Genomic DNA, 144,179 nt, shown 5'->3' with positions numbered 1-144,179 from the left:
CCTGGACACATTCTCTCTCTGGGTGGAGTGACATGGAGTAGAGCCATGCGCTCCTTTTTATTTGGGAACATAAGGAAATGGGGTATAATTACATATACATGTCAAAATGATACATCAACCATACAACTTCAAACGTATCTTTGAGTTCTTCCTTTCCCATAGATATCAAGAAACAATCTTCTTGGAACTTCCTAAAAGCAGATGTTTATTCACACCTAATTTCTCTGAAGGCTTCTTCTTTATCTGGCTAATCTTCCTTAATTGCCCTGCTGTTTGTGTGCTCCAGGCAATGAAAATTTCCCCCCTTTGATCCTATAATGTCCTGTCCGGAGTGGTGAAAACTTTGTTTATTTGAGCTGTTTATCTGAGCCCCGTTTGTTTCCCTGTTGTAACTGCCAGGAATGCAGATTAGGCGAGTTTACTGCCCTTCCTTGTCCTGGGTTTTATAGAAATAGAGTATTTTTTATGCTAGAAATCCAGATTTAATACAATCCTATTCTAACATAATTTGCTATACTGCAACACCTGTGAATTTTTGGGAGGATTCTACCAGAGAGCCCGACAGAACAGGTGTTTTTACATTTTATGCACAAGGTTGTTTTTCTCGATCGTTCTTTTCAGTAGGATCGTAGCAGATAATTTTTATGAGCTACGCTTAGGTCCTCGACGTAGTTGTAAGCTTTCTAAGCCCAGGATTTCAAGTCTGATTGCGTCAGGTCTTCTGTTGCGAGTAGAGGAGTGGAGTAGCTTCGCGCATCCGAACATGATCCGTCTGTGGAAGAAAGGAGTTTCAATATCAGACGTGGTGGCTCCTCGCTTGGTGTGTGGGAGGCTTGTTCTGATAATGCATTTGTCAGTTAAAGTAGAATTTCCCTTGAGTCAAATTTCACTCTGGGTGGTTATAGGGACATGTCTGGGTAGTTTTCATAGCAACGGCAGGGATTCGTTTCCTGTCTCCCTTTCAAGGATTGTTGTAACCTCACAGTGGAGTCTATAATAGCCTCGGATCACCTGGCACTCTTCCATTCAACCAGGGTTGACCTGCTTAGCTCCCTTAATGCATCTCTGGTTTGATAAACGCCACGGCTTGCTCTTGGCATTTCTCAGTTACGTTTCCTTAATCCGAAAAAGAAACACACTGAAAAACAGGCAGAGGAGCAAAAGATTACGATCTTCTGGCCTATTTTGTACAAAGGGCAGATGGTACAGGTAGGAAGACCAGACAGGAAACATGATGAAAGTAGCTGTTTCTATTTTATTGGAAGCAATTCCTTGTCACACTTGGCCAATAAAGAATTCTGTTCTGTTCTGTTCCGTTCCGTTCTATTCTATTGTCTAATTCTATTCTATTCTGTTCTATTCTGTTCCGTTCCATTCCATTCTATTCTCTAATCTTAATTCTATTTTATTGTCTAATTCTATTCTATTGTCTAATTCCATTCTATTGTCTAATTTTATTGTCTAATTCTATTCTATTCTGTTCTATTCTGTTCCGTTCCATTCTATTCTCTAATCTTAATTTTATTTTATTGTCTAATTCTATTCTATTGTCTAATTCTATTCCATTCCATTCCATTCTATTCTATTCTATTGTCTAATTCTGTCCTATTCTGTTTTGTTCCATTCCGTTCTATTCTCTAATATTAATTCTATTTTATTGTCTAATTGTATTCTATTGTCTAATTCTATTCTATTCTATTGTCTAATTCTATTCTATTCTATTCTATTGTCTAATTCTATTCTATTCTATTCCAGTCCAGTCCAGTTCAGTCCAGTCCATTCTATTGACAGAATTAGCCCGGCCAACAGTTAGGATTTGCATTTCCTCTTTTGTCTATAGAGCCAGCTGTGACCCCTACATAACCCCTATATGACCCCCATGGGAATCCAGAAGGTATAAAACCCCACTCACTCTAAACTCCATTTTGTCAGCTGTCCCAGAACCACACACCCTGGTGGGTTGTGTTCATCCATAAATGGGCCTCCTTTCCAATCAGCCTCCAGCCTCCATTTTATTCCCAACTTCTTTCTCCCCGCTTGGAACTCAACATGGATATTTCTTCCAACAATGGCTTGTCTCCAGAATTCAATTCAATTCAATTTATTAGATTTGAATGCCTCCCTTCTCCGAAAACTCGGGGCGGCTCAGAGAATAAGTATAAAAACAAAGCATACAGAACAAATCTAATATATTTAAAAAGTACAGCTAAAAACCCAATATAACACTCAGTCAAACAGTCCAATCCCACCATACATCACATTTATTGGTCAAAGGGCCAAGGTCTAATTGCCCCAAGCCTGGCAACATGGGTGAGTCTTGAGACTCTTGCAGAAGGCGAGCAGGGTGGGGACAGTACGAATCTCTGCATGGAGCTGATTCCAGAGGGCCAGGGGCCCCCACAGAGAAGGCTCTTCCCCTAGGTCCCACCAAATGACATTGTCTAGTTGTATTATATACTATATTATATTTTATCAGATTTGTATGCCACCCCTCTCCAGAGACTCAGGATGGCTCACAACAACAATAATAACAGTATTACAATATAACAAATCTAATATTTAAAAAGCATCTAAAAACCCATCATTTAAAAACCATACAACACAAGCATACCATACATAAAATTATATAAGCCTGGGGGAGATGTCTCAATTCCCCCATGCCTGGTGACACAGGTGGGTCCTAAGCAATTTACGAAAGACAAGGAGGGTGGGGGCAGTTCTGATCTCTGAGGGGAGTTGATTCCAGAGGGCTGGGGTCTCCACAGAGAAGGCTCTTCCCCTGAGGCCCGCCAGATGACATTGTTTAGTCGATGGGATCTGGAGAAGGCTAACTCTGTAGGACCTTATTGGCCGCTGGGATTCGTGCAGCAGAAGACGGTTCCAGAGGTATTCTGGTCCAATGCCATGTAGGAGGATGGGGGCAGTTCTGATCTCTGGGGGGAGTTGATTCCAGAGGGCCGGGGCCGCTACAGAGAAGGCTCTTCCCCTGGGGCCTGCCAGACGACCTGGAGAAGACCAATTCTGTGGGACCTGATCAGCCTCAGGGATTTATGCGGCAGAAGGCAGGGGGTTGGAATAGAAGACCTCCAGGACCCCTTTGAAGCTTGTTATTCTGTGAAACATGTTTATTAAAAAAACCACGTTTGTCTAAGGATGCTCCCATTAGGATCCTGCTTTCCTCCACCTGCCCTACCCAAAATACAAGCCTACACACAGCACCTGATCATAAACCCACCCTGGAGTTTTCCCTCCAGACTAGCTCCCTTCCAGGTAAGACCGAGACTGTAACAGCCACAACAGCTCTCCGATTACCAGTTTGCGGTAATCGGGTAATTGCGTTGTCCTCCAAGGAGGATGGGGTGGTGTGAACTCCATTTGTTCAATGCAATAAGGTGGGGGGGAGAGGGGGGAGAATCTCCTCTCATTCTCAGCTTCCTCTTTGCAAAGAGAAGAATAATTCAGTTTTTCTCCCCCGTCGTCAGCCTGCCCGCCTCCCTTCTATATTCCTGCCTCCTTTTCCCCCCATTTGGCTGGTGATTGCATTATACTGCCGGGCTATTTTATTAGCGTTGGCAGAGATAGATGAGTGTGTGTGAGTGTGTGTGCCTGTGTATCAGTCTTCTGTGAAAAAGGGATGGAGAAAGAGGAACAAGAAAGCAAGTTCTTGTGCCAGCGCACAAATAGTGCCTCTCTTTTTCTCTCCTTCTGACAGCTGGGCTCTCTAAATTTAATCTCCGGGCCCTCGTTCCTAGCTTAATAATCTTAAACTCTGATTCCTTCAAGGGACAGGGACATTCTCTGACATCTGTGGGTCAAATTACTCCCTATACCGGTGCACCAGAAGAAAATATAGTAATTAAAAAAATATTGGACTGTGCGGAAATGGACAGGTTATCCAAAATATTAGAGGGAAAGGAAGCTTCAGATTATTATAAAATATGGGCAAAATTTTACGACTGGTTATAAAGGAAAGAACAGCGAAGAATTAAATAAAAATTCAAGCAAAGCAACACGTCAAATAAAAGAATGAAAGAACCAATATTATGTGAAAGAAGCAAAATTCTCTGATCGAACACTCAAAAAAAAGTGGGGAAACTTTCGTTTCCGAAATGTGTGTATGTCTTTTTTGTTGTTGTTATATTTGAAAAAAAAAATTACAAAAAAAAATATTATTTCCTATACCAGTGATCGCAAACCTTTTTTTTCCTTGGGTGCCAAAAGAGTGAGTGCCCACACCAGTGAAGGGCTACAAAATTTTTACTACCACACTGTGGGTGTGACTTATTTTATGGGTGTGGCTTGCTGGCCATGTGACCAGATGGGAGTGGCTTGACGATCATGTGACTGGGTGTGGCTTAAAAGTCATGTGACTGGCTTAAAGGTGGCCAAGTTGACATCACTCACGTCAAGGGTTGGGTTAGGGCAATGTTTCCCAACCTTGGCAACTTGAAGACATTTGGACTTCAACTCCCAGAATTCCCCAGCCAGGGGAATTCTGGGAGTTGAAGTCCAGATATCTTCAAGTTGCCAAGGTTGGGAAACACCGGGTTACGGTGTCTGGCCTTTCCTCGCTTCAAAGATACACAATTTCCCTCTCTATTTACTGTTACTGAATATCCAAAATATAATATTTAATTCTAGGTATATATGCCATATGTGTATCTACATATTACACCCAAGCACACAAAAATATACATTATCTACTATATAAACTGTATGTACACGCATGCACGCACAGCTCTTCTAAAATTACACACATTCAACCTCATTTACTGTGATAGGAAAAACATACCCAGAGCCCAGAAGGGAAAAAAAGAAAAAAATTCAAAATTTTGCTACCCATACTGCGTACCTGACCGTACCTGTAGGAGCCCATCACTGGCTCACACCCAGGACAGAAGGAAAAGGGGGGACATGATCGAAACCTTTAAATATATTAAAGGGTTTAAATAAGGTCCAGGAGGAAAGTGTTTTTAATAGGAAAGTATACACAAGAACAAGGGGACACAATCTGAAGTTAGTTGGGGGAAAGATCAAAAGCAACGTGAGAAAATATTATTTCACTGAAAGAGTGCCTGGGATAAACATATATCCATCCTAAGATAAAATACAGAAAATAGTATAAGGGCAGACTCGATGGGCCATGAGGTCTTTTTCTGCCGTCAGACTTCTATGTTTCTATGTTTCTAATTCAATGCCTGGGGAGGGCCAAAACAGCCTCTCGCATCTCCTGGAAGCCCTCTGGAGGCCGGAAACTGCCTCTTTCCCAACTTCTGGTGGGCCCAGCAGGCTCGTGTTTCACCCTCCCCAGGCTCCAATGGCTTCCCTGGAGCCGGGGAAGGGTAAAAACGCCCTCCGCATTCCCCTGGAGGCTCTCTGGAAGCCAAAAACGCTCTCCCCCCGAGCCTCTGTGCACCCAAAAATCAGCTAGCCAGCACACACATGCACGTTGGGGCTGAGCTAGGGCAACAGCTTGTGTGCCAGCAGATATTTATTTATTTTTATTTATTTATTGTGTCCAATACACAATAATATACAATGAAACGTATAGAGATATAGTAGAGAAGATATAGGAGATATAGGAGAGACTATAGGACAGGGGACAGAAGGCACTCTAGCGCACTTATGTATGCCCCTTACTGACCTCTTAGGAATCTGGAGAGGTCAACCGTGGATAGTCTAAGGGCACCGGACCAGGGTATCTACGAGACCGCCTTCTGCCGCACAAATCCCAGCAACCGGTTAGGTCCCACAGAGTGGGTCTTCTCCGGGTCCCGTCAACAAAACAATGTCACTTGGCGGGGCCCAGGGGAAGAGCCTTCTCTGTGGCGGCCCCGACCCTCTGGAATCAACTCCCCCCAGAGATTAGAATTGCCCCCACCCTCCTTGCCTTTCGTAAGCTCCTTAAAACCCACCTCTGTCGTCAGGCATGGGGGAATTGAGACATTCTTTCCCCCTAAGCCTTTATAATTTATGCATGGTATGTTTGTTATATGGATGTTTAGTTTTATAATAAGGGTATTTTAGTTGTTTTTAGTATTGGATTTGCATGATGTTTTTTATTACTGTTGTTAGTCGCCCCGAGTCTATGGAGAGGGGCGGCATACAAATCCAATAAATAATAATAATAATAATAATAATAATAATAATAATAATAAAGTGTTGGGGGTTAGGGGATGATACTACGGAGTTCGGTAATTCAATTTATTAGATTTGTATTCAAAAACTTGATTACTAAAGTCGTATTTTTTACAGTCAAGTTTGGAGCGGTTAATATTAAGCTTGAATCTGTCGTGTGCTCTTGTGTTGTTGCGGTTGAAGCTGAAGTAGTCTTTGATAGGCAGGACATTGCAGCATATGATCTTATGGTATGGTTTCACGTGCCACCTGTGGCACCCATGCCATAGGTTCTCCATCACTGGTCTAGGCTGTGGGTTAGGGGAATGGATGGAGCAAGTCTTTGGCTTAGGAGAAAGCCCAGTCTTCCTAATTTTCAGAAATTGGAAGAGGCTGCTTTGCTACTGTTAGCTAGTACTTTTGGCTAAAAAGATGCTAGCAAAATGTAATTGCCCTATAATGAGAAAGCAAGTGCTTTGAAAACGTTTTGCCAGATGCAAGCTTTCATTATGATGTATATGAAATGGACCTTCATGTTCGGTAGAATGTAAAGAACGATCGGAATTGCATGTTTATCTATGCAAGATGGAAAAAGTGACATCCGGTCCGAGAGAACAGCAATTCCAGTGAATCTTTTTGCAAGCCAAGTTACTAAAAATAGATCCCAAGAGAAAGCAATCGTAGTCTTTGCAAAAAAAAGAGAAGATGGCTGCTAAGCTCTGGGTTTTCTTTCAGTGTTTGAAGAACACCATCCCAGCCATCGCTTCCCTCTCCCTCCCCCAGTGCCCAGCCTCAGCAGATGCCCGCTCACCCTGTCAATGTCTCTCTTAATCACCACTGCTTTGCCCAGTTTGAGAGTAACTGCCTTCCACTTAAGCAGTGATCCTCGTGATTATGGATTATTAATGCTTAATTCAAAGCTGGAGGGAAACATTTTCATTATTAAGTGAGATTGTGGATTCAATAGGTCCCTCCCTATGAGAGGAGATGAGCATTTCGCTGAAAGATAGAGATAGAGAGATAGAGATAGCAATAGAGATGATAGATAGATAGATAGATCCATAGATAGATCCATAGATAGATAGATAGATAGATAGATAGATAGATAGATGATAGATAGATAGATAGATAGATAGATAGATAGATAGATGATAGATAGATAGATAGATAGATCCATAGATAGATCGATACATAGATAGATAGATAGATAGATAGATAGATAGATAGATCCATAGATAGATCCATAGATAGATCCATAGATAGATAGATAGATAGATAGATAGATAGATAGATAGATGATAGATAGATAGATAGATAGATAGATGATAGATAGATAGATAGATGACAGATAGATAGATAGATGATAGATAGATAGATAGATAGATAGATAGATGATAGATAGATAGATAGATAGATAGATGATAGATAGATAGATAGATGACAGATAGATAGATAGATGATAGATAGATAGATAGATCGATAGATCGATAGATAGATAAATAGATAGACAGACAGACAGACAGACAGACAGACAGACAGACAGACAGACAGACAGATAGATAGATAGATAGGACAGGGGACGGAAGGCACTCTAGCGCGCTTATGTACGCCCCTTACTGACCTCTTAGGAATCTGGAGAGGTCAACCGTGGATAGTCTAAGGGTAAAGTGTTGGGGGTTAGGGGATGACACTACGGAGTCTGGTAATTCAATTTATTAGATTTGTATTCAACCACTCGATTACTAAAGTCATATTTTTTACAGTCAAGTTTGGAGCCGTTAATATTAAGTGTGTGCTAACAATCTTCACATGACATTTCATTTGATGTCCATGCGCAGAAGCAAAATCACACGCGGGGGCAGGTGTGTGTGTGTGTCAGGGGCACACAGCTGCACACGCCTCCCGGACATCGCTACCGAAACCTTACCATCACTGGCCACGTGCTCACCACTTGTGATCTTCACCACCGGCTTCCGACGTGCAGATTTCCCTCCTTGGTGGGTTCTTTGGCTGATTATAGTCTTCCGCTTGATTCGTCTGGAGCCGATCCCTGCCTACGTGAATGTGGAGGCGTTGTAAATTTTTAAATTGTTGTCGGACGTTTCTTTCCAGGCATTTTTTTAATCGTCTCTTTTGAGCAGCCTGACAAATTGTCATTGTCATCTCTCGTGCGAATGCAAGGCCGTCTTTGCGATCCTGCTGTTCGAAGAGGCTCCTGCAAGAAGCAATTCTCCAAAGTTAAGGGGAAGATGGCGCACCTGCTTTCCATCTGATTATTTTCCTGGACCGCCTCTAATGAGCATATCGGTTACAAACGGTTGGGGTGAATGGAGTGTTTTCATTCGCTTGAGCAAGGGAATCTCTCCGTTGCCAGCGTGTTTCAGCCGATGCATTTCGGCTTCTGTATTGGGGGTGAAAAAGAGAAAGAGAAAAATATGAAATTCCTGAGGTTGAAGGGTGGAAGAGTTTGCCTCTGGAGGTTGCAAATGCTTTATCACTGGAGGCTTTTAAAAAGCCAGGGTGGTGCAGCAGGTAGAGTCCTGTACTCCAGGCCACTGAATCTGTCTGTAGATCTGAAGGTCAGCGGTTCAAATCTCATCACCGGCTCAAGGTTGACTCAGCCTTCCATCCTTCCGAGGTGGGTAAAATGAGGACCCGGATTGTGGGGGCAATAGTCTAGCTCTGTTAAAAAGTGCTATTGCTAACATGTTGTAAGCCGCCCTGAGTCTAAGGAGAAGGGCGCCATAAAAATTGAATAAGTAAATAAATAAAATTGAGTAAATAAAGAAGTGCCTGGACTACCGTTTTCCTGGAAGTGAAGGGCTGCAAATATGTCTACCACCACACTGTGGGCTTGGCTTATTTTGTGGGTGTGGCTTGCTGGCCATATGATCAGGTGGGAGTGGCTTGACAATCATGTGACCGAGGGGTGGCTTAAAGGTCATGTGACTGGTTTAAAGGTGGCCAACTTGACGTCACCCGTGTCCAGGATTTGGGTTAGGGTGCTTGGCCTCTCCTTGCCTCAAAGAGATACAATTTCCCTATCTATCTATCTATCTATCTATCTATCTATCTATCTATCTATCTATCTATCTATCTAGTCCAATACACAATACATATTGAAGAGAATAGACATGAAGTATTATATATAAAGAGAAGATATAAAAATAGAGGAGAAGATATATGAAGGAAGAAAAGATATATGATATATGAGATAAGGAGAGACTATTGGACAGGGGATGAAAGGCAGGCTAGTACACTTCTGTACGCCCCTTACTGACCTTTTAGGAACCTGGAGAGGTCAATCATGGATAGTCTAAGGGAGAAATGTTGGGGGTTAGGGGTTGACACTACTGAGTCCAGTAATTTACTATTACTGAACATCCAAAATATACTATTTAATTCTGTATATATATGCCATATGTGTACATACCTATTACGCACAAAAATGTACATTATCTACTGTATAAACTGTATGTGTATGTACACACAAGTATGCACAATTCTTCTAAAATTATATACATTCTACCTCATTTACTGTGATAGGAAAAACATACCTAGAGCCCAGAAGAGTGATGTCAAGTTGGCCACCTTTAAGCCAGTCACATGGACCTTTAAGCCACCCCGGATCACATGATCACCAAGCCACTCCCACCTGGTCACATGACCAGCAAGCCACACCCACAAAATAAGCCACGCCCACAGTGTGCTAGTAAAAATTTTTGCAGCCCTTCACTGGTCCTATGTATTATTCAAACAAGGCAGAAATCGGAGCTACGCATTAATACATCAATACAATAAAATTGTCACACATACACACCCAAAAGAACCCTACCGGAAATGTGAGGAGCAGATAAATTGCAAACAAACCAGGGAGATAAATCCAGTTGTCCTAATACTTGACGTTTCATCCTGACTTCGCCGGCCGACACACACCAGGAAAGAGAGAGAAAGGCCATTTTCTCAAATTAACAATGCCACCGTTGGCTCCTGGCTTCATTAAATAAGCTCAGGACCCAGATAGAGTCTTGGAGAAGGCAGGGTTCCGTTGGCAACCTCAGTTGCTCTTCTAATTGCTCTGGACTTGTGATGGCAGTAGGCCCATCAAGCAAATTAACATTGATTCATCACTCCACACCAATCGATTGCATTGACCCAGACTTCAGGGAGACAAATTCACGCCTGCACGTTCACAAGTGAACCACAGTTCCTGTGTTTCAGCGGTTGTGGGCATGCTGCTCGTCTCGTCTTTCTAGCTCAGAAAGAGGCAAAAAAGAGGAGGGGAACAGAGCAACAGCACTTAGACTTATATATCACTTTGTAGTGCTTTGCAGCCCCCTCTAAGCGGTTTGCAAAGTCAACCGTGGTATGTTAAAGAACTATATTTATGCGTGCAATGACTAAATTGAGCAGCATTAGATAAAAGCAAACGTATCTTCAATTTGGATTTTACACTTTGACGAAGTCAGCAGCGTCTGACGAAAGCTTAGTAGTTTTTTAGTAGTTTTAAATATATTTTTTAAACATTCCAGAGATTGTGATGTCTATCGCATCTTTATCTGTCTGTCTGTCTGTCTATCTATCTATCTATCTATCTATCTATCTATCTATCTATCTATCTATCTATCATCATCATAATAACAATAATAATAATAATAACAACAACAACAACAACAATAATAATAATAATAGTAATTTATTAGATTTGTATGCTGCCCATCTCCGAAGACTCGGGGTGGCTCACAACATAGCAATAATACAATACATTACAAATTTAATAATAAAATTTAAATTTTAACTCTATCTATCTATCTATCTATCTATCTATCTATCTATCTATCTATCTATCTATCTATCTATCTATCCATCCATCCATCCATCCATCCATCCATCCATCCATCCATCCATCCATCCATCCATCCATCCATCCATCCATCCATCTATCTATCTATCTATCTATCTATCTATCTATCTATCTATCTTGCTATCTACCTATCTACTTACCTACCTATCTACCTATCCCATTCTTCTAAATTTCTATCATTTGCCAGCCTGTCTGTCTATCTCTTTGACATTCCACTTTTTTTCTCAAAGCTCTAGGTGAGAGACAACTGAATCACCCCTCACTTTATTCATACAATAATGAAACCTTGGAGACAGGCTGATTTGAGAAATGAGTGACCTGGCCAAAGGTCATACAGTGAATTCCATAGTTGAATGGGGACTTAATAGCCGTCTCTCTAGAACCAGTCCTAAAACTTTACTATTATACCTCACTGACCTTTTATATCAAGGTTTGTGATATCAGCGATTGTTTTGAAGGTCAAGCCATTTGAAACAGCTCCTGGAATGTTTTAAAGCGATCGTCGGGAGCAAAGGATATCTGTCTACCCATCCTCTCAGAGGAAGCCTTCCCATTCATGGAAGTTTCATCTACAGTAGGCGCTGCAAAATATTGGGGCTTGGAATTTCTATCCTTGCAATTTCTGCTAATGCTTTCTCCGATTTCAAAATTCATAACAGTGAATGCTTCAAACGAAATGAGAAACTCTACAATGGTTGCCACCGTGGAGATATTTTCTTTTTACTGATAGGAGGAGAGAATGAAGGGAATGAGTTGGAAAAACGTAGAAAAGACAGAAAAGAGGAGAAGTGATGCAGACGGAAAGGATGAAGGAAATAATGGGTCCAGAGAATAACAGAGGAGGTTAACAAGACAAAAAAAAGGGGGCACTCTTCAAATACGAGCTAATAGAAACATAGAAGACTGACGGCAGAAAAAGACCTCATGGTCCATCTAGTCTGCCCTTATACTATTTTTTGTATTTTATCTTAGGATGGATCTACGTTAATCCCAGACATGTTTAAATTCAGTTACTGTGGATTTACCAACCACGTCTGCTGGAAGTTTGTTCCAAGGATCTACTACTCTTTCAGTAAAATAATATTTTCTCATGTTGCTTATGATCCTTCCCCCAACTAACTTCAGATTGTGTCCCTTTGTTCTTGTGTTCACTTTCCTATTAAAAACACTTCCCTCCTGGACCTTATTTAAGCCTTTGACATATTTAAATGTTTCGATCATGTCCCCCCCTTTTCCTTCTGTCCTCCAGACTATACAGATTGAGTTCATTAAGTCTTTCCAGGTACGTTTTATGCTTAAGACCTTCCACCATTCTTGTAGCCCGTCTTTGGACCCGTTCAATTTCGTCAATATCTTTTTGTAGGTGAGGTCTCCAGAACTGGACACAGTATTCCAAATGGGGTCTCACCAGTGCTCTATATAGCGGGATCACAATCTCCCTCTTCCTGCTTGTTATACCTCTAGCTATGCAGCTAATGGGACAAAGTAGCCACTCATTTATGTTAAATTCATTTGCCATTGCTGAAAATGGCTAGCATGTGAGAATCCATCGGCACAGTGTACATCTGTCAGCATGATGGCTGTCACAACTTTGTCAGAGGAGGAAGTCTGCAATCTGGTACGTCTCCCTCTTTTTTAAAAAAAAAAAATCTTGAAGGTTTTTTTTAACATAAATAAAAGGTAAACATAGAAACGTAGAAGACTGACGGCAGAAAAAGATCTCATGGTCCATCTAGTCTGCCCTTGTACCATTTCCTGTATTTTATCTTACAGTGGATATATGTTTATCCCAGGCATGTTTAAATTCAGTGACTGTGGATTTACCAACCACGTCTGCTGGACGTTTGTTCCAAGGATCTACTACTCTTTCAGTAAAATAATATTTTCTCATGTTGCTTTTGATCTTTCCCCCAACTAACTTCAGATTGTGTCCCCTTGTTCTTGTGTTCACTTTCCTATTAAAAGCACTTCCCTCATGAACCTTATTTAACCCTTTAACATATTTAAATGTTTCGATCATGTGCCCCCTTTTCCTTCTGTCCTCCAGACGATACAGATTGAGTTCATGAAGTCTTTCCTGATACATTTTATGCTTAAGACCTTCCACCATTCTTGTAGCCCGTCTTTGGACCTGTGAAAATATGAGCTGTGATTAAAGTGCAATACTACGGGATAGTTCAGCTAACTGCTAGCTGCAGTACAGCAGTTTGAATCTCACCAGGCTCAAGGTTGACTCAGCCTTCCATCCTTCCAAGGTGAGTAAAATGAGGACCCTGATTGTTGGGGGGGGGGGATAAGCTGACACTGTAAACCACTTAGAGAGGGCTGTAAAAGTGGTATATAAGTCTAGGTCCTATTGTTATTATAGAGAGTAAAATTGAGATGAAAGATAAAAGAACAAATAGAAAAGACTGTGCAAGTACAGTGGTACCTCTACTTACAAACTTAATTCGTTCCGTGACCAAGATCTTAAGTAGAAAAGTTTGCAAGAAGAAGCAATTTTTCTCATAGGAATCAATGTAAAAGCAAATAATGTTTGCAATTGGGGAAACCACAGGGAGGGTGGAGGCCCTGTTTCCTCCCAGGAAATTCCTAGAGAGGCCCAATGGAGGCCTCTCCCAACCTTTTCCAGCCTTGTTTCCTCCCAGGAGATTCCTAGAGAGGCCCCACGGAGGTTTCTCCCTGCCTTTTCCGGCCCTGTTTTCCCCCAGGAGATTCCTAGAGAGGCCTCACGGAGGCTTCTCTCTGCCTTTTCCGGTTACAGTTTCGGAGGCTCGGGTTTGTAAGCGGAAAATGGTACTTAAGAAGAGGCAAAAAAAATCTTGAACACCCGGTTCTTGCCTAGAAAAGTTCGTAAGTAGAGACATTCTTAGGTAGAGGTACCACTGTATCTGCAACTGGAGCACCAGGCATGGAATTCTACATTCCAGAACACGTTTCTGATAACTCAGGAGTAACTCCGACCACTCTTCCTTGAAAACCTCCATGGAAACCTACCATTGGACAAAATTCCTTCTCTCTGCTTAGTGGTGCTGTCAAAACTGCATGGAGAAAGGAGAAATTTAGAGCATGATTTCAGACCTTTAGATTCTGCACATGCCCCATGGCCATAGTTCCCTCTAAGCTGAGCAGTGAGCAATCGCTCACTTAAAAATCATCATCAACTCAGAGTTTTTCAAACCTGCCCAGAAGCCGAGAGGGAAAGAGTGAGAGGGAAGGAGAGAGAGAGGAAGAGAGAGAAACAGATAGAAAAAAGAGAGGAAGGAAAAGAGAAAGAAAAAGAATGGGAGTAAGGAAGAGAGAAAGAAAATCAAAATCTAGTTTGAAACTAGCTCAACTATTTAAGTGGCATTTTGATATTGATAGAGTTGCCCTATTATGAGCTCACTGTTATAGACACACAGTACAGTATTTTATTTTGAAATTCTCTGAGGCAAAACAGGGTGGGTTTTTTATTTGTTTGTTTGTTTGTTTGTTTGTTTGTTTGTTTGCTTGCTTGCTTGCTTGCTTACTTACTTACTTACTTATTTATTTAATATTTCTGTGCCGCCCAGTCCCAAAGGGACTGCCGCTCAGACACTATACTTTTCCGCCCACCCCCCATGGCAATTGAATTCCAATCTACGAAGAAGCTTTCACGTTGGAAAGCCGCATGAAAAAAACTAGCTAGAAGGAAAACCAAATGTAGAGAAAGGGCCTGCACATTCCTTGGATAGCCAAGGTGACAAACAAGGAAGTACCGGAGCATATATAATCAGACACATCACTGGAAGGCAGAACCACAACATCCCACCCTACTAATTTTGGTCTCGTCATACAAGCAGACTTTCTGGAAAAGGCAGCTACGCTCACAACGGTCAAGCGGTAAAACAAAACGAGGCCACCAAGAAAAGGAAGCTAGATACCACGAAAGCCAACTGGAGCATAAAAACGGAAAGAAGCAGAAAAAACAGAGCAACAGAGTTGGAAGGGACTTTGGAGGTCTTCTAATCCAACTCCCTGCTCATGTAGGAGACCCTATACCAGTGATGATGATGATGATAATAATAATAATAATAATAATAATAATAATAATAATAATAATTTATTAGATTTGTATGCCGCCCCTCTCCGAAGACTCGGGGCGGCTCACAACAACGATAAAAACAGTATTATACAGGCACAAATCTAATATTAAAAAAACTAAAAACCCTATCATAATTAAAACCAAACAGCACATACATACCAAAACATAAATTATAATAAGCCTGGGGGAAAGGTGTCTCAAATCCCCCATGCCGAGCGGTATAGGTGGGTCTTAAGTAGTTTACGGAAGACAAGGAGGGTGGGAGCAGTTCTAATCTCCGGGGGGAGTTGATTCCAGAGGGCCAGGGCCGCCACAGAGAAGGCTCTTCCCCTGGGGCCCGCCAGACGACATTGTTTAGTCGATGGGACCCGGAGAAGGCCAACTCTGTGGGACCTTATCGGCCGCTGGGATTCGTGCGGTAGCAGGCGGTTCCGGAGGTATTCTGGTCCAATGCCATGTAGGGCTTTAAAGGTCATAACCAACATTTTGAATTGTGACCGGAAACTGATCGGCAGCCAATGCAGGCCACGAAGTGTTGTAGATACGTGGGCGAATCTGGGAAGCCCCACGATGGCTCTCGCGGCTGCGTTCTGCACGATCCGGAGTTTCCGAACACTTTTCAAAGGTAGCCCCATGTAGAGAGCATTGCAGTAATCGAACCTCGAGGTGATGAGGGCATGAGTGACTGTGAGCAATGACTCCCTGTCCAAATAGGGCCGCAACTGGTGCACCAGGCGAACCTGGGCAAACGCCCTCCTCGCCACAGCCGAAAGATGATGTTCCAATGTCAGCTGTGGATCGAGGAGGACGCCCAAGTTGCGCACCCTCTCTTAGGGGGTCAATAGTTTCCCCCCCCCAGGGTAATGGACGGACAGATGGAATTGTCCTTGGGAGGCAATACCCACAGCCACTCCGTCTTGTCTGGATTGAGTTTGAGTTTGTTGACACCCATCCAGTCCCCAACAGCCTCCAGGCACCGGCACATCACTTCTACTGCTTCGTTGTCAGAGGTGGCTCCCAGAACCATATCGGAGGGCATGCAAGTCATTGGCCTATGTTACCTCTAGCATGCATGCGTGCACTTTTTGCATTGGCATCTTTGAGTCTCGAAAGACTGTGGTATCATGCTCTAGGTCCCTGGCACTAGCCAGCTGATTTTTGGCCTTGGGTAAGGCCATTTCGTCTTCCAGAGGCTTCAGGGAATCTTCCTGCGTGCAAAAAATAGCACAACAGGAAAATCAGAAGTCTAGTAATCTCCTGGGAGGAAACAGGGACAGAAAAGGCAAGGAGAAGCCTCCGTGGAACCTCTCTAGGAATCTCCTGGGAGGAAACAGGGTCTCCACCCTCCCTGTGGTTTCCCCAATCGCACACATTATTTGCTTTTACATTGATTCCTATGGGAAAAATTGCTTCTTCTTACAAACGTTTCTACTTAAGAACCTGGTCACGGAACAAATGAAGTTGAGAAGTCGAGGTACCACTGTATTTCAAACCTGAGGTCTAAAAGTTGGATTCCACACCCGGTCTCAGTCAGGCAAAACCAAACCAATTTACACTGAATGTTTGATTTTCCAGGCTTTGCATCGTTTATTCTGCTGTTTACGTAAGTAAAAACATTGAAATGAGAAAGAAATGCCAAAGTAGGGAAATGAATAAATTACACTCTCTGTTTTGGGAATGAGCTCCCACAGACCTCATGACTTTTTTGCACTTATTTAAAAAGTGCCCTGGTTTCCTGCTTCTTCTGATTGCCCAAGTTTTATTTTGGGGTAAGGAAGGACCACACCAAGGAGGAGGGGGGAAGACGACTTGGATACAGCGCAGAAGTCTTCAAACTTGGCAACTTTAAGACTTGTGGACCAGAATTTTGGGAATTGAGTCCACAAGTCTTAAAGTTGCCAAGTTTGGGGAACCCTGGTCCAGAGGATCATGGCAGAAATGATGGCATTTTAGGACCTGTAGAGGTTTAGATTTGAAGATTCCCATGAGCTGTCCATGGTCCTGTTTCTCTAGCAATGGAGCTGCAGAATAAGGACCTTGCACTTTACAAATACGAATATATTTGTAATTGTGTTTCATATTTGTAAAATACAAATATTTTACAAAATTTGCATTTTAAAAATGCAAATACTCAAATACTTTGGCCACCTAATGAGAAGGAAGGACTCACCGGAGAAGAGCCTAACGCTAGGAACGATTGAGGGCGAAAGAAGAAAGGGACAACAGAGAACAAGGTGACTGGATCGAACCACTGAAGTAGTTGGAGTGACATTAAATGGACTCCAGAGGATGGTAGAGGGCAGGAAGGCCTGGGGGAACGTTGTCCATGGGGCCGAGTTGGGTCGGACACAGCTTTGCGACTAACAACGACAACAATTTTACAAAGATTAGCAGGCTCAATTGCAATACAACCGTACTGGTTAATATGAAGGGGGCAGAAAAAAGGAAGAATTATATACACTGGAAGTAATGGTATCAACTGCTTTTAATTAATAATGTTCAATTAATGTTCAAATCCAATTAAGTCAAATTAGTTCATGTCCTAGTGCCAGATTCCTCCTAAGTGCAGTCGTTATCAGCTGATGAGGATGATGATAACGGAAACCATGCATGGTTCTTTTCTATGGAAATCAACTTTTCATCTCATTACGAAGCCTTCAGAGAATGAATTTCGGCCCCACAGCCCCAGCAGTCAAGTCAAGTCTATATGAATCAGCGTTACATAAAGAAAAACGATTAGCTGGGAATGTGTCAGAAGCCTAGTCTACAGCATCAAGTCAAGGGTCTGCTTCAAGCTCCTTCCTCTCCTTAGAATGATGTCAGGTGTACAGAATCAGCACCCACCCATTACTTGTTCTGTCTGGGTCACTCCGGAAGCCAAGACCAACCCAAAAAGAGAAGCCAGACACACCGGTAAAAGGCAAAGGCAGTTTATAAAATTCAAGAAAAACATAGGTAACAGAAAATGTCGTTACAAACAGGAAAACGCTGTATCTTCAAATATATCCATGAAGGCAAAAGTCCATGCAGCTATACAGGATTCTTGCTGCCAAGACAAGGCTGTAGATAGCAGACCTACACCTCCCACGGGTCTTCCAAACTGCTGGGCCACAAGCCAGGAACAGAGACGCCGAGAACAAAGCAGGACACCATAACTCCAACTGATAACACTCCACATGGCTTCAAGGGCTTGCCTGCCTTTTAAACCCTGCTAAGGAGGACCACACCCAAGCCCAGCTGTTCCTAATTCAGTGCTGATAATACTTCTTTAATTGCTCCTTTCTCTGATCTGAACGTCTCTGTCGCATGTCAATGACGGCTTGTGCTTCATCACCTAATGACTCCAAGCTACTGGCTGGGGAGAGCCCCCTACCCCCCCCCCCCCGGGGCTCTCATGCTGTTCTCCTTCGTCCCATTCCTGACTTTCCTCTCCCCCATCTGAGTGTTCAGCCCCCTCCTCTTCGCTGTCATCCTCCTCCAGGCATGGAGCCAGCAGAGACACAGCCGGTCCCTGAGCAGCCTCAGGCTGAACCACAACATTACTGTATTGGTTTTTGCAGTATAAGAGATACTTTCCCCTCCCTAAAAGACAGTGCCATTTTTCTCTCCCAAAGCCCTGCCCTTGCATCCCATTTTTGTGAAAAATGGGCCCATTTTTTGCAAAAATAGGCTGTACCATGCAGTATTGGGTTCCTACCAGAATGGGGCTTGGGTGGGAACAATGCAGCAGTAGCAGAAATGGAGCTGTGTATAGAGCTCTGGCAGTAATGGGCAGCCAATTTTTTTACTGCCACACTGTGGGTGTGGCTTTTTTTGTGGGTGTGGCTGGATGGTCATGTGACTGGGTAGGAGTGGCTTGCTGGCCATGTGACCAGGTGGGAGTGGCTTGAATGGTCATCATCGTTCAAGTGAACTATTAAGTCCTTGACTTGCAACCTCACCAGTGTCGCTCACTGGGGTGGCAATTTGCTTCGTGTTTCCCACGCTCTCCTTTCTGGGTTGCCCCCCCACCTCAGGCTGGGTAGCTAGGCGAATGGGTGCCGATCACCTGTTGATAAAAGAGGGGGGAGGAAATGGCCCCCCTGTAACTCCTGCCGGTGCTGGTCTCCCTGCCGCTTTCCGAGGAAGAGGAGGAGGATGGGAGGGGGAGGGATTTAAAAATATCGGAAAGTCGAGGGAGAGTTACAAGGTTACCATTGTCACACGATGCCTTTTCATCTCAGCTTCAGTGAGAGCTTTGCGAGGGGGAAAAGACTGCAGCCCAGACCACTTTGATTCGATTTGGCTCGGCTCAGCTCTCCTCTTTCCCCCCTGCTCCTGCTGTTGCACGCTCCTCACTTTTTTCCTCTTTCCTCCTTCTTGGCCTCGGGAGGTGGCCACGTGAGGCTGGAGGGGAGCCGGGGAGGAGAGAGGGAAGCTCGTCCAAGGCCAGGAAGGAGGAAAGAGGAAAAAAGCAAGGAGCACAGACACAGCATCAGCAGCAGCAGGGGAAAAAAGGAGAGCCCAGCCGAGACCAGTAATCCCGGAAGTGACAGCCGCTGATCAGCTGTAGCTAGGCACACAGCTTCATTTCTGCTGGTGGAACTGCGTTCTACCCTGTCCCCCCTGCTGCCCACCGCTGAGCTCTGGCTGACCGGTGGGTGGGCAGGCATGTTGGAGCAAGATCCTGTGAGGATGCGCCTGCAAGATTTCAGTGATTTTTGGCTTTTTTGTTTGCTTCTCGCATGCACGGAAGCAAAGAAATCACTGAAATCTCCCTCCCCTGCATGCCTTCTTGTGAGATTTGCCCCCTGCACATGCGCAGAAGCAAAATCCTGCTCCATCATGCACAAGCGCACTGGTCACCCAAAGCTGTGCGCATATCAGCACCAGTAAAGGTGGTACGTTGGAACCCCTGCCTGGTACTGTGGGTTTGGGAGGCCTGCCGAGTGCTTCTGGGGACTGAAGGAGGGCAAAACGCCCTCATTTTTGCAAAAAAGAAATGGGCAAAAAGGGGGCATATTTTGCAAAAATTAGCATTTTTGCCTTCCCCCAGCCCCCAGTAGCACTCTACAGACCTCCTAAGCCCTCTGTGTGCCCCACTTTTTGCAAAAATAGGCTCATTTTTATTAAAACAGTCCATGCAGAGCGTCCGCAGAGGGTTCCTGGGGGCTGGGGAAGGATAAAAACTACTTTTTAAAACTTACTTCTTTGAAACCTTGGTGCGTCTTTTACAACAGTGCATCTTATAGTCCAAAAAAACACAGTAACTACCAGCTGTTGTGATTCAGCCTGAGGCTGCTCAGGGACCAGCTGTGTCTGTGCTGGCTCCATGCCCGGAGGAGGAGGACAGCGAAGAGGAGGGGGCTGAACAGTCAGACGGGGGAGAGGAAAGTCAGGAATGGGACGAAGGAGAACAGCATGAGAGCCCTGGGGGTGGGGGCTCTCCCCAGCCAGTAGCTTGGAGTCATTAGGGAATGAAACACAAGCCGTCATTGACATGCAACAGAGACGTTCAGATCAAAGAAAGGAGCAATTAAAGAAGTATTATCAGCACTGAATTAGGAACAGCTTGGCTTTTGTGTGGTCCTCCTTAGCAGGGTTTAAAAGGCAGGCAAGCCCTTGAAGCCATGTGGAGTGTTATCAGTTGGAGTTACGGTGTCCTGCTTTGTTCTCGACGTCTCTGTTCCTGGCTTGTGGCCCAGCAGCTTTGGAAGACCCGTGGGAGGTGTAGGTCTGCTATCTACAGCCTCGTCTTGGCAGCAAGAATCCTGTATTGCTGCATGGACTTTTGTCTTCATATCTGAAGATACAGCGTTTTCCTGTTTGTAAGGACATTTTCTGTTACCTGTGTTTTTCTTGAATTTTATAAACTGCCTTTGCCTTTTACCGGTGTGTCTGGCTTCTCTTTTTGGGTTGGTCTTGGCTTCTGGAGTGACCCAGACAGAACACCAGCTAAGATGATTTATTGCTCAGGCTTGTACACCAGAATCTAACGTTTCAAACTAAATTGGCACTAGATGAGAGCAAGCAGAATTCAAGAGAAGGATGGACTTAGGCCACTTGCAAGTATGTAATGATTCTAAGCCGATAACTGTCTTGACTCTGCCCTTAGGCTTTTCCTGTCCTTCACTTACCCTCCTGGAGGCCATTCCACCTTCCTGATTCCATTCTACTGAAAGGCCCCTCAAGGAGATCATGACACACAAAAGGTGCAATTGTGCAGACAGGTGTGATTTCAAGGGAACGTTTGGGAAGATAAGACGGGAGGCTTGAATTACTCCAGCTGATTTTATACAGGAGGTTAATAGGAGATGACAGACAATTGCTGCTCTCTAATCCTGGAGTTGTTGTGAAAGTGAGTCTATTAGTGGCTCGATGACTAATGCAATATGTTGGAAGATAGAAACCTAGAAACCTAGAAGATTGATGGCAGAAAAAGACCTCATGGTCCATCTAGTCTGCCCTTATTCTATTTCCTGTATTTTATCTTAGGATGGATCTATGTTTATCCCAGGCATGTTTAAATTCAGTGACTGTGGATTTACCAACCACGTCTGCTGGAAGTTTGTTCCAAGCATCTACTACTCTTTCAGTAAAATAATATTTTCTCATGTTGCTTTTGATCTTTCCCCCAACTAACTTCAGATTGTGTCCCCTTGTTCTTGTGTCCACTTTCCTATTAAAAGCGCTTCTCTCCTGAACCTTATTTAACCCTTTAACATATTTAAATGTTTCGATCATGTCCCCCCTTTCCCTTCTGTCCTCCAGACTCTACAGATTGAGTTCATTAAGTCTTTCATGATAAATTTTGTGCTTCAGACCTTCCACCATTTTTGTAGCCCGTCTTTGGACCCATTCAATTTTATCAATATCTTTTTGTAACAACAATAATAACAACAACAACAATAGAAATCAAATGCATATCGTTTAGACTATAATTCGACATGATTATTGTTTTAATCTCTAATTACCCATTTCTCGCATTTCCTTTCCCCCTGTAATTTGACATGTCTATATTGTTAATTGTAATTAAATGTATTTACTGTATATTTGTAAATAAAAACTTTTATAAAATTTTAAAAAAAATAACAATAGAAATCCTATTGAGTTGTGGAAGCTCAAGATGTAGGGAGGGACTTTTCAAGCTTTCCCTTCAAATCTTGGGATTAAAAGCTGACTCAGAGCCTTCGGGATTTTTCATCCTCCTCCTCCTCTACTTTTCCGGCAAAGAGAAAAGCAGATTATAAACAATCTGAGACCGAGATCCTTGATTAATAGCTTGGTTAGCTTTAGATTAATTGTCACCAAGTGGAACCCTTTGTTTATCTTGATCCCATGGAGAGGGATTCCCAGTTCCCAGTTCTTTTAGAAAAAAATATGAATATAAATATGAATCTTTCTTTGGGATGGAGGCAATACAGTGATACTTCTGCCTACGAACACCTCTCCTTACCAACTTTTCTAGATAAGAACCGGGTGTTCAAGATTTTTTTGCCTCTTCTCAAGAACCATTTTCCACTTACAAACCCGAGCCTCCGAAACTGTAACCGGAAAAGGTGGGGAGAAGCCTCCGTGGGGCCTCTCTAGGAATCTCCTGGGAGGAAACAAGGCTGGAAAAGGTGGGGAGAGGCCTCTCTAGGAATTTCCTGCGAGGAAACAGGGCCGGAAAAGGCAGGGAGAAGCCTCCATGGGGCATTTCTAGGAATCTCCTGGGAGGAAATAGGGCCGGAAAAGGCAGGGAGAAGCCTCCGTGGGGCCTCTCTAGGAATCTCCTGGGAGGAAACAGGGCCGGAAAAGGCAGGGAGAAGCCTCCGTGTCGTTTCCCCAATTGCACACATTATTTGCTTTTACATTGATTCCTATGGGAAAAATTGCTTCTTCTTACAAACTTTTCTACTTAAGAACCTGGTCATGGAACAAATTAAGTTTGGTACATCGGAGTATAGGCTATGATAATGGTATTGGTTAGCTGAAGGGCATTCCAAGGCCGGGATATGAGATGCAACCAAGATCAAGATATTTCCTTTCAATATCTTTCCATCCTTCCGAAGTGGATTAAATGAGGATCCGGATTGTGGGGGCAATATGCTGGTTCTGTTAAAAAGGGCTATTGCTAACATGTTGTAAGCCGCCCTGACTTTAAGGCAGTGATTTTCAACCTTTTTTGAGCCGCTGCACATTTTTTACATTTACAAAACCATGGGACACATTGAGTGGGGATGGGGGGGGGGGCTAAAAAAAGTTTGGACAAAAAAATTCTCTTTCTTCCTCCTTTTTGCTCTATTTCTCTCTCCCTCCCTCTTTCTCTCTCTTTCTCTTTTTTCTCTCTCTCTCCTTCCCTCTTTCTTTCTCTCTTCCTTTCTCTCTTCCTTCCTTCCTCTTTTTTGCTCTCTTTCTCTCTCCCTACCTACCTCCCTCTATGTCTTTCTCTCTCCCACCTTCCCTCCCTCTCTCTCTCTCTTTCTTTCTCTCTCTTGTTCTCTTTCTTTTTCCCTCTCTTGCTTTCTCTCTTTCTTTCTTTCTCTCTCTCTGTTTTCTTTCTCTCTCTCTCTCTCTTGCTTGCTTTCTCTCTCTCTTGCTCTTTCTCTCTCTCTTTTTCTTTCTCCCTCTCTCTCTCTCTTTCTTTCTCTCTCTCTTGTTTTCTTTCTCTCTCTCTCTTTCTTTCTCTCTCTTTCTTTCTCTCTCTCTTGCTTTTTCTCTCTCTCTCTTTTTCTTTCTGCCTCTCTCTCTCTCTTTCTTTCTCTCTCTCTTGTTTTCTTTCTCTCTCTGAGCTTCACGGCACACCTGACCTTGTCTCACAGCACACTAGTGTGCCGCGGCACACTGGTGGAAAAACACTGCTCTAAGGAGTAGGTACCACTGTATCTGGGACTGAATTCTTAATTTCAGTTTGTTCTCTTCTATTTCCTCTGTCTGGTCCAATTTTTCTTTCTTGTCTGGAAGAAGTTCTCAACCTGCTACCCGAGACATCTAATGTTAGGGACTGACCTTGCAGTTGAAATATTTTGGCTGAATATGAAGCTCTGCAGGAAAGCGTGAGCAAAGACCACTCATCCTTGGTCTGTGTTACCATGACAAATTCAGGCTGGGTCTCCCAAAACACATCTTACTTTTAGCCATAATGTATTTTGCTTTTAGCTGTGCATGGTCTATGAAGTTTTGTGGCCTGTAATCCATTATGGGTATTTTATTTTTATTTAGTTTACCAGTCATTATTGTTTATAAATCATGTTTCATGGCTGATACAAACCCATCCAGTTCCTGTATCTTTGATAAAAGGCTGAAAAAGGCTTTTAGCTTAGCAAAATATGTGACCCCAGTGAGTGATGCTGTTTTAAGAATACTCGCCTGTCTGAAAGTGTGCAAATATTTGCATGGAAGAAATCCCACAAAATTACTTTCAAGTGATGATAATAGCATAGCATTTGTCTGTCTGTCTGTCTGTCTGTCTGTCTGTCTGTCTGTCTGTCCGTCTGCCAGCTATCTATCTATCTATCTATCTATCTATCTATCTATCTATCTATCTATCTATCTATCTATCTATCTATCTACCCACTCACCCACCCACCCACCCCCATCCATCATCTATCTACTGGTATCTAGCTCTCTCTATGTCTGTCCGTCCATCCGTCCGTCCATCCATCCATCATCTATTTATTGGTATCTATCTATCTATCTATTTATCTATCTGTCTGTCTGTCTGTCTGTCTGTCTGTCTGTCTGTTTATCTCTATCTATCCATCCATCCATCCATCCATCCATCCATCCATCTATCATCTTTCTATCTAATATCTTGCCTTTATAATTTTTTAATAAAAAATTCAAGGTAGCAAACAACTTTTATGCTCATTCCTTCTCCTATTTTCCCCACAACAATCCAGGACAGATGAGATGGGTTGAGAGAGACTGGCCCAAAGCCACGCAGTGGGCTTTCATGCCTAAGGCAGGACTAGAACTCAGGGACTCCTGACCTCTAACCTGGTGCCTTGATCAGTAGGCGATACCGGCTATTCCATGGCATTGCCCTACTTTAGCTGAAATTGTTAATTGCAGGCATTATTTTGTTGTACTGTTTTATAATTGTCAAATCAAGGAAGCCTTTTGATTCTGTATGGATTTGACCAATGAAAAAGAGCAAAAAAAACCCTTGTGTATGTTTATTTCCTGCAACGCCTTTCTCTCTAGAACCTAACGAAAGGGGATTTTAAAATTGGAAGAGTAGGTGAAGGATTTTTGAAAATACATCCTGGTTGGAGTTGGGGTAGCTTATTAAGCTAGCTTCATATGGGACTGGGTTGTGTAAATTTGTGCATTTAGAAATATGGCACAGTTGTCTGAACTCTGCAATAGGTCATGGCTATCTATAAACATTGGCTGGAAAGGAATGCCATCATCCCTTTAGAGTGATATTAATTTCTTCTCAAGTTTCCATTGACTGGGAAACTCTAGGAGTGGTGTGTGAGTGTGTGTGTGTGAGAGAGAGAGAGAGAAAGAAAGAGAGAAGGAGGAAGGGAGGGAGGGAGAGGGGCATCATTTGCAGGTCAGGTCAGAGATGGTTAACTTGTTCCCCAGATGGTGCAGCCCTAATCTGTGCAGCAAAGGAGTCTGGGAATGTTACTTCACAATCTTTAGAAAATCCTAAATCTTCTGGGATATAATATGATGTCTTTGATCTCAAAGGGTTACCTCCCTGATTTCCTTCTAGCAAACTTTTGATGATACAGAAACCACAATCTTCAATGTTTGTAGTAAAGCAGGAAATAGAAGAAGGAGGAGATGAAGGAGGAGGAGGATGACATAAAGATGATGATGAAGGATGATGATGAGGAGATGAAGATGAAGAAGGAGCAGGAGAAGCAAGAGGAGGAGATGAAGATGAAGGAGCAAGAGGAGGAGGAGCAAGAGGAGGAGGAGGAGATGAAGAAGGAGTAGGAGGAAGAGGAGAAGGAGGAGGAAGAGGAGATAAAGATGATGATGAAGAAGAAGGATGATGATGATGAGGAGGAGATGAAGATGAATAAGGAGCAGGAGGAGCAGCAGAAGGAGATGAAGATGAACGAGGAAGAGGAGGAGGAGCAAGAGGAGGAGGAGATGAAGAAGGAGTAGGAGGAAGAGGAGAAGGGGGAGGAAGAGGAGATAAAGATGATGATGAAGAAGAAGGATGATGATGATGAGGAGGAGATGAAGATGAATAAGAAGCAGGAGGAGCAGCAGGAGGAGGAGATGAAGATGATGAAGAAGGATGATGAGGAGGAGATGAAGATGAAGAAGGAGCAGGAGAAGCAAGAGGAGGAGATGAAGATGAACGAGGAAGAGGAGGAGGAGCAAGAGGAGGAGGAGATGAAGAAGGAGTAGGAGGAAGAGGAGAAGGAGGAGGAAGAGGAGATAAAGATGATGATGAAGAAGAAGGATGATGATGAGGAGGAGGAGATGAAGATGAAGAAGGAGCAGGAGAAGCAAGAGGAGGAGATGAAGATGAAGGAGCAAGAGGAGGAGGAGCAAGAGGAGGAGGAGGAGATGAAGAAGGAGTAGGAGGAAGAGGAGAAGGGGGAGGAAGAGGAGATAAAGATGATGATGAAGAAGAAGGATGATGATGATGAGGAGGAGATGAAGATGAATAAGAAGCAGGAGGAGCAGCAGGAGGAGGAGATGAAGATGATGAAGAAGGATGATGAGGAGGAGATGAAGATGAAGAAGGAGCAGGAGAAGCAAGAGGAGGAGATGAAGATGAACGAGGAAGAGGAGGAGGAGCAAGAGGAGGAGGAGATGAAGAAGGAGTAGGAGGAAGAGGAGAAGGAGAAGGAAGAGGAGATAAAGATGATGATGAAGAAGAAGGATGATGATGAGGAGGAGGAGATGAAGATGAAGAAGGAGCAGGAGAAGCAAGAGGAGGAGATGAAGATGAACGAGGAAGAGGAGGAGGAGCAAGAGGAGGAGATGAAGAAGGAGTAGGAGGAAGAGGAGAAGGAGGAGGAAGAGGAGATAAAGATGATGATGAAGAAGAAGGATGAGGAGGAGGAGGAGGAGATGAAGATGAATAAGAAGCAGGAGGAGCAGCAGGAGGAGATGAAGATGAATGAGGAAGAGGAGGAGGAGCAAGAGGAGGAGGAGATGAAGAAGGAGTAGGAGGAAGAGGAGAAGGAGGAGGAAGAGGAGATAAAGATGATGATGAAGAAGAAGGATGATGATGATGAGGAGGAGATGAAGATGAAGAAGGAGCAGGAGAAGCAAGAGGAGGAGATGAAGATGAACGAGGAAGAGGAGGAGGAGCAAGAGGAGGAGGAGGAGATGAAGAAGGAGTAGGAGGAAGAGGAGAAGGAGGAGGAAGAGGAGATAAAGATGATGATGAAGAAGAAGGATGATGATGATGAGGAGGAGATGAAGATGAAGAAGGAGCAGGAGAAGCAAGAGGAGGAGATGAAGATGAACGAGGAAGAGGAGGAGGAGCAAGAGGAGGAGATGAAGAAGGAGTAGGAGGAAGAGGAGAAGGAGGAGGAAGAGGAGATAAAGATGATGATGAAGAAGAAGGATGAGGAGGAGGAGGAGGAGATGAAGATGAATAAGAAGCAGGAGGAGCAGCAGGAGGAGATGAAGATGAATGAGGAAGAGGAGGAGGAGCAAGAGGAGGAGGAGGAGATGAAGAAGGAGTAGGAGGAAGAGGAGAAGGAGGAGGAAGAGGAGATAAAGATGATGAAGAAGAAGGATGATGATGATGAGGAGGAGATGAAGATGAAGAAGGAGCAGGAGAAGCAAGAGGAGGAGATGAAGATGAACGAGGAAGAGGAGGAGGAGCAAGAGGAGGAGGAGGAGATGAAGAAGGAGTAGGAGGAAGAGGAGAAGGAGGAGGAAGAGGAGATAAAGATGATGATGAAGAAGAAGGATGATGATGATGAGGAGGAGATGAAGATGAAGAAGGAGCAGGAGAAGCAAGAGGAGGAGATGAAGATGAACGAGGAAGAGGAGGAGGAGCAAGAGGAGGAGATGAAGAAGGAGTAGGAGGAAGAGGAGAAGGAGGAGGAAGAGGAGATAAAGATGATGAAGAAGAAGGATGATGATGAGGAGGAGATGAAGATGAATAAGAAGCAGGAGGAGCAGCAGGAGGAGATGAAGATGAAGGAGGAAGAGGAGGAGAAGCAGGAGGCGGAGGAGATGAGGAAGGGGTAGGAGGAAACGGAGGAGGAAGAGGAGAAGGAGGAAGAATTGAATGAGGAGGAGGAGGAGGAGATGAAGAGGAGGAGGAGAAGAAGAGGAAGGAGGAGGAGGAGGAGATGAAGAGGAGGAGGAGAAGAAGAGGAAGGAGGAGGAGGAGGAGATGAAGAGGAGGAGGAGAAGAAGAGGAAGGAGGAGGAGGAGGAGATGAAGAGGAGGAGGAGAAGAAGAGGAAGGAGGAGGAGGAGGAGATGAAGAGGAGGAGGAGAAGAAGAGGAAGGAGGAGGAAGAAGAAGAAGTGGAGGAGAATGATGATGTTTTTCTATTTCCTGCAACCCCTTTCTCTCTAGAACCTAACAAAAGGGGATTTTAAAATTGGAAGAGTAGGTGAAGGATTTTTGAAAATACATCCTGATTGGAGTTGGGGTAGCTTATTACACTAGCTTCATATGGGACTGGGTTGGATGAGGGCGGCAGAACCAGGCCCTTCCCTTCGCCCTTCACCAGCCTAAGCAGAAACCAAACAGCAAAGAAGGCCAAGGTAGAATACATCTGGGTACCAAAGCATCGTTATCAAGGTCGGGCTTCCTAAAAACCAAGGTCGATTGAAGCAGGGGGTTTGCGGGTCGTGGGAACTCAAACCCCCTGGCCTTTTCCAAGCATCTTCTATCATTCCACAGAGCGGTGGTTTTGGGGTCCCCAAGTCTAAAGAACCCTCTGGCCATTCTTTGGAGAGCCCCGTCCTTCTGCTCCTCTCTTGAGATGGTGTGTAGTCCATAACACTCAGGGCAGAGCCAACGGCCCCCGCTCCTCGCCCTTTCCTCACCCCCTCCCTCTCTTTGCCATCCCCACCACCAGGCGCAGCCCGGCGCCTCGCCGCAGCCCCTCCCGCGGAAAACAAATCCCGCCGACGTGCCTTTCCCAGCGGCTCTCTCCCCCCGACCGTCGGGAGCCTGCCTCGGTTTCCCCTTTGTAGAAAACCCTGGACAGCTCAAGCTTTGCTCCCAGCCTCCTGCTTCTGGCTGGCCCGCTACCGACCAGAGGATGGCGACAGGGAAGGGGGGCTTGGGTCCCGAAACCTCCGCTGAAGGGGAAGCAGCAGGGCCGGGGTGAGGGCGGTGGGTACAAGCGGGTCCCCATCACCATCCCAAAGCGGGTTCGGAAGAAGATCAAGAGTGGGAAGCCGGCAAATCCAGAGAAAAGGGCTCCCCCGCTTTGGAAAATTGTGAGGAGGGGGGGTAGAGAAAAGAGCAGAGGGTGGTGGTGGTGATTCCCCCCTCCCCTCCCCTCTCCACCCCTCCCCTCCCTCCTCCTCCGCACCAGCTGCAGCGGGAAGCTCTGCGGAGATCTCCCGTGATGAATGCGCTGCAAACGGGCCAACCCCATCCTCCAAGTCCCCTCCTTCTCCTCCTCTTCCTCCTCCTCCCACCTCCCTCTCCCACCCTCCCTCCTGGTCCCGGAGCATCCTCCCGTTCGGAGAAGTAGCCATGCAGTGTAAGCTGTGAGGAGGGAGGGAGGGAAGAGCTGCCGGCACGGGGCTCCAGCATTGCGCATGATTCTGCGGCTCTGTTGCCTTTGCGCGCTCCAACCCACCTTGGCACGGGAAGGGGGGGGAGAAGAGGGAGGGGGGGCAAGCTGTCAGAGCCCGTCAGCCAATCGGGACCCGCCCCCCCTCGCCAGCTGACCAATCCCCGGCCGGCGGGGGCGTCTCCCGTCTCAGGTGGGGGGGATTGGAGGAAGAAAAAAAGGGAAGAAAGCAGGAGCGGCAGAAGGAGCGAAGCTGGCATGGCCCAGGCTAGGCTGCGCGCCGGCGGGAGGAGAAGCCTACGCGGCTGATCGGCGGCGGCGGCGGCTGGGCAGGTGGCCGGGCGAGCTGAGCCGAGGGGAGCCGGCGGGAGAGGATGGCCGGAGGGGCTCCGAGGAAGCGGCAGGCGGGGAGGCTCTCGCCGGCCGGCCGGGCATGAGCGCGGCGGCTGCCCTCCGCCCGGGCGCAGAGCAAGGGCGCTTGGCCGAGGAGGATGACGCCCCTGCTCGCTGGTCGGTAGCAGGACTATGATTTGGTATGTGGCCGCTTTGATAGCAAGTCTGATCGGCAGCACCCGGGGACTCGCCGCCGCCGCTTCTGCTCAAGGTGAGTCGAAGTGCAACGGCCGCCGAGGCTCCGGGCTCGTCCCGGCTGCGCAAAAGAGATTCCACCCCTTCCCGGGCCAGCCGCAGCTGCCCGGATCGATCAGCGCCGCGCTCTCTGGCCGGGGTCTTGGGCTGGGAGGGGGGGATGGGGGTTCCGATGGTTCCGAAATGGGGGGCGGGGAATCAATCGCTTTTTCGAGCGAGAGGTTTCCCTGCTGGGAAGGGAGGGAGAGAGGGAGGAAGGAAGAATGGGATATCAAAAAGGAAGGAAGGAAAGAAGGAAGGAAGGAAGGAAGGAAGGAAGGAGGAATAGAACATGGGAAAGGAAAGGAAGGAACGAAGGAATAGAGCACAAGGAAGGAAGAATAGAATATGAAGAATGGAGGGAGGGAAGGAGGAAGGAATAGAGTATGAGGAATGGAGGGAGGGAGGGAGGAATAGAGCATAAGGAATAGAAGGAAGGGAGGGAGGAAAGAAGGAAGGAAGAAATAGAACATTAGAAAAGGAAAGAAAGGAAGGAAGGAATAGAGCATAAGGAAAGAAGGAAGGAAGGAATAGTGGAAGGAAAGAAGGAAGGAAGAAATAGAACATGAGAAAAGAAAGGAAAGGAAGGAATAGAGCATAAGGAAAGAAGGAAGGAATAGTGTATGAGGAAGGAAGGAAAGAAGGAAGGAAGGGATAGAACATGAGAAAAGAAAGGAAAGGGAGTAATAGAACAGAAGGAAGGAAGGGATAGAACATGAGAAAAGAAAGGAAAGGAAGGAATAGAACAGAAGGAAGGAAGGAAGGGGCACCCCCTTTCAAAAAAGTTGCTCAGTGGGCGAAGGGAAGCCAGTTTTTCCTCCTGCTTCCGAGATTGAGGGAGGGTGTTCAATGTTAGGAATAGGTCGCCGGTCTCTGGTCAGTTTGGTCAAATTAACGGAGCGAGAGAGCGAAAAGAATGCGGAGATGGAACCCCCCATATCCTTTTCGCTTTCCCTTTCTAATTGGAGACTTTTCTGAATGGTTAAAAAAACGCAGCAGGCAGCCGGTGTTTCCCTTGTTTTCTCGCCTTCTTTGCGTCCCTCCCTCCCATTTTCTTTTTTTAATTTCCCGGCCCACACCGCTTGCAAGAGAGAAGCTTAGCAGAAATTGTGGAGGAGATACCCGAGCGAAATGACGTGGGAGGGTGACGAATGCGTTTTATCTGATGCTACTGGGATAACGGGGTGACCGTGCGCTTCGTGTGGCATATTAAGTCGACCCAACCGCCCCGGAACCTCGGGGTTTTCGGGATTCGGACGTGCTTCGCCTGTCGTAGTTGGAGGAAACTTTTCCCGGGCTGAGTTCAGATGCGGGAAAGGGTCATAGTTAGGTTTCCCTTGGGGTTTTGTCTTGGGGAGGGTAAAAAAAAAGAGAGAAACCCAGAGAAATCAAGACGGTTGATCGGTTTGGAGCATCCCAGAGGCACAGAAGTGATACAGGATCTCAAGATTTTAGGAGCCCTGTTGCAGCGGCCAATAACGCAAATGTAGGCAAACCAGATTGGTGTTAGAGGCTTAATGGAAATTGGGAGACTCCAAGTGTCTTTCTTGGAATTCCGGCTGGATGTTTGGAGGGAGGATAATCTGATGTCTATGTATGGGTTCCTTCCTGGGAACTGATGGACAGGAGGCTGAATCCATGAAAGCTTGGGCCATAAAGAGATGCAGTATGTTTGCAGAGAGGTGTAGGGATGTGGGTGGGCCTGCAGGAGTTTTTTCCCAACAGCATCTTCTTGGATCTTGGGGTGGGGGGAGCATCTTTCTTGTCAAGGGGCACGTAGAGAGAAAGCCATAGTCAGCAGCTGGAATCTCTCTTGACCTTCTATGGAAGGTGCAAAGCTGCTGTTTGGGCCATGAATGACCTCTCCCGTCTGAAAGATTTTTTAAAATGTGCATCTCAAGAACCTTGCAAGAGACAGTTGTGCATTGATGCTCCCGAGGAGTGTGTGGGTCCTTTTAAAGAGATGAACTCCAGAGAGGGAGTGGCCAAGCTGCGATGGAGAGGTTCTTGAGTGGTCTAGAGGCAATGGTGGGAAGGGGGAAAAATGACACACAAACACACACACACACACTAGCCCCTGCCTCCCACTCTTGGAAGATGCCATATCTGCCTGATGGAGGAGGTGGTGTTGGTGGTACCCAGTTTTGCTTTGATGCGCGCAATCCCCACTTCTCTCATTTGTGAATTTTTTAAGTTGCATTTAAGTTGATCCTTGAGATAATTATTATTTTTTGCTCGCTGTAGGAGGAAACTAGCTGTTGTTGTTTCACCTGTGTGTTGATGCAAATTTGGCTTGGTGGGCATCCTTCTCCTCTCTGGAAAAGAGCGAGAAATCCTTCCCATAATTTTATGAACACACCACTGGGCATGTGCAGAGAGGGGTTTCCAACCTTCTGGTTTCCCCGCTTTGCAAATAGGCTCTTCGAACAATATTTCCAACCCCCCCCCCATCCCGCTGCCCCAACGGCATTCACATTCCATTAATTTAATTGCATTTCTCTACTCTCGGTGATGTTCTGGTTGCTAAGCATCCCTTACATTTTGCGCGGCGGAGGGCTACCGTCGATCTTCTTGACATGGGCTGCAAAACCACAGGTCCGTCGGTCAACGTGTGTGTATCCAGGAATGACGTTGACGATGGGGTGGCGGGTCAGGTGACCTGAAAATATTTCAGACTGCAGGGGACGGGGATGGTGAGGGAATCCAGTTTGGGAGGCATTTTTTAAAAAAATTGATGGAGATGGAGAACAGAATGAACGAGTCTGCGGAGAGGGGCGGCATACAAATCTAAATAAATGAAATGAAATGAATGAATGGCACTGTTGATTCGTGCAGGGAATCCTTTACTGTGGGATCTAAAAATATCTAGATGTCTTTGGATACTTAAAAGGTCCCCAGATTGTATTGTATTGTTGTTTCTTTGTGTATGTGTGTGTCTGTGATTTAAAATACAAGAAATAGTACAAGGGCAGACTAGATGGACCATGAGGTCTTTTTCTGCCGTCAATCTTCTATGTTTCTATCTTATCTCTTTTTGGGGATAGAGCTTGACTTAAATCCCGGAGGAGGTAACCTTTGACCGGTGAATTCTACCAGATCTTGGTCCTAACTAAGTTGAATCTGGTACTTGGAATGATGAATTGTAGTCCATCTGTTGAGCTGCCGGCAGCCCACCTGTGTTGGGAAAAAAGTTGAATTTATTTGATGGTGATGCAGAATCCTGAGGTTCTGATCATGGAGGAGCATCAAGATTCAGGTGGACCTTTCAGAGCTGGTCACCTGCAGTGATGCGGGGGGGGGGGGGGGTTGGTTGGTTGGCGGTCACTGCAGCTCTGATGGAAAGAGTTGGCTTAGTTCCAGCCACTAATGAAGAGATGTTGGGAAAGAGGAATAGAATTCAGCGTTTTTTAGAGGAACCTCCCGTCCTCACATTTTTCTTCTCTGTTCTGAACGAAGCTCAACAATGTACTCCCAGGTGACCGGTTCTCTGGGTTGTGTAGGAAAGGACACTGAACCAGTTCTGGCTGGATTTGACAACCAACCAAGGGCTCATTGCAATGCCATCGGTCTGGACACAGAGGTCTATTTTGACCCTCTGGCTCCTTTTCAGCATTGCACCATAAGCGAGATCAACCTCCTCCAGCTCTGGTCTCTGGTTTAAAGAATCCATACCTTGAGCCTCCCTCTCTCGTGCCCCTAAGATGTAGGGGCTGCTGTTCCAGAAATATAAAGGTTGGAGGGCTAATGACACATTTTTGTAGGGTGGCGAATTCCTCTCGGAAAGCCCATGCTGCATAACCACTTGCCCATCTCATAATTAAATCTCCCCCTCCCTTACTTGATTGGCCAACACTAGCGAGTAGAATATTCTGTCTGCAGCTATGAATCATGTCATGCAGACTCCGTTGGCTCAACAGCCTTCGGATGCCTCAAACTACATTTCCCATCAGCACCAAGGAGTACAGCTGCTGGAGAGAGTTGGAACCTGCTCAGTTGACCAAACCTGGGTGGAGGCAACTTATGTGTTCCAGATGTTGAAATTGAAGGAGGAAAGATGCCATTAAGAGCCAAGGTGTTGCAACAGGTAGAGTGCTGTACTGCAGGCTACTAAAGCTGACTGTAGATCAGTAGGTCAGCGGTTCAAATCTCACCACCAGCTCAAGGTTGACTCAGCCTTCCATCCTTCCGAGGTGGGTAAAATGAGGACCCGGATTGTGGGGGCAAAAATTGAATAATAAAAAAAGAATAAATTATTTGGGTAGCCAAGTAATGGGTTCTAAAGTCTTTTACTACAGGTTGGTGTGTGAACACACACATGCAATGCTTCTGTGTATGTGCAAAGACGTCCCTGGTAGGTAGGCGGGACCTCCTTCTATTATCACTACCAGTTCTTAGAACCGGGCCAAACCGGAAGCAACCTATTGCTAGGTTAGTTCATATTTAATGATGAACTTCAGGGATCAAGGGTTTGGTTGGCTCATGTGTTTTAGTTATTATTATTATTATTATTATTATTATTATTATTATTATTATTATTATTTATTGGATTTGTATGCCGCCCCTCTCCTCAGACTCGGGGCGGCTAACAACAGCAATAAAACAGTATAATCCAATACTAAAAACAGTTAAAACCCATTATACAAAAAAACCCCAATCATACATACAGACATACCATGCATACAATTTTAAAGGCCTGGGGGGAAAGTGTATCTCAATTCCCCCATGCCTGGCGGGAGAGGTGGGTTTTAAGCAGCTTACGAAAGGCAAGGAGGGTGGGGGCAATTCTAATCTCTGGGGGGGTGTTGGTTCCAGAGGGCTGGGGCCGCCACAGAGAAGGCTCTTCTCCTGGGTCTCGCCAAGCGACATTGTTTGGTTGACGGGACCCAGACAAGACCCACTCTGTGGGACCTAACTGGTCGCTGGGATTCGTGCAGCAGAAGGCGGTCCCGGAGATAACCTGGTCCGGTGCCATGAAGGGCTTTATAGGTCATAACCAACGCTTTGAATTGTGACCGGAAACTGATCGGCAACCAATGCAGACCGCAGAATGTTGGTGTGACATGGGCATATTTAGAGAAGCCCATGATTGTTCTCACAGCTACATTCTGCACGATCTGAAGTTTCTGAACCCTTTTCAAAGGTAGCCCCATGTAGAGAGCGTTACAGTAGTCGAGCCTCGAGGTGATGAGGGCATGAGTGACTGTGAGCAGTGACTCCCGGTCCAAATAGGGTCGCAACTGGTGCACCAGGCGAACCTGGGTGAACGCCCCCCTCGCCACAGCTGAAAGGTGTTTCTCTAATGTCAGCTGTGGATCGAGGAGGACGCCCAAGTTGCGGACCCTCTCTGAGGGGGTCAGTGATTCTCCCCCCAGGGTGATGGACGGACAGATGGAATTGTCCTTGGGAGGCAAGACCCACAGCCATTCCGTCTTGTCTGGGTTGACTTTGAGTTTGTTGACACCCCTCCAGGCCCCAACAGCCTCCAGGCACCGGCACATCACTTCCACTGCTTCGTTGACTGGACATGGGGTGGAGATGTATAACTGGGTATCATTGTTCTTCTTTCCTTAAGATGGAAATGTTTGGAAGTTGCCGAACCAGACGACCTTGAGTTTGAGACCAATTCTCGCTTTTCCTAACCCACCTCACAAGGTTGTTCTTGTGGGGGGAAATAAGAGAATGAAGAGTAAAATGTACCTTTGCTGCCTTGGGCTATTTAAAATGTAATCAAAAACAGGATCAAAATCAAATCACTAAGGCAAACGACTGAGTAAAGTTGAGGATTGAGAGTAAGAAAGTGGCTTGTTTCCTAAATGTCACTTTCGACACAACATCTGTCCATCTCAAATGAAAACTGACTTTGATTGCCTTTGTTTTTTTGTCCATGCTTGGCTATATTAGCATCTTGTGGACCTGCAGGGTTGTTGGAAAAAAACAGGAGCTGAAGTGGAGCAAGCAAGAATATTTGCTGGGATTTTTCTTCTGCTAGATTCTGTTGTGGTTAGCTCTGGCCCAGCTCCTGCCCCAAGGACTGTAGATGTGGGGGAGACATCCACATGCTGCAGGCCTGTTTTGCCCCCGGTGGAATCTGCTGATGAAGGCTCCTCTGACCAAGAAGACATGAGTGACAGGGAGGAGGAGAGTGGGACAGACAGCTCAGAAGGAGATCAATTATCTAGCTCCTCCTTGGATTCAGAACAAGAGTTAATGATACAGCCACGCATGCGGAGAGCGATGCATAGGCAACAACAGCTGAGAGATTATTATCAAAGAAAATGAGGCCACCTGTGGTTGGGTGGGGCTGTGGTCATTAGTGAGGCTGCTATAAATAACAGCCTGTGGGTTTGGCCATTGTGGAGGATTATCTGATCATTGTGTTTCTGACTGCTTTACTGACTTTGACCTTGTGTGTGCTGATTTTCCCCCGTTTTGAAATTAAACCAGAGCAAAGTGTGTTTCACTTGGTGAAAGAAGAAGGACTGTGAGTTGCCTCACAGCTGCAAGCTAAGTATCACAGAACTGATAAGGGACTTGTACAAATTACCAGTTTGTTTGGAGACGAGTGCTCTTTGCTATCCCAAAAGAGGGCTTAGGTTAAGTGAATTTTCATTATAAAGAACATTGTTTTGAATTTTCAAACGTGTGTGTGTCTGAAATTTGTACCTGTGAATTTTTGGGAGGATTCTACCAGAGAGCTCGACAGAACAGATTCCGTGCATCAAGGACTACTTGCAGATGCTACTTCCTAGCATACTTCTAAAAAAAAGAACAGATTTGCAAGAGTCACCTTGCAGGTCACCTAGTCCAATCCCCCCTCCCACCAAAGCAGGAGACCCTACAACATTTCTGACAGATGGCAGTCCAGTCTCTTCTTGAAAGCCTCCAGTGATGAAGCTCCCACCATTTCTGAAGGCAACATGGGTTGATTGTTCCCACTGTCAGAAAATTCCTACTTCTTTCTAAGTTTCCATCCATTATTCCTTGTTTGGCCTTCAGGTGCTTTGGAGAATAGCTTGACCTTCTCCCTCTCTGTGGCAGCCCCTCAAATATTGGATCAGTGCCACCTTGGTCCTTCTCTTCACCATGCCCAGTTCCTGCACTCGTTCATCATATGTTTTAGCTTCCAGTCCCCTAATTGGATGGGTGTCAACAAACTCAAACTCAACCCAGACAAGACGGAGTGGCTGTGGGTCTTGCCTCCCAAGGACAATTCCATCTGTCCGTCCATTACCCTGGGGGGGAACTATTGACCCCCTCAGAGAGGGTCCCCAACTTGGGCGTCCTCCTCGATCCACAGCTGACATTAGAGAACCATCTTTCAGCTGTGGCGAGGGGGGTGTTTGCCCAGGTTCGCCTGGTGCACCAGTTGCGGCCCTATTTGGACAGGGAGTCACTGCTCACAGTCCCTCATGCCCTCATCACCTTGAGGTTCGATTACTGCAACGCTCTCTACATGGGGCTACCTTTGAAAAGTGTTCGTAAACTTCAGATCGTGCAGAATGCGGCCGCGAGATCCATCGTGGGGCTTCCTAGATTCGCCCACGTTTCTGCAACACTCCGTGGCTTGCATTGGCTGCCAATCAGTTTCCGGTCACAATTCAAAGTGTTCGTAATGACCTTTAAAGCCCTACATGGCATTGGGCCAGAATACATCCGGAAATGCCTTCTACCGCACAAATCCCAGCGGCTGATAAGATCCCACAGAGTTGGCCTTCTCCGGGTCCCGTCGACCAAACAATGTCGTTTGGCAGGCCCCAGGGGAAGAGCCTTCTCTGTGGCGGCCCCGGCCCTCTGGAATCAGCTCCCCACAGATATTAGAACAGCCTCCACCCTCCTTGTCTTTCGCAAACGCATCCGCTGGCTGGGGAATTCTGCGAATTGAAATCCAAATATCTTCAAGTTGCCAAGGTTGGGAAACACTGCTCTAGACCAACATTTCTCTACCTTGGCAGCTGGAAGATAGTGGACTGGACTGAATCCAGTTTTCGTCACCATACTATAAAAAAAGATGCTGAGACTCTAGGAATAGAATAGAATAGAATAGAATAGAATAGAATTCTTTATTGGCCAAGTGTGATTGGACATGCAAGGAATTTGTCTTGGTGCATATGCTCTCAGCGTACATAAAAGAAAAAAGATATATTTGTCAACATTTAATGATTGTCATAGGGGTCAAATAAGCAATGGAGAAACAATCGATATTAATAAAAATCTTAAGATACAAGCAATAGGTTACAGTCATACAGTCCTAAGTGGGAGGAAAAGGATGATAGGAATGATAAGAAAAAAACCTAGTAGAAATAGAAGTGCAGACTTAGTAAAAGGTTTGACAGTGTTGAGGGAATTATTTGTTTAGCAGAGTGATGGTGTTTGGGGGAAAAAAACTGTTCTTGTGTCTAGTTGTCTTGGTGTGCAGTGCTCTGTAGAGATGTTTTGAGGGTAGGACTTGAAACAGTCTGTATCCAGGATGTGAGGGGTCAGTAAATATTTTCACCGTCCTCTTTTTGACTCCTGCAGTATACAGGTCCTCAATGGAAGGCAGGTTGGCAGCCATTGTTTTTTCTGCAGTTCTGATTGTCCTCTGAAGTCTGGGTTGGTAGAAAGACTGCAGAGAAGAGCAACCAAGGTGATTAGGGGACCGGAGGCTGAAACATACAATGAACGGTTGCAGGAACCGGGCCTGGGCTAGTCTAGTGAAAAGTAGGACCAGGAGACATGTGCATGTGTAGCTCATAAGTGAGGCTCCAGCTTGCACATACACGACAAGCATAGGCCTAGAGAAGGACCAATGCGCTCTGCTCAGAGCATCGGTGTGGACTGAGGATACGCAGGAAAGATGCTAATTTGATGTGCTGAGAGAGGTGGCAAATCGCACGCCGCCGTGCATCTGAGAATGTGGCGCCACTGTCAACACCCTGTCAACGCCAGATGCCACAAGCGGCCCTGTTGTTCATCCCAGGAGGTGTTTATAGGGGACTGTGCTCGGGAAGTGGGCCGGGAGAAGCGAAGTGTACGTCTCCCGAAAAATTCCCATAGTGACTTTGGGAATGGGTCAGACCAGGGCAGGGGTGGGATTCAAACATTTTAGCAAGGGGTTCTCTGCCCAGTTCCTGGGTGGGCAAGGCCTAGTCCCGTGATGGCAAACCTATGGCATGCCTGCCACAGGTGGCACATGGAGCCATATCGGAACGCACATGAGGCATTGCCCTATGTCAGCTCCAGCTGATTTTCAGGCTTGAGGAAGGCCATTTTGCCATCCAGAGGCTTCCTGAAGCCCCGGAGTGCAAAAAAGTGCCCAACGGGCAAACCGGAAATTTGGAAAAACAGATTTCTGGTTTGCCCATTGTGCTGTTTTTCACACTCCAGGGCAGGGGTCCCCAAACTTTTTACACAGGGGGCCAGTTCATTGTCCCTCAAACTGTTGTAGGGCCGGACTATTAAAAAAAACTATGAACAAATCCCGATGCACATTGCACATACCTTATTTTAAAGTCAAAAACAAAATGGGAACATACTATTTAGAGGGGGGAGAAGAAATCCGAAATTCATATATGTTTATGTTTTGTTTCTAATTTTCTTTTGTTAACATCTGATTGGCTATACAAGGTTTTCTTGGTTTATAGAAAAATGTATAAAGAAAGAAGGAAGCACTTTGGCATAATGATTAATAAGTTAGAAATATAATTGGTGTTGTACTTTTTGAAGGAACATTAAGGAGAGAGTTTAATTAAAATAAAAGTATGTACCTATGCTCCTGTCACTCACCCGCGGGCCGGATAAATGGCCTCAGCGGGCCGCATTCGGCCCACGGGCCATAGTTTGGGGACCGCTGCTCCAGGGCTTCAGGAAGCTTCCATGAAGCATTCAGTGTAAAAAACAGCACAGCGGGCAAACAGGAAGTCCATTTTTTTGAACTTCCGGTTTGCCCGTTTGGCTGTTTTTTCACCGTCTCAGGTTTCAGTGAGGCCTGTGCGCATAAACAGGGATGTGGGGGATTGTGCATTTGTGGTGGTTCACATCTTTGCAAAGGGCAATTTTGCAACCCCTTTTTCTGGATTTCTACCCACTTGGTTAGACCAAAAGGTACAATTTGCAGAAATTGCCACAGAATCGTAGAAATGCACTACAGGGTCTCTAGAGGTCAAGAGACTTATGGTCTTAGCCAACCCTGGTATAACCTGGCAATCCCGGTGCTCCCGGTGCTCTTCCGGTGTGCTCTTGATGTGCTCCTGATGACCGGCATGTGCGGGCCAGCACAACATTTGCCTATTGCACATGCACAGGAAGCAAAATCTCATGGGAGGATGCTCTCGCGTGCGAGTTTTTGCTGATTTTTGGCAATTTCTGTGCTTCTGTGCATGCATAGAACAGAAAAACACCGAAAAATGCCAAAATCTCATGCATGCAAGCATCCTCGCTCAAGATTTCGCTTCCTGCGCATGCTCAGAAGTTGAATCTCACATGGGCATGCATATGTACACATTGGGGACGCAGAGATATAGGTGCATCTCCATTTTTACTACTGGGACATTGCACCGGACCATCCACGCAGCAGCCCAATACTGCCAAAATTCTTTTCTCTGTCGCACAATACTAGGACAAGGGGCCACTCCATAAAGCTCATAGGTAAGAAAGTGAGGACAAATAAAAGGAAATATTTCTTCACCTAGAAGGTCCTTGGTTTATGGAATTCACTTCCAGAAGAGGTCGTGACAGCTGTCAGCTTTGATAGCTTCAAGGCAGGATTAGACAGATTCATGGATGCCAAGTGTATCGGTGGTTATTTATTTTTATTTTTATTTATTCAATTTTTATGCCGCCCTTCTCCTTAGACTCAGGGCGGCTTACAACATGTTAGCGATAGCACTTTTTAACAGAGCCAGCCTATTGCCCCCACAATCTGGGTCCTCATTTTACCCACCTCGGAAGGATGGAAGTCTGAGTCAACCTTGAGACGGTGATGAGATTTGAACTGCTGACCTTCAGATCTACAGTCAGGTTCAGTTGCCTGCAGTACAGGACTCTACCTGCTGCGCCACCCCGGCTCTTATTGATATGGATGTCCATGTGCCGCCTCTATGTTGGTTGAGGCAGGCAGGATTCCTTTGAGTACCATTTGTTGGGGGTCAAGGGAAATGGAGGGTCTTGCCTTCTCTTTCTGCTCAAGATCCCCATGGACAATTGGGAGGCCCACTGTGTGACACAGAATGCTGGACTCGATGGGCTTTGTCCTGATTCAGCAGGGCTCTTCTTAGGTTCTTAGGTTCTTTTAAGAATCAGAACCGTGCATTACATTCCAGTCCAATTTTTTTTTAAAAAAAAAATACTGAATACTTGCTTGTTTGGACTTTTATTGCTGAAAACGCTGCAAAGCATCTCTTCATGAATACAGAACAGACCCTTCGGGTGACATCCGATCGATACATGTCAGGCCTCTTGATTTGCTGATCCGAAGACTCGCAGGCAGCATTTTCACCCCAAATGGATGCAAAAGGAGATTCTCTTTTGCGTTCCTCAGCAATTCCGGTGCTCGAGGCAGCGGGAGGCACATTTATTTTCGGTCTTCCTCGAAATCAGGCTGAGCGTCTGCAGAGGAGGCCCACTGTCCATGCTCCTGCACCGGAAGGCATTAGCGCTCGGAGAGATTAACCTCATTTCATTCAAGCTGTGCAATTCTTCTTCATTTCCCCCCACCCTCTCTCTTTTCCCCGAAAGACTTCAGCATCATCAACCTGATTTTATTTATGGGTCCTTCTTTGCCAAGTGGACCAATTTTCCCCACTCGACCACCTTCAATTTCAACGAAACTTTGCACATACAGTATATTCCTTAGGGTATAAAACTGAGGTGTGCAAAATTTCAGGTCTAAAACTTAGAAACATAGAAGACTGACGGTAGAAAAAGACCTCATGGTCCATCCCTTATACTATTTCCTGTGTTTTATCTTACAATGGATCTATGTTTATCCCAGGCATGTTTAAATTCAGTTACTGTGGATTTACCAACCACGTCTGCTGGAGGTTTGTTCCAAGGATCTACTACTCTTTCAGTGAAATAATATTTCCTCACATTGCTTTTGATCTTTCCCCCAACTAACTTTGCACACCTCTGTTTTAGACTATAAGGAATACAGTGGTACCTCTACTTACAAACTTAATTCGTTCCGTGACCAGGTTCTTAAGTAGAAAAGTTTGGAAGAAGAAACATTTTCCCCCATAGGAATCAATGTAAAAGCAAATAATGTGTGCGATTGGGGAAAGCACAAGGAGGGTGGAGGTCCTGTTTCCTCCCAGGAGATTCCTGAAGAGGCCCCATGGGGGCTTCTCCCTGCCTTTTCTGGCCCTGTTTCCTCCCAGGAGATTCCCAAAGAGGCCCCACGGAGGCTTCTCCCTGCCTTTTCCGGCCCTGTTTCCTCCCAGGAGATTCCTAGAGAGGCCCCACAGAGGCTTCTCCCTGCCTTTTCTGGCCCTGTTTCCACCCAGTAGATTCCCAGAGAGGACCCACAGAGGCTTCTCCCTGCCTTTTCTGGTTACAGTTTCGGAGGCTCGGCTTTGTAAGTAGAAAATGGTTCTTAAGAAGAGGCAAAAAAAGTTCATAAGTAGAGGCGTTCTTTGGTAGAGGTACCACTGTATGTGTCCAAAGTTTAATTGAAATTGAAGGTGGTTGAGTGGGGACACCCGGTCCACTTGACAAAGAATGACCCTTCTTTTGCCCAGGAAAAGTTGACTTCCCTCATACAACATCTTCCAGATTACGTTCCTTCTGCAGGCCATTTATTTGTAGGATGTGCCTGGTCGCCCGACTTCAGAATTGTGCCTCTAAGCATCTTCTGTTTGTTAACAATGTAAAGCAATAGTTCTAGTACAGGAGTCTGAAACTCACGGCCCCGGGCTGAGATCTGGCCTGCAGGGATGCTTAGAAATGGTGAAGGACCGGCCTGGGGTGCCTCTGCCAGTAAAAACGAAGCTCTGAAGGGCTGCATGCAGCCCTCCTGTGAGCTCTGTTTTCACCAGCAAAGGATTGCAGGAGGCCATCCCAGCCGAAAACGGAGCTCGGCCCACCCTACATGAGTGACGTTGAGTGACATCCTAATCATGCTGAGCCACCATGCTCCTTAGCACAAGGATTACAGTGGTAGGTACATGTTCAGAAATCAAGGCTATCTCTTCAATCTTTGTGCCCACCTGACACAGTCCATTTCTTGAATGTGCCCATTATCTGGCTTTGCACAATTTCATTTACGGGAGATAATGAAGGGCTGGTTTGATATAACAATAATCCCTTATTATTGTGAGCACTAGCACTAACAATAGGAAGGGAGGGAGGGAGGGAGGGAGGGAGGGAGGAAGGAAGGAAGGAAGGAAGGAAGATAGCAATATCACTTTGACTTCTACACTGATAATGAAGATAATGAAGGGTTGGGTTGATATAACAATAATCCCTAATTATTGTGAGCACTAGCACTAACAATAAGAAGGAAGGAAGGAAGGAAGGAAGGAAGGAAGATAGCAATATCACTTTGACTTCTACACTGATAATGAAGATAATGAAGGGATGGGTTGATATAACAATAATCCCTTATTATTGTGAGCACTAGCGCTGGCAATAGGAAGGAAGGAAGGAAGGAAGGAAGGAAGGAAGGAAGATAGCAATATCACTTTGACTTCTACACTGCCCCAGTGCTTTTTACAGCACTCTTTAAATGATTTACAAATGTCAGCATCTTGCCCCCAACAATCTAACTCATCAATTACTGATTTTAGAATGATGGAAGACTATTGCTATCTTCCTTCCTTCCTTCCTTCCTTCCTTCCTTCCTTCCTTCCTTCCCTCCCTCCCTCCTTCCCTCCCTCTCTCCCTCCCTCCCTCCTTCCTTCCTTGAGTTGGTCAGGATCAAACTCCAGACCATGGGCAGAGTTAGCCTGCAATAACAGCTTCTAGCCGTTGCACCACTTGGATGATGGGCTTTGTGTTTTCAACAACATCTGGGGCAGGGGTTCCAAGACGGGAGACACTGCTCCAGAAAATACACAGCCCTTCCAAAGTGCCATCAGCTCCATCAATTGGACTTTACCGAACCAAATGGAAGGCACTTTCATCCTGTTTACCGCTGCGCCTTTGTGAACGGGAAGATACGACCTTTTCCCGCCAGGTGTTAAGCTGATCTGCAGAGGATGTTGGCGGAATCACACTTTCCCTTCTCTTAACAGCATTTTCCATGCTGCGGCTGCCTTTTTTGTAGCTCAGATGGTATGACCTTGAGGCTAACGCTTGCCCTATGCACATTCTCCATCCGTCATTCTGCGAGGTTTTAAAAGTAAGCACTGATTCAAACCCCCCCCCCCCCCATTTTCTCTACTCCCCTTCCTGGAGAATGCTTTGCAAAGCCCAAGAAGCAAAAGCAGAGTAAGACAGGTTGTTGTTCTTGGACTTGTAGGGAGGTTGCCAGAAAAAAGGGCTACTTACCAGAGCTTACAAAACCTTTGCCAGACCCATCCTCAAATACAGCTCATCTGTTTGGAACCCATATCGCATCTCAGACATTAACACCCTTGAAAATGTCCAAAGATACTTCACCAGAAGAGCCCTTCACTCCTCCACTCGAAACAGAACACCCTACGAGACTAGACTTTCAATCCTGGGCCTAGAAAGTTTAGAACTAAGACGCCTTAAACAAGATCTAAGTATTGCCCACAAGACCATATGCTGCAACGTCCTGCCTGTTGGCGACTACTTCAGCTTCAACCACAACAACACAAGAGCACACAACAGCACGAGTCAAAAAGAGGGCGGGTAAAATATTTACTGACCCCTCACATCCTGGACACAAATTGTTTCAACTCCTACCCTCAAAACGTCGCTACAGAGCACTGCACACCAAGACAACTAGACACAAGAACAGTTTTTTCCCGAACGCCATCACTCTACTAAACAAATAATTCCCTCAACACTGTCAGACTTTCTACTAAATCTGCACTTCTATTCTACTAGTTTTTCTCATCATTCCTATCACCCATTTCCTCCCATGTTGACTGTATGACTGTAACTTGTTGCTTATATCCTAAGATTTTTATTAATATTGCTTCTTCATTGCTTATTTGACCCCTATGACAATCATTAAGTGTTGTACCACATGATTCTTGACAAATGTATATTTTATGTTATGTACGTTGAGAGCATATGCACCAAGACAAATTCCTTGTGTGTTCAATCACACTTGGCCAATAAAATTCTATTCTATTCTATTCTATTCTATTAATATTAACCGCACCAAACTTGACTGTAAAAAATATGACTTCAGTAACCGAGTTGTCGAAGCGTGGAACTCATTACCTGACTCCATAGTGTCATCCCCAAACCCCCAACACTTTACCCTTAGATTATCTACGGTTGACCTATCCAGATTCCTAAGAGGTCAGTAAGGGGCGAGTACAAGTGCACTAGAGTGCCTTCCGTCCCCTGTCCTATTGCTCTCCTATATCTCCTATACCTTTCCTCTATTCCTATATCTCTTCTTCTATTCTTTCATTGATATATTATATTCCTATATCTTCTTTTCTATTATTTCTTAGATATATTTTACTATGAGTACCTCCTCTATAACCTTCATCATGTATTTTACTATGTGTATATTGATATACAGTGTTCCCTCGCTTTTCGCGGGGGATGCGTTCCGAGACCGCCCGCGAAAGTCGAATTTCCGCAAAGTAGAGATGCGGAAGTAAATACACTATTTTTGGCTATGAACAGTATCACAAGCCTTCCCTTAATACTTTAAGCCCCTAAATTGCAATTTTCCATTCCTTAGCAACCATTCAGATTATTACTCACCATGTTTATTTATTAAACTTTATTTTTTTAAAAAAATTATTAAAGGCAGACGAAAGTTTGGCGATGACATATGACGTCATCGGGTGGGGAAAACCGTGGTATAGGGAAAAACCCACGAAGTATTTTTTAATTAATATTTTTGAAAAACCGTGGTATAGACTTTTCGCGAAGTTCGAACCCGCGAAAATCGAGGGAACACTGTATACCCACTAAAACCCTCATTGTGTATTGGACAAAATAAATAAATAAAAATAAATAAATAAATAAATAAATAAAAAAGACCCATTGGCTCCCACAAGTCACGAATGCAATCTCCTCTGGACAATTGCAAAGGTCTGTTTTTGGTGACACAAGTTGTGAAGTCTCCAGGATTGAAGTCGGCTTCCTTTTACACATGATGGCTTAACTATTTAAGGGCGATCCGAACAGGACCTCCTCCTTGCTTTCCTGGCTCCCGAGAGCGAACACCCGCCCACCCTCCGCTATTAAGAGTGTGTCCTAAGGAGGTCGCCTCGGGGCCGAATAGGAATTTTTTGCGACCTCCCCTTTAGAGGTGGCCGTTTTTTCACCTATTCCACACTGACGGTGCGGACTGGATTGGTTAGGGGGTGCGGCGCACTTAGTTGTTAGCATAGGCCTCCCTTTGGTCATTGGGGTTTGGCAGGTTAGGGGCGGAAATGGGCAATTAGAAGCGACTGCGCATGCTCCTTTGGGCATCCTTAAAGGGAGATGGACCGCCTCTCTCCAGGAACTAGAGGTTGGAACAACTTTGGGGATTGGAGAGAGAATGCCCATGGGAATCACCGGATCCAATTTCCCACGGGGATTGGAGAGTGAACTCCTCCCACATGACGAAGGGACGTGGCTTGGAGCCAGGTGAAGGTGGCTACCTTCACCTGGTTCAGCAAGGAGTTTTTGCCCAATGTTGCCAAGGACGTTTTTGGTAGGAATTTCCGCCCCGTTAGTTTTGGCCTCTGCAGGTCCTTAGTTAAGTTTGAATTTAAATATTTAAATTTATGTATTCAAATTTATTTAAATTTATGCTAATTTAATAAAAATGATCCTTATTTAATCCACATACGTCTCAGCGTCTTTACTCCGCTTCCAGGGGGAATGGAAAGATCTCTGTTTCCAAGCTTCTTTCTGGTCTGACATTTCCAGAAGGCCAAGTACCTTGAAAAACCTGGACTTCACTCCCGACCATGAGATGTGCTGGTAGCTTCTACCTTAGCTGGCCTTTTAAGCATTGTTGAACTTTCAGCTTGTGTCCCGGGCCATCTTCTGACTTGCACGATGTGACCATTCTCCATAATGGGTGGAGCTAGCCTCCAAGGATGGGTTGACCTTGTCCGTCTACCTTTACAATTAATTGGGGGCTCGTGCCGTGAGCCTGGCAGAAAAGTTTCCATCCATTATTTCATGTCTGGTGCTTTAGAAAATAGCTTGACCCCTTCTTCTTCTCTGTGGCAGCCCCTCGAATATTGGAGCACTGCTATCATGTCTCCCCTGGTCCTTCTCTTCACTAGACCAGCCATGCCCGGTTCCTGAAACTGTTCATTGTATGTTTTAATCTCCGGTCCCTTAATCAGCTACGAGAGCAATCATGGGCTTCCCAAGATATGCCCATGTTACACCAACACTCCGCAGTCTGCATTGGTTGCCGATCAATTTCCGGGCACAATTCAAAGTGTTGGTTATGACCTATAAAGCCCTTCATGGCATCGGACCAGAATATCTCTGGGACTGCCTTCTGCCGCATGAATCCCAGCGACTGGTTAGGTCCCACAGAGTGGGCCTTCTCCGGGTCCCGTCGACTAAACAATGTTGTCTGGCGGGACCCAGGAGAAGAGCCTTCTCTGTGGCGGCCCTGACCCTCTGGAACCAGCTCCCCCCCCGGAGATTAGAACTGCCCCCACCCTCCTTGCCTTTCGTAAAGTTCTTAAGACCTATCTCTGCCATCAGGCATGGGGGAACTGACATATCTCCCCCGGGCCTATACAGTTTATACATGGTATGTTTCTGTGTTTGTTTGCTTTTAATAATGGGGTTTTTAGTGTTTTTAAATTATTAGATTTGTTCTTACATTGTTCTTGTTATTGTTGTGAGCCGCCCCGAGTCTACGTGGAGGGGCGGCATACAAATCTAATAAATAAATAAAATAAATAAAATAAAATCATCCTGGTTGCTCTTCTCTGTACTCTTTCTAAAGTCTCAACATCATGAACCTTCCTTGGACCCAAGAGATCTTTCATCTTTTAACCTTCTATAAAGCCCTGAAGAGCTGGCTCTTTGCCCAAGATAGGGCGAATTCAAAAGGTGGAAGTTGGCCATGTTGACCCCAACGAGAAGGGTTGTAACACCCAGGTTTTTGTTTCTGTTGTGATTGTTGTATGATGTTTGGCTTGATACAACACCCAGGGTTGTGCTTTCAAAATGGGCTACCACGCAAGGCTGCATTCACCATTTAAAACACCCCCTTGTAGATCATGGCACCAACTACCCCTTCCCTACAGGGAATTCCACCTGGCAGTATACGGCTGCCTATTGGAGCAGAAGGCTCTGTGTGCCATTAGTTGATTGTTGAGCTTGTAGCCTTGAGTGAAATTCCAGTTGGATGCTTAATTTGTTTTGCGTGCAAGACACTTCCAGGAGCCTTATTCTGGGGAATTCCAGAGTGATGGGAAGAAATGCCTTTGGAAATATTGCTTATTCAGGTGTATCTCAAGTTCTCCTGGAAGGAAGAGGGAGGGAAGAAGCTCCCTTTTAAAATCTCTTGCATTGAAAAAAATTATCTTGGCAGACTTTTCTGGAACACAGTTAACACTTCAAGCCTTCTGAAAATCCATTTAGGGTGCTGAGTTCATCCAAACAGGTAAAAATAGATCTCTTCTTATCCGTTTCTGGAAATCTGGGTTGAATTAAAAAAAATCAATTAACTGTGTTTTTTCTAAAATGGCTTAAAATGAAATGGGAACAAAGACATTCTGGATCCTCTATTCTTTTAAAATATAAATTAGTGACTTTATTATCCAATACTCTGAATTGAAGTCTGGTTTCCCCCCCAAATAAAATAGAAACTCATGGGAGGCGTAGTTGATTCTTGAAGTAAGGAATTATCAATGATGCAATAGGTCATGTATTTATGATTCTTGTGATTAATCAGCATGGGTACTTTTCCATTTCATGGGAGGAAAAAACCCACCAAAATCTTGTCTATAATTACCATCCGTAGAACTGAAAACTGCTGGGCAATTTAGTTCACAAGGCAGTTAGGCTTCCTTATTATTGGTCTGTGGCTCATTCATTATTATTATCATGAATAATAGGAACTATTTTTCAGTATAGGGGCTATGTACAATGAGAGCAATTTAAAGCATTCACAAATATGAAATTAAACATTTGATCATTAATGAGTAGTAAAACATTCATCTCGACGTTTACGTGCCCGGTGTGATAAATATACTTAAACTGTTTTTCTGAGGAATTGTGATATTATCATCCAACAGATTTTGAAGATAGCAACAAGGAGGAGGTTGGGCTAATAATATATGACAGGTGAGAATGTCTGTTGATAGATAGTTGGTGCCTCTTTGCATCTGTTGAAGGTTCTGAAGAAGATTCAAGGACATTGTCAGATATTGCAAGCATCTAATTTACTTCTCAGTTTCATGACTTCAGCTTGGTTTTGGGGAATATTAGTAGGTACCAATGACTGTAGGGAGTACATGATCTTTGTTAGCTTTTTTTGGGGGGGGGGACATGTCTACAGAAATCCATGTACAGTGGTATCTCTACTTAAGAACACCTCTAAAGAACTTTTCTAGATAAGAACCGGGTGTTCAAGATTTTTTTGCCTCTACTTAAGAACCATTTTCTACTTAAGAACCCAAGCCCGGAAAAAATTCCCAGGAAATTTGAGAGCGGCACTAAGGCCCGGCCAGTTTCTGACCATTCCTCCTTTAATCTCGGCCATCTTGGGCTTTTCTGGACTGCCAGAGAAGCCTTTCAGTGGCATTCCCCCTCTTGACCACCTGGGTTTCTCTCCCTGGCACAGTGTATGGAAGGTAGCTTTACACCTGGTGTATGGGAAGTGCGTGCTCCTCCTCGCCGCCTCAGAGTCCCTCTTTTTTTTCTAAGCCTTAAAGTTTTGGATTTTTTCGATTCTCCTCACCTCACCTTCTTCCTTCAGCAGCGACTGTCCTCCTCCTCTTCTTCCTCCTCCTCCTCCCACCCAAATTCCGAGCTCTTATTTCTTTCCAAATGGGTTTGCATGCATTATTTGCTTTTACATTGATTCCTATGGGAAAAATTGGTTCTACTTACAAACTTTTCTAGTTAAGAACCTGATCACGGAACGAATCAAGAACTTAAGTAGAGGTGCCACTGTATTAAGAAATGGTCTTTGTTTGTCATAATGGAGAACGGACAAGACATTAAATTGGGTTGCAGGTAATAGTTACCTGAGAACCCCAGAGGATAATTTTTACCCATTCTCTCTTTTAAGTTAAATCAGAATGGAAATGAAGTTGGAATGGGAAAGACAGGAGAGAGGGAGAGAGAGAGAAAGAGAGAGAGAGAGAAACAACAATACAGTACAATCAGTAAAGAAAGAAACAAGGAAGATGGAATGAAAAAGAAAAAGAAAGAGAGAGAGAAAGAAGGAAGGAAGAGAAAAAATAATGGATGAAAGGAAAGAAAGAAGGAAAGAAAGACAGACAGAAAGAAAGAAAGACAGAGACAGAGAGAGAAGAACAACGATACAGCACAATCAGTAAAGAAAGAAAGAAGGAAGAAGGAATGAAAAAGACAGAAAGAAAGAAAGAAAGAAAGAAGGAAGGAAAGAAAGAAAGAAAGAAAAGGTGATCTCACCCTTCTAGAGAGGGAAGGACAAAAGGTTGACCTTGAATAATGTGGGTCTATCTTGCATTCTCTATCGCTCCCATTTGGTGGAAGTAGATCTCTTTAAAATCCAATTGGCCGATGTGTTACAGCCAGGATCTGTCGGTTTCCTTTTTGCAGAGTCTGGAGCTCCAAGGAGAGGTTCCAGGGGCCTCTTTTGATGGTTGTGGGTACAGTGGGCATTTTTGTTACCAGGAATTTGGGGCTTGCTTGAAGTTGTGCCATGTGCTCTAGAAACTCACCAATGCTGTAACACCAGCAGTGCCCATTTGGCATTTGAAGGAAGATATTGTGTTCATTATCACACATCTTCCAAATCTTGTCCATCTGATTAAAAATAGCAATGACTGCTAGGGGAAGCATCTTGGCATCAACCAGGAAGATTATAATTGGCTGTTAGGAGAGTGTTGTCAACTCTGTGGTGATGGACACAGCTTTTTAGTTTTAGAAGAAAACCTATAAAGAACTGAGGATAGCAATTTTTTAAGCCTGAAAGTTTTCTGAACCTCTGGTTTAGCTGCTGGGGGATTTTTTTTTTTGCCTCCAGTGCTTCAGGGACGCTTCCCTGAAGCGTCCAGAGGATGACATGGCCTTTCCCAAGACCTAAAATCAGCTGGCCAGCACGAGCTGACATAGGGCAACATCTCATGTGCTCTCCAATATGGCTCTGCGTGTCACTTGTTGCATATGTGCCATAGGTTTGCATTACGGGTATAGGGTCGCCTACTTGAGCAGGGGATTGGAGTAGAAGACCCCCCAGGTCCCTCTCTATATGCTTGCTTTATATTTATTCTGTGAGCCACCCCAAGTCTTCAGAGAAGGACGGCATACAAATCTAATAAATTGAATTGAATTGAATTTCAGCTCTATTCTGATTGAAGATGTTCCTCAACCTATTCCTACTCCAAAGTACAAGAACATAGGACAACAGGTAGTCCTGGACTTACAATAGGTTTAAAGTTATGATGGACCTCCCTCGGGGTTCTTAAGACCTGGTCCCAACGTTCTTCTGTAGGGGATCTTGCATCAGACGTTAGAATGCCGGCCCTTCTTAGTTTTCTGGACTATCTTGAGATGGAAAGTTTCTTGGTTTTTTTTGCTTATCCATGTTCCTTCTTTCTGGTAACACTTTCAACTTTTGCATTAATTCCCGGAAACCAATGGTTCCACATCTTGTCAAAACAGTTGCAGACATCGGTAGGAAATGGAATCAAAAGCACTTAAGGTCACTCAAATGGATTTTTTTTTACCTGAGCCTTACAAGATTGCCAGCCGTATTCCCCTAGGAACGAGCGAGTCTAGTTGTCCGCGGCCTTGTCGATTTTAGGCAGACAAGGATCTCATGCGGCTAGGCGTTCATGCGCTGAGAAATCATTAAACGGTTGCTGAATTACCGGCATCTTCCTGTCAGATGAGCCCACAAGGAAGGATCTCGAAATACAATCTAGTTAAGAGCCCCCCACTACTTTTTTTACTACTTGGTAGTTGCTTGAGAGATGGAAGTCCTGGTGAAAGGTTGGAAATAATCAGCAAGGTCTTCATATCACTGTTTCTCCACCTTAGTCATTTTAAGTGGCATTGACTTCAACTCCCAGAATTCCTCAGACAGTATGAGTGACTGGGGAATTCTGGGAATTGAACGGGTCCAAAGACGGGCTACAAGAATGGTGGAAGGTCTTAAGCATAAAACGTATCAGGAAAGACTTCATGAACTCAATCTGTATAGTCTGGAGGACAGAAGGAAAAGGGGGGACATGATCGAAACATTTAAACATGTTAAAGGGTTAAATAAGGATCAGGAGGGAAGTGTTTTTAATAGGAAAGTGAACACAAGAACAAGGGGACACAATCTGAAGTTAGTTGGGGGAAAGATCAAAAGCAACGTGAGAAAATATTATTTCACTGAAAGAGTAGTAGATGCTTGGAACAAACTTCCAGCAGATGTGGTTGGTAAATCCACAGTAACTGAATTTAAACTTGCCTGGGATAAACATATATCCATCCTAAGATAAAACACAGGAAATAGTATAAGGGCAGACTAGATGGACCATGAGGTCTTTTTCTGCCGTCAGTCTTCTATGTTTCTATGTTTCTACGCCCACCCACCATTGCCAAATCTGAGTAACACTGATCTAGGCCATGGCTACACGTGGATTAATAGAATAGAATAGAATAGAATTTTATTGGCCAAGTGTGATTGGACACACAAGGAATTTGTCTTGGTGCATATGCTCTCAGCGTACATAAAATAAAATATACATTTGTCAAGAATCATGTGGTACAACACTTAATGATTGTCATGGGGTCAAATAAGCAATGAAGAAGCAATATTAATAAAAATCTTAGGATATAAGCAACAAGTTACAGTCATACAGTCAACATGGGAGGAAATGGGTGATAGGAATGATGAGAAAAACTAGTAGAATAGAAGTGCAGATTTAGTAGAAAGTCTGACAGTGTTGAGAGAATTATTTGTTTAGTAGAGTGATGGCGTTCGGAAAAAAACTGGTCTTGTGTCTAGTTCTCTTGGTGTGCAGTGCTCTATAGCAACATTTTGAGGGTAGGAGTTGAAACAATTTGTGTCCAGGATGTGAGGGGTCAGTAAATATTTTCCTCGCCCTCTTTTTGACTTGTGCAGTATACAGGTCCTCAATGGAAGGCAGGTTGGCAGCAATTGTTTCCATAAAACACAGGTTATACAGGCTGAGAAATTCTGGGTGTTGGTCTACATGTCTACGGTTCTTTGCAGTTGGGACTGTCTTAAGTTTAAGTTTTATTGGATTTGTATGCCGCCCCTCTCCTCAGACTCGGGGCGGCTAACAACAGCAATAAAACAGTATATAACAAAATCCAATACTAAAAACAGTTAAAAACCCATTATATAAAAACCAATCATACATACAGACATACCATGCATAAAATTGTAAAGGCCTAGGGGGAAAGTGCATCTCAGTTCCCCCATGCCTGGCGGCAGAGGTGGGTTTTAAGTAGCTTTCAAAAGGCAAGCAGGGTGGGGGAAATTCTAATCTCTGGGGGGAGTTGGTTCCAGAGGGCCGGGGCCACCACAGAGAAGGCTCTTCCTCTGGGTCCCGCCAAGCGACATTGTTTGGTTGACGGGACCCGGAGAAGACCCACTCTGTAGGACCTAACTGGTCGCTGGGATTCGTGCAGCAGAAGGCGGTCCCTGAGATAATCTGGTCCGGTGCCATGAAGGGCTTTATAGGTCATAACCAACACTTTGAATTGTGACCGGAAACTGATCGGCAACCCATGCAGACTGCGGAGTGTTGGTGTAACATGGGCATATTTGGGAAATCCCATGATTGCTCTCGCAGCTGCATTCTGCACGATCTGAAGTTTCCGAACACTTTTCAAAGGTAGCCCCATGTGACTGGGTAGGAGTGGCTTGAACGATCATCATCATTCAAGTGAACTGTTAAGTCCTCAACTTAGAACTTTATCAGTGTTGCTCGCTGGGGTGACAATTTGCTTCGCATTTCCTGCGCTCTCCTTCCTGGGTCGCTCCCCTCACCTCAAGCTGGACAGTTAGGTGAACGGGTGCTACCAGAAGCATAAATGCTGCCAGTGCCGCTTCTACCTACACCTTCTGCTTGCACCTCAGGCGGGAGGTGGCCATGGGAGGCTGGAGGGGAGCCGGGCAGGAGAGAGGGAAGCTCGCCCGAGCCCAGGAAGGAGGAAAGAGGAAAAAAGCAAGGAGCGCAGACGTAGCAGAAGCAGCAGAGGAAAAAAAGATAGCCAAGCCGAGGTGAATAATAATCCAGGAAGTAACAGTGTCAGCTGGAGCTGCACACACATCTTCATTTCCGCCGATGGAACTGTGTTCCACCCCATCCTGCCTGTTCAAAAAATTCTTGAACACCCGCTTCTTATCTAGAAAAGTTCTTAAGTAGAGGCGTTCTTAAGTAGAGGTACCACCGTATAATAAATGTTCTTTTTTTGTTGTTGTTCAGCAAGCCGCCCCGAGTTCGCGGAAAGGGGCGGCATACAAATCTAAATAATAAATAATAAATAAATAAATAAATAAATGTGAATTCTTCTTCATAGGAAAAAAAGAAGAAGTCATCCCCTGAAAATAAGACATAACACATCTTTGGGAGCTAAAATTAATAGAAGACGCTGTCTTATTTTCGGGGAAACAGGGTAGGGGTAACATGGTTTGTTTGAAGAGGGGTGTTGAGAGGTGGCACGCCTTCCCCTGAGTGGGCACTTGGCTTGCTCTCCTCTCTCCTTGCTCCTTCCTTGGATGCTTTCTCCAACGGTCCGAGCAGAACTGGACCATTCCCTTCCCTCCCTCCTTTCCTCTCCTCTTTGCTTTTTCTTCCCGCTGACCTCTAAGCCTCTTTTTCAGCGTTGCTTTATCACCTCTCTCTTGCAAAGGGAGAGTGTGTGCTTAGGAGGAGAAGCAGGAGGTGGAGGGAGAGAAGCGATCAGGAATACGGTTTCTCTGGGCATCCCCACCTGTCCTTTCTCCGTCCCATCCCAGAGGGACTCTCTCGCTTCGTAAGCTTTCGCACGGCCCCATCGGAGCCAGTTGCTGGTTAATGCCTCCTCTCGGGGATGCCAAAAATAGACTCTCGCTGGCGGACCTAGACTCCTGTTGTGGAAAAAGCGGTGATGTCATCTCGGGCCAATCAGGAACAGCCCAGCAGGGAGGTGGTGATGGCGATGGGAGTGTGGAGGGAGGGAGGGGGGGGGAGAGATGAGCGAAGAGCACTCCTTTATCTTTTTTTCCCTTTCTTTTCCTTTTTTGAAGCTATTTTATGTCTGGAGCAAAAGCACTTTGCTTGCAGATTGCAGTTCGAAGCGGGAGATGGTTTAAAGGGCTAATTGGAGAAAAAAAAAAAAGGTCATTTGAAAATCCAGCTGCAGGACCCTGGAATCTATGGAGGGAAAGGCTAATGGTTTCTTTTTTTCTTTTTTAAATCATTTTTATTGATTATTTACAATTAAAATCATGGAACATAAACAGACACATACATACAAACTAAATAACGGCACACAAATAAAGTATATACACTGCTCAAAAAATTATTATTATTATTATTATTATTATTATTATTATTATTATCATCATCATCATCATCATCATTATTATTATTATTATTATTATTATTATTATTATTATTATTATTATTTATTAGATTTGTATGCCGCCCCCTCTCCGTAGACTCGGGGCGGCTCACAACAATAACAAGAAGAATGTAAAAAATCTAATAATTAAAAAAACACTAAAAACCCCATTATTAAAAGCAAACACACACACAAACATTCCATGTATAAACTGTATAGGCCCAGGGGAGATGTGTCAGTTCCCCCATGCCTGACGGCAGAGATGGGTCTTAAGAACTTTACGAAAGGCAAGGAGGGTGGGGGCCGCCACAGAGAAGGCTCTTCTCCTGGGTCCCGCTAAAAAACATTGTTTAGTTGACGGGACCCGGAGAAGGCCAACTCTGTGGGACCTAACCGGTCGCTGGGATTCATGCAGCAGAAGGCGGTCCCGGAGGTATTCTGGTCCGATGCCATGAAGGGCTTTATAGGTCACAACCAACACTTTGAATTGTGCCCGGAAATTGATCGGCAACCAATGCAGACTGCGGAGTGTTGGTGTGACATGGGCATATCTTGGAAAGCCCATGATTGCTCTCGCAGCTGCATTCTGCATGATCTGAAGTTTCCCGAACAATCAAGGGAACACTCAAATAACACATCCTAGATCTGAATGAATGAAATATTCTCATTGAATACTTTGTTCTGTACGAAGTTGAATGTGCACAACAGCAGGTGAAATGGATTGTCAATCCGTGTTGCTTCCTAAGTGGACAGTTTCATTTCACAGAAATTTGATTTATTTGGAGTTATATTGTGTTGTTTTAAGTGTTCCCTTTATTTTTTTGATCAGTGTACAATATATACATCTCTATATCATCAGAAATGTAACACGAACAAACAAAACAAGGTGTCAACTATTGAGTTGACTATCCTTTTCGACAGCACATATATATATATATATATATATATATATATATATATATATATATATATATAAATAAAATAATATTCAAATAGATTTGACAACAACCAATATGGGTATAATCTTACAGATTGTAAGATTACATTTCCTCATTTCTTCTAACGGTTTCTTTCGAATCGTGAGGGGTTTAGTACAGCTTTTATTGTTTTCATATTTTTAACTAACTGTATGTCCATGAGCTCTAGTGTCATTTTATTCATTTCAGCAACTTCGCAAATTTTATTAATTAATTTAATGCTGTTGGTATCTTGTTTGTTTTCCATATTTGGGCGTATATTAATCTTGCAGCTGTTAATATGTGTATAATCATATAACTCATATAAATGCTAATGTTTTCACATCCATCCATTTTGCCCATGTATAGTAACTACTTCGGGGGTGTCAATCATTTATATTTTGGGGCGGGAAAATATTATCAAGAGAGAGAGAGAAAAAGAGAGAGAGAGGGAAAAAATGATGCATCCTCTTTCCAGATGTTTGATGATCTGGATGGATACTAACACCGTGGCTGTGTTCCCAAGTCGTGTGAATAACCAAGCTCAGTTTGGGCTTTTATTAGCTCAAATGTCATTGTCTAGGACAGTGTTTCCCAACCTTGGCAACTTGAAGATATTTGGACTTCAACTCCCAGAATTCCCCAGCCAGCATTCGCTGGCTAGGGAATTGGTCTAGGACACTGGTCTAGGACAGTGATGGTGAACCTATGGCACGGGTGAGATTTGGCTTGTGCACATGCACAGAAAGTCAAATCTCGTGAGTGGACATGCACACGAGAGAGATTTGGGCGATATTTTTCTTCTTTACATGCGCGGAAGCAAAAAAGTCACTGAAATCTTACGCGTCCGCACATCCTCTTGTGAGATTTTTGCTAGCGGTACACCATCCTTATCCAATGCTGCTACCGTCCCCATCTTAATGTATCCATTCCATATAGGGCTACCTTTGAAAAATGTTCGGAAACTTCAGATCGTGCAGAATGCAGCTGCGAGAGCAATCATGCGCTTTCCCAAATATGCCCATGTTACACCAACATTCCGCAGTCTGCATTGGTTGCCGATCAGTTTCCGATCACAATTCAAAGTGTTGGTTATGACCTATAAAGCCTTTCATGGCACCGGACCAGATTATCTCAGGGACCACCTTCTGCTGCACGAATCCCAGTGACCAGTTAGGTCCCACAGAGTTGATCTCCTCCGGGTCCAGTCAACTAAGCAATGTCGCCTGGCGGGACCCAGGGAAAGAGCCTTCTCTGTGGCGGCCCCGGCCCTCTGGAACCAACTCCCCCCAGAGATTAGAATTTCCCCCACCCTCCTTGCCTTTCGTAAACAACTTAAAACCCACCTCTGCCGCCAGGCATGGGGGAATTGAGATCCTCTTTCCCCCTAGGCCTTTACAATTCTATGCATGGTATGTATGTATGTATGTTTGGTTTTTACATTAATGGATTTTTAATCATTTCTAATACCAAATTACTATAGTACTGTACACTGTTTTATTGTCGCTGTTAGCCGCCCCGAGTCTCCAGAGAGGGGCGGCATACAAATCCAATAAATAAATAAATAAATAATAAATATATTCATAATCATGTTTATAGAAACATAGAAGACTGGCGGCAGAAAAAGACCTCATGGTCCATCCAGTCTGCCCTTATACTATTTTCTGTATTTTATCTTAGGATGGATCTATGTTTATCCCGGGCATGTTTCAATTCAGTGACTGCGGATTTATCTACTTTATTTATCTTATGTCTCTTATCTCTTATCCAAAATTTTGCATCTTTGCATGTACAGAGGTAGGATTCCAGTTTCTGGAGGGAATCCTGGGATGGAGAAGTTGAAATGGATCCCCTGGCTTTGGTATCAGTGCTGCCAAGGCATGGACCACAAGTCCCTAGTGGTGCCAGGGACTTTGCCATCAAAGGCCCTTCCAGGAATTATTTTTTTTCTCATGCATTGCCAGGCGCGATCAATTTATGAATGGGTGCCACCAAGAAGAACAACCACCCCATAGTAGATATTATTAGGCGAGGCCAAGACGTTCGAGGAAGAATAGTAAAGGAGAAGCCACAGGGCTGTTGCTCACTCCCCCCTCCTCTTTTCCTCTCCCCACCCCTCCCTGAAGTGGAGAAGGAGAGAGAAAAGGGGGCGGCGGTACAGAGAGAACATACCGGAAAGTCACCTTGGAGCGATGTTGAAAGACTCCCGTTCAAATGTTGCCTTGATAAGCTCAGGCGGAGACAATCTTCCTGCAGGGCTGGTGGGGCTTGGGAGGTGTCTGCCTGGATAGAATAATCCTCCCCATCTTGCCTTCTTTATAAATCACATATTTTTTTCCCAATGCAACTTCCCAGCGCATGTTGCTATAAATGCAGGCGCAATTTCTCCCCTCTGCCTCGGCGCGCCCCTTTCTTCCTGCAAAGCTGGAGTCACCTTGAAGCCTAACCTGCTGCGTGCAAGGGGCATAGATGGGCTCTTCTATGGGAGAATAAGGAAAGAAGCACACCAAAAGCATTTGTGACTCTCTCCGGTTAGGAAAAGAATGCTCTATCCATCTCTGTGCATTCATAGATTTTAGAAACATAGAAACATAGAAGACTGACGGCAGAAAAAGACCTCCTGGTCCATCTAGTCTGCCCTTATACTATTTCCTGTATTTTATCTTACAATGGATATATGTTTATCCCAGGCATGTTTAAATTCAGTTACTGTGGATTTACCAACCACGTCTGCTGGAAGTTTGTTCCAAGGTTCTACTACTCTTTCAGTGAAATAATATTTTCTCACGTTGCTTTTGATCTTTCCCCCAACTAACTTCAGATTGTGTCCCCTTGTTCTTGTGTTCACTTTCCTATTAAAAACACTTCCCTCCTGAACCTTATTTAACCCTTTAACATATTTAAATGTTTCGATCGTGTCCCCCCTTTTCCTTCTGTCCTCCAGACTATACAGATTGGGTTCATTAAGTCTTTCCTGATATGTTTTATGCTTAAGACCTTCGACCATTCTTGTAGCCCGTCTTTGGACCCGTTCAATTTTGTCAATATCTTTTTGTAGGTGAGGTCTCCTGAACCTTTTTGCCAATTATTGTCTTTTCTGGGGGGTGGGAGTGTGTGTTTCCCTTTTTGGCCAAAAAGACTCAGAGTATTTTGAAATATGGAATAGATGCAGTGATGGGTTCCAGTAGCAAAAGCTTGGTCAGGTACACAACATTTAGGAGCAAATATTTTTAGGAGCATATTGAATATTGATTTTCCATATTTCTGCCCTTTTTCTGTTTTTCATAGCCATCAGCATAACTGATTGTATATATTACCAACTTTGACCTTGGATTTTTTTTTCTTTTGATGGGGTAAATTGACAACATTGTAAAACTGATAACCAAGTTGTTTATCTTAACGTTAAACCTGGTAATTTCTAGAACCAACTTTAATGATTCTCTTTCCCTCTTTCCAACTGAGCAAAATAGAGATATTGCTAGGTAGTTTAAAAAAAACATATCAAATAACAGAATTTTTTTTAAAAAAACATTAAAATATGTCAAGTTTGGATTGATTTGAACATGTTCAAACATTATGATGCCAAAAAGTCATTTGTTTCCATTTTTTTGTCCACCCTCTTTAAATCTAAATGCTATTATTCGATAATTTTCCCTTCGTTTTTTTCCCTTTCTCCCCCTTCCATTTCCTCCCCCAGGTGCCCACGGTTTAAGAGAGGAACCCGAGTTTGTGACAGCTCGTGCTCATGAAAGTGTCATCCTCGGTTGTGATGTAATCCACCCCCTGACGGGCCAACCCCCTCCTTATGTGGTCGAGTGGTTCAAATTCGGGGTGCCCATTCCCATCTTCATCAAGTTTGGGTTCTACCCTCCTCATGTGGATCCAGAATATGCTGGTAAGTTAAAAGGAAAGATAAAAAATACAGAGTCCAAACCATTTTGGAATCGATTTATTTATTAAATTTATATGTCATCCATCTTGGCTACTTTACATTTATTCATTCATTCATTCATTCATTCATTCATTCTTTCTTTCTTTCTTTCTTTCTTTCTTTCTTTCATTCAGACTCAGGGCAGCTTACAACATATTAGCAATAGCACATGGCTTACAATCACTTTAAAAACACACACACACACTCAGAGGTGGGATCCAGTAGATTCAGACCAGTTTTGGAGAACTAGTAGTGGGAATTTTGAGTGTTCAGAAACTCCAGATCGTGCAGAATGCAGCTGCGAGAGCAGTCATGGGCTTCCCTAGGTATGCCCATGTCACACCAACACTCCGCAGTCTGCATTGGTTGCCGATCAATTTCCGGTCACAATTCAAAGTGTTGGTTATGACCTTTAAAGCCCTTCATGGCATCGGACCAGAATATCTCCGAGACTGCCTTCTGCCGCACGAATCCCAGCGATCGATTAGGTCCCTCAGAGTGGGCCTTCTCCGGGTCCCGTCAACTAAAGAATGTCGGTTGGTGGGCCCCAGGGGAAGAGCCTTCTCTGTGGCGGCCCTGACTCTCTGGAACCAGCTCCCCCCAGAGATTAGAACTGCCCCTACCCTCCTTGCCTTTCGCAAACTCCTTAAAACCCACCTTTGTTGTCAGGCATGGGGGAATTGAAACATTTCCCCCGGGCCTATATAATTTATGTATGGTATGTTTGTAGGTATGTCTGCTTAAAAAATGGGGTTTTTTAACTATTTTAAATTTTAAATTGTAAATTATTAGATTTGTCAGGAACTGTTTTTATTGTGTTGTGAGCCGCCCCGAGTCTACGGAGAGGGGAGGCATACAAATCTAATAAATAAATAAATAAATAAATTTTGGAATCGATTTATTTATTATATTTATATGTCATCCATCTTGGCTACTTTACATGGCTTAAAATCACTTTTAAAAAGCACACACACAGTGGTGGGATCCAGTAGATTTGGACCAGTTTTGGAGAACTAGTAGTGGAAATTTTGAGTAGTTGGGACAACCGGTAGAGGAATTTTTGAGTACCAGTAAATACCATTTCTGGCTGGCCCCGCCCCCAAATCCCAGCTGAATTGGAGGAAATGGGAGTTTCGCTATGCCCACTAAGCCACACCCACCAAGCCCCGCCCTGCCCACCAAGCCCCGCCCTGCCCACCAAGCCCCGCCCACAAAACCTGTAGTAAAAAAAAATGAATCCCACCACTGAGTACACTGATATAAAACATCAAAACTTTAATTTAATCCCATGCCACAAAGGGCTTCAAAGATGTTAACCAACACCTTGAGCCTTGGTGGCACAGTGGTTAGAGTGCAGTACTGCAAGCTGCTTCTGTTGCCTGCTGCCTGTAGTTCATCGGTTCAAATCTCACCAGGCTCAAGGTTGACTCAGCTTTCCATCCTTCCGAGGTGGCTAAAATGAGGACCCAGATTGTTGGGGGCAAGAAGCTTATTCTGTAAACCACTTAGAGAGAGCTGTAAAAGCACTATGAAGCAATATATAAGTCTAAAGCCTAGTGCTTAGAGGGGAGGGAGGGAGAGAGGGAAGGAAGGAAGGAAAGAAGGGAAGGAAGGAAGGAAGGAAGGAAGGAAGGAAGGAAGGAAGGAAGAAAGAGTCGGGGTAGCACAGTACTTAGAGTGCAGCACTGCAGGCTACTTCAGCTAACTGCTAGCTGTAGTTCAGTAGTTCAAATCTCACCACCGGCTCCAGGTTGACTCAGCCTTCCATCCTTCCGAGGTGGGTCAAATGAGGAACCCAGATTGTTGGGGGCGTTAGAGAGCTGTAAAAATAGTACGAAGCGGTGTATAAGTCTAAAAGCTATTGGTACTGCTATTTTGTCACTCGCCTCTGAATCTTCTTCTGCCTTTCTCACTTGGAGACGGGATCTATACTGAACTCTGCCTTTCAACAAGTCCTTCTGGCCAAAGGTAATTAGAAGCGCCGTCTTGCCTGCTGGTATCTCTAGAGCCGAAGGCTGTTCTCCAGCCACCTTCTGGCTTTGCATCTGCTAGGACCATGTGCTTGACTGTCTGTCTGCTAAGGCCCCAAGCTGTCAAGAGCATCCCTGACTCCAATTCAGGAATACTAATTAGCTGATTAGATCAGATTGTGAATACACACACACCCCCCAAAACCTGCAACTCCTTCCATCCCTCGAATGCTGGAACGACAGGACACCAACAGTTGATTTTTCAAGACTAACTCCATCCAGCCGGTTTTAGTGATGGAGGAGGGTTGGATATGTGTTTCTTCTCCTGCATCTCAGAAGTGACTTGCTCCTTGTTAAAGAATGAGCAAGGGGAGGCTCTTTGTATATTTGGGATTTGCACAGAATTCCTTGCCACTGCCCATGACGGCCACGTGGCTGCAGGTTTATGCGCAGTGCTAAAAACCCAGCTTCTGTGCATGCACAGAAGTAAAAAATAACAACTTCCGCTCGTGCGCAGAAGCAAAAAGCAAATTGGTGGTGGCCCCTATGGCCCTATTGAGAGAGCTGGTTCATATAATAAATAATAAATAAATAAATACACACACACACACACACACACAAACATACATATATGCATGAAAAGGCAACAGCCATTGCGATCTGCGGAACGTTTTGAAATTTATTAAAAACTACTAAGATTAACTAAGCTTTCGTTAGTCCTCTACTGATGCTCTCAGAGTGTTAAAATCCCCATTGAAGACAGCTGATTTTCTATGATGCTGAAACTGTCTTCAATGGGGATTTTAACACTGACGGCATTAGTAGAGGACTAACAAAAGCTTAGTTAATTTTAGTAGTTTTTAATACATTTTATTGCAATGGCTGTTGCCTCTTCATTTATAAATACACCCGGAACTCGCATTTTTAGGACAATTCTTTACATATGTCACATGTTTTTGCTGAATTTGAAAATTAAGGGAGACTGGGATAGAATCATCATCATCATCATCATCATTATCATCATCATCATCATCATTATTATATTAGGTCTCACAGAATCAGCCTTCTCCCCATCAACCAATGTCGCCTGGCAGGGCCTAGGGGAAGAGCCTTCTCTGTGGGGGCCCCAGCCCTTTGGAACAAGCTCCCCACAGAGATTCGTACTGCCCCCCATTCCCCACCTTCTGCAAGAACCTAAAGACCCACCTGTACTGACATGCCTGGGGCCATTAGACGTTAGCCCCTGGCTGATGAATGGAATGTATGTTTGACTGTCTGAAGGAGAGTGATTGGTTTTTAAGGAATTGGAATTTTAGATAGTTTAATTTTTAAATTTGGATTTAGGGTGTGGAGAGGGGCGGCATATAAATCCAGTCAATCTGTCATTCAATCATTCAATCATTCAATCATTCAATCATTCAATCATTCCTTCAATCCTTCAATCCTTCAATCCTTCAATCCTTCAATCCTTCAATCCTTCAATCCTTCAATCCTTCAATCCTTCAATCCTTCAATCCTTCAATCCTTCAATCCTTCAATCCTTCAATCCTTCAATCCTTCAATCCTTCAATCAATCAATCAATCAATCAATCAATCAATCAATCAATCAATCAATCAATCAATCGTATCTCAGCAGAATAACAGATATTTTCTTTCTATCTCCACTGACTTCTCTTTTTGACTGCTGTCTTCTAGGCCGCGCTAGCCTACATGACAAGGCCTCTCTACGCATCGAACAGATTCGCTCTGAAGACCAAGGCTGGTATGAATGCAAAGTCCTCATGTTGGATCAGCAGTATGACACGTTCCATAATGGCAGCTGGGTGCATCTCACCGTCAACGGTGAGTCGGGGAATTCTCTTTTCCTGTCTTTAATTGCCTGCAAAATGCTTAGAGTCAACTTGGCAAACGTCTATGGAGATTCTCAGTCATCCAGGTCATGGTTTGCCCCAAAGGTGGTTTTTTTTTTTTTTTCAAGAGGCAATTGGATTTTCTGGTTTTTCTTTGAAGATGTTTTGGTTCTCATCCAAGAAGCTTCTTCAACTTTGAGTGGATGTTGGGGAAAGGAAAGAGCAGTGATAGGCTCATATGGGTACGGTACAGTGCGCAGAACCAGTAGAAAAATTATGATTTACAATGGATCTATGTTTATCCCAGGCATGTTTAAATTCAGTTACTGTGGATTTACCAACCACGTCTGCTGGAAGTTTGTTCCAAGGATGATCTACTACTCTTTCAGTGAAATAATATTTTCTCACGTTGCTTTTGATCTTTCCCCCAACTAACTTCAGGTTGTGTCCCCTTGTTCTTGTGTTCACTTTCCTATTAAAAACACTTCCCTCCTGAACCTTATTTAACCCTTTGACATATTTAAATGTTTCGATCATGACCCCCCTTTTCCTTCTGTCCTCCAGACTATTTATTTTATTTTATTTATTATTTGGATTTGTATGCCGCCCCTCTCCGAAAACTCGGGGCGGCTGGAGTTCATTAAGTCTTTCCTGATATGTTTTATGCTTAAGACCTTCGACCATTCTTGTAGCCCATCTTTGGACCTGTTCAATTTTGTCAATATCTTTTTGTAGGTGAGGTCTCCAGAACTGAACACAGTATTCCAAATGTGGTCTCACCAGCGCTCTATATAAGGGGATCACAACCTCCCTCTTCCTGCTTGTTATACCTCTCGCTATGCAGCCAAGCATCCTACTTGCTTTTCCTACTGCCCGACCACACTGCTCACCCATTTTGAGACTGTCAGAAATCACTACCCCTAAATCCTTCTCTTCTGAAGTTTTTGCTAACACAGAACTGCCAATGCAATACTCAGATTGAGGATTCTTTTTTTTTCTGACCGAAAAACATATAGCCCCTCCCTGGTACAAAGCTGAAGGGATCAGATCCTGTGGCCTAGAGGTTAATTCTCTGCCTTACAAGGCAGAAGCCCCGGGATCAAATCCCAGTAAGGGTATGGCTAGCTGATGAGGCCAGAACAAGGCTGAAATAGTGCTATCCTAGTCTCCTTTCATTTTAAAAATTCACCAAAAAAAACATCAACATACATTATATACAGTATATATATAATGTATCACACACACACACATATATATTACTGCATATAAATTATACAGGCATTAATACCAATGTATATATACAAATTTAAATCTGCTTGGAAATGTTAGGATATAAAAATGTGAAAGCCAATAAAAATTGCTGCAATATATATATATATATATTGCTGAGATAGCTTTCCAAGATTCACCCACCATTGGCTGAGATGCTAGAAGTGCTACCACAGCACGTATGTGGAAGATGACACCTTCCTAGCTTTCTAGTATCTAGTATGGGTCCCCCCCCTTTCTCCAGGCAGTAACAATCACAATGTGTGAAGGACACAATCCTTTTCCCCCCTTGTTGCTTAGAACTGTTCCAAAGGACAGGACAATACTCTACATGACCATTAAAACCCTTCTGTTTTTTAAACTTTATTTGTTTTGTCATGTACGTATTGGTGGTATACAAAGATATACCAATATTTATATACATGATGGTACTAAAAGTACCCCTTGACTACTGCTCATCTGTCTGGAACCCACACCACATCTCAGACATTAACACCCTTGAAAACGTCCAAAGATATTTCACCAGAAGAGCCCTTTACTCCTCCACTCGAAACAGAATATCCTACAAAAATAGACTAACAATCCTGGGTCTAGAAAGCCTAGAACTACGGCACCTAAAACACGATTTAAGCATTGCCCACAAGATCATATGCTGCAATGTAATGACTACTTCAGCTTCAACCGCAACAACACAAGAGCATGCAACAGATTCAAACTTAATACGAACCGCTCCAAACTTGACTGTAAAAATATGACTTTAACAATCGAGTTGACGAAGCGTGGAACTCATTACCGGACTCAATAGTGTCAACCCCTAACCCCCAACATTTCTCCCTTAGACTCTCCACGATTGACCTCTCCAGGTTCCTAAGAGGCCAGTAAGGGGCATACATAAGAGCACTAGTGTGCCTTTCGTCCCCTGTCCAATTGTCTTTCCTTTATCTCATATATTATATATATTTTCTTCCTTTCATATATCTTCTCTTCTATTTTCACTTTTATCCTTATATATATTACTTCATGTTTATTTTCTTCCTATGTATTTGTGTATTGGACAAATGAATAAATGAATAAACAAACAAACAAACAAACCAATCAATCAATCAATCAATCATTAGGACAGGGGACGGAAGGCACTCTGGTGCACTTATACATGTCCCTTACTGACCTCTTAGGAATCGGGAGAGTGTGCACAGATTAGCAAGTGCTAAAAAGCCAAGAACAATAGGTTGTTGCTACAAGAAATGATGAGTTGTGTTGAATGCATTGCCTGACAGAAGGAAGGAAAAACAATAAACATGAGTTATGTGTTGTGAATTACACACAGATCTCCGGGCTTGATATATCCCAGCGATATGTCTCGGCAGTAACCCTGAATGGCTACTTAAACTCTGAATCAAATGTACATTTTATAGAGTAAGTCAGAAGAGGTTGCAATTTTCCCATTACCCAGCTACTAAATTCTTTTCCTGATGCTCCGTCGATAAGGGGTGCATTTATGAGAATGATGTCAGAATGTCCTGGAGAGCAGTGAATCTTCTGTAAATATGTCTTGCCCACTGCCTCTTGTCCAGTGGGTGTGGATTCACATTTTTTACTCCTGGTTCTGTGGCCGTGGTTTGGAGGGCGTCGCAGGGGAAGGCTACAGTGGTACTTCTACTTACAAACTTAATTGGTTCCTTGACCAGGTTCTTAAGTAGAAAAGTTTGTAGGACGAAGCAATTTTCCCCATAGGAACCAATGTAAAAGCAAATTTATTTATTTATTTATTTATTTATTTATTGGATTTGTATGCCGCCCCTCTCCGTAGACTCGGGGCGGCTAACAACAATGATAAAAAACAACATGTAACAATCCAATTAATAAACTAAAAACCCTTATTATAAAACCAAACATACACACAAACATACCATGCATAACTTGTAGTGGCCTAGGGGGAAGGAATATCTTAACTCCCCCATGCCTGGCGGCATAAGTGAGTCTTGAGTAGTTTACGAAATACAGGGAGGGTGGGGGCAGTTCTAATCTCTGGGGGGAGTTGGTTCCAGAGGGCCGGGGCCGCCACAGAGAAGGCTCTTCCCCTGGGGCCCGCCAAACGACATTGTTTAGTCGACGGGACCCGGAGAAGGCCAACTCTGTGGGATCTTATCAGTCGCTGGGATTCGTGCGGTAGCAGGCGGTTCTGGAGTAGGGTGATTCCTAGAGAGGCCCCATGGAGGCTTCTTCCCGCCTTTTCCAGTCCTGTTTCCTCCTAGAAGATTCCTAGAGGGCCCCCCCCCCCAAGGCTTCTCCATGCCTTTTCTGGTTACAGTTTCAGAGGTTTGGGTTTGTACGTGGAAAATGGTTCTTGAGAAGGGGCAAAAAAAAATCTTGAACACCTGGTTCTTATCTAGAAAAGTTTGTAAGTAGAGGCGTTTGTAGGTAGAGGTACCACTGTATTATAAAATCTCAATTTCTTCCTGATCTGCTTGGATTCAGGAGGCAGAGAATAGGTGGGAGGTCAGTCAGACGTGGTATTTATCTATCTATCTATCTATCTATCTATCTATCTATCTATCTATCTATCTATTTATCTATCTATCTATTTATTGGATTTGTATGCTGCCCCTCTCCACAGACTCGGGGCGGCTAACAACAGTAATAAAAACAGCATGTAAATCCAATATTAAAACAGCTAAAAAACCCTTATTTCTAAAACCAAACATACATACAAACAAACATACTATGCATAAATTGTAAAGGCCTAAGGCGAAAGAATATCTCAGTTCCCCCATGCCTGATGGCAGAGGTGGGTTTTTAGGAGCTTACGAAAGGCGAGAGGGTGGGGGCAATTCTAATCTCCAGGGGGAGTTGGTTCTAGAGGGTCGGGGCCGCCACAGAGAAGGCTCTTCCCCTGGGCCATGCCAAACGACATTGTTTTGTTGACGGGACACGGAGAAGGCCCACTCTGTGGGACCTAACCGGTCACTGGGATTCGTGCGGCAGAAGGCGGTCTCATAGATACCCTGGTCCGGTGCCATGAAGGGCTTTATAGGTGATGACCAACACTTTGAATTGTGACCGGAAATTGATTGGCAACCAATGCAGACTGCAGAGTGTTGGTGTTACATGGGCATTTTTGGGAAAGCCCATAATTGCTCTCGCAGCTGCATTCTGCACGATCTGAAGTTTCCGAACACTTTTCAAAGGTAGCCCCATGTAGAGAGCGTTACAGTAATCGAGCCTCGAGGTGATGAGGGCATGAGTGACTGGATGTGAGAGGTCAGTAAATATTTTCATGGATCTCTTTTTGACTCGTGCAGTCTACAGGTCCTCAATGGAAGGCAGGTTGGCAGTAATTGTTCTTTCTGCAGTTCTGATTATCCTCTAAAGTCTGTGTCAGTCTTGTTGGGTTGCAGAACCCAGAATAACACACTCATTAAGTGGATATGGCTTTCCCCATTTACTTAGGTGGTCAGAAGCCGATTAGAAGGTTGCTAATGGGGGATCGTGGGACCCCAGGTAGCTACATCTGTTGTAAATACATTCTGGTTGCCATGAGACCAAATTTTGATTATTTGACCCTGGGAATGCTGCTACAGTTAGTTGTCAGTGTAAGGATCAGTTGTAAGCAGTGAAGGACTACCAAATTTTTTGCTACCACACTGTGGGTGTGGCCTATGCATTTTCTTTCAACATCTTTCAGTGCAAATTGGGTGCTCTGGTGTGGAGCTCCATTTTCGCTACCCTGCTGTGTCCTGCCCCCATCCAGGCAGTAGCCCACCCCTGGTTGTAAGTCATTTTTTTTCAGGGCTGTTGTAAATTTGAATGGTTGTTAAAGGAATGGTTGTAAGTCAAGGACTACTTTATAGATGAGATCTTGGTCCATATAATCTAGCAGTTTGGTCCCCTTATATTTGTTTGTTGTTAGTTGCGATGTCATGTCTGACTCATCGCGACCCCACAGTCAACGTTCCTCCAGGCCTTTCTGTCTTCTACCATCCTCTTAAGTACATTTAAGCTTCAACCATCCAGCTACCTCGTTCTCTGTCATCCCCTTCTTCTTTTCCCCTCCATCGTTCCCAGCATTAGGCTCTCCTCCAGTGAGTCCTTCCTTCTCATTAGGTGGCCAAAGTATTTGAGTTACAAATAAATCCACTCAACTCCCAACAGGTGGCCATCAAAACTAATAGTTGTTGATCCACCAGTTTTTCTAAGAATTGCTTCAACCCTACTGATGGGTGTGATGTAAGAACCAAACCACTTTACTTGATGGTCTCTAGAATTTGGCAGGATTCCCTTTGTCGATGTTGGAAGATTGGCTACATTTCCAGTAGCAAAATTACCAAATCCAGAGTGTCTGTTCCTCCACTTATTTTAAAATTGTGACCTTCTAAAAAAAATGCTTACCTCTGTCCTAGTGAGACCGTGTTAAGAGAAAGAATCCTTTGGTTTTGGGTTTTTTTTTTGCCTGCCTATGGTGCACGGTTTTGAATATTTTAATATGGTGTAGGGTTCTATTCTATTCTATTCTATTCTTTTACTGAAAAAGTAGTAGATCCTTGGAACAAACTTCATCAGACGTGGTTGGTAAATCCACAGTAACTGAATTTAAACATGCCTGGGATAAACATAGATCCATCCTAAGATAAAATACAGGAAATAGTATAAGGGCAGACTAGATGGACCATGAGGTCTTTTTCTGCCGTCAGTCTTCTATGTTTCTATGTTTCTATGTTTTTATGTTTCTATGTTTCTATTCTATTCTATTCTATTCTACATAGAAACATAGAAGACTGACGGCAGAAAAGGACCTCATGGTCCATCTAGTCTGCCCTTATACTATTTCCTGTGTTTTATCCTCCTCCTCCTCCTCCTCCTCCTCCTCCTCCTCCTCCCACTTCTACTACTACTACTACTACTACTACTACTACTACTACTACTACTACTACTACTACTCTTTCTCCTCCCTATAACTTTCTTATTGATATAACATGAGTCCAAATATGTTCGGAGGGACATACAGACAGGGAAATGGGTGCTGCCCACACCACACAAGCCCCTCACAGCTTTCCAGAAGTTGCTGATGGGTAATTCGTAGCCATGTTGGCTGTGGTTACAGGGCGGATGGGCCATCTCTGGCATGCAATTCTCGACATGTAGACCTGCCCTTGGTTCCTTCAGTGTGCATCCGTTGTGATGCTATTACGCATCCCATGTTAAGTAGGTCAGTGCTTATCCATCTGGATGATGACTTGATTGTAGATTCAGGATCAGAGGGTTATTGCATATGGAAGAAGTGATTAGGTATGCAAATCCACGTGTAAGTGCAGAAAACCTTCAAGTACGAACGAAATGACACCCCGTCCAGCTTCGCGGAAGCAAATCCTGTAGGTAGATGTGAAAATCGTTCCGAGAAGAGACTCCAAAATGCTCAAATCACATTCAGCACAACTGGAAATACATTTTGTTTAACTCTTTCCCGACTAGATAGTTGTTAGCGAAGAGCGGTGCCACGCTGTGGATGTGAGAGGGAAGTGAAATTCATCAGTCTTGAGGCATTGTGCAAATAAAATAAAACCACACGCAATGAAAACCGTCCTGTGAATTTTACTCACAAGGACAGGATGCTAGAGCATTCAAAATTATGTAATTTTATACCATAACTAGTAGCTGGATGCCCGTGTTTTGCTATGAAACTGAACTCTTTAGAATGGAGTTCCAGTCTAAACTCCCAGCCCACAAGCCTAATGAGTCGTGCACTGGCAGTTGGAACAGAGTTCTTTTCAGGTGGGGAGGGGGAGTAGAACTCCCTAGCATCAGAGCATTTTAATAATAATATAAGAAATAACTAATGGTCTGATGGTCATTTCAAAAAAATCCTTTCTTAGCGAGCACCTAGAAGCCAAGAGGAACATATGTGCCAACTTTCAAGTTTGTAGGCTTTATGGTTCTGGACAGTTTGTGATGATGCGTGAGTGGTATTTGGCTTTTATATATATATATAGATTAAAAACCAAGAAGGTTTCTAAGTGTTGGCAGTAATTGAAATGGAAGACTTTTCCGACTTCTCTTCTGATTAATGTAGGAAGTCCTCCATTCATTCAGAGACACTTTTCAAAGTTACAACATCACAGAAAAAAAGTGAGCTACAATCCAGTCCTCACATATACGACTGTCACAGCTTTCCCCCCATTGCGTGATCAAAATTCCCAACTGGTTTCTGACAAGCAGAATCAATGGGGAAAGTAGGATTCACTTAACGACTGTGTGACTTGCTTAACAATGGCTGCGATTTGCTTAACCCTGCTATAAAAGTCAGAAAACCGGCCGTAACTCATTTTTTTAAAAATTGCCTTGCTTATGTTGTGGTTTAGCCTGAGGCTGCTCAGGGACCAGCTGTGTCTCTGCTGGCTCCATGCCCGGAGGAGGATGACAGCGCAGAGGAGGGGGCTGAACAGTCGGACGGGGGAGAGGAGAGTCAGGAATGGGATGAAGGAGAACAGCATGAGAGCCCCTGGGGGGGGGGGCTCTCCCCAGCCAGTAGCTTGGAGTCATTAGGTGATGACGCACAAGCTGTCATTGACATGAGACAGAGACGTTCAGAGCAACGAAAGGAGCCATTTAATTAGAAACAGCTGGGTCTGGGTGTGGTCCTCATCAGCAGGGTTTAAAAGGCAGGCAAGGCCTTGAAGCCATGTGGAGTGTTATCAATTGGAGTTGCGGTGACCTGTTTTGATTCTCAGCGTCTCTGATCTTGGCTTGTGGCCTAGCAGTCTGGAAGACTCTTGGGAGGCGTCGGTTTGCTATCTACAGCTTCGTCTTGGCAGCAAGAATCTGGTATTGCTTTCTGGACTATTCCCTTTGTGTATATATTTGAAGTTCCAGCGTTTTTCCTGTTTGTAAGGACATTTTCTGTTACCTGTGTTTTCCTTGAATTATATAAACTGCCTTTGCCTTTTACCAGTGTGTCTGGCTTCTCTTTTTGGGTTGGTATTGGCTTCTGGAGTGACCCAGACAGAACAGCTTAGCAATGGAAATTCCAGCTCCAATTGTGGTCCCACATCAAAGTCTCCCTGTACAATAGAATTGGCATACTGGCTGGGGGATTCTGGGAGTTGAAGTCCATATTTCTTAAAGTCACCAAGGTTGGGAAACACTCAGGTGGGCGTTGATGCTCCTGCTACTACCGGTGCACTGTGCACACAACTTCACATCTCCGGCATGCACCCGCATGTGTCCAAGCAAAATTTTGCTTTTGCGCGTGCTCAGGAAGCAAAATCTTTTTTAAAATTTAATTTAATTTTTTAAAAAATATAAAATTTTTATTTACAAATATTCAATAAATACATAAAAGACATTAATGACAATTGACAAATAAGACCTGGCACATTACATAGGCGATATTCATGTGTTTGACAATAGGCCAGAATATAGAAACACAACAGTCAGTAGACATATAAACTTACCAAGAAAGTAAAGAAAGAAGGTAAGAGGGAAGAAACAAAGTAAAGGAAGAAAGAAAGAAAGACAGAAAGGAAGGAAGGAAGGAAGGAGGGAGGGAAGGAAGGAAGGAAGAAGAGGGTGGGCAAGTGTGCGGTGGAGCTGTGTTAAAAACATGAACTAGTTTTAAATTCAGCAGCTCATTACCTTGCATCAAAATTGGTAGTATAAATAGGTAAAGGTAAACGTTGAATAAATCACAGTATAGAGATTTGAAAATAAAAGGTGATCTTGTGCAAGATTTTGGTGATTTTTTTTTTACTTCCGCACATTCCCAGAAGAAAAACTCCCCAAAATCTCTCTCTTGCATGCATCCCCTTGCACGATTTTGCTTCCTGTGCATGCTCAGCGTGCACATGCTGCGTGCACATGCTGGAGAGGCAAAACTGTGTGCACAGCTCAATTTTCACTATGGGTGTGTCCTTATCCATACCAGTGGCAAACCGCTACTGGCAATGCTCCTCGAAGGTGCAAGGGTACAAGATGAATGCAGTTATTCCCCAAATTCCTTTCCCCTAAGCAACACAATCTTTCCTCCCCCTCTTCCTGGAACAAATTACGCTGACTTTAAGAAAACAGAGCGGTTTTGCTACCAGGAATCTGTTCTTTCAGCTTTTTTTCAGCTGATATTGCAGAAACGTCTTCCTCGAAAATTGGATTTAACAGCTATTTACAATTAGGCTGGTATCATAATTGGCAAGAGCTCATTTTAATCAAAAAGGAGAGTTGTATCTGCATGGGTGTGCTACTGTGTGTTAGTCTACCTCTAAGAGTAAGGTTGGATGGCCAGTGTGGGTAAGATCCTGGAATCCTCCCTCTTTGGAGGATGTCTTTCTTCTTTCCATTGTTTTTCCTTTCTTTTCTTTCCATTTCTGCTCTTGTTTGAAAAAACTTTCCTTCTAACATCTGAAGCCTAACCAGCAAAAGATGGATGACATATTATTGAGTGTAGATAACGTTGGCTCTTTTTCAAATGGGAAGGAAATTCATTTCTCCTACCATCCCTCTCTCTCTCTCATTCTCTCTTTTTCTTTCTTTCTTTCTTTCTTTCTTTCTTTCTCTTTTTCTCTCCTCTTTTTCTCTCTTTTTTCATTCTCTCTCTCTCCCTCTCTCTCCCTCATTTTCTCTCTCTCCCTTTCTTTCTCTCTCTTCTCTCTTTCTCTCTCTCCGCCTTTCTCTCTTTCTCTCTTCCTTGCTTTCCTTCTTTCTCATTCTCTTTTTCTCTCTTTCTTTCTCTCTTTCTCTCTCTTTCCCTTTGTCCCTCTCTTCCTCTCTCCCTTTCTCTCGCATTCTCTCTTTTTTCTCTCTCTCCCTTTATCTCTCTCTTTCTCTCTCTCTCATTTTCTCTTTTTCTCTCTCTCTCCCTTTCTCTCTTTCTCTTCCTCTCTCTCCCTCTCTCTCTGTTTCTCTCTCATATCATCAAGTGTGTGGATTGAAAGCTGTTACCTGTAATAAGCCCTAACAGGTCTAGGTAGCACCATGCTAGGAAAATAAAATCAGTTTGGCATCAGGCCGGAAAAAAAGAGGCCATGAGTTCAAGTCCTGCCTTAGCTATGCAAACTGCTGGGTGACTTTGGACCAACTATCAGGAGACTGGGAGTTCTAGCTATGGAAGCCAGATGGGTGACTAGTTACCATCGTTTATTTGATTGTCCTTGCACCTCTTAGAATGAAATCAAATGCAATCTTCAGTGTAGATGACTATGTGGTCAGTCACTCTCTCACACCAATTGTTGTGGGGAAAATAGGAGGAGGAAAGGTGTTGGATACGTTTGCTGCTTTAGGTTATTTGTTAACAATTATAAAGGCAGGATACAGGTGAGTAATTTTTTAAAAAAAACCCAGAATGGACCCCTTAGATGAGGACCCCTTAGAGTTCAGTGTTCAAAGACCATTGATCCCAGTGTGTTGCATGCCAAAGTAGCAAATCCAAAGCAGTTCTGTGTTAGCAAAAACTTCAGAAGAGAAGGATTGAGGGGTAGCAATTTCCGACCATCTCAAAATGGGTGAACAGTGTGGTCAGGTGGTAGGGAAAGCAAGTAGAGTGCTTGACTCCATAGCTAGAGGTATAACAAGGAGGAAGATTGTGATCCCGCTGTATAGAGCGCTGGTGAGACCCCATTTGGAATACAGGTACTGTGTTCAGTTCTGGAGACCTCAGATACAAAAAGATATTGATTAAATTGAACGGGCCCAAAGACGGGCTATAAAAGTGGTGGAAGGTCTTAAGCATAAAACTTATCATGAACTCAATCTTTATAGTCTGGAGAAGGGAAAGAAGGGACAGGATCGAAACATTTAAATATGTTAAATGGTTCAATAAGGTTCAGGAGGGAAGTGTTTTTAATAGGAAAGTTTATGTTTATTATGTTTATTAGATTTGTATGCCGCCCCTCTCCGCAGACTCGGGGCGGCTCACAACACAATAAAAAACAGTTTATAACAAATCTAATAATTTACAATTTAAGATATTTAAAAAACCCCATTATTAAGCAGACATACATGCAAGCATACCATACATAAATTGTATAGGCCCAGGGGAGATATTTCAGTTCCCCCATGCCTGACGACAAAGTGAACCCAAGAACAAGGGGGCACAATCTGAGGTTAGTTGGGGGAAAGGTCAGAAGCAATGTGAGGAAATATTATTTTACAGAAAGAGTAGTAGATGCTTGGAACAAACTTCCAGCAGATGTGATTGGTCAATCCACAGTCACTGAATTTAAACATGCCTGGGACGAACATATATCCATCCTAAGATAAAATGCAGGAAATAGTACAAGGGCAGACTAGATGGACCATGAGGTCTTTTTCTGCCATCAATCTTCTATGTTTCTATGTTGTGTTGGTGTCCTCGAATCCCCACAGCCTGGGAACAAATGGGCTCATCTCTGTCTCTTTCCCTTCCTTCCTCCTCCACCTTCTCGGCAGCTCCTCCCACTTTCACAGAGACTCCCCCCCAATACGTAGAGGCAAAGGAAGGGGGCAGCATTACTCTAACCTGCATGGCTTTCGGAAACCCTAAGCCGACCGTCACCTGGCTGAGAGAAGGAGAACTTTTGGGTGAGAGCAACAAGTACCGGGTAAGTTTGTGGTGTTGGAAAGAAGATTGACAGCCTGTGCATACACTGTGGTACTGTGGTGGAGTGTAGCCTGGATTCCCAGGAGGGAGGGGGCTGCATTCCAGAGGAACAAAACGATAGATAGTTTGGTTTTGGATTTTGAAGTCTAATGATTTTGTGCATTGAACATGCACGGAAGTGACCTTTGGCTTTTTCAGGTTTCTGATGGCAGTCTGACAGTTACGTCCATCAGTCGCAATGACCGAGGTGCTTACACCTGCCGAGCCTATAGCATCCAGGGAGAGGCTGTGCACACAACCCGCTTGCTTGTCCAAGGTAATTGTGGGGTGGAAACATTGGTGAGTATGGGAGGGATTCTGTATACGTGGCATCTTGCTGTTGGATCAGAGACTAAGGAACTAGACAGAGAATACCTTCATGTTCCAACGTTTGTTGGAGTTAATACTCAGATGTAAAAGGGATTGGAGCTGAAAACAAACTTGCTGGGCTGGGCAAACCAGATTGCTACCAAATAACCTACATATCCATGAAGTCACCAGGCTACCATATCTTAGATCAATGATGACCTGTCTGTCTGTCTGTCTGTCTTTCTCTCTCTCTCTCTTCTATCTCTCTCTCTCTCTCTCCATCCATCCACCCATCAATCATCTATCTTCTATCCATCCATCTATCCATCCCCCTCTCTATCTATCATTTATCTACCTACTTACCTACCCACCCACCTACTTCTTTCTTTCTTTCTTTCTTTCTTTCTTTCTTTTTTTCTCTCTCTTCTATCTCCCTCTCTCTCTCTTTCTCTCTCTCCATCCATCCATCCATCATCTATCTTCTATCCATCCATCTATCCACCCCCTCTCTATCTATCATTTATCTACCTACCTACCTACCCACCCACCCACCTACTTCTTTCTTTCTTTCTTTCTTTCTTTCTCTTTCTTTATCTATCTACCTATCTACCTACCTATCTATCTACCTACCTACCTATCTTCCATCCATCCACCCACTCACCTACCAACCCACCTACCATCAGCTATCATTTAAAGTAACTCAACTCTTATTGGTGATCCATATTTTTGCAGTCTAAGCAAAACTGGTTGTCATCCTTAAGTGATTAATTGATGACGAAGACGCTTATCTGTTCAATCATGTCCGACCATTGGCGATTTTACAGGCCAGGTCTCTCCGCATTTCCCAACCTTGCTTTTTACTTCTCCAAGTTGTTCTGTCCTCTGACAGGTGTCAGCTTTGATGGTGGAGTGATTAATTAACTCAGCCCCGTTCTGTTCCTTACCTCCTCCTTCAACCGATGCCACCCCAGAGGTGTTAAGGCTACAGCTCCTGGTATTGCTGGTTAGCTCAGTGTTTTTCAACCAGTGTGCCGCGAGACATGGTCAGGTGTGCCGCGAAACTCAGCAAGAGAGAGAAAGAGAGAGAAAGAAAGCAAGAGAGAAAGAGAAAGAGAGAAAAAGAAAGCAAGAGAGAAAGAGAAAGAGAGAAAAAGAAAGCAAGAGAGAAAGAGAGAAAGAGAAAGAAATCGAGAGAGCGAGATAAAGAAAGCAAGAGAGAGAGAGGAAGAAAGCAAGAGAGAGAGAGAGAAAGAGAGGCAGGGAAGGAGGGAGAGATAGAAAGAGAGCAAAAAAGAGAGGAAGGAAGGAAGAGAGAAAGAAAGAGGGATGGAGAGATAGAGGAAGGAAGGAAGAGAGAGAAAGAGGGAGAGAAATAGGGTGAAAGGGAGGAAGAGAGAGAGAGAGAGAATTTTTTGTCCAAACTTTTTTAGCCCCCCCACTCCCCTCCGCTCAATGTGCCCCATGATTTTGTACATGTAAAAAATGTGCCGCAGTTCAAAAAAGGTTGAAAATCACTGGTTTAACTGACGAGCTGAGTGTTGAGGGACCTGATGGGTCCCTAGATCCTCCCAGTGCTGGGGCTGATCTTTGCGTGAACTCTGCACCTCCTGCTTATGAACTCATCTTCCTTTTTCATCTGCTGAAGTAACTGTTTGTCTCTTGGCTTCCCACAGGACCTCCTTTTATCGTTTCTCCCCCAGAGAACATCACTGTTAACATTTCCCAAGATGCAATGTTCACCTGCCAGGCGGAAGCCTATCCAGGCAACCTGACCTACACTTGGCACTGGGAAGAGGACAACGTGTACTTTAAGAAGTGAGTCCCCGAAAGAAATATAAAGTTTTGAAGCGATGTATCACCCGAAATTTATTTTATTTATTTATTTATTTATTATTTAGATTTGTATGCCGCCCCTCTCCGCAGACTCGGGGCGGCTCACAACAGAATAAAAACAATTCATAACAAATCTAAATTGTAGTTTAAAATATTTAAAAAACCCATTTACTAAACAAACATACATACAAACATACCATTCATAAATAGTATATGCCCGGGGGAGATGTCTCAGTTCCCCCATGCCTGATGACAAAGGTGGGTTTTAAGGAGCTTATGAAAGGCAAGGAGAGTAGGGGCACTTCTAATCTCTGGGGGGAGTTGGTTCCAGATGGCTGGGGCCGCCACAGAGAAGGCTCTTCCCCTGGGGCCCGCCAACCGACATTGTTTAGTTGACAGGACCCGGAGAAGGCCCCACTCTGTGGGACCTAACTGGTCGCTGGGATTCGTGCGGCAGAAGGCGGTCCCTGAGGTAATCTGGTCTGGTGCCATGAAGGGCTTTATAGGTCATAACCAACACTTTGAATTGTGACCGGAAACTGATCGGCAACCAATGCAGACTGCGGAGTGTTGGTGTAACATGGGCATATTTAGAGGAGCCCATGATTGCTCTCGCAGCTGCATTCTGCACGATCTGAAGTTTCCGAACACTTTTCAAGGGTAGCCCCATGTAGAGAGTGTTACAGTAGTTGAGCCTCGAGGTGATGAGGGCATGAGTGACTGTGAGCAGTGACTCCCGGTGCAAATAGTGTCGCAACTGATGCACCAGGAGAACCTAGGCGAATGCCCCCCTCGCCACAGGAAATAGTATAAGGGCAGACTAGGTGGACCATGAGGTCTTTTTCTGCCATCAATCTTCTATGTTTCTATGCTTCCGGAATGTATAGAACACGTGGAATCGTTTGGTCTAATTCTTTTACGTAAGCAGTTCCTTCTCCTTCAACTTTGCATAAGTGATTTGACACTGAATATAGTTCTTTTATGTCAGTCTTACGTAGTTCTGTGAAAAGTTCTCTTTGGTAAGTAACGTGAAAAGCTGCTCCGCTATCTAAAGTCCATAAACGTCGGATGTCATGCTCTGGATCGGATTGTGGAACGTTGTTCAGGACCAAAGAACCGATGGAAGGACGTGGTTCACTTCTGGAACCTCGTTGAGATGATCGGTCGGAGTTTATTTATTTTATTTATTTATTATTTAGATTTGTATGCCGCCCCTCTCCGCGAACTCGGGGCGGCTCACAACAAAAAATATAAACAATCGTACAAATCCAAATAAATTCAATAAATTTAAGTATTTAAAATAGTTTTAAAAAGAACCCCACTATATTAACAAGCACACACACAAACATACCATACATAAATTGTACGTGGCCGGGGGAGGTGTTTCAGTTCCCCCATGCCTGACGACAAAGGTGGGTTTTAAGAGCTTTACGGAAGGCAGGGAGAGTAGGGGCAGTTCTAATCTCCGGGGGGAGTTGTTTCCAGAGGGCCGGGGCCGCCACAGAGAAGGCTCTTCGCCTGGGGCCCGCCAACCGACATTGTTGAAGGCCCACTCTGTGAGTTGCTGGAGCTTCTGCGTCTGCCGCAGATTGAGAGCGTTGCGAATCAGGATATTGAGTGCATTGAAAATCTGTTCTTCTGGGCTGGTTGTAACCTGGATATAAGTTTCGGGAGGGAAGTGTTTCTGATAGGAAAGTGAACACAAGAACAAGGGGCCGCAATCTGAAGTTAGTTGAAGTTGGATAATTTTCCATTTTGTTTCGTGTTTCTTTTACGTGAAGCAATGTATCACCTGAAATATCCACAATTAATTTTACCTCTCCACTTTAACACACAAAACAGTCTCAAAATGGGTGAGCAGTGTGGTCGGGCAGTAGGAAAAGCAAGTAAGATGCTTGGCTGCATTGCTAGAGGTATAACAAGCAGGAAGAGGGAGATTGTGATCCCCTTATATAGAGCGCTGGTGAGACCACATTTGGAATACTGTGTTCAGTTCTGGAGACCTCACCTACAAAAAGATATTGACAAAATTGAACGGGCTACAAGAATGGTGGACGGTCTTAAGCATAAGAATCATTAAAGTTGGTTCTAGAAATTACCAGGTTTAACGTTAAGATAAACAACTTGGTTATCAATTTTACAATGTTGTCAATTTACCCCATCAAAAGAAAAAAAATCCAAGGTCAAAGTTGTTAATATATACAATCAGTTATGCTGATGGCTATGAAAAACAGAAAAAGGGCAGAAATAAGGAAAATCAATATTCAATATGCTCCTAAATATTTGCTCCTAAATGTTGTGCACCTGACCAAACTTTTGCTACTGGAACTGTGTACCTGACTGTACCCATAGGAACCCATCATCTATTCCATATTTCAAAATACTCTGAGTCTTTTTGGCCAAAAAGGGAAACACACACCCCCGCCCCCCAGAAAAGACAATAATTGGCAAAAAGGTTCTGGAGACCTCACCTACAAAAAAATATTGACAAAATTGAACGGGTCCAAAGACAGGCTACAAGAATGGTGGAAGGTCTTAAGTATAAAACGTATCAGGAAAGACTTAATGAACTCAATCTGTATAGTCTGGAGGACAGAAGGAAAAGGGGGGACATGATCGAAACATTTAAATATGTTCAAGGGTTAAATACGGTTCAGGAGGGAAGTGTTTTTAATAGGAAAGTGAACACAAGAACAAGGGGACACAATCTGAAGTTAGTTGGGGGAAAGATCAAAAGCAACGTGAGAAAATATTATTTTACTGAAAGAGTAGTAGATCCTTGGAACAAACTTCCAGCAGACGTGGTAGATAAATCCACAGTAACTGAATTTAAACATGCCTGGGATAAACATATATCCATCCTAAGATAAAATACAGAAAATAGTATAAGGGCAGACTAGATGGACCATGAGGTCTTTTTCTGCCGTCAGTCTTCTATGTTTCTATGTTAAAAATGTACTAGTGAAAGCTAATTGATTTGATTAGAGCAGTATACCAGTTATCGGACAGATGTAAAGTTTTGAAGCAATGTATCACCCGAAATATCCACAATTAATTTTACTTCTCCACTTTAACACACAAAACTAGATAAAAAGTAAATTATACAAACTCAAATAAAAGTTATAAATATATATAAGATACATAGGAGATCCACATTTTACTGATAGGTCATAGAATATAATAGGATGGTCAATAGGATGGTTTATATTGTTTTTTGATATGATATCCACGAAGAGGGGCAGCATACAAGTCCAATTAATAAAATAATAAAATAAATGGTTCACAAGTAGATTGGATGCAGTGAAAGGCTACCAAAATTTTTACTACCACACTGTGGGCGTGGCTTATGCATACAGTAAGGCTGAAAACATAATAAAAAAGAGGGGGAAAGGTGGTAATTATCCCCATGCCTGGCAACAAAGGTGGGTCTTCAGCATTTTACGGAAGGCGAGGAGGGTGGGGGCTGTTCGAATCTCTGGAGGGAGTTGATTCCAGAGGGCCGGGGCCGCCACAGAGAAGGCTCTTCCTCTGGGTTCTGCCAGCCGGCATTGTTTGATCGATGGGACCCGGAGAAGGCCAACTCTGTGGGACTTAATCGTTTGCTGGGATTCATGTAGCAGAAGACGGTCTCAGAGATATTCTGGTCTGATGCCATGTAGGGTTTTATAGGTCATAACCAACACTTTGAATTGTGATCGGAAACTGATCGGCAGCCAGTGCAGGCCGCGGAGTGTTGGCGAAACGTGGGCAGATCTTGGAAGCCCCACGATGGCTCTCGCGGCTGCGTTCTGCATGATCTGAAGTTTCCGAACCCTTTTCAAAGGAAGGCCCATGTAGAGAGCGTTGCAGTAGTCCAACCTCGAGGTGATGAGGGCATGAGTGAAATATGGGCTCACTAAAAGGAGATGATTGCAATTATCATTACCAGCCTATTGCGACATGAGGTCTATCAGATTGACATTGGCTGAAGGAGAGAAGAATAGAATAGAATAGAATAGAATTTTATTGGCCAAGTGTGATTGGACACACAAGGAATTTGTCTTGGTGCATATGCTCTCAGCGTACATAAAATAAAATATAGATTTGTCAAGAATCATGTGGTACAACACTTAATGATTGTCATAGGGGTCGAATAAGCAACGAAGAATCAATATTAATAAAAATCTTAGGATCTAAGCCACAAGTTACAGTCATACAGTCAAATGGGAGGAAATGGGTGATAGGAATGATGAGAAAAACTAGTGCAGATTTAGTAGAAAGTCTGACAGTGTTGAGGGAATTATTTGTTTAGTAGAGTGATGGCTTTCGGAAAAAAAAGCCCCCTTCTTCACGTAAAGCGACCAGGAAAACTCCAGATCCAGGAAAAACTTCATATGAAACAATGTCCAGTTTGATACCGTGTGCCCACTTCTCTCCTTCTTCTCATTTCACTTACAGTGACCTAAAACTAAGAGTACGGATTCTGATTGATGGGACACTGATCATCTTTCGAGTCAAACCGGAAGACGCTGGCAAATACACCTGCATTCCAAGCAACAGCCTTGGCCGATCCCCTTCGGCCTCTGCCTATCTGACTGTGCAATGTAAGTGTGTTTGCCCAAAGAGAACAGATTTATGGGGTTGTGCAAGAGAAGTACCTAGTTGTTTTGGGCGCCACAATGGAAAACAAGATGTTGGAACTCTAAAAAGAGTTTAGAGAAGAGCAACAAAGAGATATAGGTAGATGTAGCAGCCTCGGAAGGTTTTTCAACCAAAGTTCTTGGAAACGATGACCATCCAGAGGTCACGAGCCCTTGATAATGCTGGGTAGAGAAGCATTTCTGATTGCATAGTAGGCATAACACAGAGCAATGTGACATCATCGTCAGTATAATAGAATTAGAATAGAATAGAATAGAATAGAATTTTTATTGGCCAAGTGTGATTGGACACACAAGGAATTTGTCTTGGTGCATATGCTCTCAGCGTACATAAAATAAAATATACATTTGTCAAGAATCATGTGGTACAACACTTAATGATTGTCATAGGGGTCAAATAAGCAATGAAGAAGAAATATTACAGAGTTGGAAGGGACCTTGGAAATCTTTTAATCCAGAATAGTGCTTGCACAACATTGGGAAAACAGAAATTTGCCTTTTTCAGGAAGATATAATTGAACAGAAAATCACATTGTATGCAGAAATTGATAGTTTAACCAAAGAAATAAAAAAATATGGATGAGCAAGAGTACATTGACTGTATGTTTTATCACTGGATGGAAAAAAAGGGGGGGGGAAAGTAAAATCAGAGAATGAATAAATATTAGATAATATGGGAAGTAAATGTCAGAGAACCGGTCACAAAAGGAAAGCCAAAAGATACACCAGAATAAGATCTTTGCTAAAACTCGGTGTATATATGTAAATATAATTTGTGTAATAGTAAATAAGCACCATTAGATTTGTTCTACAGGCACGTCACAAAAATGTCCAACTTTTATTTTAATGTTTTCTGTTTCTTTTCGGTATGAGTTTGAATGTTTGTGTTTTGTGTGTTTAAAAAAAGTTTACCAAAAAAAAAAGAGGAAATCTTCTAATTCCAACACCTTGATCAAGAAGATTAACAGAGTTAATCCTAAATTAAGAGTTGGAAGGGACCTTGTAGTTCATCTAGTCTTCTTGAAAGCTACCAGTGATGAAGCTCCCAAAACCTCTGAAGCAGTGAAGGGCTGCAAAGATTTTCATTACCACACTGTGGGTGTGGCATGACAGTCATGTGACTGGGTAGGAGTGGCTTGACAACCATGTGACCAGGGTGGCTTAAAGGTCATGTGACTGAGTGGGAGTGGCTTATCAACTAAAATAAGTTTTCTAATAGGTGCTCGGACTCTTTTTCAGTTGATTAAGTCACAAAAAGCACAAATGATAGATAGCATTATTGGTTGAAGATCGTAGTAACGTTTTAAGGTTTTGTACTGAGCCCACAAGTAGCTCAATTTTCTTGAATTGCTATAAAAGTTCAGTTCTAGATAATGATGATAATGATTCAAGGGTTTATGGGTAAAAACATACAATTTAATTCTTTCCTATTTTAAAAGTAATTAAGGATCATACTAAGCTACTAGAGAAGGAAGGGCAATAAAAAAAACTATTATTCAATAAATAGTGCATAACCTTACTACCCCCACCCCATCCCGTAGGGTCAGCATCCCATTACTGGTCCGAAGGCAACTTCTGTTTCCATGGGTCAATTGTTCTCACTGTCAGAAAATGCACGTAAAAAATGCAAGGGACCATTTTGGTGGGAAGGTAACAGCGGTCTGTGCGCCTTTAGCATTGTCTCATGCCAGCCACATGACCATGGAGACACCTTGGGACATTGCTGGCTCTTCAGTTTTATAATGGAGATGAGCACCGCCCCCTACAGTCGGGAACGACCGGCACATATGTGTGAGGGGAACCTTTACCTTATGCATCTTGAGACTCCTAGGGCAGTGATGGCGAACCTATGGCACGGGTGGCATGCGGAGCCATATCTGCTGGTACATGAGCCGTTGCCCTGGCTCAGCTCCTGTATGTGCTGGCCAGCTGATTTTTGGCTCACACAAAAGCTCTGTGAGGGCGTTTTTGGCTTCCAGAGAGCCTCCAAGAGGATGGGGAGGACGCTTTTACCCTCCCTCGGCTACAGGGAAGCCTTTGGAGGCTGGGGAGGGCAAAACATGAGCCTACTAGGCCCACTAGAAGTTTGGGAACAAACCGTTTCCAGTCCTCAGAGGGCTCCGGGGGGGAGGGGCTGTTCTATCTATCTATCTATCTATCTATCTATCTATCTATCTATCTATCTATCTATCTATCTATTTATTTTGTCCAATACACAATTAGGGTTTTAGTGGGTATATATCTATATACACATAGTAAAATACATGATGAAGGTTATAGAGGAGATACTCACGGTAAAATATATCTATGAAAGAATAGAAAAGAAGATATAGGAATAGAACGTATCAATGAAAGAATAGAAGAAGAGATATAGGAATAGAAGAAAGGTATAGGAGATATAGGAGAGCAATAGGACAGGGGACGGAAGGCACTCTAGTGCACTTGTACTCACCCCTTACTGATCTCTTCAGAATCTGGATAGGTCAACCCTAGATAATCTAAGGGTAAAGTGTTTGGGGGTTTGGGGATGACACTACTGAGTCAGGTAATGAGTTCCACGCTTCGACAACTCGGTTACTGAAGTCATATTTTTTACAGTCAAGTTTGGAGCAGTTAATATTAAGTTTAAATCTGTTGTGTGCTCTTGTGTTGTTGTGGTTGAAACTGAAGTAGCTGCCGACAGGCAGAGCGTTGCAGCATATGATCTTGTGGGCAATACTTAGATCTTGTTTAAGGCATCTTAGTTCTAAACATTCTAGGCCCAGGAATGAAAGTCTAGTCTCGTAGGGTGTTCTATTTAGAGTGGAGGAGTGAAGGGCTCTTCTGGTGAAGTATCTTTGGACATTTTCAAGGCATTGAATTATGGGTGTGGGCACTCATGCATGTGCGATAGCATGCATGCACATACTTTCAGCACCGGAGGAAAAAAAGGTTCACCATCACTGTCCTAGGGGGTGCCAAAGATGAAAATAGACCGACCATTAAAGCTATCTTAGATATTTCTCCTAAGAAACACTTGTCGAATTTCAGGTTGAATTTTCCTGTTGATGGGAAACAATTGTAGCAGCTCCAATAGACTACGTCCAAATTCACCAATTGGATTCCCTCTCACTTTTAAAAATCTTGCTTTACCTTTGCAAATTTTGCCAAGCCTGGAAATCTTCAAGTTGTCTTTAAAAGTCACACCAAGCCCATTCTTGAGTGACTGAGCCAAAATGGGCATCTGTTTGTCCTATACCCATCATTAATTGTAAATAGTTTACCAATTTTCACAGAAGGCTTTGCACCTGCTAAATCTGCGTAGGAAGCATTTTTGTGAAAACATTTTTGAAGGCAGGCTAAATATTTTAATGTTGATCTTCGAGGTGAGCGAGAAATGTAGAATACTTCTATTTTCCATCCTCCAAGTTTATTTTTTGCAGCAGATAGGGGAAATTTCAGTTTTCAATTCCTGAAGCTTCGCCCAGATGCTAAGTGATATGCTAATGGCTTAGAAATGATAATGAGTCTGAATATAATAGTCTTTGGTGGCAGTAATGAACATTGCTAAATTAGCATATGGGTTTGGGAGGCCATTAAGAAAAAAAATGTTACTATTGTTTTCCCGTTCCTTGTTTTAGAGAGGCTTCGGTAGAAATACGTGCCTTTCAACCAGTTTGGAGTTGAGCAAAGAAAAGTCCAGATGTTTCATAAAGAAATGATTACACTTCTTCGTAACTTCTGATTGCCCCCATTTCAGATCCTGCCAGGGTGGTGAACATGCCACCCATCATATATGTTCCAGTGGGGATTCACGGATACATCCGTTGTCCGGTTGAAGCTCAGCCACCTGTTTCCTTGGTCAAATGGAACAAAGATGGACGCCCTTTGCACATTGAAAAGGTAGGCATGGTATACCTACTTTTTTGGGGGGGGGGGGGGCGGGGGGGTTAAGAATTGCAATTTGTTTTGTCTGGCCACGGCTAGCCAAAAACAAAGTAATTAATCAAACACACACGCACAGATTTGTAAAAATCAAACTGCAACCCACGGAGCTTCAGCGAAATGTTCGTTTAACAGTTCAATAGGTCAGAGTTAATTACGGCAATCAATGCAGAAGCCTTTCAGGCCTTCTTCACCTCAATCATATCTCCAGCACTTTGCTTCTAAGCTCTTACTGCTATGGTTCCTGACCTGTCTATGTAAACCTGAAGTTTGGGTTTGAGGAGCATCAGCTCTTGGTCACCACACTATAAAAAAGATGCTGAGACCTTAGAAAGAATGCAGAGAAGAGCCACTAAGATGATTAGGGGACTGGAGGCTAAAACATAATGATGGATTTAGATATCTTGGGGCTTGAAGGGACTTGAGGTCAGCCTGGTCATCTGCAAATGAGTCTACAGAGAGGGGTGGCATACAAATCTAATTAATAATAATAATAATAATAATAATAATAATAATAATAATAATAATAATAATAATATTATTATTATTATTATTATTATTATTATTATTATTATTATTATTATTATTATTATTATTATTTCAGATTATCCAAAAGCTTGGCTATCGGGTTTTGCTCCCTTATCTTATTCAGACTTCTTTATTCTGTGAAACTCATGTCTGCCAAAATCTCATTTCTTCCACTGCTTTGGCAGTATTCAGGCTGGAGTCTTCTGGAAGATGGTTCGATTCGAATAGAAGAAGCAACAGAAGACGCCCTTGGCACATACACCTGCGTGCCTTATAATGCCCTGGGGACTATGGGCCAATCACCCCCTGCCCGATTGGTACTGAAGGTATTTCATTGGTCAATATATTCATTTTGGAGGTGTGCACATGCATGTCTACCAGCAAAGAAGCTGGATTTACCCCAGGCACTAGTGAGATATAACTTGCTGTGATAGTTCTGCAATGCTCTCATACATCTAGGGGAAGATATTTACAGAGCAAAACTGTAGAAAGAAGGGCAAAAACTGGAGGTAGAGTTAAAAGAGGGACCAACCAAGAATCCCTACATAGCCACAATCCAACTAAGGCAAACCTCCCTTGAATTCTATTGGCCCTTATCTAAGTCCAAGCAGGCACTACCTGTGTGTCATAAGAACATAAGAAGAGCCATGCTGAACCAGGCCAAAGCCCATCGAGTCCAGCATTCTGTGTCACACAGTGGCCCACCAATTGTCCATGGGGATCTTGAGCAGAAAGAGAAGGCAAAACCCTCCCTTTCCCTTGACCCCCAACAAATGGTACTCAAGGGAATCCTGCCTGCCTCAACCAACATAGAGGCGGCACATGGACGTCCATTTCAATAACCACTGATACACTTGGCATCCATGAATCTGTCTAATCCTGCCTTGAAGCTATCCAGGCTGACAGCTGTCACAACCTCTTCTGGAAGTGAATCCCATAAACCAACGACCCTCTGGGTGAAGAAATATTTCCCTTTATTTGTCCTCGCTTTCTTACCTATGAGCTTTAGGGAGTGCCCCTTTGTCCTAGTATTGTGTGATAGAGAAAAGAATTTTTCTCTATGCACCTTTTCTATTCCATGCATGATTTTATACACTTCGATCAAGTCACCCCTTAATCGCCGTATTTCAAGGCTGAAGAGACCAAGGCATTGCAACCTGGTATCATAAGGGAGGTGCTCCATTTCCTTGATCATACTTCTTGCCCATTTTTGCACCTTTTCCAGTTCCATTCTATCCTTCTTGAGGTGTGGTGACCAGAACTGTACACAGCACTCCAAATGTGGTCTCACCATCGATTTGTACAGAGGCAATACAACACTTACTGACTTATTTTCGATTCCCTTCCTAATCATGCCAAGCATGGAATTTGCTTTTTTTTACTGCTGAGTTGACCTCTTCATTGAGCTGTCCATCAAAATCCCAAGATCCCTGTCTTGGGTTGTCTCAGAAAGCTTGGTCCCCATCAGTTGGTAGGTATAATTGGGGTTCTTTGCCCTGATATGCATAACTTTGCACTTGTTTAGGTTAAAATGCATGTCAGAGATACATCTGGTTTTTGTTAGTAGGGACAGATTTTCAGCCGGAGGCATTGGATGGTAATTTTCTTTGTTTTTTCCCTTTTTCTGGCTTCACAGGACCCACCCTATTTCACGGTGCTACCAGGCTGGGAGTACAGACAAGAGGCAGGGAGGGAACTCCTGATTCCCTGTGCCGCAGCAGGAGACCCCTTTCCTGTTATCACTTGGAGAAAGGTACCCGGCCTGTCAGAAAAAATCTGCAGGGCCTTTGGCTTTTGATGAGTAGCCCCCCCTTTGTCCCAGCAACAGCAAACCAGGGGGCTGCTCTACCGCTCTCGCCCTGTCCTACAAATTGGGTGGGTGGAAACCCAGCTCCTTGCCAGGAATTTCATTCAATTTATTTGACTTATATGCCGCCAAAACCCATGGGACTCCGGGAGGCTCAGGAAGTATGTAGGGCAGCGTTTCTCAACCTTGCGGAGCTGTGGACTTCAACTCCCAGAATTATCCAGTCAGCTTGCTTTAAGATTGACCTCTCCCCTTTTCTAAGAGGTCTGTAAGAGGGGTGCCTAAGCACACCATTGTGCCTACCATCCATGTCCTACTGCCCTATTGTCCTGTTTTATCATTACTTTTTACTTACTTACTTACTTACTTACTTACTTACTTACTTACTTACTTACTTACTTGATTTATTTATTTATTTATTTATTTATTTATTTATTTATTTATTTATTTGATTTGATTTGATTATTTGATTTGATTTGATTTGATTTGTATGCCGCCCCTCTCCGTAGACTCGGGGCGGCTCACAACACAATAGAAATGACAAATCTAATAATTTACAATTTAAAATATTTTAAAAAACCCATTATTAAACAGACATACGTACAAACATACGTTATGGTTTGTTTTTTTTGACAAACTACTACCCTGTACATGTTTCACAAATAAAATAAAATAAAATAAGTAAGTAAGCAAGCAAGGAAAGAAAGAGAAAGAAAGGAAGGAAGGAAAGTAGGAAGGAAGGAAGGAAGGAAGGAAGAGAGTGAGAAAGAGAGAGAGAAAGAGAGAAAGAAAGATGTGGGGAATTCTGGAGGTTGGAGTCCACCAGAGATGGGTTCTGATCAGTTCTGGAGAAATGGTACCTGAAATTTTGAGTAGTTTGAGAACTAGTAAAGACCACCGTTGACTGGTTCTGCCACCATCTTTCTCTGCCTCCTGAGTCCCAGCTGATCAGGAGGGAATGGGGATTGTGCAGTATCCTTCCCCTGGAGTGGGGAGCGAATGGGGATTTTGCAGTATCCTTCCCACCAAGCCACACCATGCCCACCAAGCCATGCCCACAGAAGCGGCAATAATATTTTTTTAAATCCACCACTGGAGTCCACCCAGCATAAAGTTGCTAAGGTCGAGAAACTCTGGTGCAAGAACTGTACCAAGTGTAGCTGGGTTGTGACTTCATCAGCAAACTGGCATTAATTTATTAAAGGGAAGGAAAACCAATAGGTCTGTAGCTCCCTCTTCTGTTCTAAAGAAGGGAAACAGTGAACTAAGCCGGAATATTTGCTGGAACTGCCGGCTCCCAAGAATAATTCAGAAAGAATGCAAGGGGAAGAGGCCAAACAGGCTGCTTTCACGAACAACCGAAACATTCTATGATTTCTCAAGATCCGAAGCCCATGTTCGGAATCAATTTGGAAGCTCACACGGCTTTACAGATCAGGTTATCTAAGCCTCTTGGCTTCCTTGCATGACCACCAATTGAAAAAAATAAAAAATAAAAAAGGTGGTTAAGAGAATTTCTGTAAGAGAAGCCAACAAAGATCTCCTTTCTGAGGTTAAGATTTTGGACCATTCCTGAATGTGGAAGCCTTAGACAAGTGATGTCAAACCTTTTTTTCCTCGGGTGCTGAAAGAGCGTGGCCGTATGCTATCATGCATTCAAGAATTCCCATACCCATAATTCAGTGCCCAGGGAGGGGGAAAACAGCTTCCCCTGGCCTCTGGAGGCCCTCTGGAGGCTGAAAATGATCTGTTTCCCAACTTCTGGTGGACACAGTAGGCTTGTGTTTCACCCTCCCCAGGCTCCAAAGTTTTCCCTCTGGCCAGGAGAGGGTAAAAGTGACCTCCCCTATCCCCCGGAGGCTCTCTGGAAGCCAAAAACAACCTCCCGGAGCCTCTAGACAAGCCAAAAATAAGCTGACCAGCACACACATGCACGTTTGAGCTGAGCTTGGGCAATGGTTTGCGTGCCAGCAGATATGGATGCTACAGGTTCGCCATCACTGCCTTAGACATTTCGTGTCTAAGTCCAATGTCACTTGATGGTGTGGCCAATGGAATTGGCGTGCATGGTCAACAGGGTGAGATTTGGCTTCTGCACAGGTGCCAGAAGCCAAATCTTGTCTGAGGATGCGCACATGAGTGAGATTTTGGCGATTTCCGGTGATTTGGTAAAAATCACCAAAATCTCGCAATTTGGATTTCTTGGCCAGGTTCATCGGGACTAATTACGTTTGCTTTTTGTTTATCCACTTGAATAAAAGACTGTTCCTACCCTGTTTGAGAATTGGTTTGTTTGCACTTGTGAGTAAGTGGCTTATCTTTTACTTGCTAAGGCTGGGTCAGGACACAGAACCTCTCTGACCAAGATCCCCTCCCACTCCCTAGCAGACCGTAGCACCCAATGTCCAGATACATTGCAACATATCTCTGAGTTGTCTCTCTGTGTGTGTTTCTCCCCGTCCCTCTCTCCTTCCTTCCCTGGGCCTTCTCTCTTATTTGACCAAGGTAGGGAAGCCTAGTAGAAGTAGGCATACCACCCTTCCCAGTGGAAGCCTCCAGTTCCGCTCTCTCAGTAAGGATGACCATGGAGAATGGGAATGTGTTGCCACCAACATCGTCACAAGCATCACGGCAAGCACACATCTGACCGTCATTGGTAGGTATGAGGCTGGGAGGCATTGTTGGAATGACCAACTGGTTGATCATTGGGAGGGCTAGGGACACTTGTGATATTTCTGCTCATTTTTTTTAAATTTAAACTTTTATATGATTTAAATGTAATATATTTTACATGATTTAAATTTAAAATATATTTAAAATTAAATATGATTCAAAGAAGCATACTTTCATTTAAATATAGTGATATCATATTTGTTTTTGTTTGTGATCTAGTTGTTTCCTTCTTCTATTCTTCTGCACTTCTATTTCTACTAGTTTTTTCTCATCATTCCTACCATCCTTTTCCTCCCACTTAGGACTGTATGACTGTAACTTGTTGCTTGTATCCTAAGATTTTTATTAATATTGATTGCTTCTCCTTTGCTTATTTGACCCCTCTGATAATCATTTAGTGTTGTACCGCATGATTCTTGACAAATGTATCTTTTTTTAATGTACACTGAGAGCATCTGCACCAAAGACAAATTCCTTGTGTGTCCAATTATTCTTGGCCAATAAAGAATTCTATTCTGTTCTGTTCTGTTCTACTCTATTATAATAATAGACCTTTACTACAGTCAAAGACCATCAATATAATAATAATTAAAAAAACAAGAAAAAAACAGAAAAACAGAACATCCAAGAACCGTTTCAGATTCTTAGAATCTAGACATTTTGGTATCTCTTTGATCCTAGTAGCAGATTCTTGGGTGATAAATGTAGTCCTTGACTTACAACAGTTCGTTGACCATCAAAAGTTGGTCATTACCCAAGTCAACAAAGACATGCTAGGTGTTGAGGTTCTTGGTCATCTGGATACAAATGACTTACACAATTCATGACTTTTGGCTGAGCAACCAAAATTGACCCATTGTAAATATACAAGAGATGTACATATCTCGCTATGATGAAGGCATTTTTTTCTATTCTATTCTATTCTATTCTAAAGGGAAAGTTAACTGAGTGACATCCTGGGTTGCGTTCTGCATGGGGTCTATATCTTTTGCACAGGTTCCTTGACATCTTTTAGTTTATCAGTTAATAAACACGGAACTGTTTAGGGTTCTCCAGTGGTCCATATTCCAAAGAGAAGTCCATTGGGTGCTTCCTTTCTTTCATCCTAATTTAAACTCTGTTGCATTAATCCTGATGGTCTTAATTTCCTTCCCCTTGTTTTCAGGTACAAGTCCCCATGCCCCGAGTAATGTGCGTGTTGCCGTCTCCATGACCTCTGCCAATGTTTCCTGGGAGCCTGGCTATGATGGCGGATATGAACAGACATTCTCAGTTTGGTACGGCCCTCTGTGAGTCATCCCAGCATGCTTTGCTTTCTGCTTCTTTTCTTTCCCAGTTGGCCAGGGTGAACAGTAGACTTGAGGCCTTGTCCTTCTCAAAACTGAGTTCTTTTGAATGTTGATTGTGTAGCAACAATATGCAGGTGTCCCGTTTGAGTAATGAGAGTTTTGCAATCCCTGATCTTGATTAGCTGACTTTTGTGGCATAGGGAATAGGGCTTTGTCTATCCCTTTTTAAGGTGACTTTCCCCGTTGTGAAAAGATGATCAGTGACATTTAAAACTTGCTTTTCTTCCACGATTGAACCCAAATTTTTCTTCATGGAATTTGCATAGACCATTCTACCATATCAAATGCTTTCTTGGACCTCGTACATCTGATTTTCAGTTAAATAGGATTTGAATCATGGAAAAACAATGGATTTAGATTGGCTAAATTGGATAAACCTGTGGTTATCTAGTACTGATCCATTCTTCCTCTGCAAGTAAAAAATAAAGCAAAACAGAACACAACAAAATGAAAACAAATACCTTCCATAGTTCACTAAACTAAAAGCACCCAAACAGCAACATATCTGTGGTCCATCTTCCAACCTAGTCTCAAGTGAACAAGACATAATAAACTTTCGAACATGTTAGTATGTCTCGGTGAAAAACCTTCAACATACATTAGGCAGAGTTGTTGTGGATGTAGGTAATATGGGTTAGCCAGGCAATGACTCATACTTAGTATCAATGTATATACAACAATATTATTATTTACAAATATACAGAATCAACAATATAACTCTAATAGTTTACAAACCGCACACAGCAAGAATAATACAGCTCACAAGCAAAGATATCTCTAACACAGTGTTTTTCAACCAGTGTGCCGTGGCACACTAGTGTGCTGTGAGACATGGTCAGGTGTGCCGCGAAGCTCAGCAAGAGAGAGAAAAAGAGAGAGAGAAAGAAAGCAAGAGAGAGAAAGAGAGAGAAAAAAGCAAGAGAGAAAGAGAGAAAAAGAAAGCAAGAGAGAAAGAGAGAAAGAGAAAGCAAGCAAGAGAGCGAGAGAAAGAAAGCAAGAGAGAGAGAGGAAGAAAGCAAGAGAGAGAGAGAGAAAAAGAGGCAGGGAAGGAGGGAGAGATAGAAAGAGAGCAAAAAAGAGAGGAAGGAAGGAAGAGAGAAAGAAAGAGGGATGGAGAGATAGAGGAAGGAAGGAAGAGAGAGAAAGAGGGAGAGAAATAGGGTGAAAGGGAGGAAGAGAGAGAGAGAGAGAATTTTTTGTCGAAACTTTTTTAGCCCCCACACTCCCCTCCGCTCAATGTGCCCCATGATTTTGTATATGTAAAAAATGTGCCGCAGCTCAAAAAAGGTTGAAAATCACTGCTCTAACAAAGTAACTCCCCCCAAAGGGAACGGTACTGGCGCCCCCTTATGGCCAACCAGTAATATTTCCTTAAAGATATAGTCTTTATATTTTACAGACTTACATTGTTAGTTTATTGTATGGCAACACCCAAGTAGGTTACGTACCATGTACTAACAGAACATAATAGTTGAGTTTACCCAACATGCTGATTTTCAAATCTGACATAATTCTTGTGATTTGTTGGACCCAAATAAACTATAGAATGGGATCCTTTGATGGTTTGTTTCACACAACAAATAAGAACACAGTTGGATTTCTTCCACATGCTTAACCAAATATCTAATTTAGCTGAATCTAGCATTGTGTAATCCTAGGTATTATGCAAGCTATCCTTCTTCAAGAAAACACAGCCTCAACATATCTAAAAAGCACCAGTTGAAAAAAGCTGGTGTATCAAATTTTATGTGGCGATATAACTATTCACATCTGCCTTTTTGTAATTTGGATGAAATTATTATTTAGAAGGTGTCTTCCGGGACTACCAATATCAACATTTGCTAAAAGTCACTGGAATATAATGGTTGTATACCGCTCCAAAAAAATAAAAATCAAGGGAACACTCAAATAACACATCCTAGATCTGAATGAGTGAAATACAGTGATACCTCATCTTACAAACGCCTCATCATACAAACTTTTCGAGATACAAACCCAGGGTTTAAGATTTTTTTGCTTCTTCTTACAAATTATTTTCACCTTACAAACCCACCGCCGCCGCTGGGATGCCCCGCCTCTGGACTTCCGTTGCCAGCAAAGCACCCGTTTCTGCACTGCTGGGATTCCCCTGAGGCTCCCCTCCATGGGAAACCCCACCTCTGGACTTCCGTTTTTTTGTGATGCTGCAGGGGAATCCCAGCAGTGCAAAATGGGTGCTCCACTGGCAACGGAAGTCTGGAGGTGGGGTTTCCCAGCGAGGGGAGCCTCAGGGGAATCCCAGCATCGCAAAACGGGCGCTTCGGCTGGCAAAAGGGGTGAATTTTGGGCTTGCACTCATTAATCACTTCTCCATTGGTTCCTATGGGAAACATTGTTTCATCTTACAAACTTTTCACCTTAAGAACCTCATCCCAGAACCAATTAAGTTTGTAAGACAAGGTATCACTGTATTCTCATTGAATACTTTGTTCTGTACAAAGTTGAATGTGCACAACAGCAGGTGAAATTGATTGTCAATCAGTGTTGCTTCCTAAGTGGACAGTTTGATTTCAGAGAAGTTTGATTTACTTGGAGTTATATTGTGTTGTTTAAGTGTTCCCTTTATTTATTTATTTTTGAGCAGTGTATATTCATCAGTGTGCATTATTATGCCTCTAAAACATGACATACCAGAATTGGTCTTCAGAAAATTTACCTTCCTCCATACATCTACTGTAAGTCTAACTCAATCCAGATAGCTCTAGGAGCCAATATCCATTTTGCATTGAAAACTTTCCCTCCCTAATCACCTGTTTTCTCCAGGTTCTTCCTTTGCAGGGGGTTTAATTTTAGAAATCACATGTCAATAGAAAATTGATGGTTAGATCACACTTCATTTCCCACCTGCAGCATCGAAGAGTGACATGGAAGTGTGAAAAAGCTGTCATGCCAGAAAAGTATCTGGACCACTTATGCAATACTTTTTCAGTATTCCAAAATAGCTGTTCAGATTTTACCAAAGAAAATATAGGGCATTCCAGTAAGATTCAAACTTCCTCTTCCCAATAAAACTATCCCTGCATTCTGGAGTCCCATCAAAAGAGCTACAGTAGTCCCTCGCTATATCGCGCTTCACCTACTGCGGCTTCACTTCATCGCGGGTTTTCAAGAAATATTAATGAGAAAAATCATTCGCGGATCTTCGCTGGTTCTCAGGTTTCTGAGGAAGTCGATCGGCAGGTTTTTTAAAAAAAATATATCTAAAATTGTAAATACTGTATTTAAATACTGTATCTAAAATAAATACTGTGTGGGAAGGGTTTATAAACACTTAAAACAATGAAAACTTACCAAACAATTACAATATAAATACTTAAATAAGTACTATCAGTCGATAAATTCCCCATCGCGGATTTCACCTATCGCGGCCGGGTCTGGAACGTAACACCAGCGATAGGTGAGGTCTTACTGTATTTCATTGCAGCTGGGGTGGTCTTCAAACTTTTTAGCAAGGGGTTCTTTGCCAGCTTGCTGGGTGGGTGTGGCCATGGTGGGTGTGGCCTAGTCAGTCTCCTGCGCAATGGTGGAGGCTCATTTTTGCCCTCCTGGGCGCTGCAGGGTTTCCTCAAGCCTCCGGTAGGACCAAAACAGCACCCCCAGGCTCTGGAGGCCCAGGCTTGTTTCTGTCCTTCCCAAACTTGCATTATGCCCATTTTTCACCTTCCCTGAGCCTCTGCAAACACCCTTCATTTACCTGCACCCAAAACGGCACATGTGTAGGGTGGGCCGAGGTGAGCTGGGATTTGGGGGTTCTCTGAATTAATAATAATAATTTATTGGATTTGTATGCCGCCCCTCTCCGTAGACTCGGGGCGGCTAACAACAATGATAAAAACAGCATGTGACAATCCAATAATAAAACAATTAAAAACCCTTATTATAAAACCAAACATACACACAAACATACCATGCATAACTTGTAATGGCCTAGGGGGAAGGAATATCTCAACTCCCCCATGCCTGGCGGTATAAATGAGCCGAGTAGTTTACGAAAGACAAGGAGGGTGGGGGCAGTTCTAATCTCCGGGGAGAGTTGGTTCCAGAGGTCCGGGGCCGCCACAGAGAAGACACTTCCCCTGGGGCCCGCCAAACAACATTGTTTAGTCGACAGGACCCGGAGAAGGCCAACTCTGTGGGACCTTATCGGTCACTGGGATTCGTGCGGTAGCAGGCGGTTCCGGAGGCAGAGTTGTAGGCAGTGAGGGGCTACAAAATTTTTTTACTGCCACACTGTGGTCGCGGCTTATGCAGGACGCCCTGCATTTTCTTTCAACATCTTTCAGTGCAAATTGGTTTAAAAAAAAATATATAATTATTGATTTTTTAAGAATTTTACAAAAAACAAAACAGAAAGCATAAAGTGTACCATCACCATACAGGAAAAAAAATCCCTTCACCAGGGAAGAATCAATTTCAGTGCAAATTGGGTGCTCTGGGGTGGAGCTCCATTTTTGCTACCCATTCTTTTCCCCGCACCCTCCAGGCAGCAACCGACCCCTGGTTGTAGGTCTGAATGCATTTGGTTGGGATGGTTCCAAAAAGGGGAAAAAATAATTAAACCCAGAATCTACATAGGTTATTGGGATGGGAAGTCCATTCACCTTCCTTTAAATCTCACTCCTTGAGTCAGTTCACAAGTCCTTTTGGTGTTGATTAATCAAATGATGTATGTGCAAACCACCGGCTTCCGCTGAAAAGATCCTTAAGGTCAGATCCCATAGGTTCCTCTAGATTTGAAAGGGCATATTACCGTTATTTAAGTAGGAGCAGGTGAAACCCAAAAAATTCCCCAGCATGAGAACTTAGAACTGTGATGGTGAACCCATGGCGCGCATCACAGGTGGCACATGGGCACATATTTCAGCTCCAGTGTGCATGCTGATTTTTGGCCTTGAGAAAGGCCCTTTTGTCCTCTGGATGCTTCAGGGAAGCTTCTCTGAAGGCCCCGGGGCAAAAATAAATCCCCCAATGGAAAAACCGGTTTGCCTCTTTGGGCATTTTTTTCACCTACCAGTTGTTTTAACGTTGCCAAGTTTGGCAAAGCTCTGATTGAGGTTGCCAAGTTCAGTTTTTTTCCTCCATATGGAATATAGACATATGTGTGTGTGTGAGAGAGAGTGAGTGTGTGACAGAAATATGGACCGGGACTCACTGCTCACAGTCACTCACGCCCTCATCACCTCGAGGCTCGACTACTGTAACGCTCTCTACATGGGGCTACCTTTGAAGAATGTTCGGAAACTTCAGATCGTGCAGAATGCAGCTGCGAGAGCAGTCATGGGCTTTCCCAAATATGCCCGTGTCACACCAACACACCGCAGTCTGCATTGGTTGCCGATCAATTTCCGGGCACAATTCAAAGTGTTGGTTATGACCTATAAAGCCCTTCATGGCATCGGACCAGAATATCTCCGAGACCGCCTTCTGCTGCACGAATCCCAGCGACCGATTAGGTCCCACAGAGTCGGCCTTCTCCGGGTCCCGTCGACTAAACAATGTCGGTTGGCGGGCCCCAGGGGAAGAGCCTTCTCTGTGGCGGCCCCGACTCTCTGGAACCAGCTCCCCCCAGAGATTAGAACTGCCCCTACCCTCCTTGCCTTTCGTAAACTTCTCAAAACCCACTTTTGTTGTCAGGCATGGGGGAATTGAAATATCTCCCCTGGGCCTATATAATGTATGTATGGTATGTTTGTAGGTATGTCTGCTTAAAAATGGGTTTTTTTAACTATTTTAAATTTTAAATTGTATATTATTAGATTTGTTATGAATTGTTTTATTGTGTTGTGAGCCGCCCCGAGTCCACGGAAAGGGGCGGCATACAAATCTAATAAATAGATAGATAGATAGATAGATAGATAGATAGATAGATAGATAGATAGATAGATAGATAGATAGGATCTTGGCATCAGGACCAATCCCCAAACAAGGCCATTGTTCATTAAGAAATTATCTCTACTTCAGGGATGAGCTTCAAAAACGTTAGCAAGGTGTTCTCTTCCTGGTTGCTGGGTGGGCGTGGCCATGGTGGGCGTGGCCTAGTCGGTCTCCTGCACCATGCTGGAGGGGGTGTTTTTGCCCTCTCCAATCTATGGGGGATTTTCTCGAGTTTCCGGGAGGGTGAAAATGGCCTCCTCAGGCTCCAGACGCCCTCTGGAGGCCAGAAGCAGTTCTGTTTCCAGCCTTCACAAACCTCTGGTAGACCCATTTTTGCCTTCACCAAGCCCTCTGCGAACACCCTGCAGTTATCTACATCCAAATTAGGGCACATGGGGACTCCCGGGTGGGGAGGGATGGGTGGGGCCTGCCAGGAGTCGGATTTTTAAAAATAAATTTTTATAAATAGATTTTCATATTAGCAATATAATCATTAAACATTCACACAGCACATAACAGTGTGCTCAATGTTCAAAGGGGCGTACATAAGTGCACCAGAATGCCTACCGTCCCCTGTCCTGTAGTCTCTCCTATATCCCCTATATCGTCTCTTCTACCTCTTCTATCCATTATATTTCTTATATCTCTTATATCTTTTCTGCTATTCTCTCTAGTTATATTTTACTCCTAGATTTTCTCTTCTATGCTCTCTTTGATACATTCTACTCGCATATATCCTCTATAACCTTCATTGTGTATTATTCTGTATTGGACGAAACAAATAAATTGTTCTGTCGGGCTCTCTGGTAGAATCCTCCCAAAAATTCACAGGTACAAATTTCAGACACACACACGTTTGGAAATTCAAAACAATGTTCTTTATAATGAAAATTCACTTAAACCAAGCCCTCTTTTGGTAGAGCAAAGAGCACTCGTCTCCAAACAAACTGGTAATTTGTACAAGTCCCTTATCAGTTCTGTGATACTTAGCTTGCAGCTGTGAGGCAATTCACAGTCCTTCTTCTTTCACAAAGTGAAACACACTTTGCTCTAGTTTAGTTTCAAAGCAGGGGAAAATCAGCACACAAAAGGTCAAAGTCAGTAAAGCAGTCACGAAACACAACAATCAGATAATCCTCCACAAAGGCCAAACCCAAAGCCTCACTAATTACCACAGCCCCACCCAACCACAGGTGACCTCATTTTCTTTGATAATAATCTCTCAGTTGTTGTTGCCCATGCATCGCTCTCCGCATGCGTGGCTGTATCATTAACTCTTGTTCTGAATCCAAGGAGGAGCTAGATAATTGATCTCCCTCTGAGCTGGCTGCCACACTCTCCTCCTCCCTGTCACTCATGTCTTCTTGGTCAGAGGAGCCTTCATCATCAGATTCCACCGGGGGCAAAACAGGCCTGCAGCATGTGGATGTCTCCCCCACATCCACAGTCCTTGGGGCAGCAGCTGGGCCAGAGCTAACCACAACAATAAATAAAATAAATAAATAAGTGCCCACCATCAAACAGCATTCATTCCCCTCCACCAAAACGGGGGCATATTTTCTATATACCGTTTTAACTGAAGAGTAATATATCTATTTACACATTATAAAGTAACTCTAATTTATTAAGGGAAAAAGTAAGGCAGGAGTGGGATTTGAGGCTTCTGCAAACTGCACCCAGAGTCTTAGCTAGAGGTTCTCCCGAACCCTTGCGAACCCCCAGCAGCCCATCCCCTGCTCTGCTTTCCCTTTATGGTCCCCTTCTCCATCTCTCTTCCTGCTTTATCTTTCTTTCTGTTTTTCCTCTGCGGTCCTGTCTTTCTGAAGAACTTGCTCCTTGGATGGTCTTTCTTCTTTCTCCCTCTCTCTCTAGGATGAAGAGGGCACAGTTCGGACCTCACGATTGGCTCTCCCTTCCGGTACCAGCGGGTCCCAGTTGGTTGCTTGTGGATAACCTAGAACCGGAGACCGCCTATCAGTTCAGCGTCTTGGCCCAAAATAAGCTGGGCACCAGCTCTTTCAGTGAAGTGGTCACCGTAAATACTTTAGGTGAGTCCTGGAGATCAGTATTGGGCTCCTACCTGGACAGGGAGAGGACGGCATTCTAGAATAGAATAGAATAGAATAGAATAGAATAGAATAGAATTTTTATTGGCCAAGTGTGATTGGACACACAAGGAATTTGTCTTGGTGTATATGCTCTCAGCGTATATAAAATAAAATATACATTTGTCAAGAATCATGTGGTACAACACTTAATTATTGTCATAGGGGTCAAATAAGCAATGAAAAAGCAATATTAATAAAAAACTTAGGATATAAGCAACAAGTTACAGTCATACAGTCAACATGGGAGGAAATGGGTGATAGGAATGATGAGAAAAACTAGTAGAATAGAAGTGCAGATTTAGTAGAAACTCTGACAGTGTTGAGGGAATTATTTGTTTAGTATAAACAAATAATGTTCTTGTGTCTAGTTGTCTTGGTGTGCAGTGCTCTGTAGCGACGTTTTGAGGGTAGGAGTTGAAATAATTTGTGTCCAGGATGTGAGGGGTCAGTAAATATTTTCCCCGCCCTCTTTTTGATTCACACAGTATACAGGTCCTCAATGGAAGGCAGGTTGGCAGCAATTGTTTTTTCTGCAGTTCTGATTATCCTCTGAAGTCTGTGTTGATCTTGTTGGGTTGCAGCACCAAACCAGACAGTTATAGAGGTGCAGATGACAGACTCAATGATTCCTCTGTAGAACGGAGCTGCATGTACAGCTCGGGTGACCAGTGGGCAGGCATGCACATCGGAGTGAGATTTGGCTTCTGCGCATGCGCAGGAGTCAAAATTTTGCAAGAGGACGCGTGGACGTGCAAGATTTCCCTTATGATACCAGGTTGCAGTGCCTTGGTCTCTTCAGCCTTGAAAGACGACGTTGAAGGGGTGACTTGATCAAAGTGTATAAAATCATGCAGGGGATAGAAAAGGTGGATAGAGAAAAATTATTTTCTCTGTCACACAATACTAGGACAAGGGGGCCTTCCCTAAAGCTCATAGGTAAGAAAGTGAAGACAAATAAAGGGAAATATTTCTTCACCCAGAGGGTCCTTGGTTTATGGAATTCACTTCCAGAAGAGGTCGTGACAGCTGTTAGCCTGGATAGCTTCAAGGCAGGATTAGATAGATTCATGGATTCCAAATGTATCGGTGGTGATTGAAACGGATGTCCAAGTGCCGCCTCTATGTTGGTTGAGGCAGGCAGGATTCCCTTGAGTACCATTTGTTGGGGGTCAAGGGAAAGGGAGGGTCTTGTCTTCTCTTTCTGCTCAAGATCCCCAGGGACAATTGGTGGGCCACTGTGTGATACAGAATGCTGACTCGATGGGCTTTGGCCAGATTCAGCATGGCTCTTCTTATGTTCTTATGCTGATATAACTATGAAAATAAACGAGATTAACTAGTAATATGCAACTGTATGTTATGGATATGTTTGTAAGGTATATGCATTGATATATGTATGAATATGGAGTTAAATGTTTTTTAAAAAATTACAAAAAAAGGAAGTTGTTCAATTTTACAGGAAGCCAAAGAGAAGGGTCTGTTTAAACAATAGTAACCAGTTACATTTGCAAATGTTCTCTGGAACTAGATATTCATGCTATTAATGCAGTCCTTTCCTATCCTGGTTGTTTACTTTGTTCATCTTCTCTTTTATTTATTTATTTTTTTAATGAAAAACAAGAGGACAGAAGGAAAAGGGGGGACATGATCGAAACAGTTAAATATGTTAAAGGGTTAAATAAGGTCCAGGAGGGAAGTGTTTTTAATAGGAAAGTGAACACAAGAACAAGGGGACACAATCTGAAGTTAGTTGGGGGAAAGATCAAAAGCAACATGAGAAAATATTATTTTACTGAAAGAGTAGTAGATCCTTGGAACAAACTTCCAGCAGACGTGGTAGATAAATCCACAGTAACTGAATTTAAACATGCCTGGGATAAACATATTAGATTAATTAGATTAGATTTATTGGATTTATATGCCGCCCCTCTCCGCAAACTGGGGGCGGCTCACAACAAGGTAAAAACAATACATAATAACAAATCCAATACCCACCAATCCAATTAGAATTTTAAACTAAAAAATTCATAAAAAACAACCCCAGAATATTAAAAAACACGCATACAATCAATCTAACACCAAAAACAACATGGGCAAGGGGGAGATGTTTCAGTTCCCCCATGCCTGACGGCAGAGGTGGGTTTTAAGAAGTTTGCGAAAGGCAAGGAGGGTGGGGGCAATCGTAATCTCGGGGGGGGGGGAGCTGGTTCCAGAGGGTTGGAGCTGCCACAGAGAAGGCTCTTCCCCTGGGTCCCACCAGACGACATTGTTTAGTCGATGGGACCCAGAGAAGGCCAACTCTGTGGGACCGAACCGGTCGCTGGGATATCCATCCTAAGATAAAATACAGGAAATAGTAGAAGGGCAGACTAGATGGACGATGAGGTCTTTTTCTGCTGTCAGACTTCTATGTTTCTATGTTTCTATCTTTAGCATTCCCTGTCACAACACCAGAACCTCTGGTACTGGTTACTCCACCAAGGTGCCTAACAGCTAACCGCACACAACAAGGTGTTCTATTGTCATGGCTTCCTCCTGCCAATCATAGTTTTCCGATTGACCGTTATATCATGGAATTTCGACTTGGAGAAAGATGGGAGATTTTGGATGATGCCATCTTGGGAAGCGACGGTGATTTCTTTGCCAAGGATTTGACTCAGGTGGGTGAAAAATCCAGGGAAATGGTGAGTCACTTTTCTCCATCCTGTTGCCGAAGCAATGTTGTATGATTTGATGGAAGAGGACAAACATAATTGCTTGATGTGATATATCTGTGTTGCAATGAAGGGCTGCAAAGTTTTTTACTACCACTGTGGGCGTGGCTTTTTTGTGGGTGTGACTTGCCGGCTAGGTGACCATGTAGGAGTGGCTTGATGATCATGTGACTGGGGGGGTGGCTTAAAGGTCATGTGACTGGCTTAAAGGTGGCCAACTTGACATCACTCACATCATGGGTTAGATACAATTAAGCATAAAACATATCAGGAAAGACTTAAGGGTTAGATACAATTAAGCATAAAACGTATCAGGAAAGACTCAATGAACTGTATAGTCTGGAGCAGTGTTTCCCAAACTTGACAACTTGAAGATATGTGGACTTCAACACCCAGAATTCCCCAGCCAGCGAATGCTGGCTTGGGAATTCTGGGAGTTGAAGTCCAGATATCTTCAAGTTGCCAAGGTTGGGAAACACTGGTGTGGAGGACAGAAGGGAAAGGGGTGACATGATCGAAACATTTAAATATGTTAAAGGGTTAGATAAGGTCCAGGAGGGAAGTGGTTTTAATAGGAAAGTGAACACAAGAACAAGGGGACACAATCTGAAGTTAGTTGGGGGAAAGATCAAAAGCAACATGAGAAAATATTATTTTACTGAAAGAGTAGTAGATCCTTGGAACAAACTTCCAGCAGACGTGGTTGATAAATCCACAGTAACTGAATTTAAACATGCCTGGGATAAACATATATCCATCCTAAGATAAAATACAGGAAATAGTATAAGGGCAGACTAGATGGATCATGAGGTCTTTTTCTACCATAAGTCTTCTATGTTTCTATGTTTCCCTCTCTATTTACTATTACTGAACATCCAAAATATACTATTTAATTTTATGTATATATGCCATATGCCATACATATTACACACAGGCACACAAAAAATAAATTATCTACTATATAAACTATATGTACACACACACACGCACGCACGCACGCACGCACGCACAACTCTTCTAAAATTATACACATTCAACCTCATTTACTGCAATTGGAAAAACATACCCAGAGCCTAGAGGGAAAAAAAGAAAAAAAATTCAATTTTTTTCTACTGGTTCTGCGTACCTGACCAAAATTTTTCTACCCGTTCTACATACCTGACCGTACCCATAGGATCCCATCATTGCTGTGGTGCCATGGTGGCACTGTGGTTAGAAGGCAGTTTTGCAGGCTAACTCTGCCCACAGCCTGGAGTTCGATCCTGACCAGTTCAAGGTTGACTCAGCTTTCCACCCTTCCAAGGTTGGTAAAATGAGGAGCTACATTTTGGGAGACAATAGGATGACTGACCGCTTAGAGAGGGCTGTGAAGCACTGTGAAGCTGTATATAAGTCTAAGTGCTATTGCTATACCTTACATTCCAAACTGCTGGCATTAAAAGTTCCAAAGCAGTTAAACTATTTAGCTTAAATACTTTATTTTCTCCCATATTTTCCATTGTGATCAGTTAAATAAAAAGCAGCAGGAAAAACAGAACAGAACAAGAAAGGGATAGAATATATCCATGCAATTGGTTATATTGCAGTATAATCCCCAAATTAATCCATGTAAATGGATTTTAAAAATAATAATTGTGTTGCTGGCATTGCATAATATTCACACCGAGGTGAGATTTGAAGTGAGAATTCAAAAGGTGAGATTTAATACAACTAGGAAAAAGGAAAAGAAGAGAAATGGAAAAACCAGAAATAAAATAAATGTTATCTGTAAACTGCAAAGCAGCCTGCTCTCATTTCTCTTTGCTTGTTCCTGTTCTCCTGTTTTAAATTTTATTTAATCTTGTGAGGTCCTTGACATCATTAAGTCCTCTTGGTTCTACCTGGATTTGACCTGTGCTTTTGTGGAATTTCTCTCAACTACTGGTAGTACATCTTCTCTATTTAATGGTAGAAGCTACCCACGGGACTCTTTTCGAAACAGAAGGTCAGGGTGTACATCCCATTATAAGTACATCGGAATGTGGATTCATAAATAATCAACTTGCACGAATGCTTGCTTGAATGAATCTATAGGGAAAAAGCTTTTACGGCAACCCTGGTCCGAATTAAATCTATTAAGTTAGTAGGTCTTGTTTCCATGTAGGAACATAGAGGAATGCAGTTGAACTGTAGTAAACTCCATGCTATGCTTGCCAGTCGGCGTAGTAAGTTTATGCACTATTTATTGAATACTTGATAGTTTTTTATATTGTCCTTCCTTCTATAGTACCTTAGTACAGTGTTTCCCAACCTTGGCAACTTGAAGATATCTGGACTTCAACTCCCAGAATTCCCCAGCCTGGGGAATTCTGGGAGTTGAACTTCAAATATCTTCAAGTTGCCAAGGTTGGGAAACACTTCCTTAGTAGATCCTTAATTACTTTTAAAATAGGAAATAATTAAAGAGTGTATTTTTACCCATAAACGCTTTAATGATTTTAATCATTATCTAGAACTGAACTTTTATAGCAATTCAAGAAAATTGAGCTACTTGCCTAATCTGTTATTATACTGAACCTTGTGGGTTCATTACAAAACCTTACAATGTTACTGTGCTCCTCAATAAATAATGCTGTCTGTCATTTGTCCTTTGGGGGGCTGTTTAAATAATGTGACTTAATCAACTGGAAAAGAGTCCAAGCACCTATTTGAAAACTTATCTTGGTTGGTAAGCCACTCCCACCCAGTCACATGATCTTTAAGCCACCCTGGTTGCATGATTGTCAAGCCACTCCCACTTGGTCACATGGCCAGTAAGCCACTCCTACACAGTCACATGACCATCAAGCCACACCCACAAAATAAGCCATGCCCACAGCATGGCAGCAAATATTTTGGCAGCCCATCACTGGTCCTAGCATTGAAAAATGGGTTATCTGGTTTTGCTAAAATATTAATAGCCTATGGATGCTGCGTTTTCTCCTTGGACCCAGAATTGTGGCTCATCTCCTGAATCTTCTACTACAATATTATCTTCTATATATCTCTGTGTCAAATTAGTGATAGAAATAGCAAAGAGAGTATCATGCTTCTAGCTCCCTCTTGTGGCAATCTCCAACACTAACTCTTAAAGCTATAGTGTTTCAATACATTTAAGCATACAGTACATTGTTAGCTTGTTCATATATTGCCAAACCCAACTACCCTGTTTCCCCGAAAATAAGACGTACCCCAAAAGTAAGGCATGTCAGAGGTTTTGCAGAATTTGCTAATATAAGGCACCCCCCAAAAATAAGGCTTAGTCAAGTTTACATACGGTACGGTGGAAAAACATACGGTACCATTCAAAGCTGTTCATAGCGGTACCGTAATAATGTGGCGTCCCCTGCTGGCCCCTTCCATCGCTTTGTACCGTCCAGTACAGCAGACACAGTCTGCTGCTGTCTCACCGCCATTACAGTCTCCACTACAGTGCTTAGAGTGTAGTTCCTCTGGTGGCCGGAAGCTGCAATAGCGGGAGTATACTGTTGTACCATATAAGTGCCGTCGTTTGTGTGTATGGGTGCCATACTGACAGGTACCATACCGTAATCAGTGTACCGTATGGTACACTTTCTTTGGGGGTGTCAGCTTTTCTGCCTGTGAATTTATCTTCTTTGAGAAATATAAGGCACCCCCTGAAAATAACACTTAGCACAACTTTTGACGGAAAAATTAATATAAGACAGTATCTTATTTTCGGGGAAACACGGTAGTTATGTACATAGTACTAACATTCTTGAATCATGATGACATTGGTTTCCCTCCACATTATTGAGACTAATGACCCTTGCATGTTTCGCATATTGCAGGACACGTGGTACGAGTTCCGAATTTTGGCTGTCATGCAAGGTCTAATTAGTGAGCCCAGCAATATTGCTGGAGTCTCCAGTACAGGTAAGCAGTGGTTTGACTTGCCTTGGCAGACAGGTGTTTAGCCTCTGAATTGAACCCAGTTCTGAGATATTTTCAATCAGCTCTAGGAACAAGGGGTCCTTTGTGACGATTCCCCCCAAATTAAAAAATTCTCTTCAGTCTAGATCAGTGTTTCTCTTTTTTAAAAAAAAATAAACTTTATTCATTTTAAATAAAAAGACATACAAACTCACAAATATTTAAACACATAATAGGGGTTACAATTACCCCTCTTTTCTTGAAGTCAATTTTTAATACAGAGAAAAGGATAAAATCTTAAATCTTTAAGTCAATGTAGTATTCTAAGAAGAATTTTGTTTGCATATTCTAATAAACATAGAGTTAAATTGATAAAAAAGAAAACCCAACAGCAATAGCAACAGCAAAAAATATCAATAACATTTGATTATATTTATACAGTTTTTGTAACCTTATTTTCAACTTTATTCTTATCTATCCATGTATAAACTTTGTTCCAAATAATATAAAAATCAGATTCTTCTTGATCATTCAGCCTTCTTGTCATCATATCCATCTCTGCACAATCTAAGATTTTTTTAACTACATCTTCTTTTTTGGGAACATCTTCCCCTTTCCAATTTTGTGCATAAACTATCCTGGCCGCTGTTAAAATATGTACAGTGGAACCCCGACATAAGAGCTGCTCTACTTAAGAGCAACTCGAGATAAGAGCTGGGAGGGGAGAGATATTTTTGTTCTACTTACAAGCCCAAATTCGAGATACAAGCGCCAAGGAGCTGTCTCCTGAAGCCAAACGCTAACTTCCGCGTTCGGCTTCAGGAGACAGCTGCGAAGCGGCGCGCGTGTTTTAAAAGGTTGCAGCCGGCCTGGGGGGCTCGGGGGGGTGCTTGCAGCTTTCTTTCTTGCTCTTTTTCTTTCTCTCTTTTACCTTCCCTTCTATTTCTTCTTTTCTTTCTCCTTCCCACCTTCTTCCCTCCCTCCCTCCCTTCACTCATTCCTCTTACTCTCCCCTTTCATAAGTTTCCTTGCTTCCTTCCTCTGTTCCTGTCCCTTCCCCCTTTCTTTCTTTCTTTCTTGCTTTCTTTCTTGCTCTTTTTCTTTCTCTCTTTTACCTTCCCTTCCTCTATTTCTTCTTTTCTTTCTCCTTCCCACCTTCTTCCCTCCCTCCCTCCCTTCACTCATTCCTCTCTTACTCTCCCCTTTCATAAGTTTCCTTGCTTCCTTCCTCTGTTCCTGTCCCTTCCCTCTTTCCTTCCTTCCTTCCCACCCTCCGTCCATTCATTCACCCATTCCTCTCTTGATCGCTTAAAGCCGGTCCCTGGTGCAAAAAGGGTTGGGGACCTCTGTCCTACAGGATTGGGTGGCAGAGAAGTTGAACATATGTAAATTTAAAAGTTTAAGAAAGTTTACAAGTTAAGTGAAAGAAACTTCATTATTCATTTATATGTACATGTACATTTCTTCATTAAAAACATGTCTTTCTGCATAATTTAGACTAACTTTGTGAGTTTTTTGAGGGCTGGAACCAATTAAAATTATTTACATTAATTCCTATGGGGAAAAGTCGTTCGAGATAAGAGCTGCTCGACTTAAGAGCCCAGGTCCGGAACGAATTAAACTCGTATCTCGAGGTACCACTGTACAGTGTTTCTCAAATTTGGTCATTTTAAGAGAGGTGGACTTCAACTCCGAAAAGTTCACGAAAAACTTACATTGTGGGGTTCTTGATCCTCCATGACCTTGGCTGTTTTCTTTCAGATGTTTCATTACCAAACTAGGTAATGTCTTCAATTATATTAAACCCGACTCGGCCAATAGGATGTGGCCTGGATAGGGGTGTGCCATGCTGCAGGTGTTTACTGGATGAATAGAATAGAAGATCTCACCTCCTTTGTATGATATAATATGCCCCCACTCCCAATGATCTCAGCTATTTCTTGTTCATTGCAATCTATTTGCTGTTCTACTCTTTTAATCTTGTACACTATCATTTTAGCACATTATAAAGCACCCAGCAAAAGGCGGACAATTGGGAGGGTGGCAAATGCATTTAATGTGTCGATAAGTAAATATTCTGTAACAAACTGTTGCTGTTTTTTTTCTGAAAAAAGTTTATTTTAGTTTTTATTCCCATACAGACCTTTTCAGATATTTCCCCTTTCAATTCCTTTTACAAAATCTTTACACATATATTCTATATTTATCTTATTGCTTTGTTAGTTCAGAGTTGCTATTTTACCGTACTCCCTTTCTATCTCATATAGCTCTTCCTTCTCTTTCTTCTTACCTTCCTTTCTCTTTCTCGTTCTAAACCTACTTCCTTGTCTCTCTCTCTCCTTCTCTTCTTCCCTACTTCCCTTCCTGTCATCTCTCCTAACTTTCTTCTCCCCTCTTCTCTTCTTTCCTCCTCCTCTTTCTTTCTTTCTTTCTTTCTCTCTCTCTTTCTCTCTCTCTTTCTCTCTCTTTCTCTCTTTCTTTCTTTGTCTTTCCTTCCTTCCTTCCTTCCTTCTTTCTTTCTTTCTTTCTTTCTCCCCTTCTCTCATTCTTTCTTTCTCTTTCCTTCCTTCCTTCCTCTCCTTCCTCTCCTTCCTTCCTTCCTTCCTTCTTTCTTTCTTTCTCCCCCTCTCTCTCTTTCCTCCCTTCCCTTCCCTCCTCTTCCCCCTCCTCCTCCTCCTCCACTTCCTCCTCCTCCTCCTTTCTTACTTCTTCCTTACTTCTCTCTTCTCATCTGTGACACACTGTTGAGATGAGGAGGAAAAAAAACTGGCGTAATTTAAATCTTAATAAAAACGTTAAAATTCTTTTTTATGTCTGGAGAAAAGAAATAACACTTGGAAGAGATTCAGATAGACACCCCCCCCAAATTCCCTGGAGTATAAGGGGGGGGACATAGGGCAGCACAATGTACAAGATTTCTACCGTTACAAACAAATCTCAATAGAAGTCGCTGTGGCCGTTCTGTAGAGTTTGGTTTCTCAGACTGTCCCATCTAGGAGAGCTGTTAGGTATTTCTGTAGGCATCTCCAAACCTTAATTCTACTCCCGTCTTCTTTCTTCTTTTCTACCCAGACATATTTCCGCAGCCGGAGCTGACTGATGAAGGACTGGCCCGTCCAGTGTTGGCCGGCATTGTTGCTACTATATGTTTCCTCGCTGCCGCCATTCTTTTCAGCACGTTGGCGGCCTGCTTTGTCAACAAGCAACGGAAACGGAAGCTCAAACGGAAAAAAGGTGAGGGCTCTCCCGCTGATCTTGTTAGCAATCCTTCCCAGGTGAAGGTAGGTAGGCTTGGAAAAGAGGAGAGGAAGGCCTCCCAGAATATTTGTTTTATTTTATTATTTGTCAATACTCATATCAAATGCCCTAAGTGCCAAAGCCCACTGCAACAACATCGCCAAAAAGGTTTTCAAGAGTTGTTAACCTAATCTTATGTAGCTTCTTCTCTGGTGTTCTGTCTGGGTTCCCCCAGACGTCAACACCAACTAAAAAGAGTATCTAGATACTCTGGTAAAAAGCAAAGTCATTTTATATCTTTTGAAAACAAACACAGAGAACAAAAACTGTTCTTACAAACTGGAATGCTATGAAGCTTCACAGAAGAGTCACGACGGCCAGACAATACAACAGGCTTCTTGCTGGCACACACACCACTGTAGATAATAAAACCCACGCCTCCCCCAAGTTTTCAGCCTTCGAGGCCACAAGCCAGGATCAGAGACGCCAAGGATCGAAGCAAGGTCACAGGACTCCCAAAAGATAACTCTCCACAATACAGGAAGGGCGGGCCTGCCTTTTCAACCTTTCTGGGGAGAACCACACCCAAACCCAGCTGTTGCCTATTAGGGATGGAAATACCTGGCTAATTGTCCCCTTCATTGTGCTGCTCTTCTCTGCCTCATATCTATTATGGCTTGTGCGTTCTCATCTAATGATTCCAGGCTACTCGCTGGGGAGAGCTCCCCCCGGGGGTCTCAGGCTGTTCTCCCTCCTCCTCGTCCTGACATTCCTCTTCCCCGTCTGCCTGGTCCTCCTCCTGTTCCTCGTCCTCCCCCTCTGAGCATGGAGCCGGCAGAGTTCCAGCCGTTCCCTGAGGAGCCTCAGACTGAATCACAACACCTGGTAATATCACACTACTAAACAAAGCATACAAAACTTTCACCAGACCAATCTTTGAATACAACTCATCTGTTTGGAACCCATATCGCATCTCAGACATTAACACCCTTGAAAATGTCCAAAGATACTTCACCAGAAGAGCCCTTCACTCCTCCACTCAAAACAGAAAACCCTATGAGACTAGACTTTCAATCCTGGGCCTAGAAAGTTTAGAACTAAGATGCCTTAAACAAGATCTAAGTATTGCCCACAGGATCATATGCTGCAACGTCCTGCCTGTCGGCAACTACTTCAGCTTCAACCACAACAACACAAGAGCACACAACAGATTTAAACTTAATATTAATTGCTCCAAACTTGACTGTAAAAAATATGACTTCAGTAACCGAGTTGTCGAAGCGTGGAACTCATTACTGGACTCCATAGTGTCATCCCCAAACCCCCAACACTTTACCCTTTGATTATCCATGGCTGACCTCTCCAGATTCCTAAGAGGTTAGTAAGGGGCGAGTACAAGTGCACTAGAGTGCCTTCCGTCCCCTGTCCTATTGCTCTCCTATACCTCCTATACCTTTCTTCTATTCCTATATCTCTTCTTCTATTCTTTCATTGGTATGTTCTATTACTATATTTTCTTTTCTATTCTTTCATAGATATATTTTACTGTGAGTATCTCCTCTATAACCTTCATAATGTATTTTACTATGTGTATATAGATATATACACACTAAAACCCTCATTGTGTATTGGACAAAATAAGTAAGTAAGTAAGTAAGTAAGTAAGTAAGTAAGTAAGTAAGTAAGTAAATAAATAAAATCAATTAGAAACTTGGACTGTTGTGGAAGGCCGAACCTGTAGGCCTCTGAAGTTGCGTGCACAAATACATACATATAGAAACGTACATATACATACCTTGGAGGGGGGAAATAGCAATTGCCTTCAAAGTCTACGGAGAGGGGCGGCATACAAATCCAATCGATCAATCAATCAATCAATAAATAAATAAATAAATAAAATAAAAGCAAGTCGAGCGGGTCGGACAGGGACAGGGAAGGGAAGGGAAGAGAAAGATGCAGAAAAGTAGAGGAAAACAGAAGAAAATGAGTTGACGTCCAATTTCCTTTTAGTGCAGTAGAATAAGTTAGTAACATCGAATCTCAAGTTTTTACTTTTACATAATAGTGTAAATTAGCCATTTCTATAACAACAAATCTATCTAACTGGTAAAGCCCAAAATCAAAGTTTCACCCACTCCCTGCATACCACAAGCCCAAAGTCCAGAGTTGACTATTTAAGGAACATGGTTTCTCATTCATGGATCTGTCATGGTCTGTTTCCCACCTTTTCCTTTCTATTGCTTTGCAGATCCTCCTCTCTCTATAACCCACTGTAGGAAGAGTCTAGAGTCTCCGTAAGTATTTTGTGTTGTGAGCTATAATTTGATGGATGATTAGCCGAAAGGGCCACTGCTGACATCAGTCTTCTCCAGCTTGATGTTCTCCTAATGTCTTGAGGTCCCACACGCAGATCTCCTAGACCAGGGGTAGGCAAAGTTGGCTCTTCTATGACATGTGGACTTCAACTCCCAGAATTCCTGAGTTAGCATGATTGGCTCAGGAATTTTGGGAGTTGAAGTCCATATGTCATAGAAGAGCCAACTTTGCCTATCCGTGGTCTAGACAGTCATACAGAATCTGGGAGGCAAAAGAAACAGGAGATTATTGGCTTTAGTTGAGTGTTTCAAGAGCTACAACTTAGGGATTGTCTGGAAATGGCAGTGGTACGGGATATTTCAGTGCTCCATCTCAAGCAATACATTGCACATCGCAATAGCAATAGCGCTTAGGCTTATATACTGCTTTACAGCCCTTTCTAAGCAGTTTACAGAGTCAGAGTACAGCGGTACCTCATCTTACGAACGCCTCTTCTAACAAACTTTTCGAGATACGAACCCGGTGTTTAAGATTTTTTTTGCCTCTTCTTCCGAACTATTTTCAGCTTACGAACCCAAGCCGCTGCTGCTGGGATGAAGGGGTTTCTTCTCCCCCCTTTTTTGAAGAAAGAAAAGGGAGGGGCGGCTTGGAGGGGGAAAGAGTTTGCATTTTAAAAAGTAGGAGAACAGCATGCTTGCACAGGCACTGAAAGGGTGTCTTTTGAAGAAAGAAAGGGGAGGGGTGGCTTGGAGGGGCAAAGAGTTTGCATTTAAAAAAGTAGGAGAACAGCGTGCTTGCACAGGCACTGAAAGGGCGCCCCCTTGCTGTTCTTCCTTCCCACTTACCGTTAAGCCTAGCCTTACTTCTTCCACCCGCCCCCTTTAGCTTCTCCTCCCTGCCCTCTGTTCGCCTCCCTTCTAAAGTTTGGGATTTTCCTGAAGGATTTGCACGCATTATTTGCTTTTACATTGATTCCTATGGGAAACATTGTTTCGTCTTACGAACTTTTCACCTTATGAACCTCCTCCTGGAACCAATTAAGTTCGTATCATGAGGTACCACTGTATTTGCCCACAACCATTTGGATCAATTTATCAACCTTTCAAGGATGGAAGGCTGAGTCAACTTGGAGCCTGGTGAGATTCGAATTGCCAAATTGCAGGCAGCCAGCAGTCAGCAGAAGTAACCTGTAGTACTATACTCTAACCACTGTGCCACCACAGCTCATAGGAAACAGTTGCCCAGAGGAGATAGTCCTTAGTCCTTCAAGAGAAAATAGAGCTTGTGATTGTGCTTATTGTTGAAGTCTTTGGTGCTTTAATGAGTTTGCCTTCCGAGTCTGACATTCAGGTTATAATTCAAAAATATATACTATATATTCACATCCAATTGTTCCTTGACTTTGTAATACTCTCAGAAGGATTATTTAACAGGTCCACTACTGCTTGGAGAAAAAGTAACCTGTGGTTTTGTTGCCTTCCTTAACAAAGCTGAAGAAAATTGCTACTGTTGGTTCTCCTCAGAAAAGTGTATATGTGTGCATAGTTATGTAGGAAGTAAGGCAAGCAAGTAGAATGCTTGGCTGCATAGCTAGAGGTATAACAAGCAGGAAGAGGGAGATTGTGATCCCCTTATATAGAGCGCTGGTGAGACCACATTTGGAATACTGTGTTCAGTTCTGGAGACCTCACCTACAAAAAGATATTGACAAAACTGAACGGGTCCAAAGACGGACTACAAGAATGGTGGAAGGTCTTAAGCATAAAATGTATCAGGAAAGACTTAATGAACTCAATCTGTATAGTCTGGAGGACAGAAGGAAAAGGGGGGACATGATCGAAACATTTAAATATGTTAAAGGGTTAAATAAGGTTCAGGAGGGAAGTGTTTTTAATAGGAAAGTGGACACAAGAACAAGGGGACACAATCTGAGGTTAGTTGGGGGAAAGATCAAAAGCAACGTGAGAAAATATTATTTTACTGAAAGAGTAGTAGATCCTTGGAACAAACTTCCAGCAGACGTGGTTGGTAAATCCACAGTAACTGAATTTAAACATGCCTGGGATAAACATATATCCATTGTAAGATAAAATACAGGAAATAGTAGAAGGGCAGACTAGATGGACCAGGAGGTCTTTTTCTGCGGTCAGTCTTCTATGTTTCTATGTTTCTATGAAAGTTGAGGTTGGGAAAGAGTGCCCTAAAGTCATACATAACCTTGATAAAATCTTTGCTTGGAGCTCCTCTCTGAATGGTTTCTCCATCCTTCTTCTCATGTCCTGAGGGTTTGTTGAGATATTTTTTCAGGTGCTGCTGTAACTCCTCCAAGAGCTTTCTCTTTTTCTTCCATTCCTCCTTCCTAGGTTGTCTTCTGGCAAGGTGAGTCCAGAGAGCATCCGTACCCTTCGGCCCCCTTCCGAGTCGTCCGATGACCAAGGCCCATCTGGCAAGCGCATGCTCAGCCCTAGCAAGGAGAAGGAGCTGTCTCTTTACAAGAGGACCAAGCGGGCTATCAGCAGCAAGAAGTACAGTGTTTCCAAAGCGGAAGCCGAAGCGGAGGCCACCACTCCCATCGAGCTCATCAGCCGCGGGCCAGATGGACGCTTCGTCATGGACCCTTCCGAGATGGAGCCCTCACTCAAGTCCCGCCGGATCGAAGGCTTCCCTTTCGTGGAGGAAACAGACATGTACCCCGAGTTCCGCCAATCTGATGAAGAGAACGATGACCTTATGATGCCTCCCTCTGTCGTGGCCCTCAAGTCCCAATTGACGCCTCTTTCTTCCAGCCAGGAGTCTTATATGCATCCACCAGCATACAGCCCCAGATTCCATCGGGGTCTGGAGGGAACAGGGGCCCTTCAAGCCACTGGTCAGGCCCGGCCTCCAGCCCCCCGGCCATTCCACCATGGCATATATTACGGTTACCTCAGCAGCAGCAGCCCTGGAGAGATGGACCCTCCACCATTCTACATGCCCGAGGTGAGCCCTCTCAGCTCCGTCATGTCTTCCCCTCCCCTGCTTCCAGAAGGACCTTTTGGTCACCCTACTATCCCTGAAGAGAATGGAGAAAACGCTTCTAACAGCACACTGCCCCTGACTCAGACTCCAACAGGAGGACGGTCCCCTGAACCGTGGGGCAGGGCCGAGTTCCCTTTCAGCGGCCTGGAGTCCTCGCCCATCCTCTTCCCTCACCAGCTCCATCCCTGCGAAATGTCCGAGAGCATGCAGCCCCAGGCCAGTCTTCCGAGGGGACCTCCGCCTTCCTCCCTCCAGGTTCCTGCATCCTACCCTGGCATTCTGGCTCTGGAGGCACCCAAGAGTTGGGCTGGCAAGTCACCCAGCAGGAGCCAACCTTCCATGATGCCCACCACCCCCAAATGGCAGGACAAACCTATGCAACCAATGGTGAGCCAAGGGCAGTTAAGACATACCAGTCAAGGCATGGGAATACCGGTGTTGCCTTACCACGGGCCGTCCGAGCCAGTTAGCCACAGCAGCACAAGCACATTTGGCCTAGACACAAGGTGGTATGACCCACAACCGAGACCTCGGCCAAGCCCTCGGCAAGCCAGGAGGGTGGAGCCCAGTTTACATCAGGTGGTGTTGCAACCATCAAGGCTTTCACCCCTGACTCAAAGCCCCCTCAGTTCCCGCACTAGCTCCCCAGAGCTCACGGCCCGTGCCAGACCACGACCCGGCCTCATCCATCAGGCAGAGATATCGGAAATCACCTTGCAGCCCCCAGCTGCAGTCAGCTTCTCACGCAAGTCGACGCCCTCCACCGGTTCTCCCGCCCAGAGCAGTCGCGGAGGGAGTCCCAGCTTCCGACCAACAATGGCCTTCACCTCTTTGGCCACCGGCTTTCCTCCTTCTCATTGCCCTTCCATGCCCATGGAATCCATGGATGTCTTTGGACAGATGTCCTCGCCAAGGAGGACTGGGGAGGAAACCCATAGGCCAGAGCTGACCCCGACAACCAGTTCAAGGTAAGGGTGTGCACGCACAATTGGAATTTGCTTGCCTTCCTTTTTTACCCAGCCCTTCTTTCCCTCCCACCTCACCCACTACCACCCCTTCCCCAAAGTCCTTCCCCAACCACCATCAATGGAGTCCTTAGAGTTGATCTAGGCACCCCCCTTTTTTTTTTTTTGGAGATGACTAGTTCCCCAAGTTTACTTTGCACTCTCGGAGCAGTAGCGGTGCCTGTTGTTGCTCAGCTCAGCAGGTTAGCTCAACGGAATGCTGCACCTTTGAGTTAGTTGTGATTTTGCATTGTTTTGTTACCTGAAACTCCCACTTCTTCCCACCCTCCATCGTTTCATTGGAAATCTCATTCAGAGCTTGCTTCTGGCTTGGGGACTGACGCCTCAGATGAACAAAGTTAACAACATTTCAGATTCAGGAGTCTTTGGAGAGAGGATGGTTGGGGGTTTTGTGGGGATGGGGGCAAATGAATTCTAGAAATTACTGATATTTTTGCTTTTCTCATTCCTGGCTGTTGACTTTCCTGGAACATGAAACCCTAGTTTTTTGCCTCCCTCACATCCTCCTCCCTTCCCAATATGATTGATCATCCTCCATGATTCCAACTAGGCTACCCAAACTACCTGACCTTCTTCATCTCCAAAAGGGGTACTGCAAGCTTTGCAAGCCCCCAGGTTTGTCTGGGGCTTTAGCCCCTGAACAAATTGCCAGGAGAAGGAGGAACCCTAAAACCCAATATCAACTTAGATCCCCATCCCAACCCAATCCAACCCCAACTTGGTGAAGTCAACATTCTTGGATCCTGACCATGAAAGGTGACTGGAGCTGGTTTCTCGGGGACCAGTGTTGCACCGGGAAAACTATTCTTTCTTTCTGTCTCTTCCTTCTCTCCTCTGCTCCTCTGTCTGATGGCAATGTTTCCCATCTTGGGTGTTCTTTGTTGACGCAGCTTTTTGTTTTGATTCTTGATGTTAGTGGAGTCGTATTCCCCTGCTCTTCCCTTTGGATCCTTGGGGATTTTCTGGAAAACAAGTGGGGCATTGTGCCACCTGGATGCGGAAGGGGCAAGAGAAAGGGGAAGTAAGGGATGGGAAGGGTGGTCTGCTTGTGATGGGAGCAAGCATGGAGTGCCATTGCTTAAGTCGGCAGGAGCATAAGCTACAATGCTACGAGCGCAGCAGGGTGAGGTTGACTGTCATTCTCCTTGTAATGCTTCCCGTTCTGCCATTTCATTTGTACTGTCTGGTGCCTGGAAGCTCCTAATTCATTAACCAACCCAATCAGCACAATTACAGGATACTGCTTACTGCCTATGGGAGAAGAGAGATGTACGTAACACAAAAAGGACACAGAAGTCTCTTGGTGTTCAAAAACAGCAAGAGAAAAAGCCATTGAGTGGGAAAGATGGGCCTTATGGACTTTCTCATGGATCCAAGGTCGTACCAAAGCCCATTACCAGGAAATTGTTCATTTTCTGGTGCTATTTACCTCCAGATTAATGAATTTTAGGATTTTCAGCAAAGCCACCTTAGCTGGGGAGGTTCTGAAGCTGAAGTCCACACATCGGACCCAAGGCATGGAAGCTTTCGCTAATGCAAGGGAGAATACAAGATGTTCTAGATCTTGTTGATTTTTGGCCTCCTGTTAATCCTGGTCTCAGTGGTTAGTAACAAAGGGGAATATTGTCCTATGATATCTGAAGGACATAGACTTTCCTTGGCCTCACCATGGACATTAAATTTGCTTTCAGGTCCCTTTAGTGATCATGGCTCCTCCCCCAGGGAATTATGGGAATTGTAATTCAATTTTAAGAAGCTTTGAGCTAGACATGGACTCCACACTGGTGGCTTTACAAATAAAATTTTAAATGGCTTTCCTCAGAGGGCGGAGGGCAATTCACCATTTTCAATGATGGCCTCAGATCCTCTTTCATGATGTCAGCCATTTTTCTCCTGATGGAACTACAGTTCCCAGGATCCTTTGGGAGGAAGAGTTGGAAATGTCCTGACGGACCTTGGCAGCAAGTGACCCAGTCTGTAGCATTGAGAAGTCCTTTGTTCTAGATCCCTCGTTTCATTGATGATGAAGTTCTCTACACTGTTAGCTCTCCTTTCTTCCTTCCCTTACTTTCTCCAGCAATGTTTGTTTGTATCTTGGTTTCTTTCCTCCCTTGTTTTGTTTGGCTTTTGTTTCCCTTTCCCTTTTGACTTGCTGATGTCTTGTGGAGTTTGGCTCCATGCGGATGTTGATAACTGCTTTGTTTTTGATTAATCTCAGCTATCTGGGCAGTGTTGTCGAGACAAGCCACTCCTCAGCTCAATAGGTAAGGGCGATCAATGTCTGGAAAGATGGTGATGGGTTTTGGGGATTCGGCTGGGGTGAGGGGTCCGGGACGGGACATGAGAGGGGCTTCTCCCCAATAACATTTCTTTATTGATTCATTTGGTTATTATTATTATTATTTTAAAATCCTTTTCTTTTTCCTTTAAAGGGGAATAAGGCATTGCAAAAACTAGGACAAACTATCACACACACCAACCTTTGTGGCTTTGGGATTCCCTCCTGCAGGATAGCAATAGCACTTAGACTTATACAGTGTTCCCTCGATTTTCGCGGGGGATGCGTTTCGAGACTGCCCGCGAAAGTTGAATTTCCGCGAAGTAGAGATGCGGAAGTAAATACACTATTTTTGGCTATGGACAGTATCACAAGCACTTTAAACCCCTAAAGTGCAATTTCCCGTTCCCTTAGCAACCATTTAGATCATTACTCACCGTGTTTATTTATTAAAGTTTATTAAAAAAAATATTTATTAAAGTCAGATGAAAGTTTGGCGATGACATATGACGTCATCGGGCGGGAAAAACCGTGGCATAGGGAAAAAACCCCGCAAAGTATTTTTTAATTAATATTTTTGAAAAACCGTGGTATAGACCTTTCGCGAAAGTTCGAACCCGCGAAAATCAAGGGAACACTGTATACCAGTTTATAGTGCTTTACAGCCCTCTCTAAGTGGTTTTTACAGAATCAGCCTATTTTACCCACCTCGGAAGGATGGAAGGCTAAGTCAACCTTGAATTGATCAGGATCAAACTGCTGGCAGTTGCCAGAGCTAACCTGCACTACTGCATTCTGACAACTGTGCCGCCACAGTCCTTTTTCCCTCCCTCTCTTCCTTCCTTCGTATTTAGCAATAGCAATAGCATTTAGACTTATATACCACTTCACAGTGCTCTACAGTCCTCTCTAAGCAATTTACAAACTCAGCCGATTGCCCTCAACAATCTGGGTCCTCATTTTACCCACCTCGGAAGCATGGAAGGTAGAGTCAACTTTGAGCTGGTGTTGAAACTTGAATTGCCAAACTGCAGGCAGCCGGGAATCAGCGGAAGTCGGCTGCCATACTGTACTCTATATCAGTGATGGTGAACCTTTTTTGGTTTGTGTGTGGTTGTGCTAGCATGCGTGCACATGCCCACACCATTCCTTCCACCCAACACATGCATACACCACCCCCGCCTCACTATAGTTAGTGAAAAAAAATGGCCAAATGGGCAAAGAGGAAGTCAGGGAAAACACACTTCCTGTTTGCCGTTGTGCAATTTTTTTTGCACTCTGAGGCTTCAGGAAGCTTCTGTGAACCCTCCAGAGTGCAAAAAATAGCACAATGGGCAAACTGGAAGTGCATTTTCTAAACTTCCGGTTTGCCCGTTCGGTGGTTTTTTTTGGCACTCTGAGGCTTCGGGCTTCCCTGAAGCATCTGGAGGACAAAACAGCCTTTCCCAAGGCCGAAAATCAGCTGGCCAGTGCACTCATATATGCTAGGGCTGACACAGGGCAATGTCTTGCATGCCTTCCGATATGGCTCCATGTGCCACCGTGCCATAGATTTGCCATCACGGTCCTATACCATTCCAAACACATGGCTGTCCCGTCCCTTCTTGAAAACCTCCAGTAATGTTCTGACAGCCCAATTTCTCTGCCCGAGACTGAAATATTGCAAGCGGTAAAGCATTGAGTATTTTATGACGTTGATCGGTGCTTCTAAACAAGAGACAAAAGTCGTTTCTGTTTCATTCTTTATCCATCATGGTTTGTTTTGAGAGGTCCTGTTAAAGTGCACAGCCACCGCTCAGACTAAATTGTCCTTTTAGGAGTGGGCTCTGTAAAGTTGTAAGGGGCTGGAGGCGCTGTGAGTGGTTTATAACCAGGCTAGTAAAAAAACAAAATATTTTTAGTCTTCCTTTTCTTAGCCCTTGTTTTATGCCGCCATAAAACAGGAAGCGCAAAAGAGCTTAGACAATTTATATCAAAGCTTTACTTCCTCTGCCAGAGAGGCACACCAACAAATCCATTTTCTCCCCCTTTTTGGCCATATGGGTTATAAATAAAGCAATTCGGGCAGTTTTTGAAAGATTGTCTGAAAGGTTTCCGAATGTCTCTTTTTAGGATTTTTTTTTTAAAGCCTTTTCCAGAAGTTTTGATCACATGATCATAGGGATGCTACAAAGTTTTCGGAGAATCCTCAGAGAGGGGCGACATATAAATCCAATCCAATCCAATCCAATCAATCAATCAATCCCGTAAGTGTGAAAAACAGTCGTAAGTCAACGGTACTTTTTTTCGGTACCGTTGTAACTTTGTAACGGTCACTAAATGAACTGTCATAAGTCAAGAACGACCTGCACCTGCCTGCCTCTCAGCCCACAAGGAGACTCCACGGAAGCTGCCCAGGCACTTCCAAAAACCAATATTGTAGCAAGTTGTCATTTCTGAAAGCAAGGGTTTAAAACTCAAGGCCCGTGGGCTGCATATGGCTTACGGGGTGCTTAGATCTGGCCTGCAGGGGCCACCCTGGAAACAGTGAAAGAATGGCCCCTAGAGCCTCTGCCAGTGAAAACAGAGTTCGGGAGGAGGCTCCGTTTTTGCTGTCCGAGGGTTGCGGGAGGCCGACTCAAACAAAAACACAGAGCTCACAAGCCTGTTCTCGTTGGCAGAGTGCTCGGGCCAGAAGTAGGTTCCAACCGGTGCAGTTCAGTGTGCCGCTCCAGTAGTGGCCCACCATGCAATTTTGGCACGACGGCTCTGTGCTGTCTTTGCCGGTCTGTGCATGCCACCATCTTCCCCCCCCCATTCCCCCCCTAATTTTCTATTTTTTTTCCTAATTTTAGGGGGGGGGGGAATCCTAATTTTTTCCTAATTTTTGCATCCTTCTGCATGCACAGAAGGAAAACCGTCCCTCCGCGCATGCACGGAATGAAAATTTCCCTAGGGCATGCACGCAAGAGAGCAAAGCATTGCGTTGCACATACAGTGCAACCAGTAGTAAGTTATGAGGAACCCGCCCCTGGCTCAGGTCGCCACAGGTGTCCCCCTGAAAAGTTTTCCTTCCTGTGCATACACAGAAGCAAAATCTCACTAGGGCGCAATGTGGTATCCAATGTGGTCCGTACCAGCTAGCAAACCAATACTGATCAAAACCCCAAAGCCACAAAGGATGTTGGTGCATATCCCTGCATCTCCCCCTCTGCTCTCTCTCTCCCTCCCTCTTTCCTCCTGCGTATTTGTCCCCGAACCAGGATGGCTCTTTCAGCTCCTATCCTTAGTGCATCCAAAGTGGGGCTCGCAAGGCCTTGTATGGTGCCCTGAGCCCTTGTCACTCTGGTATTTTATCTTTGGAGTATGAGGATCCTTGTCTGTCTGTCTCTCTCTTTTTGTGTTTGGAAGTAACCAGTTTTCCCCTTTAAAGGTTGTGTCTGTTATCTGGCCTCTGCATGCTTTTCACCCTTGCTCTGGCTTGGAGAAATTGTCAGTTTTCTCTCTCTTGTCTGAGTGCTTTGTTAATTCCTCTCTTTTATATATACAGTGGTACCTCATCTTACGAACGCCTCTTCTAACGAACTTTTCAAGATACGAACCCGGTGTTTAAGATTTTTTTGCCTCTTCTTCCAAACTATTTTCACCTTACGAACCCAAGCAGCTGCTGCTGGGATGAAGGGGTTTCTTTCCCCCCCTTTTTTTGAAGAAAGAAAAGGGAGGGGCAGCTTGGAGGAGTAAAGATTTTGCATGCTTGCAAAGGCACTGAAACGGTGTCTTTTGAAGAAAGAAAAGGGAGGGGCAGCTTGGAGGAGTAAAGATTTTGCATGCTTGCAAAGGCACTGAAACGGTGTCTTTTGAAGAAAGAAAAGGGAGGGGCAGCTTGGAGGAGTAAAGATTTTGCATGCTTGCAAAGGCACTGAAACGGTGTCTTTTGAAGAAAGAAAAGGGAGGGGCAGCTTGGAGGAGTAAAGATTTTGCATGCTTGCAAAGGCACTGAAACGGTGTCTTTTGAAGAAAGAAAAGGGAGGGGCAGCTTGGAGGAGTAAAGATTTTGCATGCTTGCAAAGGCACTGAAACGGTGTCTTTTGAAGAAAGAAAAGGGAGGGGTGCCCCCCTTGCCTTTCTTCCTTCCCACTCACCCTTTAGCCTACCCTTGCTTCTTCCACCCGCCCCCTTTAGCTGCTCCTCCCTGCCCTCTGTTCGCCTCCCTTCTAAAGTTTGGGATTTTCCTGAAGGATTTGCACGCATTATTTGCTTTTACATTGATTCCTATGGGAAACGTTGTTTCATCTTACGAACTTTTCACCTTACGAACCTCCTCCTGGAACCAATTAAGTTCGTATGATGAGGTACCACTGTATCTATATTTTGTTTGTGATCCCTCTTCTTTTATAACGTTTTGCCTTCGTTCTGTTCCTCCTTCCTTCTTTCCTCTCTCTTTCTCTCTCTCTTTTTTTTCTCACCTTCTCCTCTGCCTTCTATGTCCACCTCTCTTCTTCCATTTCTCTCTTCTGCCAGCATGGTGAAAATCCATTGCGCAGGCCAAGTTGCGCTGATTCCTGCAAATATGGGGAGGGGGTGGCGGGGTGCCTTCCTCGACTGCGTGCTCTGCTCTTCCTTTGGCTTGTCCTTCTCTCATTGCCCTGCTGATGCTGGTTGTGGTGGAGCTGGCACGGCGGTAGCAAAACGCTTCGTGGTTTGTGTGTGTGTGTCTATGTCCAGGGTGGGCTGGGGCAAGTCCTCTCGCTCTTTCCTTTAGCAACTCTCATTAGTCCAGCAGCTTGCCCATTGCTATGCAACCGTCCTTCTCCAGTTGTAGCTGCTTCCTGGCGGTTGAGGGTGGCTGGCTGACTTTTCTAAGGAGGTGGTGGTGGTCTCCGTGCCTTTTTCCAAGGGGTCGACCCACTTGAGGTGGTGACGTTGTAAAAGATGTCCTTCTCAAAGTTACTTCCATGCTGGTTTCTTTCGGCGACCAAAACTCTCTTTGGAGGTCAAAGAGCGTGCAACGTCTCGCCATTCCTTCTACATTCTTTGGGCTTGGAAAGAAAAATACATGACTGCTACAAAAAAAAACAATGATAAAGGCTGGTTCCTACAACAGGTTTAACTTGGCAATGGAGGGTTTTTTCCCTCCCATTTTTTGGGGTGGGTGGGGTATCGTGCACAATAGACTAACAGAAGAGTGGGATTTCCAAACAAGGCTGCATGTCAGAAGATCCAACCAAGCTTCGTCTGATTGGGAATGCCATTGCTAGAGATGGTTCAGTATTTGGGTTTATATATAGTAGTTATCTGCAGAGTTGCAAAGGGTTCAAAAACAGAGTTTTAGAAGTGAAAAAGCCAAAGGAACCAAAAGAATCAACTTTATTTCACACAGCACCCTTTTTATGAAACATTGTTCTCTATGACCTAATTCAGCTAATACACATGCACAGTTTTACACCATGCAGTAATTCATAAGCATGCCAATATCATAGATAACGCTGCAGGTATAATGATAGAATTCTACAGGAAAGCCTTGAGAAAGCCTTGACAGTTAGGCAAAGGAGTGTGTTTAATGGTACCAGCTAGCACGCTCATTTCCTTTTGATGATATCACCGTTCCTGAGAACATGAACTTTCCTTCAACTTTCTAGGCCTGAAAATCCAGGCGTACCTGTACTGCAAAGTCTGTGAGCAAACTCTCATTCTAGCCTAACAGCATAATGTGAACTAAGCACCCATGTGAGCTTTCAGCTATATCTGGGCATGCCCATCCATATGGCCTACACAAGGAATACTACAATTTCTCCTTTGCGAATGATCAGAATCTTTTCTTTCAGCATGGTTCACGACTGCCGTGCCAGAAAGAAAAAGAGGTTAGCCGTGTTCCTTTTCTGGGTTTGATTTCTTTTTTGGTGCTCTGTGCCCAATTTTTGCTGGCGAAGGTACAAAGCAGAAAATAGCTGACAGAATAACAGTTGGAAGGGAACTTGGAGGTGTTCTAGCCCACCTACAAAAAGATATTGACAAAATTGAACGGGGCCAAAGACGACGGGCTACAAGAATGGTGGAAGGTCTGAAGCATAAAACATATCAGGAAAGAGTTAATGAACTCAATCTGTATAGTCTGGAGGACAGAAGGAAAAGGGGGGACATGGTCGAAACATTTAAATATGTCAAAGGGTTAAATAAGGTTCAGGAGGGAAGTGTTTTTAATAGGAAAGTGAACACAAGAACAAGGGGACACAATCTGAAGTTAGTTGGGGGAAAGATCAAAAGCAACATGAGAAAATATTATTTTACTGAAAGAGTAGTAGATCCTTGGAACAAACTTCCAGCAGACGTGGTTGGTAAATCCACAGTAACTGAATTTAAACATGCCTGGGATAAACATATATCCATTGTAAGATAAAATACAGGAAATAGTATAAGGGCAGACTAGATGGACCATGAGGTCTTTTTCTGCTGTCAGTCTTCTATGTCTATGTCTAAGAGATCCTATACCAGGGCTGTCAAACCCAAGGCCCGGGGCCTGGATACTGATGTCAAACTGGCCAGCCCTGTCTCAGCACCAAGGTCAAACACAACCCTGATGCAGCCCAACTACTCCCAATTGGTCACACGGCCATCAAGCCACTTCTACCCAGTCAAATGACCGTCAAGCTACACCCACAAAGTAAGCCATGCCCACAGTGTGGCAGTAAATGTTTTGGCAGCCCATCACTGTGTAGACATGACAGCTGGTATATCGGTAGCATTTAGTGGTGGGTTGCTACTGGTACAGCCCTTTTCTATGAACAGGTAGCAGAAGCAGCGGGAGGCTCCATCCACTCCATGGATGCTTCTATGCAGAAGCATTGCGCTCATGCGCTAGCACATCTGCAAATTGGTAGCAACGGGATTTGCAACACATTATTGGCAACATTTCCCTGCTAGTGTTGGTCAGATAAATTTTATTAAAAAAACAGAAATCTTAAATTCTATAAACAGAACTTCCAACGTCTGTCTAGTTTTCTTTTCAACCTCAACTGCTGGAGACAGACACTACTGTCACCTCTAAGTTCTCATGTGATTTTTCAAGAGCATTTGATAGGAGATGTTCTACTAAGGTTTTTTTCTAATCTGCCACAGAAAGACATTTTATTTATTTATTTATTAGATTTGTATGCCGCCCCTTTCCGTAGACTCGGGGTGGCTCACAACATAATAAAAACAGTTCATGACAAATCTAATAATTTACAATTTAAAATATTTTAAAAACCCCATTATTAAGCAGACATACATACAAACAAACATATCATACATAAATTGTATAGGCCCGGGGGAGATATCTCGGTTCCCCCCTGCCTGAGGACAAAGGTGGGTTTTAAGGAGTTTACAAAAGGTGAGGAGGGTAGGGGCAGTTCCAATCTCTGGGGGGAGCTGGTTCAAGAGAGTCGGGGCCACCACAGAGAAGGCTCTTCCCCTGGGGCCCACCAACCGACATTGTTTAGTTGACGGGACCCGGAGAAGGCCAACTCTGTGGGACCTAATCGGTCCCTGGGATTCGTGCGGCAGAAGGCGGTCTCGGAGATATTCTGGTCCGATGCCATGAAGGACTTTAAAGGTCATAACCAACACTTTGAATTGTGACCGGAAATTTCTTCCATGACCAGGCTCAATTTTAATTGTATCATGGTATTGCAGCTTCCTCTTTTTTTTTCTCTTCTTCTCCTGACAAACTTGTTTAATTTCAGTGGCCTTTTGAGAGCGTTTCCTTGGTTTACTCCCAGGAAAACCTGGAGCTTCAAAAGTGGAATTTATTGGATTCGACTTCTATGTTTCCGAATCCCAATGGGACTTCACTGGATCAGAACATACAAAGGCCTGGGTGTAATGGAAATGTTTTGATTCGAACAAGGGAGAAGACAAATGTTCACGATGCAAATATAAATGTGTTTTACGATTGGCCTAGGAGAAAAAAAATATTGTTTTCAGAGCTGTCGCTTAAGCATAACGAAAGGGTTCTAAACAGGAACTTAGTAGGAACCATCAAGGACAGGGGTGTCAAACTTGATTTCATTGAGGACTGCATAAAGACTGTGGTTGACTTTGGGAGGGGGTTGACAGCTGATATGTGATCACCTCTGATCTAGGAAATGAGGAAAGATTTTAAGATTAGATCAGTATCAGAAAAGCAACATCAAATAAATTTACAACGTAGCCACCGGAAACCTGCAGCCATTTATTTATTTATTTATTGGATTTGTATGCCGCCCCTCTCCGTAGACTCGGGGCAGCTAACAACAGTAATAAAAAAACATCATGCAAATCCAATACTAAAAACAACTAAAAACCCCTTATTATAAAACTAAACATCCATACAAACAAACATACCATGCATAATTTTAAAGGCTTAGGGGGAAAGAATGTCTCAATTCCCCCATGCCTGACGACAGAGGTGGGTTTTCAGGAGCTTACAAAAGGCAAGGAGGGTGGGGGCAATTCTAATCTCTGGGGGGAGTTGATTCCAGAGGGTCGGGGCCACCACAGAGAAGGCTTTTCCCCTGGGCCCTGCCAAGCGACATTGTTTTGTTGACGGGACCCGGAGAAGGCCCACTCTGTGGGACCTAACCGGTCACTGGGATTCGTGCGGCAGAAGGCGGTCTCGTAGATACCCTGGTCTGGTGCCATGAAGGGCTTTATAGGTAATGACCAACACTTTGAATTATGACCGGAAACTGATCGGCAACCAATGCAGACTGCAGAGTGTTGGTGTTACATGGGCATTTTTTGGAAAGCCCATGATAGCTCTCGCAGCTGCATTCTGCACGATCTGAAGTTTCCGAACACTTTTCAAAGGTAGCCACATGTAGAGAGCATTACAGTAGTCGAGCCTCGAGATGATGAGGGCATGAGTGACTGTGAGCAGTGACTCCCGGTCCAAGTAGGGCCGCAACTGGTGCACCAGGCGAACCTGGACAAACGCCCCCCTCGCCACAGCTGAAAGATGTTTCTCTAATGTGAGCTGTGGATCGAGGAGGACGCCCAAGTTGTGGACCCTCTCTGAGGGGGTCAATATTTCCCCCCCCCAGGGTGATGGACGGACAGATGGAATTGTCTTTGGGAGGCAAAACCCACAGCCACTCCGTCTTATCAGGGTTGAGTTTGCAAAAGGGGGAAAAAATGGCAACCAAACATCTAATATTTACGTTGGCTATGTATTTCCAACAATGTTTTTATGTGTGTTGGTTTTGCCATTTCGATATGATGCAGCACTGTCCTTTTATATTTTCATTGCTCAGGAAATTGTCTTGGGAGATCCGCTGTTTAGTATATGTTTTTTGGGTACGTATTTCAGAAAGCAACTGTAAACAAAATTTATAGTTGCTATCACACAAGAGCCAACCTATTATAAATTAGGTGAGAAAACGTTGCCCTTGGTAAAGTATGATTTATCTGTTTGGAAGTCAGTGTCCTAGAAACATAATTTCTTTTATCCCGATATAGTTTCTTTCTTTCTTTTTTCCAGAGAAGCCATAGTGCTAATTGAAATGATGGGAAAAAGCTTCACATCTCCTTATCTAAGCCATATATTAATCAATTAACTGTATTAATGAAGGGGACAGTTGTTTTAAATCTAAATCTCTTTTTCCCCCACAAATAGGATTTTATTCATGTGATTTATGTGCTATATATATGCATAATACAGGAGTTCGTTCATTGCATATGAGGTCCACTCACACCATTTCAGACAAATGGTCATCCAATCTCTTCTTAAAAACTTCCAGTGTTGGAGCATTCACAATTTCTGGAGGCAACCTCTGTTCCACTGCTTAATTGTTCTCACTGTCAGGAAATTCCTCCTTAGTTCTAAGTTGCTTCTCTCCTTGATTAGTTTCCACTCATTGCTTCTTGTTCTACCCTCAGGTGCTTTGGAGAATAGCTTGACTCCCTCTTCTTTGTGGCAGCCCCTGAGATATTGGAAGACTGCTAATTGTTAGAACAGCTTCTCTCCACAAGTTGTGGGTGCTCCATCACTAAAGGTTTTTAAGAAAAAAACCACAGAATAATATAGTGAAAAAAGGATATTGAAGGTCTTCTAGTCCAGCCCCCTGCTCAAATCGTGGTCCAATCTCGTTAAAAACTTCCAATGTTTCCTCTTATTAGTCCCCATCTCATGTATATAAACAGCATTATATCTATGTATACTACCAATACGTACTTGACAAAATAAATAAAACAAATAAACATTTACAACTTCTGGAGGCAAGTCGTTCCACTGATTAATTGATCTCACCATCAGGAAATTTCTGTTTGGTTCTAGGTTGATGAATTTCCACCCTTGCTCCTTGTGCTGCCTTCAGTTGCTTTGGAGAATAGTCTTCTTTGTGGCAGCCCCTGAGATATTGCAATACTGCGATCATGTCTCCCCTGGTCCTTCTTTTCATTAAATTAGATATATCCCCTGCAACCATTGTTTGGATGTTTCAACCTCCAGTCCCCTAATCATCTTTGTTGTTCTTCTCTTCACTTCAACAACTTTTCTAGATATCGACGAGTAAAACTGAATGCAAATTCTGTCCCACAGTTTTATTTGGTTTGGGAACTATAGAGCAATAGCCTATAGTTTTATTTGGTTTGGGAACTAAAAAACATATTGCAAAACTCAGTACAGTGGTACCTCATGATACGAACTTAATTGGTTCCAGGAGGAGGTTCATAAAGTGAAAAGTTCGTAAGATGAAACAATATTTCCCATAGGAATCAATGTAAAAGCAAATAATGCGTGCAAATCCTTCAGGAAAATCCCAAACTTTAGAAGGGAGGCGAACAGAGGGCAGGGAGGAGCAGCTAAAGGGGGCGGGTGGAAGAAGCAAGGCTAAGCTAAAGGGTGAGTGGGAAGGAAGAAAGGCAAGGGGGGCGCCCCTCCCTTTTCTTTCTTTAAAATACACCCTTTCAGTGCCTCTGCAAGCACGTTGTTCTCTGCAAAGTCTTTCCTCCTCCAAGCCGCCCCTCCCTTTTCTTTCTTCAAAAGACACCCTTTCAGTGCCTTTGCAAGCACGTTGTTCTCTGCAAAATCTTTCCTCCTCCAAGCCGCCCCTCCCCTTTCTTTCTTCAAAAGACACCCTCTCAGTGCCTTTGCAAGCACGTTGTTCTCTTCAAAATCTTTCCTCCTCCAAGCCGCCCCTCCCCTTTCTTTCTTTAAAAGACACCCTTTCAGTGCCTTTGCAAGCACGCTGTTCTCTTAGTTTTTAAAATGCAGACTTTCCCTCTCCAAGCCTCCCCTCCCTTTTCTTTCTTCAAAAAAGGGGAAAAAAAGAAACCCCTTCATCCCAGCAGCAGCTGCTTGGGTTCGTAAGGTGAAAATAGTTCGGAAGAAGAGGCAAAAAAATCTTAAACACCGGGTTCGTATCTTGAAAATTTCGTTAGAAGAGGCGTTCGTAAGATGAGGTACCACTGTATTTGAATTTTTACTGGAAGATAGACTTGAAGTTGATAGGTTTTGATGTGATTCTGTTTGATTGGACATGGTGCTCTGTGTAAAAGAGATATCTGATAGGCACTCTTGTTTAATTCCCTCTATTTAAGTGCTCATTCTTTCTTCTAAAACACGAGGCAATCAAATCTGAAAAAGGTAGTTATCTTTTTGAAGCCTTCTTAAGAAAATGTTTTTAATCAGTGGCTCGGCTGACTTTCATTACCTAAGAAAGGGCAGGTAATACATGAGAGTTCAGTTCCTTTTATCATCTCCTGGCCCAAAGCAGTTTTCTTGATTATTTGATCGATTGATCGACAGCAAACAGAGAGACATCTTTTGACTCTTTTGGACATCTTTGCAGACTCAGAAGGGCTACAGAATTGAATTAAATCTCTTTTTTCTCGCTCTTGATAGTTGGCTATCTTAGGCCATCTCTTAGAATATGTCAGTTATTAAACTCTCTTTCCTCTTGATCTTAATATAGTGTTACGTTTAATTAGCTCAGGATTCCCCCACACCAGGCAAGGGTTCCTTATCACCAACAGTAGCGGGAGGGTTCCGTGCACAGCCCCAACTTGCCAGTGGGTGGATGCTCACGCCTGCATGAGATTTGGGTTCTGTCCATGCACAAGAAATGAAATCTCGCCACCTCTGTCGTCAGGCATGGGGGAATTGAGATATTTCCTTCCCCCTAGGCTTATAAAATTTATGCATGGTATGTCTGTTTGTATGATTGGTCTCTTAAATTGGGGTTTTTAAAATTACTTTTTATATTAGATTTGTTATATTTGTCTTTTTTACTGCTGTTAGCTGCCCCGAGTCTGCGGAGAGGGGCGGCATACAAATCTAATTAATAAATAAATAAAACAAATTTTCAGAAGCAAAGGAATAACCGAAAATCAATGAAATCTTGGGTGCACGAGCATCCTCATGTGAGATTTCACTTCCTGCGCAAATCTCGTGCGGTTGCGCCCTCCCACCCACTGGTCACCTGGATCTACAAACGGAGCTGCATTTTTCCTACCGCACTATAGATTGGCCTGTATGGATAGGAACCCAAGACTTCCCCCTGCAAACTTCTTTAAGACTTTCCTAACTTCTTAAAAACATTCTATCTTCCTTCCAATGCTGCACTCTAACCACTGCGCCACCCTGGCTCTATTTTATCGATTTTATATATTTTATCATTTGAAAAAAAAAAATCATGTGGCATTCGGCTGAGGCCCAGTTATAGTGTGTCAATGTCACTATGATGCTACTAAATTAGTAAGTAGCATAGGAGGGAAGAAAATTGGGCAGTGGCCTAGAGCGGAAGCTCTTGTCTCACAGTCAGGAGGCTACGAGTTCAATTCTAGGTAGTAGCAAATGTTTCTCTCTCTGGGCACACTGAGAATGTATCTTCTGAACAAAATTCTGATTTGGCGATTGGAGGAGCACCTAGCCATTAAATACTCTGCTAGCTCCATTTAGTTGCCCAGACTCTCCCCCACAAGGGATTATAGGGTTGTTAAGTGGAGATGATGATTCTTGGTTTTGGACCAATCTACTCCACTTTTTTTCAAATTCATCAAACCCTGGCCTAAAGGATTGGGTAAATACACTGTGGCAGAAGAAGGGCTTACAGCCTGAGTGCAAATAATAGATTGTGCATAGGTAGGTGTGTGTGTGTGTAATATATTTTTGCTGATAATGAAAAGGAAGGGAGGCTAGTATAGAGATCTATTTCAAGCTGTTTTGCTCTCATCAGCTAGCCATACCCTTACCGGAATTTGACTCAACCTGTAAGGCAGTAGCTTTAACCTCTAGACCTCAAACTCTCTTACTTTCAGCTTATTCCAGAGTAAAGTTATATGTTTTTTTTCCTGTCGTATCGCTTTGGTATACCCAAATATGGGAGGGAGCATATATATGTGTATGCGTGTGTATTGAATATGTATACACATACGTGTATATGTATATGTACATGTATATATGTGTGTGTGTGTGTATACACACTCCTTTTCATTATCAGCAAAAATATATTTCATATATACACACTGCTCAAAAAAACCAAAGGGACACTTAAATAACACAATATAACTCCAAGTAAATCAAACCTTTGTGAAATCAAACTGTCCACTTAGGAAGCAACACTGATTGACAATTCATTCCACAGGCTGTTGTGCATATTGTGAAGAGCCGGGGTGGCGCAGCAGGTAGAGTGCTGTACTGCAGGCCACTGAAGCTGACTGTAGATCTGAAGGTCAGCGGTTCAAATCTCATCACCGGCTCAAGGTTGACTCAGCCTTCCATCCTTCCGAGGTGGGTAAAATGAGGACCCGGATTGTGGGGGCAATAGGCTGGCTCTGTTAAAAAAGTGCTATTGCTAACATGTTGTAAGCCGCCCTGAGTCTAAGGAGAAGGGCGGCATAAAAATCAAATAAATAAATATTCAACTTTGTACAGAACAAAGTATTCAATGAGAACATTTCATTCATTCAGATCTAGGATGTGTTATTTCCGTATTCCCTTTATTTTTTTGAGCAGTATATATATACACACACACACACCATACATACATATACTGTATATACACACATATATGTGTGTGTATTGAGAACTGACAGAAACTGACCTTCTCATAGATACATACCTAGTTTCTCAAAATACCTATGCACAATCTATTATTTACACAATCTATTATTTACACACACACACGCATGTTTGTAATGCACAAGATAATTAGCTACAGATGGACTGGGCTGGTATGCAGTTTCTAGATAACTTGTGTTGTAGATACATCGATCCAGTGGTGTTGCCTATGGCAAACCCATCAGCTGTGCCTTAAGTTGTACTTGCCCATTAATGGGGTTGAAGTGTGAAAGTGCAGTTGTTTGTATTTACACTTTACTGCATCAACTATACTTGTCGGTAGGACCTGCTATTTGCACCCTAATCCTTGGAGGCAACTTGTTAGAGCTTTCTTTGAACCGTGTACGGTGATGTATGTGATGGCTAACCCACTGACAATATATATCATATATATTGCTCAAAAAAATAAAGGAAACACTCAAATAACAAATCCTAGATCTGAATGAATGAAATATTCTCCTTGAATACTCTGTTCTGTACAAAATTGAATGTGATTGATTTCACAGGTCTGATTAATTTATTTATTTGGAGTTATATTGTGTTGTTTAAGTGTTCCCTTTATTTTTTTTGAGCAGTTTATATATACAGTGGTATCTCTACCTACAAGCGCCTCTACCTACGAACTTTTCTAGATAAGAATCTCCTGGGAGGAGACAGGGCCTCCACCCTCCCTGTGGTTTCCCCAATCACACACATTATTTGCTTTTACATTGATCCCTATGAGAAAAATTGCTAATTGGTTCCAGGAGGAGGTTCGTAAGTTTGTAAGATGAAACAATGTTTCCCAAAGGAATCAATGGAAAAGCGATTAATGCATGCAAGCCCAAAATTTAACACATTTTGCTAGCCAAAGCGCCCGTTTTTGCGCTGGTGGGATTCCCCTGAGGCTCCCCTCCATGGGAAACCCCACCTCTAGACTTCTGTGTTTTTGCGATGCTGCGATTTCGCTGAGGCTCCCCTCCGGACTTCCGTTGCCAGCAAAGCGCCCGTTTTTGTGCTGGTGGGATTCCCCTGAGGCTCCCCTCCATGAGAAACCCTACCTCCGGACTTCCGTTGCCAACGAAGCGCCCGTTTTTGTGATGCTGGGATTCCCCTGCTGGGATTCCCCTGCAGCATTGCAAAAACACGGAAGTCCGGAGGTGGGGTTTCCCATGGAGGGGAGCCTCAGGGGAATCCCACCAGCACAAAAATGAGCACTTTGCTGGCAACGGAAGGTAAACTTTTAAAAATCTCTTGCAACCCCCACATGGACTTTTCTGAAAGATTTCCACTCTTGCAACTAGTACATTTTTTTTAAAAAAAAGTGCCTTTAAACCAGCCTAGAAAACTGCCACTTTAACCCTCCTTCATTTTCTTCTTCTTCTTCCTCTGTTTAACGCTGCAGATGGTTCAGGCCCAGCCCTCAGCCTTAATTTGGCTCAGTTTCCTTCCTTTGGTTTTAACCACACTTCTCAGCCCTGTTCAAGAGGTTGACTCTGTTCCCACGAAGGATAGGCCTAGTGTCCTTTCTGTAACCTTTGCCTGGCTTGATCGCGGTAGTTCTGATGATAAGAACAGGGAAAAGAAGACGGACAGTTAAAGGAAGGGCCACGTTGGATGGGGTTGCCTTGGAATGCAGGGCTGGTGGTATGGAGGAAACTGCAGTGTTCCCTCGATTTTCGCGGGGGATGCGTTCCGAGACCGCCCGCGAAAGTCGAATTTCCACGAAGTAGAGATGCGGAAGTAAATACACCATTTTTGGCTATGGACAGTATCACAAGCCTTCCCTTAACACTTTAAACCCCTAAACTGCAATTTCCCATTCCCTTAACAACCATTTACTCACCATTATTACTGGTACTCACCATTGAATAAGACACTTAGTGATCCTGATATTTATAAACATAATTATTTATTAACAATAATTATTATTTTTTGTTATTTATTTGCAAAAATTATTAGTTTGGCGATGACATATGATGTCATTGGGTGGGGAAAACCGTGGTATAGGAAAAAAACCACGAAGTATTTTTTAATTAATATTTTTTGAAAAACCGTGGTATAGGCTATTCGCGAAGTTCGAACCCGCAAAAATCGAGGGCACACTGTACACTATTTTTGGCTATGAACTGTATCCCAAGCCTTCCCTTAACAGTTTAAACCCCTAAATTACAATTTTCCATTCCCTTAGCTGCCATTTAGGTTATTACTCACCATGTTTATTTATTAAAGTTTATTTTTAAAAAAATGTTTTTTAAAGACAGACGAAAGTTTGGCAATGACATGTGACGTCATCAGGCGGGAAAAACCGTGGTATAGGGGGGGAAACCGCGAAGTATATTTTAATTCATATTTTTGAAAAACCGTGGTATAGACGTTCCGCGAAGTTCGAACCCGCGAAAATCGAGGGAACACTGTATAATAATTTACCAAGGAGGTAAGGATGCTACTTTCAACTTCAGCTGAGAACATGATAGGGTGGATTTGGTATCCACCCTGCTGTGCTTGTCACCCCTTTTTCCTTCCCTGTGGCAGACCAGGTGGAGGTTGAAGTGCCCTCTTTGCCATCAGAGAGACCCTCCCTCAAGAGAGAATAGGGCAGGGGGCCACTGATGGCGCTTTCTGCTTTGTCTTTCTAGAAGACGTCCATCACCAACCCGGGACGCGGCCGCACCTGAGAGGCTCGAAGCTCTGAAATACCAACGGATTAAGAAGCCAAAAAAGTCGAAATCCAAAAAACAAAGCAGTGAGTGCGAGGAACCGCCAGATTCGCTCCCCTGCCTCTCTCCCGTTGCCCCCTCCCCGCCTGGCACAATGCTCATTGAAGTCAATGACTTGGAATGGGAATTGCTTCTGTCTCTGTCTCTGTCTCTCTCTCTATGGGCCTGAACGTGGCTACGTGGTCTTGGGTACAACAACCCGGAATAGAGATTGTTGGGGTTGAACCTTTTAGCTTGGTTCTTCAGAAGTGAAACATCTCCTTGGGTTTTGCCTCCTTCCTTTGGCCACCCTTCTGCATCCTGGGGTGGACTTGTAGATGCGTAGACCTCAGGTCCCAGATATCTTAGCAAAATAGCCACGCTGGCTGTCTAGCATTGGATGAGATGGTCCAGCCATTGTCCAGCGATTGTTGGCTGGAGAAAGCTGCCTTAGGCCAAAACTAGCTTCTAGTTCCTCCTAACCTCAGTCCCTACAGCCAGTATTTCCCAGGGGGGTTCTTTGTTTAAAACCACCCTCTCATACACACTTCTCATAGTCCATCCTCCCTTTGACCCTTGCTCCTCAATAACTTTTCCTGGTTCCTCCTCTTTTAAATTATTGCCTTTTGTTTTCTTGATTATGTCTTTACTTGATTATGTCTTTAAGGCTTATCCATCTTGCTGCAATTGCTAGAGCTGCTTTTCCCTTTCCCCATCCTGTTGGTATGAGTGTGAAAACCATCTTCACCTTCACCGAGAGCATCTCCCTGGCTTCCTGGCTGACGTTCTTAACAGCTCAAGCTTCTCATCACCTGCATCTTGTTGGATTGTGTGTCTGTGTGTTGGCTTGCAGTGACGCCGGCCTGCTTTTCGTGGGCTTTAAAGAGAAAACGTCAAAGGCTTAAATGTCCTCTCGTAAAACCGCTACTTGAAATTGACCAACACCTTCCTCTTTGCTTTCTCCTCCAGATGGTTCTGCCTCCCAGGTTCAACATCATCTTAACTCTCAGGTACTGTGGCCTGACGAAGCTGTCTGCCTTCGGAAGAAGAAGAGACACTCTCGACAGGATCCCTTTGCCCGCCTCTCCGCCCTGAAGGATGACCTCTGTCACCGGCAGATTCCCGAAGACCAGACAGCCATCCTGAACAACGTTGACCATGATGATTCTAGTGGGCATGCCACCTTACTTTAGAATAGCATCAGGCAGAGCGGGAGGGAGGAGAGAGAAAAATAAGGAGAAGACCTCTCTATGGTCAAATGTCCCAGAAGGAGAAATTGAAGCACAGGTTGACCTGGCTTAGATCTTCAGGCTCCAGGCTCCGATCGGCGACACAAGATGTGATCTTTGCATTACGTGTGGTGGGATCTGTTAGAAGATAACATCCAGGACTTTTGTGAGGAGCACGTTACATCTCCTACACAATCTTCTACTGTAATGTAATCCACGAGGAGAGGAGATATCCTAAGTAAACTGGTGGGAAGGCAAAAAAAAAGGCAAATATCTCAATTTAACCCTCCTTATCCTCTTTTTCAAGCTTTCTCTGGATCTCTTGCCTAGATGGGCAATGAAGAGCTAGGAGGTCTTTGGTAAGAACAGGGCAACCACCTGCTCCCTTGTATACTTTCTGAAAGGGGAATATGAACGGATCGAATTGTACAAACCTAGGTCTCCCGATATTATTTATTCATATATATGAGATATTTCTGCATTCGTATATATGAAAAGGGAACCATAGAAGCCCAAGAGACGGTGTGCGTTTACGTATCGTTTATTTAGAATTCACTAGAGAAAGAAACCACGGTATTAATCGAACGCGTTTGGTTGGCATTATTGTTGTATGCAGCAAAACTACGAAGATTTTTGAGCTGAGATTGATGAGCATTAATTAGTTTTTACTTACTGGTGTGTTTATTGGGAATTATCCAAACACACCAATGGGAAGACAAAAAAAAATATTCTGCTTGTTTCAACTGTCATACCTCTTTGATGTCTGAATATTCCGAGTGAAAATACAACGTATAGTTGACTTCCTTATCTGTTGGGTGAAAACCTAGGATTAGCATATGCCTTGTTCTTTGCACAGTTCAATCGTCTATGGAGACTTTCTTAATTTACATTGGGGCGGGAAACAAAACCCTGTAGGACATTTTATATCAGACTAAGTAAGAAAATGGCAGTTTGTTTATTCGTTTGTCACAATGGGCAGGGAAACTGACAGTACAAAGGGTACTTTCTGGCAAATTTTAGGTTTAGATGGGCTTCTTTTGAGATGCTAATTTTGCTATGCTTGTATTTGTACTGTAGTACACCATTTTTTTTAAAAAAAGGTAGTCTTTTCATTATAAAGCATCATTGCATTAGTTCTGCTTAAAATAAGTTTTAAAACTCTTTTGTCTATGTTTTAAGCAAGGGTTTCTCCCATTTCATTCTCCCCCCCCCCCAACCACATAATAAAATAGTATGTTTATCTACAAGAACAACAGAATGAGGAAGCTGAGCAGAGGTTAGCAGAGAGGTCTATGTTAAATTAGAAGACAATATTTGGAAATCTTTCTCGGCAAAGTAAATCACTTGTGCAGAATGAGCTCAGCAGAGAGGGACGTTAGAACTATTTTTATAAATTTGCAAAGGGTTTCTGCTTTAAAAAAAAAAGAATTGAAAGGATTCCCACTTGCAGTCTTAAAAGAAATGCAGTTCATTTTGTATCCTTCAGATGCTGCCAGAGGACTTGCTGTGAGTACAGACTTGAGCAAAATGGATGGGGAGAAAAAGAGTAGCAAAAACACAGCAGGAAAAGAGAGTTTTGGAAAACAATGGATTCTTCTACAGAAATTATTTCAAGTAGCAGCTAGTGAAACCAAATTCCCGACGTCTTTCTATCACTATGCCTCTTCCTTCTGATCTTGATTTTTTTTCCCTTCTCTTTTATCACCGTGGTCTTCAGACCAGTGTTCCCTCTAATTTTTTTGGGGGGTGGGCGGAAAAGTATAGTGTGAGCGGCAGTCCCTTCGGGACTGGGCGGCACAGAAATAATAAATAAATAAACAAACAAACAAACAAACAAACAAACAAAAAACCCACCCTGTTTTGCCTCAGAGAATTTCAAAATAAAATACTGTACTGTGTGTCTATAACATGGAGCTCATAATAGGGCAACTCTATCAATATCAAAATGCCACTTAAATAGTTGAGCTAGTTTCAAACTAGATTTTGATTTTCTTTCTCTCTTCCTTACTCCCATTCTTTTTCTTTCTCTTTTCCTTCCTCTCTTTTTTCTATCTGTTTCTCTCTCTTCCTCTCTCTCTCCTTCCCTCTCACTCTTTCCCTCTCGGCTTCTGGGCAGGTTTGGAAAACTCTGAGTTGATGATGATTTTTAAGTGAGCGATTGCTCACTGCTCAGCTTAGAGGGACCTATGCTTCAGACAGTCCTTGCTTCTTTTTAGTAATGTTATTCTGGAAATAAACATTTAGAGAATGCGACGGTGAAAATTTAAACTTTGCAAAGATCTTTTAGGGTGTTTCCCTACATCAACCCTAAACTAGCTTAGCTGGGTTTCTCAGATACGATTACTGAGAGAATCAAGTGATGGATGGTGAGGAGGATTAGGGATATTACTGTTAATTTCTTTGAATATTGTCAGTAGCAGCACATACCGAACCCCAGAAATAAGTCCCCATATCACTTCTTAACCATGAAGAACACAGGGCAAGGAGATTGTGCTTGGTTTTGTAGATTACATACTGTTTCTTGGACCCCTCTAACAAGATGACTATATAAATAGGGTATAACAGTGCATAGATTGTTTCTATAGCTTTGAACACACCTAACCAAATCTTCTAGCTTTTTAATTAAATTTAGTTTGTATGTAATACAGTAATCCCTCATTTTTCACGGGGATGCGTTCCAAGACCACCCTTGAAAAATGAATTTCCGTGAAGTAGAGGAAAGATATTTTTTATGTATTTAACGAGTATTTGGACTTTTAAAACCCACCCTTTGAATTAAACAGTCATTCTATAATGTTTCTCAGCTGGAACTACATATGATATCCTACCAGTTTCTTTAATAGAGTACAGTAGTACTGTAGAAGAATTTTATGGATTTTTAATGGATTTAAAATTTTCAATGGATTTAATGGATTTAATCCCCCTTTGAAAACCCGTGAAGTCGCGAATCCGCAAAACATGAACTGCGAAGTATTGAGAGATGTACTTAGGTTTGCTTCTTGGGCAGCTTGGAGTAAATAATAATGTTTCCTTCAAGAAGAGGTCAAGTTCTAGTCTAGGCATGCCCTTCTAGTTTTTTGACAAAAAATACAGAAAGGATTTTGTGTGGCTTTCTAGATTTTTTTTTTAAAAACTCCCAATATCAACTAGGTCTGACTCCTGCTTAGCTTTTCAAGATCATTGATGTGTGACTAAAGATGACTAGACAGTCTGCAGAACTCCAGGAAAAAAAGTCCTGAAGAGTAATTTCTGAATGCAGATTTAATGACAGATGTTGATCATTTATGGTAGCCTCTGAAAGGATCTTCTACAGAACATGGCTTCTCCTAGAGAAGATATCTACCATTGGGCAATTGCAATAGTTCCTACTGCTCCAAAGGGCTACAATACCAGTTGACTTCAACCAGTTACAAGGAGGGTTATGACAATGGAGCTGGCATGAAATCCATATCAGTTTAGAAGGCTGATCTATCTTTGGTCTTTCAACTGAGGTCTTTGGCTACAGCCTTCTTCCTTTCCATTGTAGTCTTACTGAGGGGCATGGGTAGTAACATGAACAGATAGATTTACTATGAGTATCCAAAGCAATACATTGTGGACTGAGTTCAAGCAAGCCTCTTGATCTCCTTGTTGGAGTGTGTTTTCCAACTTTATGCCATCAGATTTGCGACCTGCACAAACTTCCATTTAAAAAAAATAGGTTAGAGTTAGGACAGGCCGGCATCGATTTAAATGTCGGTGGTTAATGTAAGGTGGTTGAAATAATAGACTCTCTTTCTTGGTATTACTGAGTATATTACCAGGCCTATTTAACGCATACCCAGCCTATGTCTCAGGATTTCCACCTATAATGAAATTGGTTTTTTGAAAATTGGCAATTTGGATTACTAATGGCTATAATTAGATAATTGTTACCATTAACGTAAATCAGTCCACTGTAGAATGAAGGGTTCTTCAAGGTTGTGGATTGTGATCTGTCATGTGGGCCAAGTATGGGTTGATAAATAGAGGTTTTTTGGGGTTTTATTTTACTTCCTAGTCTAGACTAGATTATAGAGAGAGAGAGACCTGGCCAAAAATAATATGGAATACTGCATCTAGTTTTGGTCGCCATGATATAAAAAGATGTTGAGATTCTAGAAAGACAACAGAGAACAGCAACAAAGACGATTAGGGGACTGGTTGCAGAAATTGGATATTTTAATGAAAAGAAGGACTATGGGTGACACAATTGCAGTATTCCAATATCTCAGGGGCTGCCACCAAGAAGACAGGGTCAACCTATTCTCCAAAGCAACGGAAGGCAGGACAGAAGAAATGGATGGAAACTAATCAAGGAGAGAACCAATCTAGAACTAAGGAGAAGTTTTATGACAATTAGGACAATTAATCAATGGAATGACCTTCGTCTAGAAGTTGTGGGTCCTCCAATCCTGGAGGTTTTGAAGAAGAGATTGGACAACCATTTATCTGAACTGTTATAGGTTTTCATGCTTGAGGAGGGAGTTGGTCTTGAAGACCTCCAAGGTCCTTTCCAACTCTGTGATTCTGTTAAGTCATCCAGCTGTCTTCCATCCCTACAGGAGGATTAGAATTTAGCTGTACCCACTCTTAGTCCAGATGTTGATTATGGTACCACACTGATTCTCATGCATGAATTCAGTTTCATCTGATGGGATATTTGCTGTTGAGTCCTTGGTGAGTTTTGCTCACAAAAGTCTTGCCTACTTTGGTAGAATTATCTTCCAGTGAGTTAAGTTTTGGATTCTTGGACCAAGAGTTCAATTAGCCAAACTTTGTTTATTCAACTAGGACAGGGGTCAACAACCCACGGCTCTGGAGCTGCATGTGGCTCTTTCATTCCTCTGCTGCGGCTCCCTGTTGACAGTTGCCACCACAATTTTATGAAGAGCTTCAAGTTGGGGGTGGGGAACAGGGCGCGCCAGGAGGAGACTCTATGGTAAGGGGTGGGTTTTCTGGTCAGCTCCACAATTGATAGGACTTTTGGTTAGGAGTGGTAGAGGAAAAAGGACACCGTGGTAGGAGGAGACTCTATGGTGGGGGAACGGGACGTCGGGTTGGCTCCAGAACTGAACGCGACTAGAATGGGTCTGAAATGGATCTAGAAGCAATGGAGTTGTAGATTCAAGTATAGCCTTTGTCATGGAAGCTCACCGAGCGACATTTTAGTCCAACCTACCTCACAGGGTTGTGGTGGTGATGAAAAATCGGAATGCCAGGGTTAAACTCCTTGGATAGAAACCCAACAAGAAAAATAAAATGAAAAAAAACCCCAAAACAAATACAGATCACCGGCAGCAAGAATGTGTTTAACTCCAAATTGAGACTTCTCCTCTCATTGGTTGAGAATGGAAAGAGCGATGTAATTGAATTATTATTCCATGCCCCATATTTCAATGGTTCGTTAATATTTGTCAAGCCGAGCATGTACCATGGCCGTAAAAATCCTCCTGTTTTTTTTCTTTTTCCCTTGCTGACTTGCAGTGCAAAATGCAATAAAAGGCATCTTTCAAATTTCCAATAGAAGAAAGTATTTGTCGCTCAGGGTTGAACTGTGGAGTTCTTGGTGCTCTTTGAGTTTGATAATTTGTTTGCAAATATTTCATTATATCCAAATGTAAAATAATGCACTTGGGCAAAAGGAATCCTCAATCTGAGTATTGTATTGGCAGTTCTGTGCTAGCAAAAACGTCAGAAGAGAAGGATTTAGTGGTCGTGAGTTCTGACAATCTCAAAATGGGCGAACAGTGCAGTCAGGCAGTAGGGAAAGCAGGTAGAATGCTTGGCTGCATACCTAGAGGTATAACAAGCATGAAGAGGGAGATTGTGACCCCGCTGTATAGAACGCTGGTGAGACCACATTTGGAATACTGTGTTCA

At 43.5% G+C, this 144,179-nt stretch overlaps 1 protein-coding gene across 1 annotated transcript; it reads left to right on the top strand.

Moving 5' to 3' along the window:
- Positions 1-30,230: 30,230 nt before the first annotated feature.
- IGSF9B (immunoglobulin superfamily member 9B) lies at positions 30,231-138,243 on the top strand. The gene is made up of 20 exons (XM_070765121.1): positions 30,231-30,309; positions 60,807-61,004; positions 64,706-64,852; positions 76,543-76,694; positions 76,892-77,009; positions 78,715-78,856; positions 83,312-83,457; positions 87,254-87,396; positions 88,152-88,292; positions 89,603-89,719; positions 92,279-92,429; positions 93,612-93,735; positions 101,581-101,756; positions 104,250-104,476; positions 108,361-108,445; positions 111,515-111,676; positions 113,928-113,973; positions 116,359-117,981; positions 136,991-137,097; positions 138,020-138,243. Exons 1-20 carry the CDS (start codon positions 30,231-30,233, stop codon positions 138,241-138,243), a joined length of 4,308 nt encoding a protein of 1,435 aa, XP_070621222.1.
- Positions 138,244-144,179: the final 5,936 nt, after the last annotated feature.

The sequence above is a fragment of the Erythrolamprus reginae genome, chromosome 12 (genome assembly GCF_031021105.1).
Source record: "Erythrolamprus reginae isolate rEryReg1 chromosome 12, rEryReg1.hap1, whole genome shotgun sequence".
Classification (NCBI taxonomy): domain Eukaryota; kingdom Metazoa; phylum Chordata; class Lepidosauria; order Squamata; family Dipsadidae; genus Erythrolamprus; species Erythrolamprus reginae.
The sequence above is the reverse complement of the archived record's forward strand: the minus strand, read 5'-3'. Positions and strand labels throughout refer to the sequence as shown.

Excerpts from the sequence above, each read along its gene's own strand:
- IGSF9B (XM_070765121.1), top strand. The coding sequence starts at position 30,231 with ATGATTTGGTATGTGGCCGCTTTGATAGCAAGTCTGATCGGCAGCACC. Across the intron at positions 93,736-101,580 it reads TCAGTTTGGTACGGCCCTCT|GATGAAGAGGGCACAGTTCG; the intron begins GTGAGTCATCCC and ends CTCTCTCTCTAG. Across the intron at positions 108,446-111,514 it reads TGCTGGAGTCTCCAGTACAG|ACATATTTCCGCAGCCGGAG; the intron begins GTAAGCAGTGGT and ends TTTTCTACCCAG.